This window comes from Miniopterus natalensis, chromosome 14 (genome assembly GCF_054644295.1).
Source record: "Miniopterus natalensis isolate mMinNat1 chromosome 14, mMinNat1.hap1, whole genome shotgun sequence".
Classification (NCBI taxonomy): Eukaryota; Metazoa; Chordata; class Mammalia; order Chiroptera; family Miniopteridae; genus Miniopterus; species Miniopterus natalensis.
Window position 1 is genome coordinate 36,927,640 of NC_142094.1, and position 144,179 is coordinate 37,071,818.

At 41.3% G+C, this 144,179-nt stretch overlaps 2 protein-coding genes and 2 pseudogenes across 3 annotated transcripts in view; 3 read left to right on the forward strand and 1 right to left on the reverse strand.

Moving 5' to 3' along the window:
* The first annotated feature begins 5,183 nt into the window (after nucleotides 1-5,183).
* HECTD2 (HECT domain E3 ubiquitin protein ligase 2) lies at nucleotides 5,184-59,884 on the forward strand. Of its 2 annotated transcripts, XM_087824439.1 has the most exons (21): nucleotides 5,184-5,339; nucleotides 15,636-15,765; nucleotides 28,626-28,764; nucleotides 29,462-29,564; nucleotides 29,966-30,055; nucleotides 33,048-33,112; nucleotides 36,366-36,411; nucleotides 37,548-37,657; nucleotides 38,983-39,131; nucleotides 39,661-39,784; nucleotides 42,139-42,235; nucleotides 45,313-45,420; nucleotides 46,264-46,396; nucleotides 47,305-47,393; nucleotides 50,918-51,076; nucleotides 51,779-51,853; nucleotides 52,763-52,850; nucleotides 52,937-53,043; nucleotides 54,363-54,478; nucleotides 55,532-55,675; nucleotides 57,431-59,884. In XM_087824439.1, exons 1-21 carry the CDS (start codon nucleotides 5,184-5,186, stop codon nucleotides 57,549-57,551), a joined length of 2,349 nt encoding a protein of 782 aa, XP_087680565.1. In that variant the 3' UTR covers nucleotides 57,552-59,884. The 2 variants fall into 2 exon arrangements, with proteins under 2 accessions (XP_087680565.1, XP_016076310.1); XM_016220824.2 differs by lacking the exons at nucleotides 5,184-5,339; nucleotides 15,636-15,765 and adding an exon at nucleotides 24,310-24,487 and having other exon boundaries at nucleotides 29,444-29,564.
* Nucleotides 59,885-61,767: 1,883 nt separating this feature from the next.
* On the forward strand, nucleotides 61,768-62,164 carry LOC107543301 (transmembrane protein 60-like; annotated as a pseudogene).
* A 66,515-nt stretch (nucleotides 62,165-128,679) lies between these two features.
* On the forward strand, nucleotides 128,680-131,170 carry LOC107543255 (receptor tyrosine-protein kinase erbB-2 pseudogene; annotated as a pseudogene).
* Nucleotides 131,171-139,708: 8,538 nt separating this feature from the next.
* PPP1R3C (protein phosphatase 1 regulatory subunit 3C) overlaps nucleotides 139,709-144,179 on the reverse strand; it is a 4,513-nt gene continuing 42 nt past the window's right edge. The window contains exons 1-2 of the mRNA XM_016220731.2: nucleotides 144,152-144,179; nucleotides 139,709-142,156 (exon numbers count right to left, since the gene is read on the reverse strand). The exon at nucleotides 144,152-144,179 is cut by the window's right edge and continues 42 nt beyond it. Coding sequence (XP_016076217.1) covers nucleotides 141,217-142,156; nucleotides 144,152-144,165 — 954 coding nt within the window. The 5' untranslated portion in view covers nucleotides 144,166-144,179 and the 3' untranslated portion in view covers nucleotides 139,709-141,216. The remainder of the gene's footprint in view (nucleotides 142,157-144,151) is intronic.

Below are 144,179 nucleotides of genomic sequence, written 5' to 3' on the forward strand. Positions count from 1 at the left end.
AAATGTCATCCACTTTGGCAGAAACACCCCTCAGTGGCCGTTGCCCTGGTGGGAGACGAGGCCTCGTGGGGAAACCTGCCCGACCTTCCGGGCCCACACACGCCCCGCCCGAGCCCCTCCGCGGGCCTTACAGGTGCGTGGGTACCGCCCTCACCTCCCCCTCGGCCGGCGCCCCCACGCGGTCACCGCGCTAGCTCATCTCATCACCCAGAGCGGCTGTTACCAGCCTGCACGTAGTAGGTGCTGAGTAAATGCTGTTTAATGAAACCGGGTAGAATTGAGTTTGTGTTCCAGTAACTGTGGATCTCAAAGCCTGCTTTTTTTAGTCTGTTTCCATTTTCTCTTCACACAGCTGATTCAGTAGTAGCACTTACCAGTTTTAAACTCGGACAGATTCTTGTTTGATTAAAAAACTTCCTATCATAGCCCTAGCCTGTTTCGCTCAGTGGTTAGAGCATAGCCTGTGGACTGAAGGGTCCCGGGTTCAATTCCGGCCAAGGGCAGGTACTTCAGCTGCAGGCTCCATCCCCAGCCCTGGTTGGGGCCAACCAATCCATGTCTCTCTCTCCCCGCCCCCCCCCTTCACTCTCTCTGAAAAGCAATGGAAAAATATCCTCCAGTGACGATTAAAAAAATAATTTCCTATCATAAACATTTAAATTGTGGCCAGCGCCACCATTTAACTAACAGTTATGTACAGGCCTGCCTAAGCGATGCTGCAGGCTGGGTTCCAGACCACTATATAGTAGCAAGGAGTATCACAATAAAGCGAGTCATTAGCTCTTTTGCTGGTGGAGGGTCTTGCCTACAACTTTAAAAAACACAACACCTGTGAAGCACACTAAAGCGAAGCGTGCCTGTAGTTATTTAACCTAACTAGTTCCCTCATCTGTATTTTTAGGGGTGAAGTGTGGAGGAAAATAATTTTTTGAAAACAAATTAAAAGCTAATGTCTCTTTTATTTTTATTTTTTAAAATTAAATATGTTTCTATTGATTTTTACAGAGAGAGGAAGGAAAAGGGATAGAGAGAAACATCGATGAGAGAGAAATATCACTGATCAGCTGCCTCCTGCACGCCCCCTACTGGGGATCAAGTCTGAAAGCCAGGCAAGTGCCCTGAAGGAATCAAATTCTGACCCTGGTTCATAGATTGATGCTCAACCACTGAGCCACGCTGGCGGGGCTTGCCTGCCCTTTAAACATAGTTTTAATAACACAGGATTTACTAAAATCTTTGCAGAATGTCCTCTGTTGCTTTCCTAATGAAAACATGATTGTCACATAGTACCATTTGCAGATTCCCACACAGCAGACTCTCTGAAGCACTTAGCATTCAACCACTCAATACTGTTTTTCAACCTGAGGGCCAGGAGGATGAAAAAGAGAGGGGATATTCTGCATCTGTCATCAACAGCCTCTGGAGGCAAAGGAATTATCAGCCAAAGATTATTAACTTGAATTGCAACCTTAATAAATGGTGACTATTTCAGTATCACTAGTAGAAAATGTTCTATTAGGATGCTGGGCAACAGGGGGGTGCTGGATAGGCCTTCAGTAGCAGTCCAAATCTGTGACCAAATCTGCCACCAATGTGGACAAATCTGCGACTTTACAACATCTTAAATGGTATACAATTACAGGTTCATAAAAGAAATAAAATGCACATTTATTCCTGCCATAAACATTTTTTGAGCAACTATCCTGTGCTCTGTGGAGAGTAAAGAGATGAATCTGCACAACTTACTAGACACGATTCCTTAATTTCCCCATCTATAAAGTGGGGCTGGGCCTCTGCTCCTCAGCACTATTGAAAGTAGGTTCCTGAGGAGAATACATGAACCAGCCCTTAGAAAGTGCTTACTCAGCAATCTCTGGTACCCAGGAAGTCTTCCCTAGTTAAATTTATTAAAATGCATCATAATTTGTTTTACAAAGGTTGCAAAGCACCTTTGTAAAAACGGTTTCTCATTTTGTATCACAACGTCCATGCAAGAGTAAGGAAACTAACTCAAGGACAGAGTGATTTTGCCAGGGCCATGTGCTTGTTAAAAATGGAAGAACCAGAATTAAAAGCCAATTTTCAGAACTCCTAGTTTTACTCTTTCAAATATCTTGAGTTGAAATTAGAGGCATCTTTTCTAATTCTGAAGAAGTTCATGCTTTTCCAAAGGTTATTACAATTTCTGAACTATTAATCTTAAAATTAAGATGACACATTTGATTGGGGTTATATCTTTACAACTGAAACATGGTAAACCAGTCGAAACTCAACCAATTTACCAGTTCTGGGGTTTGTGTGTGTGTGCACTACATAACAGGAGTGTGTCTAACTGCAAATGACAGAAAAACCAATTCACATGGATTTAAACAAGATAGGAATTTGTCTCACAAAACAAGAAATCCAGAGCTAGGCAGCCCCAGCTGGTATATCAGTTCCACAATTTCAGAAGTGTCCCAGATTTATCTTTCCACTACACTGTCCTAAGTGTTTTGATATTTATCCTCATGCTTGCAGCCTCACAGGTACAAGATTGTAGCACCTCATTTCAGGCTGCACAAAGGTAACAAAAACCAGACCAATCACCTGGATGAGTGCAGCCCATCACTTGAAGCATCTTTGTAACTCTTCTTGGAAACTGCCTTCAGAGACCCAGACAAGCCACATCAAGAAAACATCTTATTTCAGTTATTCTGAGCTTATCAGGTGCCTCCTCAACGGCACACTCCAGATAGCGCACTATGCCTGCGGATTCAAGGAGTAATTAAACACAGCTCTTCCTCTCTAAGCCTTGACCTCTCGGGTTGTAACAAATAACTAAGATGGAATGTAATAGCTGCATAAATGTACGTGCAACATGCTCTGGCAGCAGAAAGAAAACACACACACATGCACACAATTGATTCTAATTAAGATAATGGTTTTTTTGTAAAGAATTCAAGTGAATGCTAAACTAGGGCTTTCAGAGTTTTGCTTTGAAAGATCACTGCAGCTTTCCAGAGGCCCCTTCCCACCCTCCAATGCCCACCCTGGAGTGCAAGGATATGAAGGAGGGGTGGGGTGGTGCACTGAGAGCAATATACTTAATAGGAAGTAGGAGAAAACATCAACAAGTTACTTATTTTTGGTATGTAACCCATGATTGTACTTGTTCAAAAATGGATTAGCTATTCTGATGCAGTAGCAGAAATTAAAATTTCTGACTTGCCTTGTTTTGCCAATATTTAAGCATTTTTTTTCTATTGAATGTGACTACATGTACAGACAGCCACACTTTTATTTAGTCTCGCACATGAAAAGAGGAAGCATAAGGCATGCAGTTCTCATCCAAACATTTAGATCACAAATTACTTAATCTAGTTGAAAACAATAGGAAAGGAATACTTTTCCCCGTGGTATTCTATCAACCTAGCTTGGCAGCACAAAATATCTTAAATTGTAGTTAAAATAAAAACTTCCGTTTATAAAATAGCATTTGAGTTATTGTTGTACCAAAAGATCAGCATACTGACCTGCTAAGTATGAAATAATTGTACGTTTCTCTGTATGGGATGAGTATTTCAGAGGTTTAAGAAAGAAGGAAATTCCTGGAAAAGAATTTTTTTTTAATTGTAAGGAGCATACTTCAAAGTAATGCATGTATACATAATTTCCCTCCAAGGCTAATTAGCAATGAAATACTTTTTGCTGACTGTATGGTAACTTACTTCAGACCTTTGCCAATTAACATTTAAATAGGTGGTGACAGCAACTATATTACAACTAGAAAGCCTTTTTTTTTATAAATAAAAGTCAGAATTTATAAGGTAACCTTGAATACAAGTTATTATATTCATCAGATTGTTTGCTTCAGATCTGCTTGTTACAAATTCTGGGTTTCAAAAACAGGCAACCTCATCTCATGCTGCACTGTAACTGGTACTTAGCTATGCTAATAACTGAATTGTGTCAAACAGGAGATAAACATCATCCCTCGGTTTGTTTCAGGGGTCTTTTGGGTTCTTATATTTGGGTGTGGGTACCCTTGATCTGAAAATTCACTCAACCTCGAATCAAATAACAAAGCCACAACCTAAAAACCTGAAGGCTTGAATGTCTAGAAATTCTCTCTTTTTAATAGGGATGCGGCGCAATCTTCCTTCCCTTCCCGGCGACCAGCAGGTGTCTCCGCCCCTCCTACAGTCTGGGAGAAGGGAAAGCAGGGGCGACGCGAAGGCGAAGGAAATTGGCGTGGGGGTGGGGGTGGGGGTGGTTTTAATTTCATGATTAAAAGCTTTCCCCTTCAGTTTTAAACTTCTTACCCATGTTAATGATCTGACATTAAGGATTACGCAGCAGAGTTTGGTCTGTCCATCTGTAACTTATAAAAGGAAAGAACACGGAAGGGATAGGAGGCAGCGAAGGGATGCGCGGAGCGCAAGCTGTGGGCGCGTGGGAAAGGAAGGGAGAGGCGGACTTGGCACCCCAAGGGCTTCGGGAAGAACGGGATGCGGGGCGGCGGGCCCGCGGCGGGGAGGCGGAGCCCACGGCGTCTCACTGCCCCTGCCCCAGGCTTTCCCTTTGTGGCTGGGGCCCTCCGGGCACCTGGAAGGGGTCGGCCGACAGGGAAAGGAAAGGCTGCTCCTGAGGATGTGCGGGCTGGGACCCAGGCTCTCCTCGGGGGCGGGCACGCGCAGCGGCAGCCCGGTGGGCGCTGGGGAAGAAAAGGCCCCAGCCCCGCGGCCCGCGCAGGGGTGGCTGCCACCTCGCCCCGCCCCGCCCCGCGGGCGCCCCGGGGCGCTCTCCGACCCGGTCGGAGTCTCGACCCTCCAGTATCGACCCTCCTCGCCGCCTCCCCACAGACCGCAAAGAACATGGCGGCCCGGCCCGGGCTGCGCGCCCCCGCCCCGGGCCCTCGGGGTGGGCGAGGGTGGCGAGGCCCGCGCCCCAGACCCCCGAGCGCCGAGCGCGGAGCCGAGGGGGCGGCGGGCGGCCGCGGCGGCTGCCGGGCGCGCGCGGAGGCGGCGGCGGGGCGGGGCGGCCGTGCTCGCGCGCGGGCCGGAGCGGCGGGGGCGGCGCGGCGGCTGCGGGTGGAAGCGGCGGCCCAGAGCCCTCTCGCGGTCGCGGCGGCAGCAGCGCCGGCCCCAGCCCCAGCCGCAGCCTGGCCGCCGCCGCCGCCTGGCGCTCCCGCCGCCCGGCCCGACATGAGTGAGGCGGCTCGGGTGCCCTCGCCCGCCGCGCCGCCGACGGTGGCGGTGGCGGTGGCGGCGGCCGCGGCCGCGCCCGAGGAGAGAAAAGGGAAGGAGCCGGAGCGCGAGAAGCTGCCGCCCATCGTGTCGGCGGGCGCCGGCGCGACTGCGGTATGTGCCGGGCGGGGGCCGCCGGCCGCCCCGACGGCGGGCTTCGGGAGGGAGGGCGGGGGGCGCCCAGGTCGCCCTTCCTGGGGCCGAAATGAGAGAGCTGTGCCTCGTGGGAAGCCGCGATCACTCGCCCGCTGCACCTTCCACCCTCGGGAAACCGGGTGCCCGGGCCCGGGCTGCTTTCGGTTATCATCTGGTTCGGGGGTGCATCTTCTCTCAGGAGATGACGGGCATCGCGGGGTCGGCATTGTCTGTGGGATGCGGATAAGGTGCCTGGCAGGCGCGGGTGGGTCTCCGCCGAGCTGCCCGCCTGCCTGCCTTTGGGGAGCGGAGATCTTCCCTCCGCTTCGCTTCTCTTTCCTTCTCCTTCAGGTTGAGCCGGCTCCGCGGCGAGTTTCCACTTAATTGTGACCTTCCCGCTGCTGTCAGGGTACTGGGAAGGTAGATGCCTCGGCGATGGTTTTATTTTTCATGTGGTACAGGCATGTGATGGAAGGTGGGGAGGCTTTAACCTTTTTATTTAAACTCAAGTTGTCCAAGCTTTGACAGGGATGATTTCCCAGCTGGATTTTCTTAAGGATTATTTGATGAGCGCTTTCAGGCTTCAAACTACATTTTGCCAGATGATGTAATCGCCCTCTTTTTAATGGTGGATATGACTGGTTACTTTGGAGCACACACACAAAATTAACCTCTTATTTTTGACATTTTTATTTGAAGTAATATTTAAATGCTTTCTGAGAGTTTGCTTCGGTACATTTCAAGACCATCACTTGTTATGCAGCTGCCAGTGACAAAACAGTAAAAGTTTAGAGAGCATGATACATTTTCTTTATTCCTACTTGCAATTCATTTCTTAAAACCTCCCTCGTAAGTGGCTAAAAACTTACCAAAATAACTCATTCTCCTTTAAAGTATTAGGAATAATGTTTTGATTTAGTAGATTTTTCAAAAATAAGGACTGTGATAACTGGAAGTTGTTAGAACGAGCACTTTATGTTAAATCAGTGCGGCACAGTGGACAGTAATAAAATGACATTTTAAAATATAGGTACAGTTGATGGGTAAATTGGAATAGGATTAGGAATTACTTTGGGAAATGCTTTGAAGGAATGTGTCACCCATCTGCTGGCAAAAGCAGTCCCTTCTGTTACCCCAGGCTTTTGGAGCTGATGTAGGGAGTTCTTAACTTGCAAATAGTGTTTCCACAGTAGCTCTTCTAACTTAGTTGTTTAGAACAATGAATGCATGTGCTTTCAGAAACAGTTATATGAATGGGTTTAGGTCCTCAAGTGAGCACCCTCCCAAAACATTTATATATCTCAGTGTAACTGAAAAATTGAAGGTTTAGAATAAAAACTTGGAGAAATTAATACAGTGTGGACATAGGTCTATAGACTGTTATTTGAAACCCTTGAGGCTTTGGAACTCAGAGTTTTTCAGATTTTAGAAAGGCAGTTCAGTACAGATATGTAATATCCACAGTGGGGTCCTGGCTAGTTCTCTGTAATCAAGCATATTAATAGCTCTTCAGTGAAATATATGTGTTCACACTACATGAAGTGAAGTCAGATTATAAATAGCTTAATATCAGTTCAGATCAGGTTGGATTGTCAAAGAGCTGAGTTAGGTCCATGTTTTGTCACCAAATGAGTTACAAAGCCTTTCAGTTTCAAGTGCTTACAGGATTTTGGAAGTGTGAATAAAGGATTATGGACTTGTAGTTCTAGTCAAACAGAAGGGTTCAAGAAGTTTTTTAAAATCTTGACTTAAGCCTTGAAAAGCCATAGGTTAAATTAGGAGAAAATGAGAATGAATTAGAAAAACTTGAGATTCTGAAGGCAATGTCGGGTGCCTTATAAGGTCTTCCAGGGATGGTAGCGTGTTTGTTGTTGTTTTCTTCTCTTTTTTTTAAATGACATTCAGAATTTATGGCTCTCTGAATCAACAGGTTTGTTATTAGCACCAACGTTCTGAATTATAACAGGTGGGAAAAGGGCTTTTTCTCAGGTTTTGCAGCACATGTTAGAAGAGCAAGGGGAAGATGAAGAACTTTGATGATGATGATGATGATGATGATGATGTGTGTGTGTCAAAGAGAGATTTCTAGAGCTGGAATTCTGAGTTATAGCAGTGAAAAGCCTAAGTCAAGAAAATATGTGCTTGGTCCTCTGGAGGACAAGGGAGCCAGGAGAGCCGGGCTGATAACCGAGTTCACCAGTAGGTGAGGGGGGGCCTTGGTGTGGGGTAAGGAGGGACCGCTAGTGTCAGTTTGGGTGTTTTCAGCCTTCACATGGATTAAATAGAGTTTCTGGAGGTTTGCTTAGGAATCTGATTGCCATTAGTAATTTTTTTCTTTGAGCCATGTTAGTGATTCTTCCTTTGTACCCCAAGTTAACAGCTGTATATAGATTAAGTTTATGACTCAAATAATATAGCCCTGCAGTACTGGCTTTTTTCCAGAAATTAATGTATCATGTTTTTATGAAAGTTTGGAAATAATTTAGAGGGATAGCTCCCTAAAATGAGTAGAAGGCCAGGTTATGATGACCCTAATTAAGCCTGAAGAGTTGGGACTATATCCTGGAAGATTAAACACAGGTGCAGGGGTGGGACTGACGGTGCTGGAAAGAGGAGATCTAAAGCGATTGATCCTAAGATCACCAAAGTGTGAAGGAAGTCCATTCTAGCCAGGAAGTACCTAACGCAATGATCTTAAATCTGATGGACCACAGAGTTACCTTGGTAGCATATTAAATTCCTAATTTACAGATCTAATTCTAGAGCACCATTTTTTCAACCTTTGATACACAATAGAATCACCTAGGGGAACTTTTAAAGCCATATTTGCCCAGGCCCAAATGCAAGCCAATTATGCCAATTTCTGGGCATAAGGCTCAGGCATTAAAAAAAAAAAAAATTCCCAGGTGTTGCTAAGATTGAAAATTGACACTCTATGTACTGAATTAGCAGCTCTATGGAATCTGTATTTTAACCAGGCTGCCCCAAATCTACATAGTTTAGGGAGCAGCATTTAAAATGGACTAGTGAAAGGTATGGAGGCACGCAGAAATCAGGTGTGGTGGGGGAATGGAGAGAAACAGCAGTTAAAGCTTTTCTAGTTAGAGATGGCCGAGAGGTGGAGATAGAGCCCCCAGAGGACTGTCAGTGTTTGGGTCCGGCCTTGGCCTTTCGGCTGGAGAGAGATGATGCAAGTCCACAGAGTTGAGAATGCGGACTCTGAAGTAGTGCATGGGAATGAGGGTCAGATGATGTGAATATTGAATACCGCGGCTGACAGCTTAGAGTGGAGCAGAATATTGTAGATTAGTTGCTAATGTAATATAGAAGTTAAAAAAAATGGTGAACGGGAAGGAGAAAATGGTCAGAGGAGGAGCAAAAATAATAGTGACAGGTGAGGGTGAGTTTGTCTACTTCAACATTTGCGTCAGGGAAATGAAAGCGAGGTTTCCCAAGGGATAGGGCAGCAAGGAATGAATGAAGCGGGGTTCAAGAACGAGCCCAGTTTTACTTAGGTCAGGAGGTTAAGGGAAATGGAGGAAACCTGCTTTGGATTTTAAAGGGAAGCTGGCCCACAATGAAGGCCAGGAGACGGGTCAAGTAGGTGGAAGGTGAGGGGAAGAGTTTGAGGGAAAGCTAAGGGGTGTGGAGAGACTTTGAAAGGAAGTCGGTGTTATGAACAAGTCTGTGTATGTTGTGTCAGGTGTACATAGATGGGCTGTGGAGCCGCTGTGCCAAAATTTAACTACCAGTTATTGAATATCTATTATGCTTAGCTTCTGGGTAGATGTTACAGAAAACACAAAGATAAGGGACTTTTTGTTTTTGTTTTGTTTTTCAAAAAAGGTTCCAGCCTCAGGGTAGGTAGGGCTAACACAGGAAAACATCACAAAGCAAAGCAGTGTGTAAAAGCCACAATAAGCCATAGAAACGGTTCGCACTCTAGGAGATCAGAGAGAGGAAATCAATGTGTGTAGAACTGTGCAGAAAGGCCTTGAAATAAAGGTAGTTATTTAAGCTGGCTGACTTGGATGGGTGAAAGAAAGTGGAAAAAGAAATTAAGTGGGGAAAGCAACATGAACAAGGCATAAAGGGAAGAACTGGGGAGTGATAAAGCAGCCCAAAGGAAGCATGCTGGGAATGTGTGGGAGGTTAGTAGGACTGCATGGGGGCTGGACCAGATCACTAGGCAGAGAAATTTGGACATTTTTTTCCTGTGGTTAGTGGGAAGCCATTGGAGTTTCTTAAAGGAACAACGTAATGAAATCAGTGGTAGCGACTGGCGGTACTTAGACTTAGGAGGGAGGAGGAAGAGTGTGAAGGAAGGCGCTTTGTAGACCTTTCCTGAATTGATGGGTACATCCACTAGGATGGCGGCCCTGTGATAAAGTGTAGGGATGGAAGAATCCACTTGATGTGGAACCTAGCTAGATAGCAAGAATGAGAGAGAAGGAAGCTTAATAAAGAGAAAAGATTCTAGAGTTTCCAAATGAGTTGTCTTAGAGAAAAATATATAAAAAGGCAACCCAGCCAACACCACAACAAATAACATGAGTATGTGTAACCTTCCATAAACTATGCCCATCTAGGTGTCTGGGACAATCTCATATATGGAAAATCCGTTCCGAACAAGAGGTGAGACATGGCAAAGAATGAAAGTTATAGAGGAGAGGGTGTTTTAAGCAATTTAGTAAACCACAAGTATTACAAAAATATATATGTATACTTCCCTGCTTTTTCTGTTTTTCCCCCTAGTATTATAATGTGTGAAGGATCCCTTCTTGCATTGCAGAAATGTTAGACTCCTAAGCCTTATATGGATAACTAGTTGTTCCTAAGTTGGTATTTGTAACTTGGTGACATTTTGTAATTTGGGGAAGAATGAATGTAATAAATGACAGTGCCTCTTAATTCAGTTGGATTGAAATCAGTCTGAAGTTTGAGCCTAGTCGTTAAAGAAAGCTATATTTCAAATTATCCTGGTTTTGATCCAGATGTTTTTATTAAAGAAATTGGTTGAGGAATTGTGACTGCATCAAATCACACGTTGTAGAAGTATATTACCGCATATTGATAATCTGATGCAGTTTCTTCTTTTCTTATGTTGTAAATTAAGTGAATAAGATCTCCCATGCCACCTTGCCTTCCTGATAAGTCCTGAAATTTCTGAGTTTCAGGACCAACATTTATTTTATATTAAGTCAGCTTAATTTTCAGTTATCTATAAGATCAATTGTGATTTTTTTGGTGTCAAAATTTTGTTTCAGAATCCACATCCTTATTTCCTAGTTTCCTGTGAAAGATGTGGTTTATATCACCTAAAGAAAGCAGTTCCACTTGGGCTGGTTTGTTTTTTTTAGGAGGGAAGTTCTCACCTTGAAAGTAGCTAACTTTTCACATCTTACTAGAAGGATGTAGAACAAAGTTAGCACTTCTGATTTTATATCTCAGCATCCTAATAGGAAACTGTGAAAACACATACAAGAAAGAAAAAATAACTTGACCCAGTAACAGGGCCTAAAATTGTCTCCTTTATAGACTCTAAATACGGTACAGGTTTCTCATCTGATGTGGCCCCAACTGGTAGTTTAGGTCAGTTTATTTTAAAAGTTGGTAAGACAGAGTATCTTAAATGCTTTTTTATCTTAAAACATATAAATATATAATTTTTCACCAATCTTTCACCAAGCTTTGCTCAGTATCTCAGGAAGCCATTCACTTTTTTTTTTTAATTGATTTTAGAGGGAGAGAGAGAGAGAAACATCGATTTGCTGTTCCACTAATTTATGCGTTCATTGGTTAATTCTTGTACATGCCTTGATCTGGAATTGAACCCACCCTCTCAACCTTGTCATATGGGGATGACACTCTAACCAACCGAGCTACCTGGCCAGGGCCTACTCTTTTATAAAGTAGTTTTTCTGTGCATATAGATAGTCCCTGGACTCATTGAAAGGGAAGCAATTAACCTATTGCTGAAATATTCGTCTTTAGATTTGAAAAATAAATTTCAGTGAGGTGTGGCCAAAAGTGTTCCGATTGACATTGTCCCTATATATGTATCAGAAAGTATCAAAGCAGGAAACTCAGTTTTTATTCATCCAGACACCTTTTATTCTTTGTCTATAGAGTATTCTATATCATAGTTAAATTTCTTACCTTTACAGCAAATCCCTTCTTCCAAAACAATGCAGGGAAACTGTGAATCAGAATAATAATTGTTCTTTTTTCCTAAGAGTATATGTTGGGCCAGGCTTTGCTTAGAGAGTTGAGTCTATTATTTATTATGCCAGGGTTAAATATTTTGAGTTTTTTCCTCAGTGAATTCAAGTGTTTTTTCCCCCATGTTCCTTGTTTGTACCTATCTTCAATCTACAACAGCTGGTTGGGTATCCTGCTACTATCTATTCTTCAACACATCCAGCCCATATTTGTGGACTTGCCACGTTCCAGGACTTCATCTGTAGTGCTCTCCTTCTGTGGGACTTACAGATAACACTTCCAAACTCCCAGGAAGTCACATGTAATACTCTAGTAGATACAATTCTTAGAAGACTTGTAAACTAATGTTCTCCAGCCTTTAATTTAGTCTGAAGTTTGATGTCCTATTAATACCCAATAACTTCTTGATTTGGTTCTCTAATTTTTAGTTAATCAGTTTACTGCTGCACAACATTCTGCCCTGTTTCTCCTCATGAAAGTCTTAGGTTATGTGTAAGATTTCTCTTGTGCAAGCCAGTGTGGAGCAACTGCTATTGTGAAGGTTGCTTTTATTAATCTGTAGTGCACTGTCAGCCTATGAAACTATGCTTGATTAATTTCATGTCATCTCAAGTATAAAGTACCAAGAGCACAGTCACCTTACAAACAGGAGACTTACTGGACCAAGGATTTTATTTCATGTTGTTTAAGCTTTTTTGATTACAAGGAACAGAAAATCAGGCCATTTATGCATTCTTTCAGAAAAATGAGATTTAATGGAATGATGCATGTAGATTAGAACTAGAAAGCAAACAGGAACAAAAATGGGCTGGTCTCTGTGCCTCTTGCTATTCTCTCACTCTTGGTAACTTTTTTCCATGTTTCTCCATCTAAAATTTAGAAACACTTCCTCTAATTGACATCCTAGGAAGTAAAGTATCCTTTATGCCAGGCCACCTAGTACGCGGCCTACAGATGGTACCTTTCAGTTGAGTGCCTTTCTGTTCCAATCCATGGCCATTCCTGCACAAATAGCAGGGATGCTATGGGGATAACATTGCAAGCATTGTATTTGGCAGCTGTGTATCTTCCCTCAAACCTTTATACCTTCCAGCCACTGACCTTTCTCCCCTTCCATAAATCTTCTGGGAAGAAGCTACATCATCTACTATAGAACCGATAGTTGTTAAGTGGCTTTGCTGATTGAATCAGTTACTTGTTATTTTTTATTATTTGGAGATTCCACAGGTAAACTAATAAGCAATGCTCTTTGGGACCTCCTTTTATGAAGAAGGAGTAGAGGAAGGGGAAGAAAAATAAAACATTGAGTCTTTCCTAATTGCTAGGACATCATAGGTTTCCCTAAAGTACAATTAGTTTTTCTGCTTCTGTTTATTTCCTCTAATTAGGTAAGTTGCTTCTAATGCTGTTAAAGTTCATTCAGGATATAGCTATAGAAGTAAAGAAAATAATGTCAGCCACAAAGGTTGTTGCGAAAACAGGTGGTATGTGTAACACAGCAACAATACATGATGAACCCTTAATGTGTGATAGTTACACAATAAGACTGAGATTTAGTTGTTTAAGAGTACAGATGTCAAGGTCATTCACACTAGACTCTGAATTCCCACTTACCAGCTCTGTGGGTTTGGCATGGTTCTTTAATTTCCTCATTGTTAAAATGGGTGTAAATACATATCTCACTATTAGGCATGTACCAAGTACTCAATAAATGACTTGTTTTAGTATGTTTTCATCACAGGAATAATCACCTATTGAGCACCCATTGTGTAATAGGTTCTGTACAAGATCCTAGAAGATATTGTCTATGATTCTGAAACTTCAGATTGATAACTAAAATCTATTAGAAGACTACTGTATTTCAAATAGGCAGTATATTTAACTTCTATAGGCTGGATCATGTAGGCTAATCCTCACACAGAAATATTAACTCAGATTTCACTGAGCCTGAATCTAGCCAAGAAGCAAACAAAAACAAGTAAAGCTAACAAAAAATAACAAATTCTCTGAACAGCCTAAGATGTCACACACACAAAAATTGCATATGGTATTTTCCTCATGGACATATTTCTCAAGTTCTTGTTTCATGTCCATCACATCTCTGTTGCTTGGCAGCTGTGACTTTAGGTGAGTCTCAGACAATTACAGTTTCCTCGTCTTATAAAAAAGAGGAGTTAAATAACTAATTTCTAAAAATCTCTTAATTCTAGAAACTTTTTTTAATTCTCTGTGTATAGTATTTGAAATTTATTTTTTCTGGTTCTTTTTTATACTAATCTCTTTTTTAAAAAAAAAAAACAATAAATTTACTTTAAAGTACAGGATCTATGTACAAGATTCATTGGATGTCAAGCCCTGGAATGAATAAGGAATTTCTAGTCCAGCATGAAGGACCAGTATGAGAACAGTGATAACTTCAGTGTGATAATTTAAGTAAATTACAAGCATAAATAAGAGTGGTTGAGCTCAGCCAGGCGTGGCTCAGTGGTTGAGCATTGACCTAGGATCCAGGCAATCAGGGTTCGATTCCTGGTCATGGCCCATGCCCGGGTTGCGGGCTCGATCCCCAGTTGGGGGCGTGCAGGAGGCAGCCGATCATTGACTCTCTCATCATTGATGTTTCTATCTCTCTCTCTCACTCTCCTTTCCTCTCTCTGAAATCAATAAAGATATATTAAAAAAAAAGAGTGGTTGATTTTTTTTGTGGAAATAGCGACCACTAGAAAAAGCTTGCAGAGAAGTTATGATAGAATAGCTCCTGCTGTATTTACAAAGTAGCCCCCAAATTCATGTTTGAAAACGTTAAATATTTATTGTTAATGGTATAATCTAACATTGGTCAGAGTGTCTCTGCTCCACGTAGTCACTCAGAGACCCAAGCCAATGGATGCTCTAATATCTCAACTTGTATCCTCCACAGTTGTCATAGTGGAGGAAGAGAGAGAGGAGCTTTGCCTACCTTTATGCCTTAAATGCAGTAGTACTTCCTGGTCCCCAAAAGTCATTTCTACTCGTGCCCTATTAGAATTAACCAGATTTCTCTACCTGTCTGTAAGAGAGTGGGAAATGTGGGAAAGTGACATTTTGTGAGGGTAAATGTTTTTGCTACATGGCACATGAACTGATTCTAAAAAGGTAAATGGAAATCAAGCTGGTGAATGGGGAAGGAGGAGATGAAAAACTGTCTCCTATGAAACCAAAGAAACTACACTAACAGTAAAGAAGTGGATGTTAAGAGGTTAACTACTGTTTTCTGTTAGCATCTGGAAGTTAGAATATACTGTACTCTGGAAAGAGCTGAGAATATGCCCTGAGGTAGCTCTATAGCTGAATATTGCAGTGGTCATATAATATGATTTTATTTATAATTATATACAGATTAATTATACCTTATGAATTTTAAAGTTATTTTGTGGAAAGTGTGTTAATGAATAGATTCTATGCTATAGGAAGATTGATTTGTTACCTGTACCTAAGGATGCCTAAGTGCTTAGCACTATTTTTTTTAAATTCTAGTCCACCCAAAGTACAATCACAGTGCTTAGAAAGAAATGAACTCTAAAGGGTTTATCTTTTTACTTGAACTTTTAAAATTGCATCAAAAGACAAGAAAACCTTCAATGAATTGACCTGTGAAGTATCACATGCATGTTAATATTGATAATATTTGTGGAGGTCAGAAAAACAGTATTATCTAAATACAAAGCTAAAATAGCATTTAACATGAAAGGAGTGTGTACTTTGTACAGAGAGCTCTGCTAATTATTTTATAAGCATTATCTCAGTTAAACCTCACAGTAACCCTGTGAGGAAAGTACTATTATTATCCCCATTTCCAAACTGTATTAATTTGTAAGCAGTTAGATGATAATGACTATTTTCATTTTATACCTAAAACAATTTAATCCTAGCAAAAGTACGTCAATGTTATATACATGTTTTATCTATCATCAGATTAAAATCTCTATTATAAATGTTTATGATTTCTGCAATAAAATAATTTAAATATAGCTAGTAGGAATTATGCTGCAATGTTACCTTTTCTGTTTTTAGGGTTTGGACAGAGGATCCAAAGGCCAAATTTCCCCTTTCAGCAGTTCTATTTCAACTGTCAGCCAGAAGAAAGAAGCGGCTGAAAACATAAGTTCACCTACACACCTTGCTTTCCCTAACATCAAGAATGGTAAAGTAAACAAACAAATGATGTAATTATAATTCTTCGAAGTATGCACATAATCTGTATATCTTGGCTGAAAGTATACTTTCAAACTATTGAAAAAGTAGAGTTTAATTATCCAGCATTGTTCTGGTAGGTCTAGTAAGTTAATACAATGAGAAAAAGAAATAAACCATGTAAATATTTACAGAAAGGAGCAAAATCATTATTTTTAAGTGATTGTTATGTAGAGTAAGAGAGTGAAATACAAAACTTATGAATAATACAAAAGTTTGGTTAGGAAGCCAGACACAATGCAAATATATAAAAACTCAATAGATTTCCTTTATTTGAGCAGTAACCAATTAGAAGACTTGACGTAAAATATATTAAATACTTAGAAATAAACCTAAAAGAAAGAAAAACCTATATGAGGAAAACTATAAAGCTTTATCAAAAGACTAACAGATGGTGTGAATGGAAAAACTTAACATAAATATTATAGTGATGTCACGTATACCCAGTTTGCTCTCTATGTTTAATAAATTTTTCAATAGTTTTTTTGGGGAAACTTTAAGAAAATTATGCTCAATTTGATCTAAGAATAAATGGGAGGATGTAAGAAAAAAATTAGGGAGCTCATTCCTCCAAAGTACCATATAGTATTATAGAGCTGTACTGGTGATAACATTACCAGCAAGGTAGCTAAATAGCTGGAAATAGATCAGTAAAGAATATTGTGCACAAACGGTATTAAATTTTTTTAAAAAAACGAAATTAGGCCTACTGGATAAGCTGTTGAAAGTAATAACTTTAGATTTTTAAAACAACTATAAAAGTACTAGAAGAAAACATGGAAAATTGTTTTCAAAATAAACTTCGTAAGTTTCAAAAATCATAAGTTTCAAAACTTCTATAGGAATTTTAAAAGTCATAAAGTTTAAGCATCTCAGTCAGTGAAAAACATATCCTTGACTCATAAAGAACATGAACAGATGTGTGAAGTGAACATTCCACTGGAAAAAAAGGCAAAGGGAGTGAACAGACCAAACAAAGCAGGAAATATGAACAATTAATACCCAGGTGAAAGGATGCTCAGTCTCACCGGTATTTAAAGAAGTACAAACTAAAACAAGGAGTTCACATTTCCCAACTCATTTGCAGAGAATGAAAGGATTTAGATCCGCACAACTATCTAAAGAGTGTGAAAATTGGCACTTTTATGAATTGGAGGGCTTGAAAATTGATAAAACCTTTCTAGAGGGCAAATTATGGACATATACTCAAATTTTTAAATAGTCATAAAGTCACTGACTCAGTAATTCCATTTCTAGGAATTTATTTTAAGGAAATAACAGGTACAAAAAATATAGAAAGGCTACATTATTTATAATAGTTATATTTAAAGCAATCTAAGTGAATGGGTTAACTAAATTATGGTAATCCAAATTGTAAATACTATGCCTCTATCAAGAAAAATGTGATATGTATCTAAAGTATTCAAGGAGAAATGCCCACAACACACTGTAAAATGAAAAATGCAAGTTACACACTAATTGGTGGAATATGATTACAATTTTTTTCTTTTTTCTCTTTTTTCAAGTGTAAGCGAACCTTTTTTACTTTTTTGAGTATATAGAAAGGTAAAAGAAACCATTTTATTAATGGCTTCCTCAGGAAAGTAGGACTGGATGTATTTTATTAGTATATTCTGTTTCTATATACAATTCTATATTGTTTTATCACAGGAAATGTACATTACTTGCATAATTTTAAGTGTCCCTTGCTCTGTAACAAGGCAACACAAATCTGCAAAGGTTTAAATGTTCCTCACACCCAAACAGAACAAAGCAAACCTGGAAGTGTTTAAGGACATAGTTTCTGGTAAACTGACTGTGGCCATAAACTGCACATGGCATCAGTTACTTCTGCACAGGTGTTCTGTTACACTCCAAGTCAGTGCTGGACCTATTCAACACGCTTTCAGGTTAGTACTTCCATTACCTCATTTATCACCTTCACCTTTGGTAACGTCTTTCTTTACTTACACACACATACAGGCACACTTCTTCCATCACCTCAGTCCTCAACGAGGCACTAGTGCCCTTAGGCCACAGTCCCCCAAACCACAACAAAACAAAACAAACCTACAACTGTGATACCATTAGAGAAATAAATTTAAAGAATGAGCCTGAGGTAGAAATTACTTCCCCATTTTAAGGGTAAGGAAATTAAAGGCACAGAGAGTTTTAAGTGACTGGCCCTGTATGAATTTACAAAGCTAATGAGTGGCAGAGGAAAAGGGAATGAGAACAGAAGGCCTGCTGGATAATGCCAGCGGTAAAGGAGAGCTGGTGAGAGAAAGCGAAGTGAGCCCTGAAGGAGAGAAGAGAACCAGGTTGTTCTGTGACTTGGAAATCCAGGGAAACGAAAATTTCAAGAGGAGGATTTGGTCAAGAGTGTCATTCCTAAGAGGACAGGATGAGTAAGCACTGAGACAAAGACAAGGATCTGTGAGTTAATGCATTCATTCGTGACTTAAGAGAACAGCTGAGTAGGGTGGTATGAGAATTCAGCTTGCAGGAAGTTAGGGGTAGGTTAGCGAGGCGGATGTAGGGACAATGCAGGCTGCCTCTGGAGTGGCTTGAGCTGAAAAGAAGAGAATGGTGGAACCTTGCAGAGTAGTATCATCAAGGGAGAAGATCTAACACAGAGGGAGAGATTAAAGCTGCAGCAGGAACACAATAATAAAATGAACAGATAGAGAAGTGGTGTGAAGATGAGGCCAGGGAAGAATACACGCATCGGGCTGAGATGTTGGCTCCAGTAAGGAGAGAAGGGCACTTCATACTCAGACTGTGGAACAGAGGGAGGAGTAGGAGTAGGAGTTGGAGGCAGGAAACTCACTGCTTCTGGCCTTGAAAATTCAGTAGTCTCCTTGGAGGGTGTATTAGTTTCCTAGGGCCGCCATAACAAGGTACCACAAACGTGTGGCTTGAAACAACAGAACTTTATTGTCTCCTGGTTCTGGAAGCTGGAAATCTGAAACCAGGTGTTGGCAGGATTAGTTCTTCTTGAACGTTCTGAGGGAGAATCTGTTCCATGCCCCTCTCCCAGCTTCTGCTGGCTGCCAGCAGTCCTTGGTATCCCTTGGCTTTTAGATGCCTCACTCTGATCTCTGCCTCTGTCTTCACAAGGCATTCACTCTCCCCTGTATGTCTTACTGTGTCCAAAATTCCTTCTTCTTATAAGAACACCAGTCATTGGATTAGGGCTCACCCAAACCCAGTACAACCTCATCTTAAGTTAGTTATGTCTACAAAGACCCTATTTCCTAATAAGGTCACATTCATGAGTCCTGGAGTTTAGGACTTCAGTATATCTTTTTGGCAGACACAGCTCAGCCCACAACAGATGGTGAGTAGCCTTAAGAGCATTGAAATGTCTGCTATGAATGATGATAAGGAGTCAGAAGGGATGCAGTCATAACCTTCATTTGGACTGTTTGTTCAGAGTCTTTAGCCTTCGATTCCACACTGAATCCTATAATATATTCTGTCTGTACCAGTATCTTGATCTTGGAACCCATAACTTGTCTTCCTCCTCCTTGGTGGATGTACTAACTCTCAAAATGGTCCACTTACTTGAGCTCCCACCACGTGTCTGCTTCCCTCTCATCTGTGCCAGTCTTGTGGAGTCCAGACTCAGCCCCAACTGAAACTGGAGTATTTGTATACACCAGTCTAGAGGAATAGACCTCTTAGCAGACTTCCTTTCCCTTACTGGACCTCCTAGTGCTCACTTCTAGCTCTTCTGTCTGGATGCCACCTGAGTTCAGGTGTGACATGGAGTTTATATGTCAGGGCTGCTGCAGAAAGAATTCTTTTAATGAATCGGAATTAGACTGTCTTCCAAGTATAAGCATGTTTATAATTCCTTGATCTTCTGGGAAGCCTCTCTTACTTGCCAATAAGATTTTGTCAACGACGCATCATTCTTGGCAGTTGGTACGGTTTTTCCTCCCTCTTCTCTGATAGCAGGACCTATGCCGGGTATTCTCTAACAGCTTGTCTCCCCGTCTGATCTTCACGTGGTATTAGAGAAGCTGCGAAAGCCTGGCGTGGGCTTGCCTAGCAGCTGAGGGATGCCTTCCCCCCCTGTGGAGCACGTGACTTGGTATGCCTGGGGAGTTGGCTGTCCTTTTTAAGATCCATGCAGTGTAGGAGTTTTACCTACTATAGCAGCTGCCGGGATGATGCATCTTCAGAGAAGCAATATACATGATAATGATAAGTAATGGGGGCGGGGGTAGCACTACATTCTTACTCTTTTGTATCCTCCTTTCTAAAGTTATTATGCCCCTTTCAGACTTATTTAAAACTTCTTTACACAGCACAGACCACCTTTAAAAGAAATGAAGCAATCTCTCCCCAAACCTTTTAAAATATCTTTGCACTCCTGGTAATTCAGTAGAGAGTAGACATGAACTCTGACAGTCACCCCAGGGGCCCTGTTCCTCTCCCAGCTTAGTCCATTTTCATGAGTTTGCTCTAGAAGAGCCCTGCCGTGACGCGAAGAATGGTGCAGTTTTCACACCCCCGGGACATGCATCCCGTGACCTCTGCCACTCTGGAATAGCCAAGGGAGAACAGAGTGGTCTTTGGCTCAAATAGTGATTGGATCTGTGTATGTGGGCCTGGGATCTGTTCGCAGGTGAAGTACCACAGAGTTTTCAGTTTCTCCATGAGCAACTTAAGGGGCAGATGGGGAAACAAGCTGTTAGAAGAAACCCAGCACAGGACTTGCCATCTAGGGAGAGAAAAGGACTTGCAGTAGTTGGCTTTCAGATTCCTGTCCAAGGCCTCAAATGACCCCATCTCCAGGTTTCTTTGGAGAATGTGCTGATTTTGGACTAAATCTCTTAAGATCCTTCCCTAGATCAGAGTGAGTACCTTGCACTTGGCCTTGCTTAGCCATGCCTATGGGAGAGGTGTATCTATCAAGAACTTAGAATACTTTGCTGTTTATGTATTAGTTGTTTACTTATCTATCTCTTTACTGGTCTGTAAGCTCCCTAAGCTTTTCTTTTGGAGAGGGAAAGGGCTACCCTTTTTATTTTTTATAAAAATTAACGTTAATTTTTTAATAGGAAACACATTTATGTGTTTCAAAAATCAAAACTATAAAAATAAGTATGTTTCAGATGTCTCACTTTCACCCCTTCCCTGTTGTCTTTTGCATTGTTTTTTTAATGCAAATGAAAACATATAAATGTACATTCTCATTTTTCACCTTTTCTTAAAGGAAAGGTCACATACACATTGTCCAGCACCTTGTTTTTTTAGTTACTATATTCTGGATATCTTTCCATATCAGTACATAACAAGCTTCCTGATTCTTTTTTACAATCATACTGCATTATATTGGACATATTATAATTTATTTAATAAGATACTATTAAAAGAAATGAGTTGTGCCTGACCGGCATGGCTCAGGGGTTGAGCATGGCCCAGGAGATCGTGGTTCGATTCCCAGTCAGGGCACATGCCCAGGTTGCAGGCTCCATCCCCAGTAGGGGTCGTGCAGGAGGCAGCTGATCAATGATTCTCATCATGGATGTTTCTCTCCCTCTCCCTTCCTCTCTCTGAAACCAATAAAGACTTGTTGTTCTTTTTAATTTAAAAAAAAAAGTTGTGTTCATTCTTTTGCTATTGTAAACAATGCCACAATGAATGACGCTATACATAAGTCATTTTGTTTATATATAGGTGTATCTATAGGATATTCCTAGAAGTGGGGTTGTTGGGTCCAAGAGTAAATGCATTTACAGTCTACTTGAGTGTTGAATTCATTTGTGTATCTCCAGAATCCAGCTCCCATGATACATGGAATCTGATTTACTCAGTGAGGAAATATATAGGAGACACTTTTTCTGGGTTTCTGGCCAGTTTGCCCTGTTGGAATGTCAAACCCATCTCAAAGCTATAATAAACTCTCAAAGTTATGCCCAGTTTAAGGTATCTATTCCATTAGAGATAACCTTCTATGAAAAGGACTTTGGATATTTTTATAACTAGACTCGTACAAGAACATTTCACCTATGCTTTTGTTGTGGCTTTACACACACACATCATTTAGCTTAGTAAAAAGTACATCTCTAAAAACCAATGAATGTACTGCTTTATTTGGCTCTGATGGCTAACGTCCTATGAGTCAGAGTTTTGTCCCCCTCTTCCTTCCTTTCTCCCACCTCAATTTTATTTTTCTTTCCAAATGTTCAGAAAAGTCATCCTATAGAGTGATTTAAACACCACCTGTTATGACTAATCCACTCTGGTCTCTCCCTGCTTCAACTCCCTGCCACTACTGAAGTAGTCAAAAGCAGTACCAAAGTACTGAACCAACTATTCCCAGGAACCGTCATTGTGACCTGAGACAAACTTAGCTCTCATGAGCCTTCATTTACTCATTTACAAAAGAGAAAGTGGGGCTCTGGCCAGTGTTGCTCAGTGGTTAGAACATCAGCCCTTGCACTGAAGGGTCATGATTTGGATTCCAGGTCAAGGGCACGTACCTGGGTTGCAGGTTTGCTCCCTGCCCTGGTCAGGCATGTGCAGGAGGCAACCAGTCGATGTGTCTCACATCGGTTTTTCTCTCTCTCCCTCTCTCCCTCCCCCCTCTTTTCCCTCTCCCCCCTCCTTCCCTCCCTTCTACTCTCTGAAAAGCAACGGAGAAAATATCCTCTAGTGAGGATTAAGAAAAAAAAAAAGATGCAGGCTGAAGTTGCTGCTCTTGGCAAACTATTTTTACCTGGAAGACTGACAATAAAAATTCTAAACTTGTGCTGCAAAGGATACTGTTAAGAAAGTGAAGACATCCCAAAGAATGGGAGAAAATTTGTAGAAATCACGAATTTGAAAAGGGACTGGTATCTAGAATATATAAAAATTTGTTACAACTCAATAACAGAAAGGCAGATACCTAATTGAAAAATGGACGAAGGGTCTGGAATAGACATTTTCCAAAGACATACAAATGACCAGTAAGCACCTCCAACATTAGCCATCAGGGAAATGCAAATCAAAACCTCAGTGAGATACCACTTCACTCTCACTAGGATGGCCATAATAAAAAAATGAATTATAACAAATGGTGAGTCTGAAGAAACTGGAGCTCTAGTACACTGCTGTTGGGAAGGTGAAATGGTGTAGCCCCTTTAGAGATGGTCTGGCCCTTCCTCAAATGTTAAGCATAAAGTTTTCATATAACCCAGCAATTCTACCCCCAGGTATATACCCAAGAGAAATGAAAACATATGTCTACACAAAACTTGTACATGAATGTTCATAGCTGCATTATTCATAATAGCCAAAAAGTGGAGCAAACTAAATGTTCACCAACTGATGAATGGATAGATAAAATGTATGTTCATATAATAAGCCCTATCCATTCTGTCCTTAAATAGCTGTAGAGATGGAAGTTAGAAATGATTAAACCAGTGGTTTTCAAACCTATTTTTGTTATTTTCATAGGAAAACACGTTTTTAAAAGCAAAAATTTTCTTAGAGCATCATTACATTAAGCAGAGAAAAGCTGAGCTGCTCTGAGTGAACACGTCCGTACCGCACAGCACCACTTCTAAGGTGGCCCTTGAAGTTCTCTGGAACTTTGGGAAGCACTGATTTAGGCCATCTCTTTCATTTTATAAGGTCAAAACCAAGGCCTAAGGACTTTCAATGATTTGTCTAAGATTATGAAAGTTAGTAACTGTCCAGCAGTAGGACCTAGTCCTTACTCCCAAGGCTGGTGCTCTTTTTAATTACTTATTATTTATTTAATTACAAATTACTTGAGATGAGACTGAGGGTATAGCATTTTGCAAATGTGTCACCAGCAGCAGCAAACCTTTTATATCAGCGTTTCCTCTCCAGCAGTAGGAGGATAAGGAACCCAGGCCCAGGTTCCTCCTACCGAACATCCAGCCTCCATGGAGAGTCCTGTTTACCTCTGACGCTGCTGTTGCCATCTGTGCTGGCTGGCCAGAAACAGCCTTCCATCTTCTAATCATGTGGCCAATTTCAAATGTCCATCTTTGTTTTGGTGGCTCCAGTTATGGAAAGCTACACATTACTAGATTTCAACCAGAGTCAGCCCATTATAGTGCCTTGAAAACACTGAGCTGGCAAAATTTGCCTGGTAATCTCACACCCTTATATAGTTGTATTATGATCTTTACATTTTTTAACATATACTGCCAGCCCCCACCATAATTCTGACTCTTCTTGCAGTGGCTTCAAGTGTTTTACTTAATGTTTCTAAGCAACCAACTAAAATTGGCAACACTATTAAAAGAAAGGGGAAATGATTACTGCTTATCCTTTTAGCACAGAGCGTTCTCAAGTATTTGCTGAATGAAAACCCAAATGACAGGCTTTCACTGATAAATGTATTTTGGCCTTTTTCAGTGTATTACAATATTCTACAGTGCAGAAAAAGCTGCATATGATAGAACAAAGACTTTTGTGTTCTATTTATAATATCAGTTTGAGATTTAATTAATCTCTCATCACCACAGTTACTGATTTTCTCTTTTGAATTAGATTTTAATGACCATCTGGGAGAACACGCTGAAAGCCTGTCTCGGGAAACAATGCCTTGATATTCAGGAACATTAGAGCAGCTGTGAGCTGTTATTCCTCCTTTCTTAATAGCTGAATGTCACATCCTGTAGTTTGGCTCATTCACTAATGTAAGCAAAGGAGGCTGCTTTTATTTCTGACTCAATTTCCATTAACATAGTACGCTAACATTTTACATTACTCTTCAGTCCAAGTTACCTGCTGAACTAAAAATAAATCCCATCTGGGCCTCTGGTTCTAACCTCGTCCTGTAGTCCTTCCTCTTGGCCTTAGCATTACTGGTTCTCCTATATAAGAATCTCACCACTCTCAGGCTTTGCCAAAATCCAGTTCTCTTCCTAATTAAACTGCACTCTTCCACCTCAGCATGGTATTAATAAGAATGAGTGGGTATGAAAATGTGTATGTATGCTCTGTGAATGAATAGGTTAATTTATATTTGAATGAGTCTGTTTGTACCTAATTGTGGGTGTTTATAGCCAGGTTGGGAAAAGTGTATGTGGGAAGGGATTGGAAAGGATAAGTCTGGAGAAGAGGAAGAGAAACTACAGAGGAGCCTCAAAAGATAATAGTAGCAAAAGTGGTTGATGTTGGAGAGTGGAGACTATTTATCTATTTTTTTCCCATTTATAAAGATATCTAATTTTACTTGCTGAATTTCTGTCCAATTTGTGCTTAAAGTACAAATTACTAGAAATTGAGTATCTCCATATTTAATAAAGGGTATATATAAAGACCAATTATAGAGCTGAATGAAAGAAATTTAATTATGTTTTATATTGTCAGCATCATTGCTTTCCTAAAGCTGATGAACAGTGTTTCTCAGTGTGTGATCCTCAGACCAGCAGTATCAGCAGCATCTGAGAACATGTTGGAAATGCAAATTCTGGGGCCCCAACGTAGATCTACTGAATCACAAACTTTGAGGGAGGGCCTAATAGTCTGTTTTAACAAGCTCTCCGGGTGATTGTATTATATAGTAAAGTTTGAAAACCACTGCTGCTGAGTATAAGAAATTGGCATCTCTGTACTACCTTCTAATACGAAATTTAATATGTGCCCTAACACTAATGAAATGTATCTTAGTCTATTGAAGTCAATGATAGACCCTAAGGATAGATGTTTGTTTGGGAGAGCAGATAAGAAAGGAAGACTGAATAGTTATGTTACTGCTGTGATGATTGATACGGCTATATTTGCTCACTTGAAAATATATCCTGATTATATTAGAGTAGAATTAAATTCTAGATATATACATTTTCTTACTGTAGAATTTAGAGTCTCTAAGATATTAATCTATTCTATTGGTTTGGAAGTATTAATACCTGAGAAAATATAATAACCAATGTAAAGTGCTTAGAGTATGTACTCAACAAGCACCATTAGAGGACAGGAATTAATGAACTGGAATATAGTGCAATGGAAATTACCCAGACTGAACAACAGCAAGAAAATAGACTGGAAAGAAAAAAATGAATCACTCTGAGACCCATGGGACTATAACAAAAGATGTTACATTCTTGTCATTAGAGTCTTGGAAGGAGAGAAAAAAGAGAGTAGGCTAAAAAGTCACTCAAAGAAATGACTGAAAGTTTCCTACATTTTTCCAAGAGACATAAACCTATAAGTTCAAGAAGCTGAGCAAACTCTGCACAGGATAAACCCAAAGAAATCAACATCAGGACATACAATTAAATCTCTGAAAACTAAAGACCAAATTAAATCTCTGAAAACTAAAGACCAAATTAAATCTCTGAAAACTAAAGACCAAAAAAAAAAAGTGTTGAACAACATCCAGAGAAACATGACACCTTACACACACACACACACACACACACACGCACGCGCGCGCGGAAAATCATTCAGATAACAGAGTTCTCATCAGTAACCATGGAGGCTAGAAGGAAGTGGCTGAAAGAACTGCCAACCCACAAGAATCCTGTACCTGGCAAAAATTTTTTTCAGGCATGGAGGGGAAATCAAGACATTCTCAGATGAAAGAAAACTAAGAATTTGTTGCCAGTAGACCTATTCTAAAACAATGCATCAAGAGGTTCTCTAAACAGAAAGGAAACAATAAAAGTAGGAACCTTGAAACATCAAGAAACAGGAACAAGATAAGCAAAAAATAGGTAAATACAATTGACTTTCCCTTTCCTTTTGTATTTTCTACGTTAACAGTGGAAACACACATTATAAAACTGTAAAGGAGGTATGTAGAAGGAAGGATGATTTCAACTGGTAAAATGACACCAGTAGACTATGATAAGTTATGTGTATATAATGCAATATCTGGAGCAGTTTTTCAGAAACACTGCAGATAAACCAAAATGGTTCTAAAAAGTGTTCAGGTAACCCACAGGAAGGCAGGAAAAGTAAGAGAAAACAAAAAATAAAATGACTTAAGCTCTAACATATCCATAATTACATATAAATGATCTAAAAGGACTATAGCAAGGCAAATCACCAAAACTATAAGATCTCCATGGTGTTAACTTCTGGGCAGGTGTAAGCAGAAGGAAGCATCAGGGCTGTTCCAAGGACCTGAGAACAGGAGAGCTGTAAAATAAGCAATAGGTATTCATTGCAGAGCTCAGGAGACCAATTTGAAAACAAAGGCTGAAACTGGGAGGGCTTCTGCCAAGAGCAGGTGAATGCAGAGAGGGCTTATGCTAAATCTGAAGGGAGCATGTAACCCCTGTGAATTCTCAAAACTGACTAACTAGAGCCCCCTTCCAGGGCAGGGCCTCATACTGAGATTAAATATGATTAATCTGAGCAACACTGGAACAGCAGAGATTAAGGAATGAGGATACCTGAATGAGAAGTAGAGGAGAGAAACAGGGCCTGGAAATCCCAGAAAGCAAGCTACTATGTATCAGAGTTCCATGTAAAAACAACAAAAAAGGGAGCTACACCTCCTTTTAAAAGTTTGGGAAAACTAATTTCAAATAATATTGACAAAAGAAAGGGAGCAAAATCAAATTCTATAATGTTTTAAAAGGAATAGTTTATTGGTTTTTAACGAGAGAGGAAGGGGGAGGAAGAGAAACGCAGTGTGCGAGTGTAGCATGGATCAGCTGCCTCCTTTGCGCCCCCTACTGGGGATCCAGCCCTCAACCTGGGCATGCGCCCTTGACTGGGAATCCAACAGGCAGCCTCCTGGTACACAGGAAGATGCCTAACCAAGTGAGCCACACTGGCCAGGGAAAATCTATAATTTTTAATTATAAAATTTTATTGTACTGAAAAAGAGAATAAGAAACAATAACAGCCACTCGAACAATGAGAGCACATCGGAAACACATATCCACAAAAATAGATAAAACCCTATTTCAGGATGAGCTAAAATTCATTAAGAAAATATCACCTTTGAAAGAACATAGAATTGTGAAAACTCAGAAATGACATGACAATAAAAGAAAGAATTAGAAATATTTTAAAAATAAACTAGTAGGAACACAAAAGTAAACAAACGTAACAAATTATGCCTTAAAGGAACTACGAGATAAAAAGGTGGAAATGTTTAAAAAGAAAAGATATAAAAAAGAATTTGAAGAAATTAAAATTGAAATAGGCAGAGTCTATCCAACATATGGGTAGTTGGAGCAAGGAGGAGGGGCTGGTAACACTATTCCTTGGCTGGTTAGTGGTTTCAAAGGTGTTTGCCTTATAATAAATAAATATTTAAGCCATACATTTGTTTTATAAGATTTCTGTATGTTTATTTTCTAATTAAAGGTTATGAAGTACAACAAAGAGACAAACAATGAACTGGCAAATATTTGCAAACAAAAAGTAAAAATACTAAAAATGTCATGCAAATTGATAAGAAAATGCTAAAACCCCAATAAAGAATTGCTGAGAATGCAAATAAATGATTTGGGCATATTCAAAGAGCTAATAAACATTTAAAACACTGAATCTCACTGAACTATTCCCTGAAAGACAACTTTTGGGGAAAGAGCAAGGGAAAGAAACTCTGTTTTACATCTATAGGTAACCTGTAATGTAAGATACAGCCTAATATCTGTTGAAGGTGAAGTTGGGGTGGGGAGAACAGATCCTCCTGTAAATGCCCTTCACTATGGTAGGTTTTTCTGTCACATGACCCCAAGGTGAATGCAATACAAACAACTCATCTGTTTTTCTGTTCATGTTATGTTAGCCTGGCATTTTATAATTTGGAAAAACTTTATGCTTAATTATATTGATTAATTACACTGAATGCTTTTTTATACTTCACAGTGAAAGACCTACCCCCAATTTGCCTTGATGTTAGACAAAAACAGCGTATCTCTACAGATGCGTTATCATCTGAAATGAAGGCCCCAGTTCCTCCAGAACCTGCCCTTCCTACCCAGCCTAAAACTATGAAAGACTTTCAGTAAGTTGCAGCTCACTATTATATGTAGACATACAGTCATCTGCATGTCAGTACTTTATATAATTTGATATTTTGTGTGAGAAGCTGGACTTGTGGATCATTATAAGGTATTAGTCAAGAGTGAAGACACAAAAGACTAGATGTCTCGAGTGGTGAAAACAAATGTATAAGTAACAGGTTGGGGTAGATAATGCTGCAGCAAAACACTAAGTAAGAAATAGGAATCAAAGCAAGCAAAGCAGGAGAAAAAGGTGGTGACAAAATAGTAGAATGTTTCCTTTTTAAAAATTTAGGTTTTATCTACTGTGTGACACATGAACTATAAAAGCTATGTCACTACTAAAGAATCCAACTGGATACTTGAAGGACTAAGGCATAATGAGAAAGGAGAGACAGAATGTAAACAAGATCTCTCAAGAAGTTTGGCTCTGAAGTGAAGGAAAGAGTGTTAATTGTAAGGAGCATGTCAAGAATGAGCTTTTTTAAAAGCAAGTAAATGGGAAGGTTGAAGCTGGATTAATATCTGAATCTAAGAATTACACATCCATAAGCCATATTTACATTAACTGGAACATATTTCTGTATGTAGCGTCAGTATTTCAAATTGCATGTATGATGACATTTATTTGTAAAGAAATAATGCTGTTATCTGAATAATATTTCCTTCTATTATGGTTAGTGTATGTTTTCATTTTAGGGAAGATCTAGAAAAAGCTAAGTCATCAGGAGATTGGAAAACAGTACATGATTTTTATCTAACAACATTTGATTCTTTCCCAGAACTAAATGCTGCATTTAAGGTAATAATCCATAAAACACATTTTATTTTTCATTTTAAATTTTCAAATAGAAGATGATAAATTTAGCTCTTTTCTGCCCAATATTGACTTAAGCAACTGTTTAAAATAACATACATGTATTAATTTCTGAAATTAGTTGTATCACAAATAATTATTTTTTAAGTGATATCTTAAAGATAGATTGTATTTGTACTAAATGTTAATATTTGACTCCATTCTTTGTTTTAAGAAATGTTATTAAAATTCTTATACATTTTTAGTTTTAGCAATTTTGCCCTAAAAGTCCTTTTTTATCATACTAGAAAATATTAAAAATTATGAAGGAACAGTTATTATTCAAATATGACTACAGACAGTCCTTAAAATGTCATATACATGTAATCCTTTAATTGAATTTGCAGAAAGATGCCACCACCTCATTTAATACTATTGAAGACTCTGGGATTAATGCTAAATTTGTGAATGCTGTATATGATGCCTTACTTAATACTGTAAGTATTGTTTATGAACATGTGCAAATAGTATAATTCTTTGTCTCTCCTGTATTTCAAAAGCAGCTACATAAATATTATAAAAATCACTTAAATATTGTAAAAATCTCTGATGTAATTTTACAGTAAATTTAGTTGGAATTTTCAGAATGTTAGATTGTTTTTATTTTCACAACTAAATGAAAATTAAGCAGAAAGCACATTTATGTCCAGTACTCACTTAAAGAGGCTTGCTAAAGTAAAATTATGCTTCACTTAGGCAAAAGGAGGTAAGTTATTTGATTGTATTGGCATTGCACTGAATCTGTAGATGAGTGGCTTTCAAACTTTATCATGCATCAGAATCACAGGAAGGGCTTCTTAAAACAGTTTCATATTCAAAATGTCCGGAATAGAGCCCAAGAATCTGTGTTTCTGACAAGTTCCCAGGATATGTTGATGCTGCTGATCCAGGGACCACATTTTGAGAACCCCACTGCTATAGATCAGTTTGTGAAGAATTGACGTCCTTTCAATCCATGAGCATGGTAGATCCCTCCAAATAATTAAATCTTTAATTTCTATTGGTAATGCTTCATAGTTTTCTAAGTAAAAGTCTGACATACCATGTTACATTTATTTCTAGGTATTTGATTTTTTCGATGCTACCATTATTTCATTTTCTGATTGTTACTGGTATATGGAAATACGTTCATATCTTTATTTACCTTGCTAAATTCTTTCATTAATTCTAATAGTACATCAAATTTATTTGGATTTTCTATATAGACAATCACGTTGTTTGTGAAAAATGAGAGTTTTACCTCTCCAATCCTTGTACGTACGTATATATGTATGGTTGTATTTGACTTATTGTACAATTTTGAATAAAATAAGTAATAGACATTTTTGCTTATTCTGCATCTCAGTACTTCACTATTAAATATATGAAAGGGTACTTAATAACATTTGTCATCAGAAAAATGAAGATAACATTACATATCCATTCAAAATTAGTAAAAAAAAAAAAGTTAAGCACCTTACCAAGAATAGCAAATATTGTGGAGCACTTAGAGCTTTCATAGCCAATGAGGTAAGTATAAACTAGTACAACCACTTTGGAAAACTGCTGGGCATTATTGCTAACACTAAGTATATGTGTACATTGTGACCCGAAAGTTCCACTCCTGGGACACTTCTCTGACTTCTTATGACTTGGAATGATGTTAATGTTTTATAGGCACTAGAAAACTAAAAATCTACAACATGAGGGGAACTCCCCTAAAATGTAACAGAAAAAAAACACACCTAGCTATACTTCAAATAAATACTATAACCATACAAAAAAAAAAAACAAAAAACTAAGTCAAGTTAACTTTTATACACAGTACTTTATATATCTTCAGTTTAGAGATTTTTAAAAATCTGTAAACAAATCTTCAGTTTTCCTTAGTTTTTTGGTATTGAGGCATCATAATGAACTCAGGGATTTTAATAGATGGATGCGGATGTGTGTGTGTGTGTGCACGCACCCACACATTTCCTAACACTGTTCACTGAAAGCGCCTAAAAGCAGTAACACCCAGTAACAACGAGCACGTTAGCATACATGGTTTCTAAATACAATTCCTCGTGAAAAGGAATCAGAGCTCCCTAGAGAAATGGCTAATTCCAGGACTGATAGGAAAATATAAGATGAACCCATCCAGTTTTTCACCATTAAAATGATGTTGACTGTGGGTTTTTGTAGATGTTCTTTATCAAACTGAGGAAATTCCCCTCTATTCCTAGTTGGCTGAGTGTGTGTTTTTTTCTTTATCATGAATGGGTGTTAGATTTTGTCAGATGCTTCTACATCTATTGATATGATCATACGATTTTTCTTCTTAAGCCTGCTGATGTGACAGATTACATTAACTAATTTTCAAATGTTGAACCAGCCTTGCATACCTGGAATAAATCCCACTTAGTCACAGTGTATAATTCCTTTTATACATTGTCGGATTTGCTTTGCTAATACTTCACTGAGGATTTTCACATCTGTGTTCAGAAGAGCTACTGATCTGTAATTTTTTTTGTTGTTGTAATATCTTTGGGTTGGTATTAGGATAATGTGGACCTCATAGAATGAGTTAGGAAATACTCTTCTATTTTTGGAAGAAATTGTAAAGAATTGGTATCCTTCCTTTCTTAAATTTTCCTTACAACTCACTTGTAAAATCTTCTGGGCCTGGTGTTTTTTGTTTTGGAAGGTTATTATTGATTCAGTTTCTTTAATAGATAGAGGTCTATTCAAATTATCTGTTTTTCCATGTTGGACTTTTGGGAGATTATATCTTCCAAATAATTAGTCCATTTTATCTAGGTTTTTAAATTGTGAGCATAGAGTTGTTCATAATAATTCTTTGATAGCCTTTTAATGTCCAGGGATCAGTAGTGATGCTCCTCTTTCATTTCTGATACTAGTAATTACTGTCTTTTATCTTCCTTTCTTGGTTAGCCTGGCTAGAGGTTTATCAACTTTATTAATCTTTTCCAAAAACTAGCATTTGAGTTCATTGATTTTTCTCTATTAGTTCCCTGTTTTCAATTTTATTGATTTCTCTTCTAACTTTTATTATGTATTTTCTTCTGCTTACTTTGGATTTGATTTTGTTTTGTTTTAATTTCCTAAGGTTTAAAGCTTAAATTGTTGATTTTAGATCTTTTTCTAATATATTCATTCACTGCTTTTGCTGTATCCCATAAATTTTGATAAGTTGTATTTTCATTTTTTTATACAGCTAAACGTAAACTTACAATATGACCAGCAGTCATGCCCTAGTTGTCTACCCAAATGATTTGAACACTTATGTCCACCCAAAAACTTGCACACAAATTTTATAGCAGCCTTATTCAAAACTGCCCCAAACTGGAAACAACTCAGACATCCTTCAATAGGTGAATAAACAATCTTTAAAAAGTCACCAAAGTACCTAATCCTAATTATTTTATGATTTTCTTTTGCCTACAGCCTCAAGACATTCAGAAGACAGTATTAAAGGGAATCATTAACAGCCTGTTACGAGAATGGAAAGGGTAATTGTAACTAATATTTAGCTCAGTATAGATGGTTCATTTACACCTCGTACATCTCATATATATATATATATATATATATATATATATATATATATATATATATGTATGTATGTATTTTACTCTGAATTTATTTTAGTTGTTATAATAAAGACATAGATGAGAAAGAAGTTGTAACAAAAATTTTTAACTTGAGAATTGTGACTTCTCAAGAGGGTCCATAGGTAGGCTTCAGAAGAACTCTGAATCCTTTAAAATTGTATATGAAATTTGCTGTTTACAGACATATGTGCTATACATGTATGGGGTGGGTAGTTACATGTAACCTAGGATGAAATAATATAGGCATTACATTTACCCTTGGATTTCCTGGTAGCCAGAGCAAAACTTTTTATTTTAATATAAAGAACTGTAAGTTTAGCTACTGAAATATTTTTTTCTTTGAACTAATTATTGAATCATCATTTAAGGAATTATGGGCAATACAACTGATAACATTTTGAACTGTGAATATGTAGAACACAAAAATGTACTTTTAAAAGTACATATTATTTAAATAGATATTAAACAGTACTATAATTTAAATAATGGTTTCTATTAAAGCCATATGAATACCATCAAATTATAAGTTAAATGTTTATATTGCCCGGCCAGGCATGGCTCAGTGGTTGAGCGTCGACCTAGGATCCAGGCGATCGGGGTTTGATTCCCGGTCAGGGCACATGCCTGGGTTGCAGGCTCAATCAGTGATTCTCTCATCATTGATGTTTCTCTCTCTCTCTCTCTTTCCCTCTCCTTTCCTCTCTCTGAAATCAATAAAGATATATTTTTTTAAAAAATAAAAAATAAATAAATGTTTATATTAAGCCCAGTTTAAAAGTATTACCAAACTAGAATTATTAAGTATAATATCAGATGTACCCTATTATTTTAATAACATTGTTCTGATTTTCATAGAAATTCCTGGTTATTATAGAAAACTTTAAAAAGTCATAGTAATGTAAAAGTTTACATTTTGCAGTTTTTATCTAGTCATCTTTTAAAATAATTGAAATCATAATGTATAATTTCATGTGATTTTTTTAATTAGTGTTTTTCCTAATTTATCATTTCAGTAATATATTTACATTTTCCTTGAATTTTATATTTCTGGTTGAACACAATGCTTCATTAAAAAAGGAGAGAAATTTAGAATGTAAAGAGGATTCTTAGGAGAATGAGGAAGTCTAGTGGTCTGAAACTACTGGGATCTCAGTCCCCTTCAGTAAGCAGACCCTCAAAACTTCCCCTCTCTGCCTTCAAAAGTGTGTCCAAGACAGATTAAAATAATCATTTGACATGACTTATGTTTCAGAGGACCATGCAATCTTTACCTAAAAATCTTGTTTTATTTTGGATTTATTATAACAACAACAAGATCTACCTTATTGACTATTATGGGCTAGGCACCTTCCTAACAATTTTACATGATTTCTCCTTGAATCTTTATTACGATCCTATGAAATAGGTAATATGATTATTTTCATTTTACAGTTAAGAAAACTAATTTTAGAGAAGTAAATTGCCAAAGTTAACCCACTAAGTGTCTGAGTCAGGATTAGAACCCAAGCAGTTTGGCAAAAGGCCTGTGATCTTAACCACAATTTCTATGCCCAGAATTGTACACACTACTGAAATACTAGTGCATAGGACAGAAAATTGGAAATTGTAGTGGCCCAGCTATAAGATGGAAAAAAGTGGGACTCGCCTATCACCAGGAATTTTAATATTAATGAATTGCCTTGAGCATTTTAAAATATTTTCAAGTACAATTTCTGAAACAAAACATTAATCCCATTGAGAAAATAGCCTGAAAATTGTATAGCTAGAATGTTATAAACAGAAACAGTTTAGATTTGGTTTAAACCTAACTTAATTTAAATCAGTATTTAGTTGAGGTCATTCTTCCATGAAGAGATATTACTAATTAAAATTTTTTACATAAACAGGTATATACATATTTATTTCTAATTTTAATACATGTAATACATATTTATATTTCAGATTATGTGGCTATATATTCTGTAAAGGTCATCTAGTACATTTTGGACAATGATATATGTTTTCATATTTATTTTGTAACTATAACAGAAAAGGAAATGATTACTTGGTTATTTCATTTTCTTAAAGGGAATTCAAGAAGATACTTGGAGGTGAACCATTTTCCCCCAACATTTAATTGTGAAAATTATCAAGCTACAGAAAGTTAAAAATAAAGAAAACTCATTCACCATCACCTGGATTCACTAGTTAATTTTTTGCCACATTTGCTTTTGCATTCTCTCCCTCTGCATGTAATTTAGGGTTTTTTTTAGTAAATGGAAGGCATCGTGACACTTCACCCCTAAATACTTCAGCGTATATTTCCTAATCACATTTTTTTCTGTGACCATAATAACATATCACACCAAACACATTTAATAGTCATTTAGTAATACCCTCTAAAATGCAGTCCACATTTTATTTCCCCAGTTGGCTCAGAAGTGTTCAATATCTGGGTTTTATTTTTCAACCCAGTATCCAACCAAAGATCATGAATTGCATCTGGTTCTCATATAGGTGAACCATTTGTAATCCAAGAAGTTACTTCTGAGTATTTGCTACTGTATTTAGTAGATCTTGAGAGGGCGAGTAACACTCTCCAGCTTTGGGAATAACAAAAACTTGGTCAGATTTGATCATGTGAAAATCCAGATTAACATGGAACAAATTTAAATTTAGTTATTTTTCAGAGGAATTCAAAATGTGATTCTCTTAATCAGAAATATACTAGATGTATTCAAAGTGTGGTTTGATTTGCAAACATGACATCTATGACTTCAGTAATAGATCTATACACACAAGCATATTTCTTTTTGTCCAATGCATAAATATTTTTGAGATTTGCTATCCTTATTAAAGCAAAACCATAAGTATTCTAAAATTGTTAATTGTTTTTCAGACTTTTAACTATTTCCAGAGTTAGTCATGATTTTTACCTCATAAAAGGGAACAGCCTAGTTAACTCAGTTTTTACATATCTTCAGAACCAGTCTAGAGCAGGCACAGAGGAATAATCTATATTCTTGGCATGTTAGAGATACGTTACTGCCACAATAATACATACTAACTTAAGTCTAGTTTTTGGCTTTCATCAATTGAATTCTCACAGAAACATTTACTGATCATTTTTATTACATACTATAATTTCTAATCAGTTATGCTTCTTTTTCAGTCCACGGACAAAAGATGACCTTAGAGCATATTTTATACTTTTACAGGTAAGAAAGCAAGAATTTAGTTGTCTAACTCAGATTTCAATCTACGTATGTATAAGTGAAATGATATCAAATATTAAGTATTATTTTGAGCAACGTTATTGATGCTTTTAGGATTATAGTTACTTGTAACCAGAGAATTAAAGCTGTAACAAATAAACAGTGGGAAGCTAAATTATCTCTGAGATTAAAATTTTAAATTACTTCTTGCCTTCCTGCTGTGGTATTCAGGAACAAACAGAATGGAAGTCCATCTTCCTCCTCCAGTTAATCTCCTTTCTTATAACTAGAATTAATAGGTTCCAAAACTTTCTTTTATTTTCTAAGTAGTAGGTTTCCAACTCTCTATGTATTTTCAATAAATGCTTAAGTTAGAATACAAACAGAAAAATCAAAGTGGTTGTTTATATTTGCCAAGGCAAAGATGATGATCTTTTTCTTCTTGAGAGGTAGATTCATAGATAGAAAAAATAAGTTAAGGTCCAGACAAATGAAAAGCAATTTTAGTTTTTATTTTTTTTTAAAGAATTATATTATTACCACAGCTAGCATACTACATTTGTGTCACTCTTTACAATTTACAAAAGATGCTCACATATATTATCATCTCATTTAAAGGTAAGAAAAAAATGTACTCTTAAGTAAGATACAGTGTTTAGTTCAATATTGTGTCCAGTAAAAGGATATACGCAGGGTAGGGGCAGAGGAAGAGGAAGAGCGGGAAAAGAAAAGTGTGGGGTGTGGGAGGAAAATAGACCAGAGGTAGTCGAGAGACGTGAGGAAGGGAAGCCGGGAGGAGGAGCAAGGCAAACCTAGGAAACAGAGAAATCTGTGCACAGAGATAGTAGCTGCTGGAAACAACACGAAGATCAGGTTTTTAGTGCTGGGTATTAGCAGTAAGCTCTGCTCACTCAGACCCAGATTTGTCTCAGTTCCAAAGCCCAAGGTCTTTCCACGGTACCACAGTGGAAATCCAAGTCTCTGTTAAGTAATTAAACAAATAGATTATTGTTTTAAAGGATTTCACCTAGTATTTCATAACCTCAAATTTAGTTTGCCACTTAGCTCATTAAGCTTCATGCCTTTCCTTTTACATGTTAACAAGATTTTAACACATTTACCTTTAATATCTTTTTCAGAATCCTCAATTTAATAACACATCTACATACGTCATCTACGCTCACTTGCTACGACAGATATCTACCCTAGTGGAAGCTGACCACCATTTCCTAGTTCACTGGTTTAAAAAGTAAATCATTCTATGATATTAAGAACTTTTATAATCTTACTGTTTTACGCTTGACATTAGTGAAATATATTAAATGTTTTCAGGTCTTTGGAAGTGATACTTATGCTCCATAGTGCCTCAAAAGGCAGTTACACGCATATACTTCAGTACTATAGAGGATAATTAAAGATTTGTTTCTAATGTGGGCAACCATTTTGCTTGTGCAAGCTATTGTTGAGATTTCTGTCCACTGCTTTTGTTTTTATACAGCACATTCCTGTCCTTGGTTTTTCATCTCAAAGATGGTGACTAGATTTGGTTAAATATTAGTATTTTAATTTGTGTCTTTTATTTTCCGTCTATATATCAATATAAATTTCACTATTATTTGCATGGTGCCTTTTGCTTCCCCAAAAATGTCATTGTAAAATATAGGTTAGCAAATACAGTCGATTCTCGTTATTCACAGTAGTGTATCCTATAAAATTACTGTGAACAGTGAATTAGTGAATACTAAACTCTTGCTCCTAAAGGAAATACAGGATTAGGCTCCAATGAGCTTTAGGTCAACATTTTCATCAACTGAATAATACATAACCTTGCTTTATTTGTATTTCTGTTTAAAGACATCTTATTTAACATAAATTGTTGTCTCATTAACACTGAATTTACAGCCAACAGCGCTATGACTCATGTCTGAATGACCTTTATCTAACACAAGTATATTCTCTGTATGGCATACAGCATCCTCCTTATAGTTATGAAGACTAGACAAAACTTTAGCACTATTTTGGGGGGCTACTTTAAAACAGCAAAATCATTAACAAAAAGCACAAAAATGTGAAAGACATGGCACTGTGTAGATTACATAAAGGACGCTTGTTTATAATATAAGCTAAAACAAGAAGGGGGGAGAGCATTGACTTTTTTGACTTCAGATGGGACTGTGCACATTGGTCATCTGAAACTTTTTGCCACTATTTGCATGTCCACAAATGAGCCTGAAAGTGCCACATTATTGATTTGGGATTACAATTAATTTTAGCAAGTAGGCGAATTTGCACATACAGAGTCTACGAATAGTAGGATTGACGGTTGAAAGCCTTGAAAATGAAATGTTTAATACTAACTTTATAGTAACTTTAATGTTTATTTCTCATTTAATTAAGAAACAATATTCCAGGTAAGATTTTCCATCTTTTCAAATGTTTGGCAATTTAAGAAATAGAATTTGAGAGACTGTTCTAAAAGTTTATGCATACAGAATGCACTTTATTGTCTAACGAATATATTGCTAAAATAGACTTTGTGAATTTTGATTGGAATTATTTCAAATTCTTTACCAGATTATCCCAGAAGAGGTTCAAACAATTGGTAGAGAGATTGCTGCAGTTTATTTCTTTGCGACTATTTCCTGCAAAGCCTGAAGAATTTCCACCTCTAACAAAATGTTCCTGGTGGATCCCATCAGCATCTAAAGTGTTGGCTTTACTTAGTAGGTTTAATTCTATCATCTTTACTTTTCTTTTGTTAAATATTAGAGACATTTCCATAAGGACCTCAAAGTACTATAGAGGCCTTCTTACATTTGAAACCATTTCTTTAAAGAGTTGCAATTTGTTTTCTGTTTTGACAATGGAGTTCACTGTTAATTAATAAGCATGAAAAAGCTTTATTTTTTTATTGAGCAGTATTCTGTGTTATGGCTATTAACTGCATATAACCCGCTAAGTAGGAACTTCCATGAATTTCTGAGGGATCCTGAGGAGCAAACACACTTAGGGGGGAACAGAATGAGTAGATGGCCATCTGTGCGCTCCCTTTACTATTGTGATCCCCACAAGTTCTTTTGAAAAACAAGAAATTGTTGGCTCCATTTTAACCACAATTATAAAACTACCTTTTCCATTGGAAGCTACAATTGCTTAAAATAGGAATAGGCTACCTGGTAGACATAAAATGTTACTATTAGAGTGAATCATGCGCATGTTGGAAAAGATCATTGTTAGAATTTATCTTTACAGATACTGCAAACAACCTCGTTCACCCTCCCCTTGTTTCTTATACTGATTTCTATAATTCTACACTGGATCACATTGACCTCATGGAAGAATACCACACCTGGCAGAGCTTTGGAAACTCTCACAGGTACAATCATTAAGCTCATTTGATTACTCACCTAAATGAAATATTATTCAAAATAATGACTGGGTTTTAAGTGTGTAAAAATAAATTTAAATATGCCCATATCTTTACCTACAAACTTATAAATATGGTTTAAATATTCAGCCTTGAAATGGTGTATTTGTTAAAGCATTTCCTTTTTCTGTTACATTTTGAATTCATATACATGTTAATTTGTCTTTGGTTTGGTCAATAACATCTTTTTAAGGGAAAGGTACTATCTTAATATGCAGTTTCTTATAGCTTCTTATTCTACATGCTATTTTCTAGTACAGGGATTAACAAACTTTTCCTATAAAGTACTAGATGGTAAATATTTTTGGCTCTTTGGGCTTTACAACCTCTGGTCTGTTGTAGCAGAAAAACAGCCTTAGACAATATGTAAATGATGGCTGTGTCTCTTTCCCAAAAAACTGTATTTTCAAGCACAGGAGGTAGGCATATTTGTCCCATGGGCCATAGTTTGCCAGTGCCTGATCTAACACAGTGATCACACGTGTGCACATACACACACCCATTTGCTCCTTTTCTCCCTTATTCTGTAGAAAAAGTGGTTGACCTTTCATATTATATTTAAAAAATGGATGTTAGAGAAATGATTGGTTGTACTACAGATGATTTATTACAGTAGTAGAATAGATTTTCAAAACACCTGACCAAATTCTTTAATACATTGCACTTTACATCCGCACTTACTGTTTGAATTAAACCAGCAAGACTATCCCAAACATAATTCATTCCCACACCATGCAATATACTGGAGAGTTTATGGAGACTAAGACATATAAGATAGATGTAAGTAACCTCAAAGCCCAGATTAGTTCATAAATTGGTTCAAGCTTCCAGGGACCGTTTCTACCAGAATTGGCCTAAAACATAAAATGGCCTTCTGGGCATGTATCAGTCCACATATGAGCACTCAGAGCTGAATAAGAATTCCAATTTGGGGGGCCTCAGACAGTCTGATGGATATTTCCTTGGGAAAGTTTATTTTACAAAGATGCTTTTTTCTCCTACTTTAATATAATTGTAATGTTGTAGGCAAAACCACAAAACAACTGCAAGAGTTATTGTATATATTTCAGTGACAGCTTTTAATACAGAGCTCTTCTGACCACTGTACCACAACATTGTATACCAAGAATGAATTCGGTTTGAACCTATGATCCCTCCAGCCCTTGGGAAGCCAGCCTAGATCCCAAGGGCAAGTCACCTCTGGCCAGGAACAACCTCCTCTGTTTATCTCAGTGTATCATACACATAGTATCATTTTTCTATGTGCCATGACTAGGGAAAGGTTGTCGCACACTTGTTTTAAAGTGCATCCTGCTAAGTTCATGACACTTCATTTCTTAATTTTTAATTAGCACTCAGTGATTGAAATTATTACACGTCAGCACTGAACAACTCTTACTGGTTTTTAACAGTTTCGATCCAAAGGGAAACCGGCTTCATTCTCGGCTCACACTGGCGCTTACTCCTTCTCCCCGTAGCGCCTTCATAGCACCCAGTGGTCAGAGACGCCCTGCCCTGCCTGACGGATTCCAACGAAAACTGATGGGTGCTCCACAGCCACTTCCCATGGGAGTCTAACTCCTGAAGTGTCAGTGCTGCCATATTAGTTCTCTCCAAAGGCATCCTCTCTGTGTAGTCTGTGGGGTTTTTTACATAACACAGAATGAGCTCTGACCCAGGAAAAAAGTTATCTTCATACCCTTTGATCATATGTTATACCTTTACAAATACACATCATTTCATGTTACTACACCATTGGGCACAGTACTACCAGCAACAAACTTCTCTCCCTGAATTTTACTTTATTGGTCTTAAATTTATTACTTTGCTTTTTACTACTATAGTTATTGCAATAGTGCCTCATTTCTGAAGTTCACCCATCAGAAATATCTATACAATGGATTCTTGTATTAATTTCTGTACCTGAACATTGTCCTAATCCTCCATCAACACATCTGCCTCTTAGTTCTGGTGTTGGCCATATTTTTCACAGGAAATGATGTACAGGTGACTGTACATAAACTGAAATTATTGTGTAAACAATATAAGTGACTAGCACATATTTCAGAACTTTAGATGTAGCTTCCTCTAGAAAATAAAGGCACTGCATACCTAGTGATGATACACACTTCACAGGGCTCTGGGGATTATAAGAAATGATGTACATGAGGTCATTTTGTAAGTGGTAAAACACAATTCAAAAGTAATATTTTATATTGTTAGAAGGTATACCTTAGATTCCCTTAGTATAATTTTGATAAAAATACACAATTTTGCTTTTTCTGTTTTCACTTGTTGGGCAGGTTTTCCTTCTGTCAGTACCCATTCGTTATTTCTATAGCTGCAAAAAAAATCATTATTCAGAGAGACTCAGAGCAGCAGATGATAAGCATCGCAAGGGTAAGCCAGCTATGTAAACATATTTGTGCTGACTATAATCAATATAGTAAATAATTTAATAAATACATCAAATGTCTTGTGAATTGTTCTAGCATAATTAGGAAATGTTAAAAGTAAAATTCACATTATATTTCCCCCAGAAGTGCTTAAACCTGTTTATGATACAGGAAAAAGATGCCCCTCACCAACTTCTCATTATGTTATAAATATAGAAGGAAGATTAAATGCTTCTCATAAATCCAAAGTACTGGGAACTTGTTGGACAGCTTTTTGTAGACACCATATTTCAGCTTCATTAGCCAGCAAAGCCCTAGTGAAAACTACAGTGAGGGCCAGGAGCGTCCTTACAAGGAAATCACTCAAACCATTGAAACGTTTTCTTGGTTTTATGAAAATCAAATGGAAACAACCAAAACATTAGAAGATGTAATAAAAATTATATTCTTGGAAATTGACAAATATGTCCAAAGAAAGATGATGTTTTATTGATTCTTAGGAAACCAAAGTGCATGGAGGCCCATAGAAACTAGGGTAGCAGTCAGGCTGGCTTTAGGCAAGTTACAGAGCAGGACATTTTGTCTCTGGCCCATCCTTACCACTCCCTACCACTTGTGTTTCAGCACAGCACAACCCAGTTATGTACTTCAGCTACTAGATGTCAGATTAAGTGAGCTTTTTTAAAATTAGAGCTCTAGACTACACACTTAAATGCTCATAAATTTTGAGTATCTAATTTTGTGACATGATTACTTACAACTTTAAAAATTAGAGGGAAGGTTGGTTGTAGACTTTTTAAAATAAAGAGACACACAGAATAAAAAGAAATGACTTCCATGTCTTTCCAAGTTTATAAAAAGAATGCTAAAGCATAAATTCTATTACTTCTAAGTAGCATAAAAATAAGAATTGTTTATTCTTCAGTAATGCAGTTCCAAGAAGGTATTTTTTCTATCACAAAGCTGGACAAAAGATCTAGTGACTGGTGACATCCCAGAGTTAGCTTACACCAAGTATGGGAATATTAGAAGAAATTTTATTGCCTTTGTATATCAAGGGAGTTCCATAACCATACTACTGCCCCCCAGATACTGGCTCAAAGATTAGTCTATATAAGTAGTCATTTTGACATTTTTTATTAGTTGCATTTATGCAATTTCATGCACCTTTTTAGTATTTTTTTTATACTGAGCTATGATATTTTATATTTGTAAGAAAAAAATCTAAAGAGCTAGAAGTTTATAGAAGTTCCTCTGAACAGTTTTCTGCTGTCACTCACATTTTTAAGATACCAAATAACTTCTTTGATAGAACTTTTCTTCCCTTAAAAGAAGGAGAGTGGCAGCTGCAGACTGTCCCAGGTGAAGTCTTCCGCATAGCATGAACACAAGTTAGTACAGACGGAAGAGCCAAATGGCATTGTCATTTCTTATGGGTGTTTCCCAACATTTTTAACTTGTAAACTGACATACCATTTGGAATTAATGACTGGTGAATATTTTGACATGAGACAGCCTTACGGTAGTTACTATAAGCAAGAGCTTATTTATTTATATAGTATAATCTAAAGTTGCAAAATATTCCCTAACCTAAAAATAGCTTCCTCGTCAGACTGTCTCTAAAAGTCTACCATGGTAGAGTTACTTCTTTCATTTGAAGCACTTTTTATTAAATTTGAATTCCTGATGGGAGGAGTAACGACTCAGCCTTGTCATGTTCAATTAGCATCCTAGCATAAATGTGTGTGTTGGATATTTCCAGTATGATGGCTTCCCAGGAGGTGTTGGCTATGGGAACAGAAGGTAGGAAAGGGTAAGAAAACAGGTCTATGACACAGAATACTATCCTGGAAATATATGTTTGAGCATGAAAAGGATGACCCAGAGAAGAGAATAACAGTTGAAAGCCTTTAGAATTAGATATTGGAGAAATGAAGGACTCTGAATTAGATTGTTTTATTATAGTAATCTATCAAATCATGAAAGCAGGATTATTAAATATAGATTTGGGATACTAAAATTTTATCTGCTAAAGCAAATCGCTGCAATATTTAAAATGTCTGAAATGGCAGTCTTTAATCTGCACAATAATTCATTTTCTTTGCTACCAAAGAAGATGAGGTAGTCTAAAAAAGATTTAGATAAATTAAGTATGCAAGCATGTAGATTTTATATGATAAAGGATAACTATAAATTCTTTATATTTTTAAATGTGTTGTTTTTTACATATTCATTGCTTATATATTTTTTAAATGTAAAAAATAGATTTTTTTAAATCACCCATGTTTTCATCACCCAAACATAACTATTGTTAACATTTGGGTAAAAGTTCTTTTGATATTTTTTATCTATATTATCTTTTAAGGGCAACAGAGTTGTATCCACAATTTTGTTCCCTGCTTTTTTTTTTCAGTTGTGCCTGCCTTAAACATTTTCCATGTTACCTACATAATTTTTATGACCATCATTTTTAATAGCTGTATTATATTGTATTAGATAGATACAAATTTAGGATATTTCTAAAGTTTTGCTTTTATAGTAATGCTATGATGAACATCTCGCTGTGTGAAATATTTTCTGTCTTTACAATTCCTAGAAGTGGAATTATTTATACGAAGGATATGAACGTTGTTAATGTTTCTGATAAAGACTGACAAATTACTTTTTAAAAGTAGATTGATATGCTTTGAGAGTAATTCAGTATCTAAAAAAACTTAAGCCAAGTTTATCATCAGCAGTATATACCTTGTTTCTAATGTTCCCACTACACGTTTTATGTATTAAACAGCAAACCTTGCTTTTGAAGAAATGAGACATGCGGAAACTGAGATATAACACTCTTTACCATAGAAGGTGAATTATTTTTGCTCCTCCAGTTTGGATCCCCTTTGGTTACCTTTGTTCCAAAATGAAATAAGGCATTCTCATAAATCAAAATTTGTGTAACTGAGTTTATTAAGTCATTTATATGAGATATGGCATAGAGAAGAATATAAGTGATTTTTACTAAAGTGTTTAAATGTTTTAAATGAAATCACAGTTTAAGTAAAAGTGAAAATGCTTGCTTTCTTTTTTAATTAGCAAAGTCTGGTGGATAAAGTATCTCGAAGACAGAGACCTGATATGAATATGTTATTTCTAAATATGAAAGTAAGAAGGACACATCTGGTTAGCGATTCCCTTGATGAGGTATAGATCATTTTATTCCAAAATGGTACTGATTAAAGCTTTAAATAAATTCTATAATTCTGAAATCTTAGTAAGCTGTCTTTTATTTCTTTACGCTAGTAAGTATGCTTCCTTATGTTTTGATACCATAGTTAAAATCAGTTCTGTAGTCACACTTAAACCTTATGCTCATTTTTTATATGTTTATTAATGGTTTGTTATTAATTTCCCAGAAGGGATTTTATATAGAACTTTAAATAACTCATTTTTATGACTATGTAACCTAGATTGTGTAGACCCACCTTTTTTACTGGTTGGTTGTGTAACAAGTCATTTTAACTTCACCAAGCCTCAGACTACTCACCTAATAAAATCAGAGATCTAATCTATAGGGTATATTGGGTCTATTTAGGGTCAAATATACTTTGATTGTATGTACATGTATTATAGAGCTTCATGCATGTACACTTACTTCTTCAGACATATCTGCATGTGGCTATTGTAAGTTAAAGGCTGATTTAGTTATGTGAATTTTTAAAGTTTAGTATTAAAGGCAAGTTAAAGAAAAGGAAATGAATTCTTTTATATTGTAATCTGCTAAATTAAAATCTTGGATACAATATGTACCTGGGAGTCAGTAACCTTGAGCAAGGTACCTGATCTTTCTGTTTCTTGACCTATACAACAAACATAATAATTACTAGTTCACACAGTGTCTGGCAGATTTATGGATGGATGCATGGATAGATAGGTGTTTTGTAACATTGTAAATAAGACAGTGGCTGCCTAACACATTTTCCAGAATTAAGTTAATTTCCTTTCTCTGCCATTTGTTCTCCCCTACCAAATAATTTCTTCAAATAGTTAACCCGGAAAAGAGCGGACTTGAAAAAGAAGTTGAAAGTTACATTTGTAGGGGAAGCTGGTTTGGATATGGGTGGCTTGACTAAAGAATGGTTCCTTCTTCTAATTCGCCAAATTTTTCATCCAGATTATGGTGAGTATTTCATTTTTATGAACAGTATTTCTTTCTAATTGTTAAGTTCAAGTAGTTACTCTTATTTTTAATCTACCCTATGGTTTTACAGATTTTTTTGTCAACCATAAATCTTGAATACATTTTTTAAGGACTGTTATTTATATTTTAAGAACTGACCAAATTGATGATCAAAGTGTTCATTATTTTATTGGGAATCCTACACAAAATGTATAAAGACTTGAAAGTCTGCATTTGCAAGGGAGCGTCCGTTTCTTTTCAGAGAAGCCAAATGCATGAGTCATTGAAATAAACATTTGAATTTTTTTAAAAAACTATATATAGTTTGCTCTTCTATACTGTTGCTTGAAGTCTCATTAAATAATGAGCCATTTTAATAAATAAGAATTCCTTAATTTTTAAGACAAAAATAAACATTTGAAATTTAATTTGGTTTCATTGTATTTAGAGAAAACCTATCTTATCATTAATTTTGGTTTAAGTGTTTTTCATCAGAGGAGAGTTTTAAGTGTTATTCTTTATTTTTCTTTATTTTGCATATATGTGTATATATCATCTTTCTGATAATGGGAATTAAGAGATGACATGGATACATTGAAATCTCCACATAATCCTCAAAATTAATTTTGATCATAAGTAATAAATTATAAAACTATAGTTTTTAGAAAAGAAAATAAATTGATTTTCTGAGTTTGTCTTTTCACTCCATGTTTCCACCCTTGGTTCAGGATACCAATGAACAGTAAAAGGCCCTTGCATACTCTCTGTACATGTATTTGATATATTTTAACATGAGAGAGTTTGTAACAGAACTATTATTGAACTGTTTTGCTTCTAACAGATGTATTATTTTTACCACTCAGATTTTTTAAATCAGTCATATTAATGAAATTGTTTCTTTTTTTCAGGCATGTTTACATATCACAAAGATTCACACTGCCATTGGTTTAGCAGCTTTAAATGTGATAACTATTCTGAATTCCGATTGGTTGGAATTGTATCCTTTAAACTTTCCACTAGGAGGTGCTAGTAGACTAGAGATTTTTAAAATTTTTATCTGAATTTTGGAAAACTGTTCTTATTAAGCATTTTATTCAAATTAAACATTCTTGTCAAATTTACTAATAGATTTTCAATAATCTTTATTATTTGTAATATCATAGCTATACGTCAGCAGAATTGAAAGGAATGACTGAATTTTTTCTATTTCTCTCTGAAAACATCTCAAAATAAAAAAGTTTATTTTCTTTTCATATATTTTCTAATTTCAGAAAATTAAGACTTTAAAAAAAATCAAAGTATCTTCTATTCATAATGAACTATTTTTCTGTTAGTTCTAAGTACAAAGTAAAAGAACTAACAGAAAAATAGTTTATTTCACTCCATTTTCCAAGTTGAAATTGTGGAAATTAAATCTAGGTCTTTAATATGTCCCCCAAATCCCAAGGTATTAATAAAAATTAAAAATTGAATATTTACAGTATATGGCATTACTTTATAGTGTTTTTAATAGTACGTAAGTCCTTGTGCCATCCTCTTAATCCCTGTCAGTTGTACTGGAGACGGCATCGTGTATTGAGTAGGCGATTGGACAAGACACCTTCTACATTAGCTTTTTCAATTCTAAGAAATATAACTGTAGAAGAAAGGATGGAAGAGTAAATAAATGAGCAAGCACTGGAAACACATAGGCTAAAAGAGGGGGAGGAAGTAACCATTCTTAAGAAGTTTACCATTTAGATGGGCAGATGACCACCATGGAAGGTAGCCGGTTCTCAGAGTCAAATAATCATTTGACATTAAGAGCTAAGGAGTTCTGAGAAGGAAAAGATTCAGTGTAGTCCTCCCACAGAAGGTAGACACTTAAAAATGGAGCCATTCTATCTGATTAATAGGGCTGTAGAAGAATAGGACACAGAGTGGTAGAATGACTGGAATAAAAGGCTGCATTGTGCTAGACCTGTAGGTCCACTTGATTGAAGCAGAGGGCACACTGGGAGTCACGGAAGATACCTTCAGAAGAAGAGCCAGTTCATGGAGGCCTTTGAATATCTATCTTTGTTGCATTTGCTAGAATAAATCCTGAGGAATGTTTATGAAAATTGAGAAACTAGATAGAAGAAAAGGTTCTAGAAACAAAACTACACATTGAAATGGTAAACTTGAAATGGTAAATTTGAAATTTTTTGCATATTGTCATGTCTAAAGGTCCAAAGTGCCATGTTCCACAATAGAAAACACTTAACAATTCACAGACTTTTGTTTCTATTGTATTGTTTACAGTTATCATTTGTTGAATGTTTTAACTTCATCGAAAGCCTGAGTCATTGATGCTTTCACTACACAATGAGCTATTTGGACTTCCAGATATATATGTTTGTCATACTTTACATTCTTATCACACCTTAGAGTTGGGTGATATTTTGACTCTCTTTTATTTGTATTGCAGTGTTAAATCTTACTTAGCTATCACATTTTTAGAATAGTGTTATATATAAATTCATGGATTTGCTAATTGTTCTCTTTTGCAACAGACCTTAGTTTCTACTCAGTCATTACCCAAAAGCATATTAAGCATATTTACTTATGTTGTATATTTCAAGTTAAACAGTTACAGTAAGCTCTCACTTAATACTGTCAGTAGGTTCTGCGACTTTAAGTGAAAGGATGTGTAACGACACCAGTTTTACCATAGGCTAGTTGATATCCACAAGAGTTAAGTTCCTGCAGTGCCTCATCAACACTGTAACAAAACAACAGTTATTCAGGGACCTGTTGTAAATCCAAAATTATTATACCCACTACATCTCATTGTTAATATGTATTTATCTCACACAAAAATAAACCGTAGAAAATAAGATTGATGCCCCAAAGCATGATAACATATAGGAAAAGTGTGAGATGATAGTGGATTGTGATCGTGTAAGTGGCTGACAGATCTATTGAAGGTGAAAACTAAAAATTGAGAACAGGCATGACGATTGAGAAAATCTAATTGGTTCTCTACATATCTCCAGTTTTTAAATTCCAGCATCAAAAATGTGCTGTTCTAGTAGTTCTAACAGTATTGTTTCTAATACTTCATTTTTAAATATGTTAAGGCTTTGGAGTTTACGTGAAATGTTATAGTGAAACCTGTAATAATAAGTATAAAATTTCTTGAAGATTGCATGATGAGACATAACAATTTTTTGTTAAGTGCAATTGGTTATACCAAAGGGGGCACTGGAACTAAGAGTAGGGGAAGCATAGTATAGTGCAGAGTTTTCAAACTCTGTTCGCACCGCATGACGCCTGTGACTCCAGAATTCCCTCATCACCATTCCTGCTTCAACCAGAGCACATTGATTTAGTGTGAAATGAAACATTATACCCTGTCTATGGAAGTTTCCTGTAGCAAATCCTGTGAGCCTACTTCCTCATCTGTTAAAAATGTGCCTTCAGAGTTATAATTTTTAAAACTTTTTAAAATGAAAAGGGCTTAGAACTTGTCACTATAGTAAATGATTATAAATGGTAACTACAGTAATATTGTGGTTATTGTCATTATTGCTGTTATCACAATCATAGGATATCAGAACAACTTCTCAATATCTGTCCCTCAAATATACTGCTCAGTCTCTGTTAATATGGTTACCTATGAAATAGCATATGTATTCCTTAAGTTATCAACCTCATGCTGCCTTAGCAAATTGAAATAGTGGCTATCTTCTAATTTTTTTAAGTTGTTTGCAGTAGTTTGTCCAGCCCATATGTTTAGATTTCCTTTTGAGCCTATAAAATGAATGACTTCCTTAATAACTTTATTTATGAGATTATATAATAATCTTTATTTAACAGCTGAAATATGAAATTTGTTCTAAAACCCCTCTTTCAGCAAATGGATGTTACATTCTGCTATATAACTAATAAATAAAATACAAAATTTATATATATATATATAAAACATCTGTAGCTTTTCAACTTTAAGCCTTTAAGTAAACTCCAAATAATAAAGGCCTTTCAGATATTACTGTAGGAGAGTAAATGTCCTATTAGTTTATCAACAGTGTGTATGCATGTCTCTGTGTGTGTATCCATATGTTTATTCAGTTCAGCTCCCTTCAGTCTGTATTTAACTTTAATATAGTTCAAATGATCACCAAAATCAGTATTATGTTCTGCAGTCAGTTCTAAATTGCTGCTGCTACTTATAAAATCACATCTGTTTAAATTTAGAAAGTGTTTTTATAAGTTAAATAATTTATAGATATGTCTGAAGCTGTTAATCTGTTATTTTGAATAAACTTTTCTAAGGAAATCATTAAGTACTATCAACTGAATCCCTCCTTTTTACATGACTTTTGGTAATCAAGGAATTATGTAAAATAAAGGGGAAATAAATGAAAGGAAGTATGTGGGATTAATTAAAAAGTCAGTATTAGATCTGAAAGAAGTATGCAAGAAATAGACTGATGCATAATTCAAAACTCATTTGTTGTCTTGGATTTTATGTTAATACTTAACATTTAGTATGCATAGCTTATGGGACTAGCTGTTTATAACAGCATTACATTGGATATTCGCTTCCCCCCCTGCTGTTACAAGAAATTACTGAGCCCTCCCATCGTTCCTAGTGATCAAAATACACCAGTAGGCATCTGCAGTGTTACCACTGATGACTTATGTCAAATTATGCCTGTAAGTATAAAGTTACTAGGTCTTATTCCTTAATGCTACCATCCTCTACTTGCAGTCTTTCTCCTCCTAACACTATTCTTATTTTTAAATACAATTTCTCTCTACTTTTGTAACCCATCTCCTTTTTTATCTAGATTTCTCCTTCCTGAAAAATTTTTTTAAATATTTGGCTGGTTTTTCTGTTTGTAAATCTTTGCTCCTTGGTAACATGAGTTGTAACCTAATTCAGGAAAATATTTTTCCCAGTGTTCTCAACTTCTTGGGAAAGAAGGGCACTGTAACCAAAATACAGAACCTATTTACATGCAGGAGCTCTGTGTTTTTATGTTTAAAAATGTATCCTAAGACATTAGCACAATTTTAAGAATATAAATTGAAAATGAGAAATACTACAAATTTATGAATAGTAATATTGCAGATAGCAGTGAATTATGATGAGAACTGTGCTCTTAGCTTGCTGCATAAGAACAGTTTGAACTGGATATTTTCCTCCTATATGACCTTTTCCAATGAAAAGGTAGATGGCAGAAATCATTAATAAGTGTTTTGTGCGCTGGAAAATACATCTCACATATTATCTTTATGTCAGAATCTGAAAGTTTATCTGCTCTTTCTCACATGTAAGTGAGCTATAGATCTGCTTAACTATTTTAGGTAAGACCATTTGGTTTAAAAACACAGATAACAGATTTCTTTTTATAGGAGCTGGCCCATGGATTAAGTGAACTCCTGTCTTATGAGGGCAATGTTGAGGAAGATTTCTACTCAACATTCCAGGTACTGTTAAGGGCAAATAGCTTTCTGTTAACAGTGTATTTCATACATGAAAAATGCCATTTGTTACGGAACACCTATTACTAAAAAAGATGAACAGGATTAGTCAACACATACCATCCCCTATCTGAAAGGATCTTAACCTGAAAAAGTGGACAGTGAAGGAGACACATGTAAATGAGCAGTCAACAAAAGTGCTTAAAGAAATTTACCAAGGGTATCCCGGCCGGGCGTGGCTCAGCGGTTGAGCGTCGACCTGGGATCCAGGCCATCGGGGTTTGATTCTCAGTCAGGGCACATGCCTGGGTTGCGGGCTCGATCAATGACTCTCTCATCATTGATGTTTCTATCTCTCTCTCCCCCTCTCCTTTCCTCTCTCTGAAATCAATAAAGATATTTTTTTTTTAAAAAAAAAAGAAAAATTTACCAAGGGTAAGGGTACTACTATGCTAGGCAAGTGGCATATTCCCTTGACCCAGTTACTTTCTCAGAGCTTTTCAACTTCAAAAAATAAGCCTCTTCTGTAGTTTCAATATGAGAAGTTAGGAGCAGAAACTGATGGATCAGCCCCACATTCTCTAATTTCCACTGCCCTAACAGTAATTCAGAGATGGAAATTAAAGTAATCCACATCGCTCCAAAGGCCTAAATAGCTACAAGAGTTTTGTGAACATCAGTAAAATGCTTAACATTCAACAGAGAGGGTTAAGTTAAAGACCTACTTTTTTTTACCTTGCAATACTTTCATGACACCTCATTCTTAATACATGTATCAGAAGAGCTTAGCATTTCTGTAGTTTGTGTATTAGGATGGGGGGAAAACTGCTTTTTCAGTTTTACAAACCTGTTCACTAAAGCCTGTTATCATATCAGCCATACCATTAAATATCTTGTGCTGGAATCTCCCATCAGGTTTTTCAAGAAGAATTTGGGATAATTAAGTCCTATAATTTAAAGCCAGGTGGTGATAAAATTCCAGTTACCAATCAAAATAGGAAAGGTAAGTTAGACATCATTTCTCCATTAAAATGCATCAGTGTTTACCTTTTACTTTTACTATGTAACAGATGGAAAATTGCTTTTCAGAATATGTACAGCTTTATATTGACTTTCTTCTCAACAAATCCATCTATAAGCAGTTCGCTGCATTTTATTATGGATTTCATAGTGTGTGTGCTTCAAATGCCCTTATGGTGAGTTTAAATCTTTAAATTATGCTTTCAGTTAGATTTTGTAATATAGTAAGAACTGACACATAATTCCGTAAATATTTTGGTAGATAAGCTTTTAAAATAGAAAATGTTTTCTACTTTTTAAAGGTAGAGCTAGAAATAATAGAAGTTCTCCCATTTCAGCCTTAACTCTCTGAAGGGTAAAAAGACCAGTCAACTCCATTTTTCCCCCCTTGTGCTGTGTCTCATCCTATGTCCTTTAGGGCTTAAAAATATTCCTCCAAGCAGAGTGGATGAAGAAATCCATGGGCCCAAGGTCTTGATACTGAGGGACAAAGCACAGAAAACAGTTCACACATAAGCTCTAGGGCAAAAGCCACCTCTTTCTGACTATGGAACATTTTATAACTGCTTCCTGCTGCTTCAAGGGTCCCTCCACAACTCTGCTTTGCCTTTTACCCAGAGGAAGTAGTTTGTCTCCAGAGTCATGATGGACTCCGATTAGTTTGCCATATCTGAGCTGTGTGAAGATGAGTCAGCTGTTATCTAGAACACCATGTTGAAAATATCAGATAAAAGCATAGTTTTCCGAAGAACTGCTGCTCTTCACCCCAGCCACCCAGGGCACACACTTATCATGCCACTTCCCCTTCCCCTCAGATTTATTATGAGAGTTGGGAGTAAAGTCTTTCATTTGAATTATTTTCATAGGAGAGCTTGTTTTAGAGTAGCCTTTGTCACATGTTTGTTGTTGAAAGTACCTTTCAGAACAGAACACTGAGTTTTGTCTGTGACACACTGGTAGTTGTGGGGGGTGGGGGGAGAGGAAAAAAAGAATGAAATGGCATAGCATGGTTTCTCTTTTTCAGTTTTCATCTAAGTGGGAGACAACATATGTAGGTGGGAAAAACAGTAAACAACATAAGCAGACTATAACCAAGTACCTAAACTCTATAGTGCACACATCCTGTGCATTACTGGAAGGGATATCGAGGTATTGGAAGGAGGCAGGCAAATCAGTAGATGCTGGAGTAGCTAAGACAGTTTCAAGCTGGGCACTGGGGAGGAGTTGTAATATGGATTCATGCTGAGTCATGTTTTTCTGGCAGACTGCTAATTAATGTTCGAAAAAGAGAGAACCCAAGTAGTTTGACAAGGTTTATAAACTTTTAAAAGCAAAAATGTCTAACCTCACAGGAAAAATATAAATGCAGATTTTTCTTTAAAAAAAAAAAAGGCTTGATTTACTGTAAGAGAAGTCATGATTTTTGTAATTTGATTCAGTAAAAATTGTTCCAGTTTCACTTTTTTAAATTATCATTTTGGATGATTATTGGCAGCTGCTTCGTCCAGAAGAGGTTGAAATCCTGGTATGTGGAAGCCCTGAGCTGGATATGCATGCCCTGCAGAGAAGTACTCAGTATGACGGCTACGCGAAAACTGACTTGACTATAAGGTGAGCAGCTCATTCTGACAGTGAGGTCACAGAAGAGGGAAAGAGAACGTGGTTCGTTTACTTGTATAACTTACAATCTTGGAATCAAGTAAGTCAGCTGAAATATTGTGGAGTTTCACACTGTCTTACTTTATTTCTAAAAAGTAATGTGAGAATATTAAATATGAAATCATTTAGCAATCCCCTGGGGCAGAAGTGGGGAATGTCCAGCCCTCAGGCTATATATGCCTCCTGAAATCATTTTTGTTCTGGCCCTGCCAAGGCAACTGCAGGCAGGAATCGAAATTCAATAAATCTAGGAGCTTTTTTCATAGCTAATTTTTAAGTTGATAATTTTGTATGGCCTGCAAATGATGTTATAAATATCCAAATGGCCCCTGGCAGAAAAAAGGTTCCCCACCCCTGCCCTGGGGAGTGAGTGATATAAATAAGTTTCTACAAAAGTACAGAGGTTTTACTTTTTTTAAAATGAGTTTGGTTCTAGAATTTCAGGGATGCTACACTGGTGACTCTTCATCCCAGCTACCCAGAATTTTAAATAAAATTTTAATAGCACTGTGTTGAAAAATTTTTTAAAATTATATAGGAGAAAAACGACTGTTGGAGTATGTACTGTTGGGCTCCTCCTATAATTTTATAAAAAATATTTTTATAATAATGTTAGTCAAAAACCTAATTCATATATAGAAGATTGCAATTCTTTAATTTCGTAGTAAGGGTACTACGTATGTTTAGGGAAGTTTTTCATCCCACAGCACACAGAAACTAATTACTAAAATTCTGCAGCACACCAAAAAATATATTTTTTGCCAATCTGACAAAAAATAGGTATAATTTTGATTCATTCACACCGCATGGCTGTTACTGTGTTGGCTGTTGTCATTTTTTTATTAGACAATCTAAGGTAAAAGAGGTCAGTGCCCCTGACTAAACAGTCAGGTGTTGCATGCTTTAAAAATTCTTGCGGCACTCTGGTTGAAAATCACTGCTTTATTCTGATCTGCAGGATTTCTATCAGGACATTTTATATAAATTTCCTTTGGTGTTCTCTAGATACTTTTGGGATGTTGTGCTTGGATTTCCTCTTGATCTTCAAAAGAAGTTGCTACATTTTACTACAGGAAGTGACAGAGTCCCTGTAGGAGGAATGGCTGATTTGAACTTTAAAATCTCAAAGAATGAAACTTCTACTAATTGGTAAATTTCCAGATTATAATTTTATTTTTAATCTACAAGTTTTGCTAATAATAATGTTATAATTAGAGGCTTCACTCTGAAGTCATCTTCATAGAAAAATCTTGGGAGTAAATATGGCCTTGAAAAGAGAGACTGTGGCTTAAGGTCCTCAATTACTTTTTCCAGACATACCAATACTGATAATCCTTTCCATTAATGTTTTGCTTTGCTAAGTCTACTGCTTTGTAGTCTCTTTTAGAACTAGCTTGCTTTTAGTAGTTCATTGTCTAACCTTTTTTTTTTTAATGTATCTTTATTCATTTCAGAGAGAGGAAGGGAGAGAGGGGGAGAGAGAAACAGTAATGAGAGAGCATCACTTATCAGCTGCCTCCTGCACGCCCCCCACTGGGGATCAAGCCCGGAACCCCGGCATGTACCCGCACCAGGAATCGAACCGTGATCTCCAGGATCACAGGTCGATGCTCAGCTGCTGAGCCACGCCGGCTGGGCTAACCTTCATTTTTATTTAAAGGTGTTTTTTATTAAAATACTAAGGTGGGAGTTTTGGCTATTACAATTAGTACTAAAAGTATCTCTACTACTAATCCTCTTTTTTTAATCTAGTGCTCTTTGCATATGAAAGTGATGATAATGCTGGCTTTAAATTACTTCCTAATAATGTTGACGGATTAATGCTGATCAACTTCTTTTCCCAACCTTGTAATTTCTAAAACTAATTTGAATAGACACTACTTTGATTATAATCATTTTTTTCTGCTACCCCATATATTCCCAGAGTTCTGTCAGTTGTTCTTTTCATTTCTGAACTGGAATTTGTCCTTTCCTTTCCCGCTGCTACCACTGACAGCTATTCTGATGTTATGGAGTTCATAGAGACTAAACTGCAGTTTAAGAAATCTGTAGAAATCTTGAAGAAAGGTAACAGTGGCATCAGGTAGAGGTTGGGGGAGCTGATCACAAGGATTCAGAGGATGAATGCTGCATGTGCAGTGAGGGAAGCAATATTGAAAGTGTGGGTATCAGGTGTCTCAGAAATGTTCTTTATGTTTTTTGTCAAGACTGAAATAGTAACAGTCACACTATTTACTATTCTGCTAGGTGTTTTTTGTGTTTGTTTTGTTTTGTTTTTAAATATATGTTTATTGATTTCAGAAAGAGGAAAGGAGAGGGAGAGAGAGACATAGAAACATCAATGATGAGAGAGTCATTGATCAGCTGCAGCCCGCAGCCCGGGCATGTGCCCTGACCAGGAATTGAACCCCGATCTCCTGGATCCTAGGTCGATGCTCTACCACTGAGCTACGCCCGGCCAGGCCCTGCTAGGTGTTTTATATAGATAGCTCTTTTAAACAACCCAATTGGATAGTTTGCCCTATCATGGTGATGAGGAAACTGAGATTTGGAGACATAAAGCTACCTGAACAAGGTCCCACAGCTAGTAAGTGGGGGAAATAGTATTCAAATTCATATTTGTCTGAATCCAAAAATAATAATACTTCCAGAATGAAAGTTTCAAGAGAACAGAGACACTGACCATCTTGTCTGTAAGCCTAGCCCCATGTCTAGGAGTATGCCTGATACATACATAGTAGGTTCTTTATAACTATTTGTTCAATAAAGGAAAGAATGAGTCACCTCTTGGGAAAGTAAAAGAGATTTGAATGTGTGTGTCCTGGTGTTTTGAAAGTTGCTCAGCAGTCATTCTGTGTGTGTTTTAAGGCTTAGTTTTGTTTTGTTTTTAATTTTTTCCCCTAGGTTGCCTGTGGCTCACACCTGCTTCAATCAACTTTGCCTCCCCCCATACAAGAGCAAAAAGGACCTGAAACAGAAACTGATTATTGGAATTTCAAATTCAGAAGGTTTCGGACTTGAGTAACCTAGAAGACTTGAAACATTTTATATGTAGCATTCACTTCCCTCTTATTGTGCCTTTAACCTTTTCATGTTTTTGTCTCAAAACACCTTAACAAAGCTCACCAACTTTAAAATACTGATTTTTTTTTTTTAAAAAAAAAATCAAATATGAATATGTTAGTGGAGGCATGATTTTCTAAAGACACAGACATTGCTTGAGTGGGGAAAGACCAGATGGCAGAGGCAGATGTGGGTTCAGCCACTCTTTTTCATAGCACTTTATCATTCTCCATCAGTAGTTTGTCACAGGTGATCCACTGGGAAAGCAGTGTGCAGTAAAGAAAGCACCAATGACACAGTGGAACCAGTGGCAGATTGTGTGCTGCAGACACAGTAACAACACAGATAGCTGCACTGTCACTAATGTAAGGCATGTAGCCATTTTTCCATATAGAGGTCAACAACAGTATAACTGCAAATGCAACTTACAGGGTTTTTTTGATATACTGACTTTGGTCCTATAAGATTCTTCGCAACTGTTGCTGAAAAGCATGTAAATAACTACATAATAGCCTGAGAATAATGGGATTTTGATAGTGCCATTTATTGCTAAAGATTTATTTTTACAAAGTAAATTCAGGGTTTTAGATGTGTATACAGCTTTTACAAATCAATAAAGATGATTGTACAAGAGTGTAACTATTTTCAGACTAATTGGATTCAGGTTATATTCTTTTAAGTATTGTTAGTCTGCATGCACACTGACAGTAGTTACTTTGAGTACTCTGTAATATTTGTATAATGATCATTTCTTCTTAAGGGTCGGACTATTAGAATGGAAATCAGATAACTCACTGATAAATTAAGTCAATTACAAGCACAAAAGAAAAGAACGTTTTTATATATACTTTGATTGATGTACAAAGCTTATTTCTAATATTTTTTGATTACCAGTTGTACTGAAACACTAATTTTTAGAAAAGGTTAGGATAAGATATTTGACAAAAGTGAATACAATAACATTTGTGTCAAAATGACATACTTGGTGTAAAAAATCAAGTTCAACATTTTGACCAAAATGTTTGTTTTCCACTGGATTCTGAATATAGTAAATTCAAAAGAACCCTTTTGGAGTTTCAAATAAAGTAGCATGTAAAAAGAAACTGTATTTTTAGTCAGAGAGTAAATGGTTTTCTTAATTTATAGCAAATGAAGCAGTTTTATTAGCATGCTACAAGTATTTCCGAATCAAGACTTCTCTATTATTCTTTGATAGTTTTACTTCAGAAAATTCTGAAGATATATTTGCAATAATAATGAAGCCAGCATTTAGTACCAGCATATGGTTCACATGCAAATAATACCTTCCCATAATTCTTCCTGAGCTACGTTATTTTCTTACTGCTATGCTCCCTGCACCCAACCAGCAGAATTCTTCCAGGGTGGAGGAACTCAGCAGCTGCTTGTTTTCCTACAGTTCTGAAGGCAACCCATGAATCTAAGAGAAAGGAGTTACTACTTGGTTTACTATTCTCTTTGAAACAGAAGTGACTCTGCTTTTTCATTTGGATATACTATTTAAAGGATTTTCTTTTAAAATCTTGGAAAGCCTAAGAGAGTTAAAGGCATGTTGGTTTCGTTTTGTTTGCTCTTTTTTTAATCCATATGCAAATAAAACTGCTTCTCTCTTACACTGCTTGAACTAGAAAGTAAGATGTTTAATGTAGGTTACTACTAACTAATAAGCACAAAAGAATCATGTATAAGAAACCAGATTTAAGTGTTTTAAATAAAATGTACACAAAGTTTTTATTTGGTAGAGATGGAAAATTGTATTGGCTTGGTCTGCATGTTTAATGATGTGCTTGTTTATTGATAGCTATGTCACTTTTAAATAAGAAGTACATAAGCAAGCCAGATTTTTTAAATGACAAAGTCCATAAATAACTGGAAAAATTTTGTTGTGTATTGTTAAGTTGAAATTTATAACCATTTATCACTTAATTGCACATTGCCTTTATTTATTTATGCTGTTTTTGGTTTACAGTGTAATAATACCTCATTTTTTTAAAAGAACCACTACTGTTATATTTCATTAATTTAAACAGCTAAAAATTCATAGTTGCTTTTTTATATAATCTGTTAATGAATTCTTGATTTTTGTATCTGCCATAGTAACTTGAAGAAAGCATTACAGTATTTACAAAATGTCCTGTCCTTTTTTAATCTTTGCTTAGTCATATTTTTGTCCGTATGATCAAAGTTTTTAACAGTCCCTGTTTTTTGTACAAATCTGTATTGTATTAAGTTGTTAACTTCAAGTAAAAACTTCAAATATTAAAGTTATACAATCAATCAGGTTTCAATTTATTTTTTAAATATTAGGCAATTAATTAAAACCATAAATTTAAAATATAAATACAAACTATTCTCTTCATTATACTGTCTCAAACTAGTGCTTAGGAAAATTGCTAATACATATGGCTTCAAAAATGCCTGTTGTTATTGACACCAAATATAACCAACTTCTTTAACATAATATTCATTCTGAAACAATGTATATCCTGTGTCTGGATGGTCACAGATATTCCACCAAATGAATGTAACAAGCCATGCAGGCGACCCAGAATTTAGCTAAGTATGACATCTCATTGGCTGTAGTAGACAACTTCAGATCTTAAGTATTACTTTGGCCTTTTTATTTTTTTTACTTGCCCACATTTCCTATGCTTAAGAAAAACAGAGGAGATGATGATAATGTAGGAGATGATGTCATTAATGCAAGAAGACAGGTAGCTATACAGACAAAAGACTAGGAGGGTTTTCGCAGGGGAGGGTTACAAGATCAATTCACCCAGATGGCCACACAACCGTTTGGTCCAATGCAGTGGTTAAGAACTGCACTTTGGAGCCAGACTGACTGCCTCGGTTTGGGTTTACTGTTTCCTTGGGCAAGTTACTTAATCATGCTGTGCCTCAATCACCAAACGAAAATAATTTGTAAAACAGAACGAATAAACCTACCTATTTCACATAGAGGGTTGTAGGGAGGGTTAAATGAGTATGTGAAAAGCACACAGTGCCTGGTAGAGCAGCCGTATAATGTGATACAAGAGGCATCATGGTGATAATGTGAGACCATCTTACAACCACTGCTTCTGAGGGCTTCTGGAGGTTTCTATCAGGCAGACATTGGGCAGAACTAGAGAAAACAGTACAAAGTGCTTTTGAGGCATTAAAATTGTGTTAGAATATTTCTTAGTCGAACCTGTGCTTTAGAATTGATCCTTAAAGATGTCTCACTAGCCAAGGATTTTTAATACTATTTTACAGATGTGTAACAAGATTTCATTTTAAAATTCAAAAATAAATTAGCAGTGTACTTTTAGTGAAACATTTCAAATGTAGAGAAAATTTTCAGAGTAACATAATAAAACCATGTTTCCATTTTCAGATCTAACAAATGTTAACATTTTGTAAGATTTTTTTAAAAATAAAATAGGACAGATAGAGTAGAAGCCCCTTTTTGTGTGCTTCTCCAATTCCAAATATACTTTCTCTATTTTCCCCATTAAACTGCATTTGGTGTGAATCCTTCCCACACTGTCTTACATTTGTATTACAAATGTGTCTCTCTGTAAACACTACACAATATCATTATAGTTACATATCTAAGATCATACTCTACCTCCTTTTACAAACTTTTTACATTCAATATTGTCTTTTCTAGATTTATCCCTGATTATACATTTATCGGGGATAAATCAGGGATATAATTTCCCCATTTTAATGGCAGAATAGGTTCCTATTAAATGAATATACCACAGTTTGTTGATGCATCCCACTTAGGGTTCTTGAGTTTATATCTTTCAATTCCAGAAAATTCTTAGGCCATTTTTTTTCTTTGAATATTGCTTTTCCCTGTTCTCCCTAATCTCCTGTTAAACATATGTTGGACCACCTCATCAACCATTCCGTCTCTGTGCCTAATCTGTTGATAAACACACTGAAAGTGAGAAATTCTCTACCGAAGTTGTTTGGGCAGTGGAAATGGGATCTTTTTCTTGATTATCATGTGACAGATTCTGGATTTAATGGAGGGAAAAGTGTGGAACTGGCCAAGGATCCAAACTGGCGAATTCCCTGATCTTCATGCCCCACTCACTCTCCAGCCAGAGGAACAGCCAGGGTATATTTCCCATTTTTCGATGCTGCAACTGCCTCTTTAAATTGTTTAAATGAGAATGCCCTTGGCTCAGAGAGTACTACTCACCTGGCTTTTCACATTACTCGATCACCTTGGTGTTGAAACTGGATGAGAAGGCACCTTGGAACTGGTTCCTTATATTTATTCCAGTCTGGATATTGGATACTATTCTTCTGGTCATGCTGCTGATTGTGAAAAGGCTGGGCGATGTAAGTCGGGCTTCGACCCTCAACATGGATCACACCACATTAAACAAAACCTGGTGCCTCCTAGCAATAATACTTAAATTAGCTTTCTGCCTTGCACTATGTGCTAATCTGGAACAGTTTACTACCACAGATCTGTTCTATGTCTCCATTCCTTTGTGGAACTTACTGGCTGGGGCTTTAACAGAGCTTGGCTATAACATCTTTTTTGTCAGAGACTGAGTTCTAAGGACATCATCTCATTTTATTGCTGTTCAACAAGCTGTCATTAAAGCATTCTGAATCTTTGCAAGCTTGAAGAATACCAGAAAACAAAAATACCGAATATAGTTTTATACTGCATCCATAAAATAGTCTGGGTGAATCTCGAACTTCTAGTCAATCCAAAGCTGGATTACTCAATATGTGAGTTATTAATATCTTTATTAGCCCTATTTAAATAAAGCTATTGTTTTGTTTCATTTTGTTTTTCAGTGGCTATATTTTTCATGTCTGTAAATTCTTTTGGTTCCTTTTCAATTCCAGCTGCTCTTTTTCATCCTGTTCTTTCCTATCATTTTAATAATTTTCAGCCTACTTGTCTGATATCTCTTCTGGCTTGTTCTACTCTCTTCAGTTTTGATACACTGATTCTTTGTGTGTCCATCTACTGGCTCTCATAATGATCTGTTTCCTTACATATTTGTAATTTGTATTTTTGCTTTTTTAATCTAATTTTGTGTCCTGACCTACAGATACCCTACCAGAGTTTCACGTTGTTCTCAACCAAGGCCCTACAGGTTTCCCACACCAGTTTTTATGTCAACTTCTTGGATTAGGGTTCTTCTTCTACTTGCATAACTTTTTGCTCCCTCACATAGAGTGGCACATTTTGGGTCTTATGAGTAGGTTTTTCTATCCCCCTTTTCATAGGTGTAGCAAGCCTTTTAAACTCTAGACTTTAAGAAGTGGGATTGGTTTGGGCTCCTCACCTCGAATTAGGCCTAAGACATGTCTGTTGAAGTCATGTGGGCATTAAATTCTACGAGGGTTCATCACCTTCACGAGTCACCTAATCCTGCTTACTACTTCTGGCTTTGTATTTCTTTCTCATTGCCTATAACTGATGATTTCCCTTCTTTTCAATCTTAGGCATTTATATTTTAAGATTTTTATATATATATATATATGTTGTCCAAAACTTATGAAAGTTAGTAGTAAATGGTCTCTTCTATTTCAGCACAGCCTACACAGGCATGCCCTTGATTCTTTCCCCCATCTAATGTATAAAACTTCAGAGTATATTGTTCTCTGTAGGTTACTTGCACCAGTGTTCATTACTTGGTTAATTTAACATCTGTTTATTGAGTTCCTATTATGTTCAAACTGGAGGCTGATCTTCAGCTCCATCCATCACTTGCTTATGCTTTACAAACATAAGCAGCAGGTATGATTCTGAATACTTATGAAGCATTAAAATGTGTCCCATAGCAAGAAAATATCCCCAGGACTTCCACGGCAATTATACAACTCAATGTGTTCATGCCACTTAGATATTACAACTCTGAATGCAAGGATATGCATACACAAGGAGCATTAGTCACCACTCAGTTAAGCTGCTAGGTTTGTCTGCAACCCTGACTGGACTTTTTCTATGTGCACACAAATTACACTAGAGAAAACATAAAATTATTTCAGTAGGGTTTCTCAAGAAGCACAATCTTATGCTGTCTTACCACTTGTATAAAGGCCACCTCTCCTTGTAAGACTCAACATGCCTTCCTTCCTTGTCTATTTCTGTCACTGGCAATCTCACTCTCCTGATTCGCTTGGCCTGTAAACACTGATCTTATTTTGACTTTCCTTCTCTTCAATGTCATGCCCTCAAGCTTCATCTTTATGTTGCTTCTCAGATCTGACCCTTCTTTCTAGTACATTCCTACAATCTCCTCCTTAGCTTAGACGCTCAACACTGGCCTCCCTGCCTGTAGACTTACACTTCCCCCATTTTTCCTAAGGTCCCTACAGATAATCTTTATAAAATTCTGTTCTTATCAGGTGCCTTCTATCCACATGTCTTAAGATATATCTGGTGTGACCACCTTCCAACTCCAAAGCCTAGCATTTGTCCACTTTTATTTTGCACATTCCCCATGACCGATTTCTAAAAGGTCTCCTGACACACCCACAGCTCAACCAACCAACTCCTCCCTCAGCTCTATCCCAATCCAGCTCATGGCCTCTGCTCTCCACAACCTCTCTGGAACAGAACTTTATCTCCCCAGCCAAACCTTACCCTGAACCATCACCACCGCACCACCCCCAAACAAAAAAAAAGCCAGCTGGAAGGCAAAGCCCCTCTTTTTCACACCCATCCACCCATCTTTCCTCAGGTGGCACTTAGTATTTTCAAACTTGTGTATGGTTCAATGCATGCAGGTCAGCAGCTTTAGAACAGAGTTATTTCCTGGGTTCCCACCTAGCAACTAGCACAGTACTGGGTCGGTAAACTCAGATAAAATCCTACCTAACTTGTTGACTTGAATGGGCAGGTAAAACACTCATCAAATCAGTGGAGTGGAACAGAGACCGGCATGAGCACATAGTTTCATCTTTAGCAGCCTATTGCCCTGACTCACATAAACCTGATCACTCGCTGGCTGTCAAGACTTCAGTGTGTCACCTGTCTACCCACCTATCTATCAATCTATGAATTACTGAAACAACCAAATGATTCCCTTGTTGGAGGAATCTTGCTCCTCTTTCTGCATACCAACCTTGACCCACGGAAAAAGGCCTTTGATTCACTCTCCCCTCAGGGAGTGTTAGAATGAGAACTTGCTTTCTCTCCCCTCTCTTACTGCCCCCAAGGAAGAGCAGCTGGTTTCTGACTGATGAGAGCTTGGCAGCACCAGGCCACGTTTCACTGGAGTATGGGTCTATATATAGACAATCTGCCCAGGCCTTGCTCTTCTCTCCAGTTCTCCAGGAATTCCTGGCCTGCTTGATCCCAGGCACAGTGGGCACATGACCTTCTGGTCCCCTCTGGTCAATGGCCACCCACAGAGACCCACCATTCTCTAGCTCCTCCATTGTCCCTGGGGAGGTAAGTGTGAAAGGGAGGTAAGTGTGAAGCGGAGATAAGTCAAGGAAGACTAAGCTGAAGGAACAAATAGATGTCCCAAACTCAGTGGCTTTGTATAATAGTTCATTTCTAACTCACTTAACAGTTCGGGGCGGATGCTCAGGTCAGCAGGGCAGCTCTCCGTCATGACGCCCAGGCTCCTTCCATCTGTGGTTCCACCATCCCCTAGGGCTTCACTGTCGTCTGTATCCAACAGGCTGAAGGAGAAAGCATGTGACAGGAAGGGGTAGGAAACAGAACTGGGCAAAGGAAGAACTCAAGCTGTAACAGTCCTGACAAAGCAATGGCCAACCCAGTGAAGAGCTCTAGAGCAAACTGTGTCTGTCAGAGTCTTCCTCTATTGGGCTAAAACGGCCAGGCTTCTCTGTCCTGCAGTCAAGTGGAAGAGAGTCACACCTTGGAAGGGTGTGACGTTGGGTGAGGTGGCTTTCTGCAGCTCAGGACTTCCCTGAAGGAACTGACAGCCAGAGACTGTCACTGCACTTCCTGCACCTGGGCGGCAAGACCTTCCTTGAATGAGGGTCTGGAGGCACACCTGCATGTCTACCATACCTGACCACACCTACCAGCAAGAGAATCTGAAAAATATAGTCCAGCTCAGGGCCTAAGAAGAGGGGGAAGCAGTGTGGTGACAGCAGACCGGGAGGATGTCAACATGTTCTCCAAACTGATTTTACAAAGGAGCCTGCACATGGGAGGTAAAGGACACAGGTGACAGTCTGATCTCCATTCAGCCAAGCATGTACTCCATCTGCTGGAGCCCTGAGGGGAGCCACCTGACGGGCACAGGAGCCTAGCCCTAGCAATAACATCCACAAAGTGCCTGGTCAATGTGGCTTCTGTCTCCAACATTTTGCTGAATTGGGCTTCTTTGAGAGCATGAACAGCCCAGCACATCAGTGTTGCAAGTAAAAGGGAGAGATGAAATGGCCTGAATTACACCACTGCCCTTGTTTACACCTGGGCCCATCACTGTCTGAGGTGTTGAGGAGCCTACGATCACTTTCTGGGTCCAAGATAAAAATCTGGAGACCTAGAGAAGAATCCTCTACTTTGTACCAAGTGACTTACTTTTCTCTTTTGACTGCCACTTCTGAGGTCCCAGTGGTCAAAAGAAAAGCTGGGAAGCTCCCTGTGCATGCCACAGCTAAGGACACAGCCTCCAAGCCCTCCTCTTTGCACACATGAAAGCATTGGGAAATTCAAACCAAACAGAAGTCTTGACCAGCCAGGTAGCTCCTGATCATCTGGGACCACAGGGAACCAGGATTGGGTACCACCCCACCTCCCTGAATAGGGACCCTTACTGTACTTATATGTTACGTATTATATTATTATAAATTATTATTTTATATATTATATAACATAATATTACATTGTATTTTATATATCACATATTATACATGAAATATTATATATAATATATAATAAATATATTTGTAACCATAAAAAAATAGGAGAGTGCTTATTTATGTTTAAAGACTAAGGGGCTCTTTTAAAATATAGCTTTTTCTGGAGAATAACATCAACCAAAACATCAGGATTCCATCCAATCAAGGTGAGCCTTAGGCCTTCCCTCTCAATACTACCTCTCGCCTCCCTTCCAATTCCTCCTCAGAAAGCTTAGATATGCCCGCGGCAACTGCAATCATAGGAAATGTAGGTCAGATAATAAGTAACCAGTGTTTATTTTCTTTGGAAAACACTCAGTACACTAGGGCAAAATGGGCCAGTTCCTGTTTTTCAGGGCAGAATCTTAGAGCTTTGTCCAGGGGAGGGACCCTGAGGTGACTGAAAGCAAGCCCCTTGTACCCTGGGGCCCAGTACTAGGTCACCAGCTAGTAAGCAGAAGTGCTAGGATTCAAACCAGGTCTGTGGGACTCCTGAGCCATGTTCTTGCCACTTGATTGCCCTTGGTCATCTACTGATCATGGTCATTCCTGGGGCTCCAAACTGGGCTCCAGAGAGCGGGCAGGGCCCAGGTATGCAGTAATGGCTCCACTCATGCCCCACTTGGCCTTGAGCTGGGAAACTAGTGACTATGGGGAGTGACTGTGAACATGTCCCCCCAAACAGCCCAGGGATATGCATGTCACAAACAGGTTTTGGGGGGGTTAATTGGAGGCTGGGCTGCTGCTGCTGCAAAGCAGCGCCACCTGTATTAACATCACAGTCTTGATTATTTCTTAGGTATCCTTTGGCTCTTTAACTGTAGTTTTACAACCAGGCCATTCTCTAGAGTGAACTAAATGTGACATGACTCACAGACCCCAGAATGGTTCTGGCCAATGAGAGTATCAGTGCAGACAAATGGGAGTGGCTTGCAAAAATTATTGGGAGTGTTTACATCACCCACCACGCCTCTGGTGAGCTGGAAGAGTCATGAAGAAAAGCCTGAGATCCACACAGAGGGTCAGGACAAGAGGTCCCAGGATACAACATTCGCCCCAGGGCTCACCAGGGAGCAGAAGTCTAGGCAGAAAGGCAGCCCAAATGGTAACCAGCCTGGAAATGCTGCCTGGAGTTTTCTTACCAGAGTTTTTGCTGGTGTCATTGTGGCCACCATACTCTCCCCCAACCAGGCAAGGTATACAACAGTAGATAGTGAGAACACATAGCATTGGTGAGCAGGGGAGAGCTGCAGCTTACCCCAGAATCCTATTTGGGATGACAGGCAATGCAGTGTGCAGGGTGGATGCGAGACAAGGTCACAGACATCAAGAAGCTCTGCCTTCCAAACGGAGGCATTTTGTTCCTTCTGAGCTCCTATGTTCAAATGCCTAGAAACTACAGTGAGGTGATTTCTGCACCATTAAAGTTTGATTTGTTAAAAGGCCTGCTTCTTTCTTGCCTTTCTTACCAAGGCCAATTATCACAGCCTGGCTGCGGGGAAGGCCAATGCCCACAGAACCTGAAACCTTCTAAGCTGGGTCAGACCTCAGACCTCAGAGACCACCTAGGAGGGATCAGATCACACAATCGGGGGCTCTGTCCTCAAGATGGCAACGGATGATTAATTTCGGGGCCTCCAAGGCTCTGGGAATCATCTCAAGAGAATAACTGTTTTTGCGACTCAGATTTTTAGCTTCACTCTCCAGGGTGTGTCAGAAAGCAAGAGAAGGCCGGTGGAAGCCCGGGCCCAACCACCTCCGCAGCCTTCCACCCCCCTCCACCCCCGGAGTGCAGTGACTCATCCCAGCGCCTCCCTTCCCTTCCCAAGGCTTGAAGATTCCCCCGTGAAGGGGGCGGGGAGCTATAGGAGCTAAAACGAGCCAGGATCCAGGGTAGGAGCCAGCGGTAGGGCTGGACCAGGAGAGGGGGATGAGGGCAGGCGATAAGGACTAGACCGAGGAGAGCCGGGGAGGGGGGGGGAAGAGGGGGGAGGGGGAGGGGGGAGGGGAGGGGACGCGAGGGGACGCGAGGGGACGGGAGGGGAGGGGAGGTTGCGCACCCACCTCGTTTTCCTCTCCTGTAGTCTCAACTTCCAATTTGCCGCTGTGAGGATGCAGTCAGGCTCTACTACGCGGACTCCCCTCACGGCCTTGTGCGTATGCGTGTGCGTATGCATGCGTGGCGTGTGCGTGTACGTGTACGTGCGTGTGCGCATGCGTATGCGTGCGCACGCGTGCGGCCCCTTCAGCAGAGGGAAGGGAGATGGGAAGCTTCGCCTCTCGCTGGAGAGACCTGGACTGTACAGGCACGAAGGCCTCGCAGCCAAGTACAGAAATGAGCCACGAGGGCAGCTGCTCTGTTTGACATTGGTCACCTGGCCTCTGTCTGGCAGGTCCCCCGGTGCCTCTTCGGAGAACCCCAGGGCTTCCAGAACCCTAAGTAGAAACAGTCACCCATCCAAACCACCCCCCAGGGAGCCGCTGCAGGAGCCCAGGGGAGGAGGGGTCGGCCTTCCCCACACTGCACACACTGGCAGGGCCCGGCAGGGCTCTGCACTGGCGCCCTTGGCAGCGCGGCCTTCACCAAGCCACTCCTCCTTTTTTCAGAGTTTCTTGGCGCTCTTGCAGCCATGTCAACTTGCATGACCCGGTCCTACATAGTTTGGGAAAGGGTTTGACACCCCTGACTGCTCAGAGCGGGGTGGGCCAGAGCTGAGGCACATGATGGGGACGGAGGTCCCCCTTCTGCCTCTGCTGATGCCTCTAACCGAGCCCCCGCACAGCACCGGCGAACCCCTCTGTGCTCGGAGGATGGGGGGGCGGCGGGGGGGAGGTGGCAGCGCCATGTCTTTCTGGCGTCTCTGAAAGGGCAGTACAAGCAAGAACATGGGAGTGATGCCTGGGAAGCATCTGAGACTTGATTATTGGTTGGCATCAGCCATCAGAACCTCTTACGCCTCTTACCCCCTCACTGACACCCCTACTCCTCCCTCAGCCCTTGTCCAGGTAGCTAACACCCACAGCACTGGGGCCTCCACCCCTCCACCATCCACGCCGGGGCCTTGGTCCCAGTTCACTACCCTCTGCCCCTAGGATTTCAGGACCCTTCCTGCCAACTTCAGCCCCCAAAATTCTGCCCGAGGGCTCTACACCCAAGCTTGTCTACAGTCCAGCTCAGGCTGCCTCCTGGGCCCCTTGGCGTGTGGGCATAGAAAACACAACCATGATCTAAGACCCCAGCCCCACCCCAGCAAAGCTCTCCGCCTGGTGGAAAGATGGAATCTGTCCGCACTAGTCCATAGAGTTTATGGAACCGTGCTGCGGAAAGAACCGTGAGGAGCCGCGGAATCCCAAGAAGGGAGCCATCGTTTCTGAGTGAGTGCACCCCGGACGGCTAAGGAAGGGTCAGAAGGTAAAAAGGTGATGAACTCTTGGGTCAGGAGGACTGTGTGTATCTGTCACTTTCTGCTGCGTGACTTCGTACATGTTAACATCTCTGAGCCCAATCTCACCAGTCATGCGGGAGTAAGACCCACCTCACAGGGTTGTCAAAGACTCACTGAGGTTGAGAGTAAATGGACCTTCAGCAGCTGCTCTAGTTTTTCTAAACTGTCAGTGCTTTGGTACCTGTCACTCGCTGGCCCAAATCCCAAATGGCCTGCTGCGGGGACGTGAAGTGAGGGTCTCTTGAAGGCCACAGAGAGAACAGGCACAGCCATGGGCTTCTGACGAGTCCTTTCATCGAGACGATTCTGCCACTCGCACCGGTTCAGCTGATTTCCACACTCTGCCTACTGGCTCCTCCGTTCCATGAATTCCAACCTGTTTGTCTGAAACTTTCTTCCTGATAGATGATTTACAACTTCAAGTAATCAATAGTATCATCACTAGAGTCCACCCACTCTTCAGTGTAGTCACTCTAAACACCAGTTAGGTTGGACTTTGATCTTGCCTCTGAGCTGTTATAACACAGTAGTAAGTAATATCTATCCAGCATGTGCAGCAACTTGGCCACATGCTGCCACACATGATCCTCACAACAATCCCGTGAGACCAATGAGGTAAGGATGTCCCAGCAGGTTGAGAGTAAAGGGACTTTTAGTGGCTGCTCTAGTTTTTCTAAACTGTCAGTGCTTTGGAGTCAGTGATCTGGAGAGGGGATTATCTTGAAAATTGGCATTCATAGGAACACCCTGTTGTGGGTTGATTTTGGGATGGCTTGGGGAATTAATAGCCACTCCTGGGGACCACAGACTTTCTATATCATCAAATTCAATTTTCCCATTTTACAGATGGGAGAAGTTGAGGCCCAAAACAAGGAAGCAACTTACCCGGGGTCATAAGATGGTCAATGCAGAGCTGCAAACAGGACTCTAACATTTTGCAGACCACTTAATAGGTGCCCAAATTAAATAAAGTTTGAAAGGTTTCTGTATTGCAGAACTTGTTAGTCTTGATTATAATAATGTGCATTAATTTCTAAGATTACTTTTAAAATATTTTCCAAAATCTAAGTCCTTTTTCCCCCACAAACACGTATGGATGTCTTATTAATAACACAGGTGGTGTTGGTGTCATCTCACTATCTATTTGAATCTAAAAAGAAATAATTTCTTAAGCCAAAAATAAATCACAATTAAGATAAAAACAGGAACTTCTTGAGGAGAAAAAAATAAACCACACGGAAGATTCAGATGAGCATGAGATTACCTCGGCTGCAGGTCCTTCCTCCACTACCCCATGCCTGGAACAGGTAAAACTTGAGGCAGTGTGCCAGAGTGTATTCTTCAAAGGTGGCTGCAAAAATATCTCTTGTCCCTACACGTTTTCTCTCCTACAAAGCAACCTCGCCACATCCCCATCAGAAGGCAGAGTCAATTTCCTTTCCCCTTGAATCTCAGTGGCCTTGTGACTACTTTGACCAAGAGTATGGCGAGAAGTGACACTGAGTCATAAAGAGCGATGCAGCCTCTGCCTTGCTCACTGGCATACTCGCGCCATGTAAGGAGTCCAGCTACCCTGAGGCTGCCATGCTCTGGGGAAGCCCAAGCCGCGTGGAGAGGCCATGTAAGTGCTCTGGTCAGGACTCCTGGTCTTCAAGTCATAGCAGCCAAGGCTCCTGTCATGTGAGTAAAGACACCTACAGATTATTACCTCCCTTACCTGTCTAGTCACCCCAGCCTTTGAATCTTCCCAGCTGAGGTCCCAAATGTCACGGTGTCAAGACAAGCCATTTCCTTTGTGCATGACCTAAAAATCCAGACCCAAAGAATCTGAGCATAATAAAAACGGTTGTTGCTTTGAGCCACTAAGTTTTGGGGTAGTTTGTTATGCAGCAATAGTAACTGGAATAGGGAGCGTGCGTAATATGGGCCTGAATGAGCACATTTAAGTTGTGGGTTTAGGTTGCAATCAATATTATCTTTAATATCAATAAGTGATTCTCTCCAGTATACTTTTTTGATAGGCTTCAACCTTTTGATCATGGACTCGTTTATTCAACAATATGTATTAAGATCCAGTTATTTTGTACAATCAAAGTGACAAAGCACAAATGTGGTACCACCTCCATGGAGTTTCTATTCCATGTGGACACTTGGTCAAATGTTGTATCACACAACTGGAAATACTCAACAGGAGGGAGGGACTGGGGGCAAGGAAAAGCAGAGAAACCCCTTGGTAAGCAGGAGATAAATAAAGCTCTAGATGCTTGAACCCACAGAGACAGTAAGTCAAACGGCTTAAAGCCGGAAATGGTTATCCAACCAGCTGTGAATTTGAAAATCCCATATGTGGTACAACATTAAGCTGCTATTTTAGAAATTCTTTCATCTTTTTCAGAGGCATCTCAGGAGCCCTTTCTTCCTCTTGGAAGGCAGCCAGTCTCTGTAGAAATCACTTCATCAGAAGGAACTGAGGCATTACGCATGCAACTGCATAATTCTGGAAATGTAGCTTAAAAAATACTCTCTCCCAGGTGAAGAAAGAAACATCTCAGGAGCAGTATTTCTGTAAGCACCAACTGGGCAGTTTTGGATGCATTTCTCCCCCCTTTTTTCCCTTTGAAATGTCAGAATCCTGGCACCTGCAGGTGAGTGTAAAGCAGCATTGTTGATTTCCTTAAAAGAGTGATGATTTCACTTCTGAGTTACTGGGACCCTTTCATTCTCACCAGTGTCCGTGGCACCACTAGCATCCTCTTAGCTGTTCAGTGGAACTTGTAATTATTCGCTGAGTATTTGTGTGAGACACTGCATCCGGAGTTGAAGATGAACAAGACAGTCATAGTCTCTGCCTTTCCATAACCCCACTCTAGCAGGGACAGCAGACACAGACAAGTGATTATAAGAGTTAACAGGCACTACAAAGGGAGAGGAAAGTTCAGGGTGCAAGCAGGGGCCAGGGAAGTTCTCTGTCAGCACACACTAGAAGATGGTGTAGGAGGGAGGAAAGCACATGACCAAGGTCTGGCCACTGGAGAAAACCGAAGGTACTTAAAGAAAACCACCGAATGAGGAAAGCAGGGTGGGAGCGGCGTGAGCTAAGGGTGGAGTAGGCAGGCTGGATTCAGGAGAGCCCGTGAGCATGCTGAGATTTGGGATGCTGGCTGAAGCTCAATGGGGCAACACTGATGTACTTTAAACAGGGCAGTGGTGTGAGCACACACTGGCGACTTGGAAAGATCACTCTGGCTTTAGTATAAAGTATGAGTTGAAATGGACCAAGAATGAAGTCAGGCCAGGTAAAAGGCTACTGTCGTAGTCCAGGTGAACAACTGTGCTGATGTGGACTAGTGCAGTGCCACAGGCCATAGAGGCCGTAGAACTAGGAGTTGGAAGCTGGCAACTCTGACGTTCGTCTAACAAAACACTTCGATGGGCCTTTTCATTGTAGTAAAAGGCGGTCCAGGGGTGGAGGAGAGAAGCAACGACCAGCGAGAAGTCTCGGGTGACAGGGATAGTAGAGGGACATATAAGGGTGTGGTTTTTGTACTGTGTCGCCACAGTTTCACAAGTTCTCCATCCACACCGCCCCTGCTTCCAATTTCGTCTGAATTCCCTGAGAGCTACGTGCAAGTAGCGTCGGGAGGAAATGAAGGGAAATGAGCCATGTGTGGGTGGGCCCTTGAAGGAGAAAAGCAAGTGGCCTTGAGAAGAGGAGGCTGAGACTTGACAAAAGCAGGAAACTGGAACAAGACGTGACTGTGAGTACTATCCAGAGAAAGACACAGGTCACCAGGGTTTCCCACTGTGTGGAAAGGGGGGGTTGAGGCATTTGTAGTCAGATGCCGCAGGTCAGGTAGAATATTAAATAAATACCATATTTGCAGACTTGGGATTCTGATTTGAAAGCCGACTATGAAAAGTAATTGAGCTTTCCAGCAATGGTGAACTCCCTACAGGAACACGCCTCTCATAAAGGACACCTTTCATCCCTCATCCCTCCCCAGAAGAGAAGAGGGGACACAGGAAGAAATGCCTTGTGCAGAGCCCCTGTGCTGTGGGTGGGAAACGCTCAGATGCTATCCCATCAGCACACCTGCAGCCATGTGCAGACGGGTCCGCTGTGTTGGCTGCTCCACTGTCTCTGCCAAGTACAGGAGGAAAAGCAAGGCTCACAGAAAGATGCCCCCTCGGGCGGAAGCAGCTCTGAAAACGCCCTGCATCAGGATGAGTGGGAAACCATCCTGAAACACACATTTGGGAGATTATATATATATATGTATATATATATGTGTATATATATATATATTGAGACAGAGAAATTTTAATACAAACTTGATATTAGTGACATTTAGGAATTAATTATATTTATGTGATAATGACATTGTATATGGGTGGGTTGTTTTGGGGTTTGGGGTTTTTTTTTTTGTTTTAGTTGTTTTCTGTTACAGCCATATACTGAAGAATTTATGGGTGACATAATATACTATGTCTGGGATTTGCCTTTAAAATGTCCTAGGAGAAAACACACAGACCCAGACGGCTTCCCAAGAGTACCCCCAGCCCTTTAGGGCTGGATCGTTTGATTTGTTCCGAGTACTGAAGATGGATTCAGTCATTTAATCTTCACAACAAGCCTGTGAGGCAGGGCCATATCCTTACTTTACTTATAAAGTCACTAAGTCGCAGAAACTGAAGAATCTAGTCCGAGGTCACACAGTTGGAGACCATGGAAACAGATTTGAAACCAGGCGATGCAATCCCCACACAAGTGCCTGAAACCTAGGGCTGCCGTGTATGGTCCTTGTGAATAGCAACCCCTGGAGTTGTGCAGGACACAGCACAACCTTCAAGAATGTTCATGTGGGCCTACCTTAACCATGATGCTATTCAGCCTCTCGTAAGTAAATCAGTGAGTGAATAAATACATGAACAATGAATGAATGAATGATGTTCTTTGCTTCTTAGTAGTTTTGCTCTCAGCAGATGGGTTCCCTAAATCCTAACTTGTTCTCAAAAAGGCTGAACGCAGAGGTATCCATGCCAAGGCTGCAGTGATTAAGTTCCAGCAACCTCTTTGCTAACTCTGCTTTACTGCTTAGGAACAAATCAATTGTCAAAATTGCCTGTTGGGAAATGAAGTGATATTGGCCTGGTTCCTTTTGGCTCTCCTGGCTTCCTCCAACTGAGAGGGACAGTCAACGCCCTGTCAGAAACCCTGGCCTGAGATAAAGGGAAAAGCCACCAACACAGTGGGGTGCAAAAGAAGCCAGAGGCCTACCCACCCCAAATTACTTACCTCCCTGGACTTCTTCTGCACTTAAAACTCCTGCCATTGGCTTCTCTTGCCTGGATTAAGGCCCAGTGTAAAAGAAAAAAGTGAATCTGTAAGCCGAGGGTAAGAGCACACAGATAACCCTTGGCAACACTTGCACATAAACACAGATTTCTTCATCAAATTAAGAGAGAGTGGGATCAAGAGGAATGGTGCCCAGATGAGTATGACGAGAGGAGAGAGGAACCCCCAAAAGTCCCAAGTGTGGAGCTATTTGTTGAGAGGAATCTGCCTCTGCCTGATGCCATTTTAGAAGGAGGATGGCCTGGGAAGATGGGGCCCGACAGCATGTGGACACTGGGAGACCAACAGAAGGAGGAGCTGGGAAACTGGGAGCTATAAGAAGAGAGAAGGCAGAGATGGTTGTGATGGATGTGTTGGTTTTCATTTTTGTATGTCCAGCACACTCTCCCATGCTCTTCCCTTTGGATTCTTAGGGAATTCATCCCATTTCATAAAGTCCCTGGTGAGACTGTCAATCACAGTGTGTGACCTCATCTCAATGAAATGAGTATGGGATCCAGGCTAACCAATCTCCCATGAGATTGCTGTATGGACATTGAGAGATAAAGGTCTGAAGATGACACCTTTTTTGTTAATATTTAAGCTTAAATTTTCAAAACAATTCAAACTTATGTAAAAGTAATAAAAATAATACAATGACCTTACTATGCCCTTCACCTAAATTAACATTTTGCCAAAATTGCTTTGTCATTCTCTTTATCTCTTCTTCTCTGCATATTCTAACCTATTCCATTCTGTGATAACACAGTATTTTTTGTTACTATTGTTTTAACTATTACTGTATTCGAGAGTAAGTTGCAGACATCTGGATCCTTTATCCTTATATACTTTGCAGTTATCTCTTAAGAACAATGACATTATTTTACACAACCACAATACAAAGATCAAATTCAGGAAGTTTAACAGTGAAGCAATACTATTACCTAAGAGACAGTACATTCCTTTATAATAATGTTTTCCCACCGAAGTGCTAATCCGGGATCCAGGTTGGAGCGTTGCATTTAGTTTTCATAAATGAAAATGAGAGTCTTTAGTCTCGTTTAATTTGAAGAGCTCCTTAGCCTTTCGCTGGCTTTCATAACATTGGCTTTTTTTTCTTTCTTAAATATAGGCCAGTCGTTTTGTAGAATGTTCCTGAATTTAGGTTTGTCTAATTGTTTCCTCATGATTGGATTCACTCCTGGCAGGAGTTAACTGGCAAGTTTTTCGACAGTCAAGAAGAGCCAGTTGGAGGAATGAAGTCTTACAGAGACAAGATGGACAGAAAGATAAAGAAAGAAAACCAACCCTGAGGAGCCCCTTGATACAGTGTGCCTGAAGCTACCCACAGCTCTGGACCTTCTAGTTACATAAACCAATACACTTTCTTTTCTTTTTCTTTCTTTCTTTCCTTTTTTTTCCCTTAAATTAATCTAAGTTGGATTTGTGGCTACTCTGACTTACTCATACCTTAGTCAATAATCCTGGGTCACACAGTATCCTCAAAAAGCTCCCAAATCAACAGGACCAAGTGAAGTCTGACCAGAAAGACATATCCCAGGTATCCCACATGAAATTGACCATAATCTCCAGTAACAAGTCAGAGGCCACATGGCAGCAACTACTTTCACTTGATTCCCACCTAAGAGCCCTTGCCTTTGGAGAAAACCCATAACCTGCTATGGTCTGTCCAAGACCTAGTGACACAAAGAGGAATCTGGCTTATCTACAGTCCAGGAATATGGTCTTTCTCTTCTCTCCGACTCTGCTCCTTCTCCAGGACCTTCCCATGGGGGCCTCTCCTCCCATCTCCTTTGTCCATCAACCTGTGTTCACTAGATGTCCTGTCTTCATTTACCATTTACCTCATTATGTCTCATTACCATCTCATTATAATTAGCACAGTTATGCAGAAGCTTTAGCCTCTGGAAGATGAGATTGAGTGAGTGTAGCCCTCTCGCCTCCAAAGGCAGTTGGCTAATCTATCCTCTTGCCTCACCCTATTGGGTCCTTTTCTTGCCAGAGAATTTTACGTGACCACCAGATCTGATCATTTCTTCTAAGTTCCCACTTTTGTCAGTTATAATTTGTTATATTTATCCTTTCCATGTCCACATATGGAAAGTGCATTAGTTTGCTAGAGCTCTCATAACAAAATACCCCAGACTGAGTATTTTAACAGAAATTTATTTTCTCACAGTTCTGGAGGCTAGAAGTCCAAGACCAAGGTGTTGGCAGGTTTGGTTTCTTTTGGGACCTCTCTCCTTGATTTCCTAATGGCCCCCTTCTCACCATGACCTTACATGTACATGACCTTCCCTCTGTACATGTCTATGTACAAATTTTCTCTTCTTACGAGGGCACCTGTCATACTGACAACCTCCTTTTAACTTAGTCACCCTTTTATAGGCCTGATCTCCAAATACAGTCACATTTTGAGGTACTAAAGGTGAGGACTTCAAAAAATAATTTTTGAGGAGCCTGGCTGGCATGGCTCAGCAGTTGAGCATCAACATATGATCCAGGAGACTGCGGTTCAATTCCCAGTCACGGCACATGCCTGGGTTGTGGGCTCAATCCCCAGTATGGGGTGTGCAGGAGACAGTCGATCAATGACCCATCACTGATGTTTCTATCTCTCTCTCCCCTCTTCCTTCTTCTCTCTAAAATCAATAAAGATATCTAAAATAAAATTTTGAGGAGATTCAGCCCGTAACAGAGAAGAATATATATTAGTTTACTTAGGAATGCATGTAATCTACATTCAATTTAATCCAACTAATATTTACTTACACAATAAAGGCATTTTATTATCTCATAACAAAAGAAGTGTGGATATATTTTGTTCCCAGAATGGTGCATTTGGCTTAAGGATATTACCAAGGACCTAGTTCCTTTTCACCTGTCCCCATGCTACCTTTGACATATTGGGGTTTTGTCCTTGCACTTGTCACAAGGTGGTTACCACAGTTGCAGATATAATTATTGCACTCTCCCTTTGCAGTTTATTGGCCAGAACTGAATCATGTGGCTAGTCATAGCTGCAAGGGAGGCTGACAAAGCAAGTATGAGACAAAGAAGAATGGATAGTATAGAGAAAAGAATTAACTTAGCAGGCCTGAGACTATATTCTTAGGAAGAACTACTTATGAGGCTGGCTCTTGGCTGATATCTAAGAACTTGGATTTGGGGAGGGTTCCCACCATTCCCAGAACTTGTAGGAGTGGCTCACCATGCTCATTGTGCTAAAACTGTGTGTACAAATAATCTGGTTTATGCTGAACACCTTCTTTCCTTCTGAGAGCCTGGAATGTTGGTATGAGCCTACATAACCAGCTCCCAATAAAACCCTGGGCACTGCGTCATGAGTGATCTTCACTGGTAAACAACATGTCACATGTATTGTCACAACTCACTGGAGAAATTAAGCATGTCCCATGTGATTCCACTCAGAGGGAATCCCTGGGTTCCTCTGGACTTTGCTGTATGCACTTTTTCCCTTTGCTGATGTGATTTTGTAGCCTTTCACTATAATAAATCTTAGCCATGAGTACAGCTATATGCTGAGTCTTCCTAGGAAATCACTATATGTGAATCTTCTTAGCAAATCACTGGACCCGGGGTGGTCTTGGGACCTCCAACACAGATAACCACCAGGATCTTAGATTCATTGCCTGGAGCTGGTCACATTGAAGATTTGTCAGTAGAGAAGAAGAGTGGAATGCCTATAGAGAATGACAATATTGTCTATCAAACATATTGAGACTTCACTGAAAGATATACTTACTGGAAGCACATTAACACCTAAAGACATCTATAGAGTTTTTGTCACTTGCGACCATGATTCCTGACTCATTACAAAGGTAATAAAGATATATGTCACAATTAGAACAGAAATCTAAATTGTAAGGAACCTTACTGATAATCTCTTTCAAATCCACCTTCCTTGACCTTCAGGAAGTATAGGAGAAAATTCCAAATGCCAGTGACATGATAGCCAGCATATTACCCCATCATAGGCAGGTTTGCAGTCTGAATAACGGCAAATGATCCCACACTTGTAAGATTAAAAATAGATGGCCTTAAGAGGCACATAACTTCTGGTCCCTGAAATTGGCTGGCAGGTTAGTAATTAATTCTTACATCACAGAATAATCAGGAGAGCTGACTCCCAAATCTGTTTCCATTCTGATGTTTTCTGACTCTCAATAAGCACCTGGGCTATATCCTTATCAGAAGGAAAAAATAGAAATGACTCCATGGAATTGAACATCCAAGTGTTTGCCACAGTGTTGGCAAAACCCAGCATGACCAAATGTGAACATACCCACAGAGAATGAATGACATTTGGCTAACAAAGACCTTGGAGGAAAATTCTGGATTATTCGAGCACTTCTGCCTCCCTCAAATTTCTTTGACTATAATTTTCCCATTTCACTCAATTAATAATCCCCGTCTTGGTTTGGGACAGAGATAGAAGAAAGTAAAAGGCATGGCCGATGCCCTTATGGAGCCTGCATATAGTTGGGGGCAAAAATAATTAGAATCCAAAAACTGTGGGTTCTCTGAATGGTGTATGCAGGGGAATCAGGGAATGGGGTAGTCAGTGTGGGCTGAAATGACCAAAGAGGCTTCCTGGGGACAGGATTTGAACGAAGTCTTGAGAGATAAATTGGCTTTACTGATGCAGGAGGGATGGGAACTGTGCAGCCAAGCAAGGCTCAGAGGCAGAGATGAAGTCAGTACATTCAGGGCCCACCAGGGAGGCCGACTGAGGGCTTCCACGGGAGAGGAGCAGGAGACCTGACCGGTAAGCAGGATGAGGCTGGGGAGGGAGGCCGTTAAAAACAGGTGGAGAGTACACGAGGAGCTTGAATCTGATGGGCCCTGCTGCGGCCACACAGGCCGCTGATGCAGGCTCTGGGGCAGTGGTGTGGCTGAGGTCCAGCCAAGGTGCACGGGGAGAACTGGGGACAAGGAGAATCACTGGGACATCCCTGAGCCCAGAACAGAGGCCTGGGTTTTGGAGCCAGAGGGGAGAGAGTCAGCCAGAACTAAGAAGACTGGCAGATTGGAGAAGCTCAAATAAGGGCAGAAAGGGCAGGGCCCCAAGGACAGGCACAAACAATAGACACAGGGACCAGGAGGCCTGGCTCTAGAACTTCCCAACCGGGACACCAGGTTTCCTCTTGTGCAGGCTTGAGGACACACGCAGCTGTTCCCCATCCGCATTAAAACTCACATTTACACCCTGGGGTGGTTAGGAAATGGCATGGCAAGGTCCCTCCTGGCTTTTTGGAAATCCTTCTGAGGAAATGCATGCTTCCCCTTCCCCCTCCTCCTTCCTGCCACCCCCACTGCTCTCTCCACCCCTTCCCCGCCCCTTCTCTTCCTCTCTCCTCTCCCCCTTCTCTCCCCCTCCTCCTCTTCTAACTTCCTAGCTTCCAGGGGAAAAGCAGCCACAGGCTTCTCCCACTGTGCCCTCCATTCCTGGAGGACAAACCCACCCTCTCTCGGGGCCCAGAAGGTGTCAGGAAGATGCCCGAACACCTCTGCCTCCTGCTCCTACCAGCCTGGCTCCCATGACCTCATCCCCAGAAACCTTCCCAAAGGAGAGGCTCCAGTGACACAGGGAGCCCCTATTCCTCTCAAAACTCCCCAAGCTGCTTCCAACCAGCTTGGGAGGAAAGGGGACACCGTGACATTTAGGGCAGGAAGGACATCAGCTCACTAGGACAGCTGGCTTCTGCTGCAAAGGGACCAAGTGGTTTTGATCTCATAAATATTTTTTGTTTCTCATTTATCCAGCGAGTATTTACGGAGGACCCGCTGTCTGGCAGGCCTGCGCTGGTTGGCCGAGGAGGGTATAGAGGCTCTGGCCGTGGGGAGCCCTGGATCCCGTGGCTCAGGGGTGTGGCCAGGCAGCCACCCTCTGTCAGTCTTGGTATGTCTCCTCAAGGGGGCAGGGCTGCCTCTCCTTACAAGTGTTCATGCAAGTGGCACACACACGGTGACCCACCCAACATTAGGGGGAAATCATTCTAATGCCCAGTTGGAAGGAATGGACTCTTGCAGCTCTAGATGGGAATTTAAAACTCCAGGTCAATATGGAAACCAGTGGTAACCACTTCACTGAGCCATAGTCAACTCAATTTATAAATCCTGGTGCCTGGGAAATCCTGGATCTCAAAAAGAGGGAGAGCAAGAGAGGAAGAGGGAGGGAGGGAGGGAGGGGGAAAGGAGAGGGTAATGGTTCTGCCTGTGGAAGGCATTTGGCCTACATAGGCTGAGATTTCTAAGCCCTCTCCTTTGTGCAGCTGTCCTCCCAGAAAAACACACACATTTCCTGCTGCACACAGTGCTCTGCACACTGGAGGTGCCCCACAACTGCTGTGCAAGGGGATGTGGATTTTCCCAGAGAAGCCTCTAAACCACCAGCGGTCTTGGCTGCAAGGTGGCAGCCTCTGCTCTAGCCTCTCCCACTTGTAATTTATCCAAAGCCATCTGGTTAAGCCAGGAGCCCTGAAACAGCCCACACCTGCAATGCAGGTGATGCTTATTTCAAAACTTTCAAGCAAGGTGCACATCCTTGAGGGTCCTTTCCAAAGTGCAAGGGTTGGAGGCTGTGGCCAGTGTCTGGAATTTGCACCTGAAGTACTTCTCTCCCTTGAGGCTTCCTCTCTAATACATACACATGCACACGCATACGTAAACACTCACACACTTAGGTATGTGGGTACACACATTAACATATTCACATGCACACATACTGACACACACTTTCTTCTTTTCTATTTTATACCTTTTTTTTATAATTAGGTAACAGGCTTTCTGACATAAGGCAACTGTTGCAGAAATAATGCTTTAAAGTAATAATCTCAGTCACTCAGTGTAATCAGTGTTAGTGTGGGGCGTATCCTTCTGTATCTTTCTCTGTATCTTTCTCAAACATATAAACATTCAAGGATTTTTAGATCTAAAACTAGGATCATTACTGAAGTTTTTTTCAGATATTTGCATCTTTAATTTAACACTCTATTTCGGGCATTCCTTCAACTCAGTACATATGGATCTAACTCTTTTCAATGGCTGCATGCATACACACTTAATTCACATATACTTTTGCTAACACAGACATGTGTGTATATTTATACACGCACACACACACTCCATCCCATACCATCCCCAAGGCTATTCATGCTGGCACTGCCCCCAGCCTGCCAACCATGAGGTTACTGCTATGTGGTTTCCCCCTGGCAACCACCTTCCAGACCTCACTGGCTTGACTCTCCTAGGTGGTTAAAGGCGTTCGTTCCACCTGGCCCCGTCTGAGTATCTGAACAGGCCTTTCTTGAATCTTCCCAGCCCTGACTCAGGCTTCCAGGGGTAAAATCTTCAGTCTGGGAACATGGACCAAGCCCAGAGGCAAACACATTTGGAGGCTGCTGTGGTGATGGGAGGGAAGAGAGGAAATGGGCCAGCCCAGTAAGAAGCCGGGGGTCTCTGCTAGATGAGCAGCAGAAGGATGAGAACCTGGGTTCCGGCTCTAGCCCTGACATTGATTCACTGTGTGGCCTCCAGCAAGCCTGCACCCTCTCTGGGCCTCTGTTTCATCTTCCATGAAACAAGGGCGTGAGCACTGACTGATGTTCCCAGTGTCCTTCCAGCACAAACACTGGGTTTGCTCGGTGAGTCTTGCTTCTCTCTCTGAGCTGGGAGCTCCCTCTCATATCTTCTCCCCCCTCCCCGGTACTCCGCTGCCTCCACCCTCAAGTTTGAGACTCACTGGGAGGGAGCTGGCGAGGCCCGGGGAGGGGCTGGGCCTGACCAGGGAGGCTGGCCGAGAGCCACCTTGAGGCCAGAACCAGACCAGGGCTTCGCAGGCCGGGGCAAAGCCGCGCCACCCCCTCCTCAGGCAGGAAGCACCCTCACTGTGCTTTGGAACCACACTGCACAGTAATTACACCTGGTGACACCACATGCTTTTTTCATCTTAATTTTTTTAAAAAGATAATATTTCAGCAAACTCTGAGCACTTTCTGCTTTGCTAAGTGAACGCTTGTTTGACCTTCCCTCACTGAACTTGGGCCCGAAGTGCAGTTTCACTACTTACTCATCTCTGTATCCCCAGGGTCTAGGTTGTTCCTGAGATATACTAAGTGTACAGTCAATATTCCTTGTCTTACTAATTTATTCTAATTACAGATGTGATACACTCGTGTTGTTTAAAAAAAAAATCCCATACACGAATGATTAAAATTAGTATGTGGGAAGTTTTCCAACTGTCTCTCTTTCATATAAATTAAAATTCCTGTTCTGAGTCCCAGTCTTTTGTGGTCATAGTCCACTCATTTATTCTTTCTTTAATTCGCCAAATAGTTATTAATTGCTTACTACGTGCTAGGAACTGTGTTCATAGGTATATTTAAAATACTAAACTATGACTAAATTTTCTCCCATTGCCCCCTTCACAGGTATTTTCAACCTTCGAAATGAAGAGAGGGCGTGGGAATGAGTCACCCCTAGATTCAGATAGCTGCACCTGAATTTCCCGCCAGCACTGACCAGCTCCTTCCTTGCCTCCTGCCCACACACCTCCACCTGACTGGCTGCCGTGCTGCGCTAGGAAGAGAGAAAGGGGCAGAAGAGAGAAGAGAAGAGAAATAGGAAAAAAGGCATTGTTGGATGACCGTGGCTTTTCTTGGAATGGACAGCTGGAGTAAACGCCACCCAGAAAGACAAGGGCTCTGGATCCTCTCGAACCTGCCACACCCAACATCACAAATGCCAGACCCCTGCTGGAAATATCTGAGTACTTTGTGAGTAGCCATCTCCCAGATGCATTTAATCCCAGTCTTGCCCAGCTGGTCTCAGCCTTAACTGTTTACCTGGACTGGTCTCTGAGCAGAGCCTATGGCTGCCCTCAAATCAGGTTACTGGCACAGCCTCTGGGTATTGACTGATTCAAAGATTACAGTTGAGCAAACAGAAGCATGTTAATTTTTAATTTCACTTTGTTGATTGATGGTCAGGCTTCCTCTTTGTCCTGTGACCTATAATTACCTGGCCAGAAGAAATATGCAATCATTGCCCTGCAATGAAAGTCCACTCGTCTGGCCCTCCTAGCCCAAACTGAACTTTTGAAAGCAGCTTCCATATTGATTTGGCTTCAGTCAACAGTCAGAGAATTAAGGGGTTTCCTCTGAGTTGGGCAACCTGGAGCAACATGAGACCCAAGCTGAGCAGTAAGGTCCTCTAAGGGTTTAAGGAGGAGTTTCCAGTGGAGGACTTTGAGCTTTGGACTTTAGGGTAGGGATGGGCCTTTCTTCTAACCAAGGAGAGATCTGACAGATAAATGTTTCTCACCATGGCCCCAATTAATGATAAGTCACCACCTATCACAGACACCCTTGCGTCCTGGAGCCCAGGTTGTTCTCAGCGGTGACTCCCCCGCAGCACAGCGTGAGGGCAGAAAACAGCAGCAATGTGTCCATCACCCCATCCTCATAGGAGCTCTGCTGATCACTGTGTCCCTTAGTTCACACCAACCTCCTGCCCTCCCTGGGAGGTCACAGCACCCCATGGTGTGGAAGAGGAAACAGGGTAATTGGCCTGCCCACGGTTGCACAGTTCTTCCTATCTCCACAGGGCACAGTCACTTAATGCAAAGATCTGCCACATTTCTTTCTTCCCTCTGCTTTTAAGGAGCAAAGTGGTTTCAGTTTGAAAACCATGATGAGTTTAACATAGATCAAGAAAAGCCACAGAAGCAATTTTTCCCATCTAGGAAGGAATAGAGTCTTCTGTTTTATGCTATTTGTCTACCCTGTCACTAACTGCGGAGAAAACATTCTAACATGTCCTTTGTGGCCTCCAGCCATTTCCCTGTAGAACAACAACAAAAAGCCAGAGAAATGAAAAATGTGGTCAGAGCCTGAGTAAAACTTAAATGTTCACTGAGCAAGGATTCACTCAGTTGGTTATTTTAAATAATTCTCTCTAGAATAAGGCTGGTTGAGCACATGTGATTGTGTGTGTGTGTGTGTGTGTGTGTGTGTGTGTATCTCCAACTTCAATTTTATTCACAGATGTTGGAAAGTGACTAAAAAAGGAAGGGAAATTTTGTTTACTGCTCAGAGATGAATGTATGAAATTATACAAGCCCCACAGAATTTGAGAACTGAAAGGAGACTAAGAAATCAGTAGAGGAGGTCAGGGCTTGTAACCTTTTTCTGGAGAGCAACTTCTGAGTTATCTTGAATTTTATAATCACAGGAGACAGAATTCTTGGTGTGGCTGGAGGAGGAAAGGATGGCGTCTACTGAGCACATAATGCTATCCTTTACCTGCCTTAAAGTCTCACAGTCTCCCCACTGCCTACAGTAGCATTTCTGTGGAACATCAGTCTCAAGTTCTTCTCTACAAAGGTTCACATGGTGACGCATGTTTGGGAAATGCTACATGTCATATCCTACTCGTGGATATTTGCAATGCACACCCAAGTAAATGCTATTGCGCAGAGAAGTCCTGGAATAAAGAAAACTTCATTGGTCCTGGCTGGGTAGCTCAGTCAGTTAGAGCATCCCATCGATACGCCAAGGTTGTGGGTTCAATCCCCGGTCAGAGCACATACAAGAATCAACCAATGAATGTGTATGAGTAAGTGGAACAAAAAGTTGATGTCTCTCTTTCTCTCTCTCAAATCAATAAATAATAATAATAATAACAAAAGAAAACTTCCATTAACTTTATTTACTCCTAGCCCTCAATCTTATTTTATGATTATATCAGGTAGAACACAGCTGCAAGTGACAGAAACTCTGACGCAGAACTGGGATATACAACAAAGATGCTGATAGTTTTCACAAAGCCAATGTTCAGTAGGTAGGACAGGCTTTGAAGACTTTTCCTCAGGCTCTTCTACTCTGGCAGCCTCAGTGTCAGCCCCCTCTTCAGGTAGATGGTGAGCTGGCAATGCCAGGCACCTCATTCGGGCCTGACTCACATCAGGAGAGGAAGACACTGTTTCCCACAGGCTTCTGGTATTTATTCAGGCCTCACAGACTAGAACCAGGTCACTTGTCTACTCCTGAATCAACCACTGGCAAAAAGAATGGCATTTCCCTCTGATCAATCCCCCGCAAGCTGAAGGAAGGTTAACTTCCTTGAAGCACGTGGCTACTTGGAGGAATACATTTCTGAACAAAACTGGAGCTCTGTTAGGAAGGCAGAGGAGGAGGGGTAGGCAGCCAACAGTGTCCACTACAACCACATCTAACACCTTGAGATGGTTAATATCATGTGTCAGCTTGACTGACCCACAGGGTGCTCTGACATTTGGTCAAACATTATTCTGGGGGGGGGGGGGGGGAGGCTGTTTCTGGGTGAGATCGCTATTTGACTCGGTAGACTGAGTACAGCAGATCACCCTCTCCAGTGTGGGTGAGCTCATCCAGTCCACTGAAGACCTGCATAGAACAAAAAGGCTGAGTGAGCATGAACTTCTGCCTGCCTGCATGAGCTGGGCCATTGCTTTCTTCTGGCCTTTGCATTTGAACTGAAACTCTATCTCTTTGGGGAACTCATGCCTGTTGGCTTTCAGACTGGAAATTATACTATATCTCTCCTGGTTTTTAGGTTTTGGAGTTGGACTGGAATTACACATTGGCTCTCCTGGGTCTCCAGCTTCCTGACTGCAGATCTTGGGCTTCTCAGCTGCCAGTTCCTTATAATAAATTCCAGATAGACAGATAGATAGCTAGATGATAGATAGCTAGATAGATAAATAGAGATATAGATAGATGATAGATAGATAGATAATATAGATAGATGATAGATAGAGATAGATAGATGATAGATAGATGATAGATAGATGATAGATAGATAGATAGATAGATAGATAGATAGATAGATAGATAGATGATAGATAGATAGATAGATAGATAGATAGATAGATAGATAGATAGATAGATGATAGATAGATAGATAGATAGATAGATAGATAGATAGATAGATAGATAGATATAGAATGTCTCCTGTTGGTACTGTTTCCCTGCGGAATCCTATTTAATACACACTTATTAATGTCCCTCAGAGCTTTGGCTCCTCCGCACACTTTGGGAAATGTTGGAAAGCTTTCCCGGATACAGCTCACATTCTCATATAGCATTCAAAGCCCATTCTGGTTTGGTTCCATACTATTTTCTAGTCTCATGTATTATTCTCCTCTTCTAGCAGCTAAAGTGCTCTTTCAGACTCTTGTTTTTGTGCATATGCTGTTCCCTCTGCCAGTTGCCCTTTCTCATCTATCAAACACCTACTTACCTTTCAAGCATCATTCAAACATGACACTCCTATAAATCCTTCCATTAGCATCAATTCCTTCCCCACCATCCACCCTCAATCTGGTTAAGAGCAATCAGACTGGGCCCAGGCTCTGCCACTTACTAGCTATGGAAACTTGGGCACTTTACTTAACCTTCTTTTCTTTCTGGAAAATGGGGATTGTATAAATACCTACCTCACAGGGTTTTTATGATGGTTAAATAAGCCAATACCTGAAGAGCTTTGAATAACACCTGCAGCATCATAAGTGCTCAATAAAGATTAGGGATCATTCTGGAATCCCACCACATTTTATGTGTCCCTCAATGAAAGGGCACTCCACACAGTCATGAGTTACTTCCTTACACATCTGTCTCTCCAAAGAAATCATGAGTTCTTCAAAGACAGGGGCTCCTTAATGTTCCTCATTGAGACTTAACAAAATATGTGGTACTTGCCTACTGCTCAACAGCTGCTTGGTGAATGAAAGCCTGAATGATCTTCACACTTAAGGAAACTGAAATTCCAAAAAGGTGAAGTGAGTTTCACAACATCACAGACAGGAAGTGCCAGAATTTGGAATCTCTGGGTCTCCTGACTTCTGAAATCAGGAGCTCTGCAGACACCTAGAGATTGCTTCCCACCATGTGACAGCCTTCCTGTTATTCAACAAATTTTTATTGAAAACCTACTATGTGCCAGACACTCTGCTGGGCATTTGTGATGAAGACAATCCCTGCCCTCAAGGTGTCAGATAGCCTTTCTCTGAACCAAAATCTCCAGCTGGCCTCCCTGCATCCAGGTTTCTGCCCCTCCCACCAGTACTTCAGGGCACCATCAGAATGATTTCTTGGTCTTACAGGCTCCAAATGCAGGACCTCGTAGGAGTAATGTGCACACTCCTGGCCTGCTACTCTGGCAAACCATTCATAATTTTATTTACCCATACAGGCTTGTATCTGACCACTGGCCGGTTCAACCCTTCTTACTTGTGGGGACAAGACTTCTTACCACCCCACAAACCACATGGTAGACTTGTTTTCATCTTTACACCTTTGTTCTTTTGGTGCCTCTCACTTGACAAACTTCTTCTGCTTCTTGTCTCCTGCAGCTGAAGGGTCAGTCTGAACCATTTAGAATATTTGGCTATCCTGGGGCTATGTCCCTGTCCTAGGATATAGCTCCTATAATCATATCTAGTTGATGAGCTCTATCCTTAGAATTTGGTTCTAATGGCTTCCACAGCCGTTACCATGGATTGTGCTGAGCCCAAGTCACAAAGCCAGATTCCCCTTTCCATTATGGTAAGCACCCTTCTAAAGACCTTTGAGTGATTTTCTGCCAGTTAGTTGAAGGTCCTGGCCACCCCAACCACCCCCATCAGATTCCCTTCAGTTCCAACTTCTGCAAAAGGAGGTTGTGTTCCTGTCCTTTCCCATCCAGAAGAATCCTGGGCTTAGTATGCAAATTGATCCAACCTTCAGAGTGCTGCAAACCAAGGGGAGCAGTTGCCATTATGCCACAAAAGAAATTAAGTCCCCATTACACCCTTCTCCCAAGCCAATAGGTGTCTGCTGTATTTGCTCAACTAAGAGACACCATTTGGAGGACTCTTCATGAACCAAGGTGACCAGCTGTGTTCATCTTCTCAGAGGCATGCTGGCAGCTTCCCACTCTTAAGTTGTTTTTTAGCTTGTTCCCTACCTGGTAACATAGTACATAGCCATCTCCTGTTTTATCTTTCAAAGGCCTCGAAAAATCTAAAATAAAGTCTCTCCTCTAAAATTCCTATTGCACTTATATATAGTCCATCTCTTGATTTACTCGTTTATTGAACAAGTATTTATTGAGCACCAACAATGAATGTATCAGGCCCAGGCACTGCGGGATGCAAAATTAAGTGGGCCACAGCTTCTGCAATTGGATTTCATATTGGCTTATGTTGGTCAGTGTGACAGTTGCCAAAGCCCTGTGCCCACAGCTGTAATGCCAGAAGCACCCCCACCCCAGCACAGCCCAAGGGGATGGGGGTATCCAAAGGGAAGGGCTACACAGCACTGAGCCAAAAGGAACTGGGTCCATGATGGTAGCGAAAATACACTTGGGACAGTGAAACAAGGAAGAGCATAGAAGCAGCAACAGGAGACCTAGGCTGGGCTGCTTTGGCTCACTGAGAAGAGAGAGAGAGAGAGAGAAGGGGGCCTTGGAGACAGGTTTGGGGGTAAGCCTGGGATGAGCTGCCGCTGCCCATTGCTCCACTGGTTGCAAGTCTTGTGGGGTCCCCTCAGAGAGATGAAGATGGCTCCGGCATCCTCCCCTGGTGGGAGTGCCCCTTAGGTCTTTGTCCTGAGTGTATCTCCTTCTTGCAGGCAGGAATTTTAGGGGAGGGTCTCCATAGAATATTCATCAGCTTTCCAGGTGTGCTCTTTCAGAGTTGTGGTCTCCACTGATTGGTCGGTGCCAGGGCAGGAGGTCATTAGTCAATGTATCTGGCCCTGAGGCAGGCACAGGGCCCCCTTGTCTGGTTTCCCTGCTTTTCTGGGCCTGGAGCTGAAATACAACTGGGGCCTAGATGTTATCTTTAGGGAGGAACCGCTCAGGGGGTCTAAACCACATGACTAGCGATATGCTAGGGGAGGATAGGTTACCCTGGGGACAAGGTCCTTGTTTTCTCAGTTTCTCCTCTAGCTAGACATGCGGGGCTTCCTGCCCTGGTGAGTCTCCGTTCCCTAGTTTCTGTATTTGGGTTTCTGTACCTGGCCTATCTAACAGTAAATATAAATTCCTCTTTGAGTGAAGGGGATGTAAAAGAAAAAGAAATGCCTAGGAGTAAGTGAGTACCTGCCTACAGAAAAAGACAGCTGTTTATAGTTGAGTAAGATGCTGGGCACTGATAAAACTCTCCCCAGGCTCAGGGGCCCAGATGCAGGAAACATTACAGGTTTCTGAGTGAATATAGAATCCAGGAGAAGGAACCAATAGCGCTTATTGCTGCAAAAGAGCTGGACGCGATGTCCAGCCAGAAAGAACCAGTTTCACCAAGAGCTGGCACTGAGCAGATGCGCTGACCAGACTGGGCAATGAGTAGAATGCATACAGTTGGGCCAAGTTGAGGAGATGTTGGAGTGTACCTGTAAATTACCTGCTTACACATCACGTATGCACTGAAATTCCTCACAAAGGAGTCAAATTCAGCTCTAGAAAAGTCATATGCTTCAGATGACTCACCACAAAACAACTTTCAAGGAGAAAGAGGGACAAGAAGTCACATCTCAGGTCTTAGCTCACAGGGGAGAGAAGGAAATGGTCTCAGTTCCTTTGGGGCTAGAAGTGACCGACAGTGAAAGGGGTAGCCTCCCATTTGAGGATGTCCCAGGTAATGTTATCATCCAGAAACTGACCAAGAGCTAAGGCAAGAATTGTTTGTCTGCTGAAGGAGGGACCACAAGTTCTCCAATAAGGGGACAGTTGGCAAAGAGAAAGCAATCACGCTGTACACTTTGGCAGGGTCCTGGCTGCAGCCTGGCTGTCCTCTAAGTGGTGGATCCCACTTTAAAAAATATTTTGAAAGAAAGAAAGAAAGAAAGAAGGAAGGAAGGAAGGAAGGAAGGAAGGAAGGAAGGAAGGAAGGAAGGAAGGAAGGAAACAAACAGCAAGTTGCCAACTTGCCCTGGCCGGGTGGCTCCATTGGTTAGAGCATCATCTCCTCAATATTCCAAGGTTACAGGTTCAGTCCCCAGTCAGGGCACGTACAAACATCAACCAGTGAATGCATAAATAAGTGGAACAATAAGTAGATGGTTTCCTCTCTCTCTCTCTTCCTGTCTCTCTAAAAATTTAAAAAAGAAACAGCAAGTTGTCTGACTAGGACATGAATGCCCCAGGGTGTGACACTGTGACTCACTCTTGGCCCTAGTCACTGATGAAGTTAATGCATATTTGTAAAAGGGTGCCTACGGGTATAATTATGTGATCCCAGCCTCGTCTGTGTCTAGAGGTGAAAACAGCAATTTACCTTGGAGCAGATTTTTATATTTATGAAAAAATTACTTGAGTGACCTTTTGTCTGGGGAAAAGAAGGAATGTGGAATTTTTCCTGGAGTCTAGCCAAGGCTGCCTCTTTCCCTTCCCATTGTATGTAGAGCCCTGAGGCAGTGTGGCCAGGAAAGGATGAGAAACAATTTCAAACAGCCTTTCTGGAAAGAAAGGGACCACACCCCTCTTCCCGGAGAGGAAAGGTAGAATTCAATAGCCCAGACTATGGACACCCTAGGAGGAAAGAACACCAATAGCCCCTGGAGGAACTTGCCACAAGGTAAAGGGGGTCCTGGGCTGGTGTCCTGAGTTTCACACAAAATTAAGGCAGTTGGTGAGTCACAGGGTGAGGACACAGGACACAGGGTCCCTTAGACCCCAGCCACCCTGACCAGTATCATGCTCTGGAAGCATCCACGGAGCACATGGGAGAACTGAGAACTTTGACCCTGGGTCCAAGAGTGCTGCTCACTGCGATCACTCAGAGCTCTCTGCATCGTTGGACCAATGTCCGTGGCCAGTGAGGGATAAAAACGCAATAACAAAAACAATGACTCTTAGAATAATAGGGCATTCCAGTTGTCTGTCTACCTAGATTTGGAAGTGGTATTGATAGGCATTTGTGATTTGGGCTAATTGTGAAGGAGCTAAGCTTCAAAAGGAGAATATCTGACTTTCTGCTGCTGAGAGCAGAGGGGCTAAAGCAACTAACTGGGAAAAAAGAAACTGAGATGTGACTATATTTGTACTTCAACCTAATGATGTGGTTAAGGTTTTCCAGAAGTGAGAACGATCCCCCAGCAACATCCTACAACAATAAAGCAGGTGACTGGCGAGTTGCACTGTGGTTTGAAGAGGGAGGAACCTGAGAGGAATGGGCCTTGGCCACAAAGGGCGCCTCAGGTGGGCAGGACCCAGATGAGGGCCAGTGTCGGGGCAGCAGGAAGGACCAGGAAAGCAGGCTGATGCCATGGAAGGGACACTTGGTGTATGCCAAGGGACCACCCTGGCCATCAGCTAGTCCCCATCTTCTGCTTCAAAGATTATAGAGATATTTAGGATAGACTTACACTGCCACACAATGACTTAATTTTTATATATAAGGCAGATTATCCTGACATAGATTATCTGGAAAGGTTGTGAGACTGCATTCCATGAAGATAAAATAATAATAATAATAATAATACTGATTCTCACTGGTCATCAGAAAAGGTTGGGTAGGACGGTGGTTGTCAAACAGTCTTAGTCACAGGAATATTTATTAGAATAAAATCATACACAGAATCTCAATATTTAAACTAGAGAAAGATGAGCAGTTTGAAGGGAATTAGCAGTAAGATCCACTGAGCATAAACACCAAGACCTTCCATTGTGTTTCCCCCGTCCCCCTCCCCTGCTATGGTGGCCTTGAGAGGCCTCCTAGGAATACTTAGGGCTTTGTAACATACAGTTTAAAAGCTAGTAGGGTAGGAGATGTGGACTGGAGAAATAGAACCCTAAGTCTAAGTCCCTTCTTTCTCACAAATCTTTGCTTCTAACACAGGTTTTCGAAACACAGTTGCTCCTGCAACGGAGAAGGTCCTTGTCCTCAGCCGCTATAACTGGCCCAACTAGAGCAATGGGTCACAAACCTCCTCTGGGCCTCGTCCAGGCCACTTGCTCATGTCCATATGAGCACTCCCAAGAGGGTTAGCTAATGCCCAGTGTTCCAAGACTCAGCCCTTTCTTGGCATTGATTCCCAGCTTACATAACACCCTTCGGTGATGGGCAAACTGAAGTGGTGGCACTGCCACACATTAACACCTCCTGCAGCCAAGCTCATCTTGAACTACTCCCTAAGCATCCTCAGAGAGGAGACCCCCTTCAGAGTCCCACTGTGCCAAGAGCCATAGATGCCATCCCAAGGATGACTATGGAGAATCAGCCTCTGCCCATGGAATAATCAGAGATGAAGGTGACAGACACTAGCTTAGACCCCAGTGAAAAGGCCCAGATGAATGTCCAGTAACCCCACGCTCACTGTGGCTTGTTCGCCATTGGATCTCCCAAGCCTGGCAGAGTACTTGGCACATGTAGATGCTCAGCAGATGCTTGCTGAATGAATAAAAAAATCACCGAGTCAGGAGACTAAGATTTCCTCTGGCCCTGTCATTAATTAATGTGTGACTTAGGACAAGTCACTTCTCCTCTTCAGATTTCAATTGCCCACTTAAAAAATTAGATGGTGGGATCATATAAGTTGTTCTAGGTACTGAGAATTCCTCAAGAAATGAAATATTGTTCACTAAAAAATAAATGATTTTGAATTCCTAAGAATCTATACATTTTGTTATTTGGGTATAAATTTGGATTCTGCATAAGTTTTTTTGAAACTTTATTTCTTGACCTATTTTTAGCCTATTCCAAAGGTATGTCAAACTGAAAAAAGTGAAATTGCCACTTACTTCCACCTCCAGGTAAAATGGTGATAAAGACTAAGGTAGGTGCAGATCCCTCATTCTGACACAACCTTCCACTGGACACAGTAAACAGCTGGAGCACAATCCTGGCACACACCTCCGCACCAACTCTGTTTTTCATCATATCTCCCTCAGAGCCTGTTATGTTAGCTTATCTGTTGGATTAACCAAGCCATGCTAATGCCTTAGGATCATAAGGCTGGTGACCAAGGCCCAGAGCAAGAAAGTGACTTGCCAAAGGCCAGAATCTAAATCCAGGTGTCCCACTTCTCAGGCCAGGGTTTATTCCACTAACCAGTAGTTCATACCCTGGGCTGTAAGTGAAGATCTCTGGGAAGGCTCTTTGTAAAGTACTGTACTCAGGCTCCACCCCCAGAGCCAGATTTAATTTGTCTGGAGTCATCCAAGCATCACTAACTTTTTAAAAGATTTTTATCAGAGTATAACATACATACAGAAAAGTAAATAAAAATGTACATGTTAATAAACTTTCACAAACACCCATGAACCTAGACCAACAAACAGAAGATCTCTAGCACCTAAAACTCCCACCAACGACAATTGCTATCATGATTTCCAACACATAGATTACTTTATGTAAATGAAATATACAGAAGTCCTCTTGTATTCCTGATTTCTTTTGTTCAGAATTATGCTTATAAGATTCATCCATATTGTTCATTCTCATTGCAGTACAGTATTTTATGGTGTGAGTTTACCACGGTTTGTGATCCATCCTATTGTTGATGTATCCATTGCATCAACACACCACATTTGGATAGTTTCCAGTTTGGGGATATTATAATGTACATTCTAACATGTATCTTTTGATGAATATATGTATGCATTTTTTGAGTGTGTGCTTAAGAATGGAACTGCTGTATCATTGTGTATGCTTATGTTCAGTTTTAATAGATACTGTGAAACAATCATCTAAAGTGATCATATCAGTTTATACCCCCAACCTGAATTTTAAGAGTTTTGGTTATTTCCACGTCTTTACTCACACTTGATATCATCAGTTTTACTGTGTTGTCATTCTGGTTGAGTGTGTGAGGCTATTACATTGTTTTAAGTTCCCATAATGGCTCTAATGGGCCACAAAGGATCAGAACTTCTGCTTTATCCCTACACTCATGACCACTTGGGGTTTATGAAAATAATCCTCTTGCTTTTATAACTCTGTGCCTCTATGATATTCTACAAGCCAAACCCAAAGTGTTAGGCCATTAAAATAAAATGTTTTAGAAAAACTTTTCCTAATGTATACAAAAAGTAAATTGGTAGATTAAATTTTGCTTAATTTTAAGTTCTCCAGTAAATTTTTCTTATATTTTTTTGGCCCCCACTGCTGCTTTCCACTAGTGAATGCTAGCAGTCAACTAAGTAAACAAATAGGAAATGAAACAATAACCTCTTCTATGGAATTCTAGAATAGGCAATTTGCTTCTGTAAGTTTTTTTGGTAACCGCAAGCGTTTCCTGCCGATTGTACAAGTTTCTCAGTTTCTCTGTGCTCAAGAAGCCCTTAGCGTCCTTCATCTTCCTCTTTGGGATTCCATCTTCCTCACAGCTAGGAAAGGGAAGCCTGTGCACCATGTGATCCTCTCCCAACTACAATTGGTTGGATCTAGACTAAACACCTGACTCAAGTTGAGCCAACCAGAGCCTGTTTCTTTCACAAATTAGGAATTAAGATTTAGAGGCTGAGTCATTTATTTGGAGCCATATAGCTATGTGAAATTGGAACCAAAATTGGCACCAAATTACCTGAAAGACACATAAAAGCTGGTAGGACATTAGTATGAGCAGAGCTTAGGAATATACCTAGAGAGATCTTAAGAAGAAAATTAAATGTCGATTGTACAAAATAACTTCAGTCTCAAAAACCCAAATTATTTTGGTTCTCTGTTACCATGGCAGAACTGAGGGAGATGGATGTCAGCCACTTTATGTCATTAAATCAGAAAGCCATGGAGTCTGAAAGAGAGGAGCAGACTCTGGGCAAAAGCCTCTCAGCATGTTAAGAAGAATAATCCTGAAGAGGTCCTCTCAAGTAAGGATGATAAATAGAAATTAATGGTTCAGACACCACTGATAGTAATTTAACATACATTAAATATCATTATGGTATTTGATAAAATTAAGTATCAAATATCACGATTTTGTCATTTGTGTGGTCTTTATGGTCTATTTTGTTTATTTGTTTATTTATTTATTTATTTATTTATTTATTTATTTGTGTCTTTATTGATTTCAGAGAGAGGAAGGGAGAGGGAGAGAGGGAAAGAATCATCAATGATGAGAAAGTCATTGATCGGCTGCCTCCCGCGCACCCCCTACTGGGGGTCTAGCCCGAAACCGGAGTGTGTGCCCTGACCAAGAATCGAACTGTGATCTCCTGGATCATAGGTTGATGTTCAATCACTGAGCCACACCGGCCTGGCCTTATGGTCTATTTTAACGAATGTAAGATGATTCGTAAGTTTTCATCAGCTCATCTACAATCATTGTCTATTTGGTATATATATATATATATATATATATATATATATATATATATATAGTTCTAAATCCTTCAAATATGAATTCTCCAATCATACTAGATCTCCAAAGTTGGAGGTATTGAATTAACAGAAAAGTTATGACAAAATCAGCAGTGGTCCATTTAACAGCTTATTGGTTTATTTTTCATAAATATCTGTATCAGTCAGGGTAGGCTAGATTTTGCTATAACAAAACTCCAAAATATTAATGGCTTAAACAAAGATGTATTTTTTTGTTCACCCTACATTTGATGTAGATTGGAAAAGAGCTCTACTTACCACAGGGTTACCAGGTGGGATCTGGACCCCAAGCAAGCCTGCCTTGGGCCTGCCAGTAGTGTGTGGGGTCTTGACTTTGTGCAGGAAAGATTTCACAGTATGAGTCCAGGTGATTTGGAGAGTATGTTTATTAAAGCTGGGGCAGTGAAACAAAGGAAGGGCTTAAGGTAGAAAGGCAACAAGAGAGCCTAGGTGAGACTGCTTGGCTCACTGAGAAATAGAAGTCACAGAAAAAGAAGTGAGCCAAGGCAGGTCTACTGTTAGCTCACTGGAAAGTCAGAGAAAAGGGGGCCTTGGAGACAGGTTCAGGACAAGCTGCCACTGCCCACTGTTTCCCCAGTTGTAAGTCTCGTGGGGACCCTTAGCATTCAGGAGAAAAAGATCAGAAATACAAGGCTTGGGCGTGCTCTAGCGAGAGTGCACTGTGGGACCTTTGTCTGGAGGCTTTTTATTTTTCTTTGGCCTGTGGGAATCCTAGGGGAGATGGGGGGGGGGGGCAGTTAACAGAATATTCATAAGCTTTCCAGGTGTGCCCTTTAAAATGTTGACTCATGAAAATGTGCGTACAGAGGTGTCAGGGGTTATTTTCTGGTTAGTTTTATTTTCAAAGAACGTCATGGAAGAGGGACCTGGACTGAGGCTGGTCTGTCCCGTGATGGTCTGGAATGCGTAAACAGTTTGCTCCTAAGTTCCTTGGTCAGGGAAGATAAAACCTTGTGATTCATTAGCTGGCTATAAATCACTCAAATTGTTTGGCCTCTTTTAATTATTTTGTCTCAGTTTCCCTTATTCCATTTGTTAAGGAATTACCTTAGCTTCTTACTATCCTGTCTCAACAGCAGCCCCAGGACTCTGGCACACAGAGGCCCCATCTCAGGTGGACCTCCAAAAGACTGCAGCACGGGTTGGGGAGGAGAGTCACATGCTCACTTGAAAAGTCTCCGCTCACATTTCTGACGAAAGCGTATTTACACGGCCACGTCTATGACAGGGAATGGAGAAGCGCAAGTTCATTGTGTGCCTGGAAGAGCCAGAACGTGTGTGACTAGCCTTAACAAAGAACGCAGTGTGTGTGATCACAGTGGTATACTGTGTGCTTATAACCCAGCTAGCTGTGCTGCTGGGACATTTGCTTCTTATTTGTATGGTGGAGTTAAGTAGGTCAATAATTCACGGTGTCCCACAGGTGCGCTGGCCCCCGAGTTCCTTTGAAAACTGCTGACCTTGCCCCGCGGCGGGAGTTCCAGTTAGGTGGGAAGTCGCTGGGGGCTGGCTGAAGCTCACCCTAGCTTGTCCACCATGCCTTAGGCCAGTCCACTTTCCAGCCCGCGGTGTAAATGGAATATTGTCAGTCTGGCCCTAGTTTGGGTTTTGGTGAGATTACAACTAAAGAAATGGAGCAAAATTACCGAGCTGCTCTGAGGGAAAAGAATCCAGCCTGGTGTTTTGAGTGCTGCTGACCTGCAGTACGGCCGTGTCACCACACCTGGGAGTGGGGATGCGGTGAACACCACAGTGTTTTGTCATGGAAAGGATCTAAGTCTCAAAAAGTCACGTTTTCTGAGCTGTCAAATGAAGTTGGAAAAGAACAGTTTTTAAGCATACAACCCTTTGTGGAAATAAATCCACAAATGGTACAACAGGGGTGAAGGACCATCCCCCTACCCCCTTACACCTCACAGCAAACAACAGCCCCTGAAAAAACCTTCACATGGAATCTTCAGCGCTCCAGGGAACATGACTTGAAAATGTCAGAGTTATGCAACCTCAAAGATCCTTCCCTGTGGCTGTTATTCTAGCTTTTAATGCCAGCGCCTCCTGGTCCCAAACCTAAAGCAGCAGCCAGCACACAGTCCTTCCCTGGTCCATGCTTGGCCCAGCCTGGCCATGGCCCCTTCACCCCTCCAACATCAAACAGCCCTCTCTCACCTGCTCCTCGTATCCTGAAACCTGGATTGTAATCCTCAAACGCTGTGCCCAAAACTGCCAGCAATGCTGACACCTTTTGCCTCTATGTGCGAGAGGACAAGCCACGTGCGTGATTTAGAAATCCCACAAGCTGAAGGCCTCGTGTGCCTGTGCCCGGGCTCCATTTCCACCTCTTTCCTCATCAAGTGCAGCTACTCCGTCATCACGCGTCATAAGAGTTGGCGAATTGCTGAGCAAAGAGGCTCTCGTCCCATCTGAAAACCCCTTGGTAATTCTCCAGGTAATTAATGGGGACTCTGGGAGACACTGGGGATGCCTCTGGAATGTTAAACAAAATGGCTTTTATTCTGGCTGCCTCGCTACTGCTGCTTCCACTCAGTGAAGGGGCTGATTGTGCTGCTGATGGGTGTGTCTGGAACATCGCTTGCCAACACTTCCCAGGCCTTCTCTTGGCCTGTAGAGTTGGTCTCATGTCAGGGTGTTTCTGGTGGAAGAGGGACAAGACCTTTATTTTAAGACTTTCATAACAATCAGAAACACCCTTTCCAGTCACTGGCATTTAAAATGCTGTACCATTTGCCAATAAGCCCTGTCTTTATCTAGGTCATTTGCTTTGTCTTTATCTGAGCCATTCTCTGGCTGCTTGCTATTTACTCAAAGAGTGGTCTGGACCCATGGGCATCACCTGAGAGCTTGCTAGAAATGCAGAACCTCAGGCTCCTCCCCAGACCTACCAGATCAGAACCTGCATTTTAAGAAGATCCCTAGGTCATTATTCTAGAAAACTGTAAAAGTTTGAGTGGCCTGGTCAATGGTGAGAACCCAGCTGTTTCAGAAAACCACGTCAACCCGGAGGGCAGGGGTCTAGGAGTTGGGACACTTGGCATCCTGTTCTGACTTGGCCACTAATTCACCGGGTGACCTTGGCCAAGTCATTTAACCAGTCTGGAATCTTAGATGGGCTGGGCTTCCGACTCTCCAAGTGCCTGCTCTTGAGGACAGGAAACAGGCAGGGAAGCTCTATTCCGTATGCTGACGATGTGGTTTTATTGCCAAACACTCAACAGAAAATTGTCTCCAAGATCTAATTAGAGCAAAAAGAAGAGCTCCAGAGCAGCTACCACAGTCGTTTTGTTTTGTTAACTGTCCCTCAGCATTTAATTGTTTCGTCACACGCAAGTCTCTCTATGGCAACTCGCCTCATTGGGTTACCTGAGGGAACCTCTGGGCAACTCTTTGCAGTGGACTCTCTCAGCTTCCAAAATGTGAATGACCCTATCTGCCCTGCCTAGCACACAGGGCTGTCATGCGGATCTGCTGAGAAAGCGCCTTGAAAATCTGACGTGCTGCCCCACGCCCCACGAATTGACAAAGCCTTTGGGAAAAGCCATTCAGTAATATGAAATTTTAAAATCTTTAAAACATGCATCCGCCTCCCATCACATCACCCAGTAGGCGTAGACCCTGGGGGAAATCGCGGATGAAGCGAAGGCTGTTCATCACCATAGCGTTGTTAGTCAGAGTGAAAAACTGTAAACAACCTAAATGTTCAACCACAGGAACTGGCTAAATAATAAACCAGTAATCACAAATAGTAAATGGTGGTACCCCCATAACAGAATTCCAGGAGCCATGGCAACCAACGATGCTGAAGATAAGTGTCAAACGATGTGGATAGCTGTTGGTGATTTCTCACTGATTAATGGAACTATACTGAAGACTATAGTATAAAGTATGATTACATCCCCTTTAAAAATAAAGTGTATAAACATGCACAGGGAAAGATGGAAATCACACACTGAATACTGGTGCACTCTGATTATGGGTAGTTTTATGTTCCTCATTTCTCTTATCTCTATTTTCTTATATTTTAATAAGGAAAAGTATTTTTAAGAAAGAAAGGCATAGCATTCCTTACAAATTCAAAGCACTGTTTTTACCATCATTGCACTCATTAGTAGAGAAAGCCCCCTCTGACTGGGGGAGAGGGGACCCAAAGGACAGGGTCCCATGTTGGCCACATTGCTGTCCTCACACCCACCATACGAACAGGCTTTAAACAACATGCAGCATGTGCAGGGGGTGAGGGGAACTATCTCTTACATTCGGGGGCTCGGGGGAGAGGGGAAACTAGGAAGGAAATCATAAATTCTTCCTGGAGGACAGAAACAGAAACTCACAGCCCTGCAACCAAAAGGCAGCAGGAGGAGGGGGCATGCCTCCTGCGAGCCCAAAGCACTACTCTGAAGCCACGTGGGGAGGGAGCATGAAGACAGCGTTTCTCCTCTCTCCTTGGGCCAAAAGCAGCGAGGCCAATGGACCTGCCAGATGGTCCTTCTAAAACCCAAAGGGAGGTAATTCGTTTTCAAGAGGGATAAGAAATTTGATTCTAAGTCTTCACTCCCGGTTCATTGAAGGGTAGTTTGTCTTCTTCATTTAAAGTACCTCCATCTGGAATAGGGAACTAACAGTGAGGGGAAGCCTGCTTTGTCTTCTCCACTGCGGTGGCGGTGGTTAGTGGCGGCAGTGGCAGTGATAATAGAGGTAGTGGTGATGGTGGTAATAGTAGTGATATTAGTAGTAGTGGTACTAGAGGTAGTAGCAGTAGTAATAGTATGTGCCAGGTATTTTCTCTGCATGATTTTATTTAAATCTTTGTAGCAATCTTATGAGATTGGTAGTATTATGAAGAAGAAAACCAGGACTCAGAGAAACATAGAGTCGCATAGTTAATAAGGGCTGAAAGCTGGATTCCAACTAGGTTTGTGAACTCCAAAACCCCTTTCTTCTACTACACCACACTGGAAAGTTAAGATGCTTCTAGTCCCAGCTATATTTATCAAAAACCCAATGATTACAGGCTAATTCAGCCCTTATTTTGTATCCGTACATGGCCTGAATTATCTACAAGAGTCCAATTACACTCAGCAACCTCAGAATGCTTTAAAAAAAAATTCAGTGTCTTCTTACGTCAATAGTTAATGAGACTCTTAAAATATTTTTTCTCCACTGAAGAACCACTTCACTTTCCAGTAGATATTATTCTTCCGCCTGGGTAATGTATCAGCCAACATTCCCTGATTTGGCTATCACCGAGTGGGAGGTTTTCCCTGGTCTCTCCCCTGCTAGCACACTACTTGCTGATGAGCAGAATTTGATATAACACTAGTCCACTCTGACTCTAGCCAAGACTGTTTAGTTCGAAAGGATGAAAAAAAAATTTTTTAGCTTTTATAGAGTGACTTGATATCTTTTTTTTCCAGTAATAAAACTGTGAGTTAAAGGACATTATATGCAGAGATATTTCTGCATCTATCTGTCCAGGGAATTCCCACCTCTGCGGAGCCAGAAATGTGGGAATCATCTGAGGATCAAGGGAGACGTATCCCTCAAAGGCTAAAGCTCTTACAGAGAAGCTCTAAGTATCTAAAAAGATACTCATTAATTCAGCTTATTCATTTGTTAAGTGCCTCTGTGTTCCAAGCATGGTTCTTGGCACTAGTGATTCAATAAGAAGCATATTAGACAGAGTTCCTGCAGCCCCTGCATATTAGACAGATGATTGCAGCCCCTGCCAACACCCACACATACAAGAGGCCCTGAGTTATAACCACACAAGTAGGTGCTCCTGAAATCTTGACCCACAGGAGCTGTGAGATAATAAATGTTGGCTGTTGTAAGCCACTAAGTTTGGGTATAATTTGTGATGTAATAATGGATAACTAATATGACCTTTTATTTGCATACGTGATAATAAAACTCAAGCTCTTACTCTGTGTTAAAAATACCAACATTTAATACTCACAATAACCCTGCAAACTAGAGACCAATATTATCCTTATTTGACAGAGGAAGAAACCAAGACACTGAAAAGCAAAGTAATTTGCCCAAAGAGGTAAAGCTATTTGAACCCAGGCAATTTAGAGTGATTACTTGTAACTTCTTATACTATACTATACTCATAATATACTATATAAGTCCTGGCAATGTTATCAGTAGGTTCTTGGCAACTGTGACTTTAAGAGAAATGACGTATAATGAAGCCAATTAATCATAGGCTAATTGATATAAACAAGAGATGAGTTCCTATAGCATATTTCTGGCCACAAAACACATCACCAAACTTCTAAATAAAGACCCAAAACTTCTAATAGAAACATTGAGATAAATGTGAGCTACACATGCATTTAAGAGACATTAATAAAAACAAGATCATTATTTTCCAATTTGCATATTCCAGTTCAGGGTCCCAGTGGGCGGAGCCTATCCAAGCAGCTCAAGGTGCCAGGTAGGACCCGACTGGAACAGGATGCTCTTCCATTGCAGGGCCACTCCCACACCCCACACTCGCTCAGACCGGGACCCCATAGGTACGCTGCTTTGCCTTGAGTGTGCATCCCTGGGATGTGAGAGGACCCAGAGCACCCAGGGAAAACCCATGCACACGTGGGGAAGACGTGAAAATTCTACACAGACCATGGCCCCAGCCGGAATCAATATTTTTTCTCATCAATGTTATAATGAAATGACATTATTTGAGGACCTGCTGACTATACTATTATACTATACTCTACTGTACTATAGTATATTATACTATATTGTGTGTGTTGCAGGTATTGTGCTGTATTGTGTGGTGTGTGCGTAGAAAAAGTATGGTGGAAGACACATATCAAACTGTTTGCCACAGTTATTTCTGGGGACAGAGGTAGAATTAGAGAGAGATAAGGGAAAAAGGAATTTTTTTTTTTCTCAACCTACTTCTGTATTGTTTGAAGGCTTATACAACAAAAATGTATTAATGTAAAACTTATGTAATTAAGTTTTATGAGCTGGCTAATAGATGTAGGCTATTCAAAAAAATGAAGCACTGGGGAAAGAGTAAGCCCATCTGGCTGAATGCAAATCATCAGCCATGGACTTGCTTAGGAGTAAATCAGATTGGCACCTTCTGTGGATTTGCAGATGTACAGGGAACACTCTCGGCCCCTCCAGCCCAGAGCGTCTTCCTTTTCCCACAGTCCAGGAAGCAGGTAGAAGGTACACCCTCCCTGACACAAAGAATTATCTCAAGACATGCCCAGGAGTCCCGCCACCTCCTCCACAGCTTCCCACATGCTTGTCAGTATGTGATACATGGTGTCTTATCTGCAGACCTCAAGTAGGGCTGATGGACAGGACACAGGGAATCTATTTTCAGTCTGGGCCTGAGCCTGTTCAGGAATAGACTCTAAGAGCAGAGTGGTTGGGGTCTCTCCCCTTGCGACTGGGAAGAATCATGTGGCCGGTGTGCTCCTGACACTGTCCTTGTCACTGTGATGAAGATATACTTAGCATCTGGCCTGTGACAGAGCTGCCACTAGAATCTCACTGCTTTGGCAACTCCAGGGCACTGATCCCAACCTAATCCTGTCTATATTTACAAGCTCAGTTTGAGGAGTGATGATAAGAGTTATCTTTCTTATGCAAGACAGTATCAGATGGGCCAGCCCTGGCTACATTGTGAGCATGGAGCAATGGATGGCCTTGAGCTTCTGATATATGAGAAGTCACACCACCCTGTTCACTCCACTCCCAGATGGCTGCAGCGTGGTAGGAGGTTCATCCAGCATGCGGGAACAGGGTTATCACACATGAGTGCCAGATGTATTATGAAAAAATCCGAGAGGAAGTTTTCTCCTCACCTCTAAAAGAAAAACCAGGGCTCAGACAAATTCTTGCCCCAAGAGTCTCCATTTCTTGAGCAACAACCATAACGATGTCATTAATTGATCCCAGTAATATTTCCCACTGAGCCCTCAAAATTATCCATGGGAGACCACCTCTAGAAGCCTCTACCAACCACTACTAATTGCTCTCTAATATGAAAATGATGAGCCATCCTTGGGCTGGAGGGACTAAGAAAGACATTAGTGGAGACTTGATTAGGAAAGAGGGTGAGGTGGTGCCAGTTTCGGAGGGTGGAGGTAAGGTGAGAAAGCCTGGGTGCATCACACTCACAGGGAAGAATCAATGAGGGCTTGAACTGTGCATTGGGCCTCTGCTCTGCTCTCCTAGGAGATAAAATGAGGAAGGATTTAGGGGAAGGGGGCAGAGGATAGATGGAGGAAGAGCTGTGAAATCTAGGTTCCAGATTTTCCTCTGCCAGTAAGTTAAATTCTATTTCACAACTCACTTCTCCCAGGAAGCTGATGAGATTCCTCCAGCTTTCTGTTCAACGTGGAACCTGTGTACCAATGTAGACACACTCACGTCTGCCAGGAGAATGAGAAGTCACAAAACAAATAGCATGCATCTTTCTGAAGCATCCGTTAACATGAAGACTGGGAGAGAGGGTGAGGCAAGTTATGAAACTGGTCAGTGATTTAAAACACTAATTTAGGTTGAATTAACCATGGGCATATTAGAAAGCAAAGGTGGCATGGATTTTTTGAAAGAAATAAAATTTCTAAAAAATGTCAAGTTTCAAGCTATGGCCCACAGATCACATAGAGACCAACAGACGTTCATCTTCCTTGGTGACTTCTGAGAACCCATTCATTCAAACCTCTGGGCCTGCCACTTATAAGCTTGATGGCTCAGCGTCCTTGGGCAAAGTGTTTAACATCTGGAGGCCTGTTTTCTCTTCTGTTAAAGGAAATTTCACTGTGAAATGGAGGTGAGTGTAAAGACCAGAAGTGATAGTGCCTGGAAATGCTTAGCATGAAGCCTCAATTAATATTAGTTTTTATTAAGTAATATGTGCTTACTAGTCAAAAAATAACAAACACCTAGTATGTGTTAAGCACCTCTATGTACCAAGCACTGTGATAGGCATTAGGGAAATAAAAGTAAGAAGGGAGTATCTTGCAATCAAGTGCCTACTTTGTGCCAGGCACTGGGCAAGGTCTGAGCCAGGTGCTTTCACATGTCCTTTTTCATTTAATCAAAGACAAAATGTAATCCTGCCTTGCAGGTGCAAAGCAGTGTGCTGAGAGTACAGAATGCCTAGTGGGTAGAACTTTACTTCATTTGGATTATCATAGTTATGACACTGAATTGTCATAACCAGGTGTCTTCTCTTAAAACCCACTCCCTTTCATTTAGAACAAGGCACCCTGTGGATTCTTAGTAGATATGTGCTATAGTCAATTATCGAAAGCAAGGGACCAGAGACAAAATAGGCAATTGCCACTAAAACCGTCCCACTTCTAAGTTACTTTAACCGTCACTTCCAGCCTCCTATATCCCTGTATCATTTTGTGCACTTTCTGTCACTTTTGCAGTCAGACCTTGTGCCATGGCTGGAATTCTGGCTGTGTGCTTTACCAGCTGAGTAACCTTGGGCAAGCTACGTGACGTCTCCAAGTTTCATCGTTTTCATTCGTAAAATAGAAATAAAGGTAGTTCCTTCCTCAGAGGATTGAGTGGTTGTTTCCTTGCGTGTTGAGCAGGACAAACTAAGTTCCAACCTTATATGATTGAATAACACGGTACACCTAAGCCCTTAGCACATTGCCCGGGATGTAGAGAGTGTAACATAAATGAAACAGTGGCTGTTATTATTATTAGCTTCTTACTGCTCTACCTAACCTTTTCCCAGAGCTAGCTCACTGCCTCATTTTGCTACTTGCTATGAGTCATCTCCTCTGGGATAAATATGAGAAACCGGTGGGAGTCAGTGAAACAAGGAAGCAAGCGAGTCTTCTGCTGGAATAATCCACCTTTGGGATGATAACAGACCTGCCCCTGACTGAGCAGGTATTGTGCTGTGCCCTTTGCCTGGCTCTTCAGGGTTAGCCCTCACCTACCTCTAAGGACAATGTCTAGCCCACTGCCCCACGGTGACTCCATGAGCCACTTCCAGATTGGAAAGGGGAAAATGTCTCCTCTCACATTAATAGCTATGACCCCATGTGTTTCCCTGGCTAGCTGAGACCAACAGGATGACATCATTTTATATAATCATTCCTTACCCACGTGTCAGCCCATTTTAACTTTTTTCAGGGTGTTTATATGAGCATCTGTGTGTTTTCCATTTTCAGCCCAAGTGAGCAAACTGTCCTTTAGCTTATTAGGGTGCACACTGGATATTTTTGGTGCTGTAACTCTTCAGAACAGCAAACAGCTCTTCTTCTGAAATAGAAAGGCAGACCATTACCATATGTCAGTTCTAAAGACCCTTGAGAATTGAGGAAGAATCTACTAGGGAAGGAGCTCGTGGCAGCAGGGTATCTGGCACAAGCGAATTGACATTGGACATCTTAACCTTTCTGGGCCTCAGTTTTCTCTTCTGTACAATGAAGACATTGGATCTCATGATCTTAAGTTTGCTTCATTTACCCATGAAACAGGTAACTGTTAATCTCCTGCTCTATGCCAGGCAGTGGGGACACCGTGATGACCAAGAGAGCCTAGGTCCTGCTCTCACGGAGCTCCCATTCCCATCACAAAGACAATAAACAAAGAAAAAACTTCCGATGGTGAGGAATAGCAAGAAAAAAATAAATGCCCTGGCTGGTTTGGCTCAGTGGTTAGAGCATCAGCCCACAGGCTGAAGGGTCTTGGGTTCCATTCCCGGTCAAGGGCATGTACCTTGGTTGCAGGCTGGATCTCCCACCCAGTCGGGGAATATGTGGGAGGCAACCAGTCAATGTGTCTCTCTCACACTGATGTTTCTCTCTCCCTCTCTCTCCCTTCCACTCTCTCTGAAAAGCAATGGAAAAAATATCATTGGGTAAAGATTTTTTAAAAAAATAAAGAATGGCTATGATAGACAGTACCTTGGGTGGGGCAGGGGGAGCCACTTTCCATGGGATGGTCCGACAAGGCCCCTAAGGAAGTCACATTTAAGCTAAGTGAATGAGTAGATGCAGCCAGCGGTGGGGAAGAACATGACAGGCAGAGGGAAGAGTAAAACTTGTAGAAGTTTCCTTGAGGAAACAATCTGGGTCAATAAACAGGAGCCACTGAGCTGACCCAAACAAGGAAATGCTGTTTTTACATATGCTGTGATGACAAAGATCCCCAACCCCTGGTCGGTGACATGACCTGACAACTCCCTGCAAACATTTGAGAGAGCCACTGCCCTGGAGGCTCAGCACCACTGTCTGAATCACTGCTGAGAGCCAGTGCCTGGAGACAACAGAGATTAATGCATGCTGACCTTTCTGAGCAGCAATGACAGTGATAAATAAACGGAGGATTTGGATGCCTGCCCTTGACTATAAGAGGAAACAGGCGGATTGTAAACTGAGGCTCATGTTCTGCAGCTATGCAGTTTCTAGAGCTGTTTGCTCCCACAGAGCACGTCAGGCATTTGAACTGGCCTTCTGGATTTACGAACTACTCAGCTACAGCCCAAGTCTCTGAGCCAGGGACCTCATAAAGCTTTTGAACTGTGGTGGGGGTTGGACCAGCCTGGTGACAGAGGTAACATAAAGGGCCCTGCTGGGAGTCAAAACACCTGAGTAGCAGTCCCAGTAGCGCCCACAGGAGTCAGGTAACCTCTCCAGCCATCATAATAGAAACCAGGGAGCATCTGCTGGGGCCAGGCATGGTGTGAACTCCTTGAATACAGGATCTCATTTAACTGTCACAACCCCTTGGGGAAAGAAAGTACTACCATTAGCCCTACTAGGCAGATGAGGCCGCAGGAGATTTTGCACCTTACCCAAGGTCGCTCAGTGGCAGAGGTGGAATTCTAACTTGGGTCTGGCTAATTGCAGGTTGTCCCATTCTCTAAGCAATGCATCAGTTACATGGGAATAGTAATTATGTGTCCTGCCCTTCCAACTAGATGAGGAAGCGCTTTGTAAATACTGATAAACTATTCCCGGGTCTTCTGGCCCAGGTTTCGGGCTCCCCCTTCCATCACATGCCCTTACCTCCTGTGCCACTGCTGAGCTACCCCTGAACTTGCTGCCATGCTGCCCTGGGGTGATGGTACGTGCCTGCCTTCAGCCAGAGCAGCAGCAGCCCTGCGCCAGCCTTCCTGGGAAGTCTTGGCGTTCAGCCAGCAGGAGGGGGCGGGTATGTGGAAAATCTGAGGAGATGTTTGTCTTCTTGGGAAGAAAGCCAAACTGCAGTTCTCTGGAATTCCATAAATTATGCACCCAGAGAGGATTTAGTTTAGAAAGAAAAGGGGGGGAATCTCTCTTACTATTTGCTTAGGGAGCTGGGTTGGCTGAGCGGGGCCAAACCTCACATATTTGGCCTAGTTTGCTGTGTTTGCAAAACAGGCCCATGTTCCAGGAGGTGCCTGGGAAGACCACGGACCGGCCAGCATGTCTCTGCAGGGCTTTCTTCAGGCTGCTTACTATGCCCTTGCTCCAGCCCGAGCCTATAGCTTCGTTTCTTGGGCCTCAAAGGCTCGGGGTTCAGGAGATAGCTGGGCCACCGTGATCTCTCTCTGGACCCACCTATCTCACTCCTTACCCCTTCGACCCATGAAGTCCAACTGTCAGGAGAGCTGACCAGAAGACACCACCTCCAGGAAGCCTTCCCTGAGGCTGAGTTAGGGCTCTTTCCTAGGGGCTCCCACAGCACCTAGTACTTATCGCACTGTATCATTGACCTGGCTGCCAGCTAGTCTTCCACAAGCTCCTTAGGGCAGAGGCCTTCAGAGTTTTGCTCCCTGTGGTATCCCTAATGTGGCATTTCAGTGAAGAAACAGATAAAGACCTCCTCTAGCCTCCTAGAGCTCTGAGGCTCTTCAGCTTCAAGGATTCCTGGCTGCAGAAGACAGGTATCTAGGGTGTTGTGTTGTTAATTTGTGTTTTGCTCTATCTGTTTTTCTAGCCTCATCTCCCACTCTTCTCAGCCTTCTTAAATGCTTCATCAAGTGTGAACTGCTTGCGATGACTCACCATTCGGTTTCTGCTCCCGTGCCTTTGTTTACCCTGGCTCCTTTGCACGCTACTGCTTCACTCCCAGTCAGCCTTGAAGCATCAGTCCGAACCTCCCTTCATCCAGGAAATCTCTCCTAACCCTCCCAACCCTACCCAGACTTCCCTCCCCCACTGGTTAGGGACCTCTTACCTTGGGTCCCATAAAACCCTGCCATGATTATCCCTGGGTTTACCACAGGCCTCCAGGGATTTGTTTCTGTAGCTGTCCCCACCCCTCCCCCAGACTCCAGGCTACTTGGAAACACGGGATCTGTCCTAATTATCTCTGTGTTCCTAGCACTTAGCACAGTGTCTGACAGTAGCAGCTGTTCAATACATGCTTGTTGAATTAATTCATTAACTAACATATGCAGCTGATAATAATAGCATGCGATGTCATGGGGCAGGGCATGATTAAGACCCCAGCAAATGCAATGAGCTCAGAGGAAGGAGCAATTGTGGGGCATGAGCTGGAAGAGATACTGTAGAGAGAGAAATTGACTGGAGATAAAGCACAAAAGGCAGAATGGAGAAAGGCCAGAGGGTAGCAGGGGAAAAGTGAGAAACTGTCTGGGCTTTAAAAAACATAAATCAGATCATGGCCTACTCCTACTTAAAACACCAGTGGTTTCTCCCTGTATTTAGGGGGAAATCCAAATATTTTATCAAAGCCTATGGGGCCCCATGAATCTAATCCAGCCCTAAATCATTGGAAAAGAGAAACTGAGTCTCAGAGTGACATTTACAGTGATGCTATGACCACAGTGTATTTATTTAAAACTTTTTTGTAAAAAAAAAAAAAAAAAGCAAATCGTGTAATATTTTTACTACCAATGTATGTATCAGCCTTCAGTTTGAAACCACTGGTACAATTTTCCAGAGCTTTTTCTTATGTGAACCGAGTCCTATGAGCCTGCCTTTATATAACACAGTGAAGATTTTTGGTTTTTCCATCATAACCCATTTGAAAGTTGCTCTATTTAATGCCATAAGAACCTATTCTGGGGTTATCTTTTAAATTTCTATGGAACCTTAATGTTGCCACCTTCAAACCAGGTCTCCTGAGAACCAAGGGAAGTATTTGTTTTTTCTGTCACTCGTTGCTGAGGCCCTCCTCATGTCAGCACTGGGCCAGGCGTGACTCTGACCTGTGACTGCCCGTGAAGAACTTACAGTCTGAGAGGAGAGAGGTGTGGATTCAATATCAGGTGATGAGATTTGAGCCCGGCACTGCACTGACCACCTTACATCCTTCACTTCTTACTCTCCCAATAATCCAAAGGGGTAGCTATTATTACCCTCACTTTACAAGTGAGAAAACTGCAGCTGAGAGAGACCAAAGACTCAACCAAGTCTCGTGTGAGTGTCAGAGTGGGATCCTCGGCCCAGGCGTGTGTCTTCCCTCGGTCTAAAGCGAAACAAAATAGCCCCACAAATGAAGAGGGGAAATAGCGTCAACCATTCTGAGTAGAAGCCGTCCTACAATGCCCCCCAGCCCTACCTACCCCAACTGCAATGCACTTTTGCATAACCATTCCTCACAATAACCTCCAAGGAAGGTAAAGCAATTCCATAGCTACCAGCTGGGTAAGCAATTCCATTTTACAGTGGGTCTTCAGAGACGCTGAGTCATGCAGTTGGAGACAGCCAATAATCTAACTGCCTGTCTTAATGCAAAGTCTTTTTTTCCCCATCAGGCCCAGCTTCCAAAAGCAACAAGCATCAGACCATTCAGTGAACAACTCACAGCTCTGGGAAGATCGCTTAAGAAGAGCCTCAGAAATGTGCTCAGCAGAGAAGGGCTCATCCTGAGGCCAGAACTTGTAGGAAATACATGGAAGAGTTTCAGCCTCTAAAAAGGCTGGTGAGAAAGGGCCCAGGAGATGGGACAGATAGATCTCCTGCTATATCACTGCAGAGCTGGGGCCCTTCTAGTTATCATCGCCAGCCGGGAAATAGCCTGCCCCCAAATAGGATCTGGGCCAAAGTCAGGTTACCCACAGGCATAACTGATCACCAAACCCAATCGAGACTGAGTGAAAGGTGTAGAGTCGAGCTTAGGAAGCAAAAACCAGCAAAAGCCACCAAGGGACAATCCAAGATGGCACAGCAGCCTACAAAGAGGCGCCAACAGAAAGGTCAGGGAGACCACGAAGCAGACTGACAGCGAGGCTTGTCTGATACACCAGGGCCTGGCACAGAGCAGGCAGGCATTTGCATAGCACACTTGAGTCCCTTGACACCCCAAACCAACTAAATGCACTCAAGAGAGTGGAGATGGAGACAGAGAGAGAGAGGGAGAGGGAAGAAGAGAGAAAACAATGAAAGTGGTGCCTTTGACTCCACCTGTCATTGCACTGGAGGAGCATGTATCCCTAGTGAATGTGAGGTGGGGACCTGCTGTCCCTCAGGAGACTAGATCCCCTCAACCTTCTCAGCGAGAGCATCAAATGACATTGAAGGTGACTGTCGTGTTTAAAGCTAAGTATTTTCTATATCTCAATGTAAACCAACTTATTCGTCTGGTGTTTGTCCGAAGAAAGAACGACATATCCAAATACTATAAAGTAAGATCTCTCTGATGGACTAAGTGAAAATTCCACAAAGGGTTACTTTCCTGAGGCAGAATCATGGGGATCTGAACTGTAAAAGCTTATAAACTTTTGTGCTGACTTAGGAATTATCCCAGGCCGATGAGACGCCACTGTCAGTAGATGCCTGATGTGGCAAGGCATCTTCTGAAGGCCCAATGCCCAGAGCCCAAGGTCTGACACAAATTGATATTTGGCTCATGAAAAGTGGTTTTGTTTTTAAAATAGATAGCTGAATTTCTTACCACCAGCAATTACAGTGTGGCAGGATAGCCCCACGGGGAAACGTATGATGGAGGCTCTTGGAGAAAGAAAAGCTTTTTCCCCCTATTGCTCCCCCGCACCCACCCAGCCACCCGAATCCCTTTACTCCAGGAGGTCTGACATTCTCTTGCACCACGGGAGAGTTTAGGGGTCTTTGTTTGCTAAAGCCCCGCTCTGTTAAGATATAGATGAGGTTGATACAGGATGTTGCAGACTCTTTATTTTTATTTTTATAAGAATTTATTTGTGCCTAACGGACAACATATGTTGGGAGCAAGATCTCAAACACTCGTGACAGACTCTTAAAGGAAAGGCAAGTAGAATTCCTGGAGGGAGACAGCAACGGGCATGGGGTGGAAAGTATCTGAGAGGCAGGGACATGCACCCTGCTCCCATATAGTGTTCCACAGAGGCTTGACCTTGAATAGGAGGTGACTGCTAGATGCCTCTGGAGGTTGGCCTTGAGCTGTGGCCAAGCCTGTGGCAGAAGGCTTAAGGTTTGCAAGAAGGGCAAGGCCAGGACAGCCAGAAGTCCCTTCCAAGAAGCAGTCTTGGGCAGATGGCAGAAGATCACAGAACCAGGCTCAAGCACAGGGAAGCAAAAGGAGCAATACAGCAATAAAGCTACATGAATTACAGCCCAGTAACTTATGGTTCTCCCTCATTTTCCCAGAACCAGGAATCTTGTGCACTCCAGTAGAAAGAACAGGGGTAGCCCCACTAATGACTGATATTGAATTTCTCCTCTATCTGAGGAATGGGGAGAAGTGCTGAAACTGTTTTATTTAGAATAATTAATAAATGTATTATTTCTTAAGCCTGAGTTCTGCTCTATAACATCTTCCTGAATATAATTATTGCTGTAATAATAATAATAATAATAATAATAATAATAATGCCTAACATTACTAGAGGGTTTCTTCATTTACATTTTCACATGCAAAATTCCTGAGCCCTGGAAATCATTATACTTTGAAGTGTGGATTATAAAAAGGACTCATGGCCTTTGACTTCATCCTCAATATTTGGGACCTCCTTCATAACACCCTTTGGTACCCATTAGCAATTGCCATTATCCATTCTAATCTTAAAGAAGTGAGTTTCTTTAAATAATATCATTGGAGCTCCCTCTCTAAAAAGTGTGACTAGCTAACCCCACATGTGTGGCCAGTGTGATGACCAACATGATTGTCCTATACTAAGTGCTCAATAAATGTTTGTTTTAAATAAATGAGTACAGAATAAATTATTTGATTAATTTGATTGGACCAGGTTTTTTAATTAACATACTTTATTTCTTAGAGCAGTTTTAGGTTTATAGAACAACTGAACAGCTAGTACAGAGTTCTCATACACTCCCTCCCCTCCCCCACCACATACACAATTCCCGCTATTACTAACATCTGGCATTGGTGTGGTACACTTGTTACAATTGGCCATATAATATTGATGCATAATTACTAATTAAAGTCCATATTTTACAACAGATTCACTCTTTGTGTTGTACAGTTCTGTGGGTTTTGGCAAGTACATAATGTGATGTGACTATTACAGTATCATACAGAATAGTTTCACTGCCCTAAAAATCCTCCTTACTTTTCCTTTCCATCCCTCCCTCCCCCTAACTTCTGGCAATCACTGTTTTTCTCATTTTGTTTTTGTCTTTTTTAACCACCTCTATGGTTTTGCCTTTTCCAGAATACCATATAGTGAAAATTATACATATGTAACCTTTCACACCAGCTTCTTTCACTTAGCAATATGCATTTAATGTTCCTCCATATGTTTGTGTGGTTTGATAGTGCACTTCTTTTTAACCCTGAATAATTTCCCATTATTTGGATGCACCACAGTTTGTTCGTCCATTCACTTATTGAAGGATATCTTAGCTTATTCCAATTTTTGTCAATAATTAATAAAGCTGTCTTAAACATCTGTGTGCAGCTTTTTGTATGGACATAAGTTTTCAACTCATTTAGGTAAATACCTGGGAGTATGATTGTTGGAGTTTATGGTAAAGACTATGTTTAGCTTTGTTAAGCCTGTTTAAGACAAAACACAAAACCAAACCAAAAAAACCCACTCTTTCTAGCCTGCATTATCTCATAAAATAGGCGAGAGGGTGGTAAATTATGAGTGGACTTCACACACTAGAATTATAAATAAACAAAATGTTTAGCTTCAAAGTGTATACCTAAGGCCTAGTATGCTTGAGTTTAGTGAATAATATGCTATCTAATCACCCCATGATTTCACTTTGGCCTTTAACAATTGGCTGCCAAGACAAACTAGTCTGAGAAGGTTCCTACCCGCGGGAAAGACAAGGAATAGTCAGCTGAAACCTGTTCAGGTGAAAATACTGGACAGAAAAAGACCACAAATAAGCAGGCAAGAAAACAAATGAGTTTTCTCATTAACTTATATGGTGAGTCTGCATGCGCAGCCAAACTAGTATTTGGGGGGAGGGCAGGTAACTCAATTTGGCTTCAAAGAGATACTACCAGGCCCTATAGCAGGAGAAGGCAGGTATGTTCAGGGGAAAAATTTATGTTTTGAGCAAAGGGAAACTTTAAAACATGAAAACAGAAAGTGAGGTGTCTTGACTCTTCTCTCTCCAGCGTCAGCTGCCTCTCTCTGTATCTTTACACCATAATTTCTTCACCTGGTACATCTCTCTCCAACTAAACTGGAAGTCTTACCTTTCTCTTACTGTCCCTTACATTGCTGCTTTGCACATAGTAGGTGTTCAAGAAGAACTCACTACATGGAAAGGGAAAGTTTCACCAATACATACGTGAAAAAAGGACTCCAATTTTACCCTCAAAGTTCAACCTTCACAAAAGCCAAACAAAACCATCAATCTCCTCCTCTCAGTAATCAAGTGTTTTAAAGTGTTGGAATGAAACCAGCATATACATTTCCAGAGCTTTGTGATCATTAACTATTCTCCACCTTCCTGTGAAATGTGAACTTGGATAAGCTCCAAGCACCTTAGCAACAAGCCCGCAGCTCCCAATCAGAGCCCCCAGTCCTCTGGTGGGGCCAGAATCCCAGAGACAAAGTATTATTTATCAACATAAACTGTCTTGCTTCCAAAGCTGGAATCCCAAGAACCAAGCTAACGAGAAGACTCAGTGCCAGGATGTCACATTGAGTTAGGCAGGCCAGCCCACGAATGGTCTGTTTCTCTGTGCTCAGCGCAGACAGGAGGAGACACAGGGCAAACATATACAGTGGCTTCTGAAAGGCCCCAGCACTTAACACTTGAACACCCAGACAATCACTATCTTTAGCTGGGAGTGTGGGAAAGGGCGCCGACCGGGGAATGCTTCTGAGCAGACAGGCAGTGCCCGGCATGGAGTAGCAGAGGCTGCCAGCTGTAGGCCCACAAACTCCTGAGCATGACAATCAGGGCTCACTGCTTGACACGCCTGCGGGTGAGACCCAGCCTCTCTCTTCTCCTTCTAACCCAACCTCTGCCGATGGCCTCATCTAGGGCCCGCATGCTGGCACATTTAGGAGATGCAGCCTCAGCATAGCAATCGGTGTCCCTTAGTTTGGGGAGAATAATTTACTTCTCTGAAAATTCCAAGAGGAGGTGACATTTCTTTGCATCCCATCCAGAATTACCTTCGAGTGTTTCCCAATTCTGAAACAGCTTAGGATGACTTAGCAAGCCAACAGCAGAAGAGGGCTTCAATTTGCATTAAAAACAGTGAATGTTCACTAAAATTTACTGGGCTCTAACGTGTAACGATGTGCTAAGCACCTCACATCTGTCACCTCACTTAATCCTCACAAGAGGATAGGAATTTAGGAACATCACGAGCCTCATTTGACTGATAGGAAAGTAGAGGCTTAGAGAAACTAGGTTAGCAGTTCTCAGTGTGGCTCCTGGACCAGCAGCATTAACATCACCAGGGAACTTGTCAGAAATGAGCATTCTCAGGCCCTACCCCAGACCTACTGAATCAGAAACTCCATGGACCGGGCCAGCAAAGAATTTCAACAAACCATACTGGTAATTATGATTCAACTTACCTAAAACCACACTGCCAGAAGGATCTGAACACCAGCACTTTGGCTCCAGAGCCCTGCTCCTATTACTCTCTGTGCAATATCTTGATCTGGACACACATATAAACAGCCTCTCTCCCACCTACAATCACAAACTCCAAATTTACAGAATCGACCATCATTGATAGATGTTTGGCTGCTGAAAATGTCTGCTCAGGTTCACAAGGGGGATAAAAGGGGAGAAGTAGCCTGCCTTTTCTATATTAAGACTTCTCTTTGACTTCATGGGATACTATCACATGCCTCACAGGCATGAAGATTTCCTGAACTCTAAACATTGCACCCCACCCTAGCCACAAGAGCATTCCCAGGGGCTACACCCCAGCCTTATAGAATCTTCATTTCACACCCAAGAAAGCAGACAGAGCAACTCAGAGAAATGAAGTGGAGAGTAGCTGATATTAAAAACTAACAAATTAAAAGCATCTGTATTAATTTTCCAAGGGCTGCCATAATAAAGTACCACCAACTGGGGGGCTCAGAACAATGGAAATCTATTGTTACCCAGTTCTGGTGGGGAGAAGTCTGAAATCAGGGTGTTGGCAGGGCCATGCTCCCTCTGAAACCTGTAGAGGAAGGACTTTTCCTCACCTCTTCCAGCTTCTGGTAGCCCCACGTTCCTTGGCTTGTGGCAGCATAATTCACATGGTGTCCTCTCAGTGTCTTCACATTATCTTCCTCCTGTATGTGTCTGTCTCTGTGTCCAAACTTCCCCTTTTAATGAGGAGACCAGTCACATTGGATTAAAAGTCCACCTACCCCACTATGGCCTCATCTTAATTAACTCCATCTGCAATGATCCTATTTCCAAATAAGGTCATATACTGAGGTACCGGGTGTTAGGACTTCAACATGAATTGGTGAGAGGGGGGCATAATTTAACTATAACATGAAGGGAGATTAGATTACAAAAGTTTTCATACATGGTATTTGCTACAAGACCATTTAGGAGATATTTAGACCAACATCAGAGAGGCTATCTGCTTTAGGGTTGTTTCCATTATGGCTGATGATTAGAACATCTGGTATTTTTTAAAACCAGAGCTTCCCACGCATCATACCAGACATCCTCAATCAGAAAGAGATTCAGGGATTTGTATGTTAGTAAGCACTGCTGTGATTCTGATGCAGCCAGTCTTCCAATGCTCCCAGATTTGGGAAGCATTGTTCCAGCCAACCCTCATGGGATGCTTAACATTGCAGCCCAAGGGAGAACCAACTGCCTCTGAGGTGGTACCCAGATTCCCTCAACACCCAGCCCTCGTGATGCCCTCCAGGCTAGATGATTCCATTGAGTGGGAGCCAGGTTGAACCAGATTCCCTGGAATCCATCTCCACTAACCTAATAACCTCTCCCCTTCAGAGAAACATAGACAGGGAGGCCACCGAGAGCTGGTGCCCAGCTCAAGGAGGAAAATATCGTAGGCGCCATCACTGCTCTGAGCTGAGCCTGGGAGAGCAGCCGCATGGAACACAGAGGAGAAGCAGAAACACTTCAGGGCAGGATTAGCACCACATATGCCCTGATGCCACACCTTTTCCCCAACCCACTTCACAGACTCCCAGTTAGCAGCCAAGACAAGGGAGTCACAGTTGTAACTGTGTTTGCAAGATAAGGAGAGATAAGGAGTATTATTCAGCAGCAAAGAGCAATAGAATAAGCCCTGGACGGGGTGTCTAGGTTCACCAACTCATTCTACCTCTCAGAGGCCCATTTCTCTGTTTGGTTCTCATCATTGATCTTCTCACGATAAGGAACAGATACCCACTCAAGCCAGCCCAGGACAAGGGAAAGTGAATCATTATAAAGATACAGGTCCCCTGGAATGCAAGGGCAGGAAAGAATTCACCTGCCTTCATGACGCCCAAGAAGTTACCAAGAAATGTGATTCTATCTTTTAAGGGCTGCATGACCCATCTCTTCTTCCTGTGCTCTGCTCACTTCCCCTTTACTCTCGGTTAAAGGGCCTTCTCTGCCACTACCTCCACGTACACAGCAGTCATCCTGGTTGACTTAGTCCCCAAGACGACATGGCCTTTCAACTGAGTTCCCTGCAGCTCAAAGACTCAGTTCCTCAGTGTTCCAATTTCAAATTCCCAGGAGAATCTGAGTCCATATTGGGTCCAACCTTCCTTCACCCAATGAGGTATGACTGAGCAGTAGAGCACACAGTATAGACCCAGGCACTTCAGCTGGCACCCCCTTCAGGGTGGTGGGTGGAAACGGCACAGGTTAGGGTGCTGTGGATGGGCAGTAATACTAAAAAGCTGCCACCATTCTTCAAGCATTTACTAGATGGCAGGTACTGAGCTACATTAGTACATATTGTCCTCATTTCAAACATTCAAGCTAATTAATACAAATACGGAACCTGAGGCTCACAAAACTAAGCTTCTTTATCTAAAGTGACTCAGCAAGTAAGGGATGGAGCAGGATCTCCAACACACATCACTGGATTCCACAGGGGCCCATTTTCCCTTTGCCATTTGCCTACTGCAATTAGACCAGGAAATTGTACCACTTCATCCCTCAGGGGAAAAAAATAGGGATTAGCAATCTCTACCCTGCCTGTCTGCCAAATTATATGGATGATAAAAGAAAGTCACAGACTGGAAAGTGTGTTAGGAAAGCTGTACAAAGTTAAACGCCAAGTCTTGAGCATGCCTGCTACCATGTTCCCACAGCATGGTGTTTGCTCACTGGGCATTTCCCTGAGGACTGCAGGGCATTTGTTCACTTCTCCACTGAAGCCAGAATTGGTCTGCCCACAGTAGAGGTCTTAGCAGCTGTCCAAGGCCCCCTGGGAGGGATCGTCAGCTGTTGACAGACTGGTGGTATTCTCACATAAACAGGGTCTGAACACTCAACCTGGAGCTTGACACACCAAGGCAGCCGCTGTTTGAATTAGAGAAACTTTCTTGTTTTTCATAAGAAATTTAGTCTCCAGTGCCAAAAAGTTGGTCATTTGGGCTCAAGTTGGGTATAACATAGCACAACCACAGTCACAGGCAATTCTCAATTGTAATGCCCCCCTTCAAACCCCAAGAAGGAGGTTTGTCCCAGAAGGGAGGTGGGTTTGAGAGGCTCGTTCACACTCTGACATGGGGGAAGATCTGAAGCCATGGATCAGACCTGCCTTTTGGCTCTTATATGCTTTATGTTATGAGTCATTTGGCTGGGCTGTGGTGCCCAGTTGTAGGCCATGGTGCCCAGTTAGTTGTTCATTCAAACACTAATCTAGATCAGCAATTTTCAACTGGTGTGCCATGGCACACTGGTGCGCTGCAAGAATTTTTAAAACATGCAATACCTGACTGTTTAGTCACAGGCACTGACCTCTTATCTCTTAGACTGTCAAATAAAAAAATGACAACAGCCAACACAACAATAGCCATCCAGTGAATCACAATTATACCTACTGATGGTATCCTGATGACATTCACCTCACACTAACTACTGCAGATGGGACACTGGGCCAGACTAGGAGAGGGAAGCAGACCATGATGTGCGGTGGCCAGGTGCCAGTGTTATAGACGGAGCCCCTCCTCCTTCTCCAGGCTCCTGTCTCTCCCCCAGAGACTCGGGTAGCCTCAAAAACTCATTGAGGTTGGCATAGATCCTCACTACTCCAAGTGTAGACCACAGGCCGGCTGTATGGGCATCACCTGGGAGGGTACAAGAAATGCAGAAACTCAGGCCTCACCTCGGACCAGCTGAATCAGGATCTGCATTTTTAACAAGATTCCTCAGTTATTCAAATACACAGAAAGTTTGAGAGGCACTGTGACTGAAGGCAGCCTGAAACTCCAGGATGAACACTGGAACGTTAAGAGATATGTTTGGTGTTAAGATATATGGGTGGAGTTCCTGACAGGATGCTAGACAGCTCTGAGCACTTGAGCAAAACTAACAAGGAAATGGACATGCTCAGAACTAACAAGAATAGGTTAGCTGATGAAGTTTCACTATGTGCCAGGCACTAAACTAGGCAATTTATATGTCTTTGTGAAAATGTCTATTCAGGTCCTTTGCCTATTTTTAAATTGGGTTATTTGGATGGTTTTTTTCTTTTTCTTTCTTTCTTTCTTTCTTCTTCTTTTTTTTTTTTTTTTTTTTTTTTTTTGCCATTGAGTTGTATGTAAGAGTTGTATGTATTTCTTACATACAACTCAATATTAATATTTTGGATATTAACCTCTTATCAGATAAATGGTTTGCAAATATTTTCTCCCATTTTATATGTTGCCTTTCATTTTATTGGTGGTTTGTTTTGCTGTGCAGAAGCTTTTTAGTTTATGTAGTCCCACTTGTTTATATTTGCTTCTATGGCCTATGTTTTTAGTGTCACATCCAAAAAACCATTGCCAAGATCAACATCAAGGCACTTTTTCCTTATGTTTTCTTCTCGGAGTTTTATGGTTTCAGATCTTATATTTGTCTTTAATTTATTTAGAGTTAATTTTTGTGTATAATATAAGGGTCCAATTTCATTTTTTTGCATGTGGATATCCAGTTTTCCCAACAACATTTACTGAAGAGACTATCCTTTCCCCATTATGGATTCTTGTCGCCCTTGTCAAAGATCAGTTGACCTATATGCATGGATTTATTTCTGGGCTCTCTCTTGGACTGTACCTGGTTCTACTCACTTATATATATTAGGGTCTAGCCCAGTGCCTGACACACAGCCAGCACTTAGTAACTGTTAGATGTGAGGTAGATGATCATCTGCAGCCCTCAATCATTACCACCCATCCCCTCTCCCCACACAGAAGTTGGAGAATGGGCTGCAACTCAAGAAAGAAACCAGCCTCCCCTTGATTAATAAATAGCAAACAAGACTGCTGCCAAAACTGCATACCTTGGGTTTATTTATTTCAACTCATTGCTACTGTGGAGCCACAATGAGCACAAATAACTGTTTATCATCCTAATGACTGTTAGTTTTACAAGGTTGTGCTGATACCTCCAACACATAAAAGATAAATCACTGTGGCTTCTCCAAAAATCCAGATTAAAAAGGAATAAAACTAAGTTGAATCCCTCTATGTTTAAGGCTCTGCAAGGTTAATTCAAACACCAGTAATGTTGACCTTAAAGGGCAAATGATTCAGAGTTATATAATAGATTAGACCAGTTCTTGCAAGCAAGTTCTCTTTTCAATATGAAAACCTTCTTTCAGAAGCCAGCATTATTTTAATAAGGGTCTAATTGAGAGGTAAATGAAAGGATCCATTGCAATTCTGAGCGCTACTTCATGTGGCCTGCTTAGGAACCTATTGCAAAGTCTTCATCCCAGGCCACTTGGCGATGATGGTGTTCAAATAAAGGCATCTCTTTTCCAAATTAGGTTGCCACTTATCAAAGCTGCAATTCTTCCCCTTAGGGTCCAATTTTATGTTTATTTGCTTGTTTACCAAGTCTCAGTTGGTCTTTTTTACCCCCAAATATAAATATGCCTCCAACTTTGATTTAGGGCCAAGGAGTTCTAAAAGCAAGTCAGACTTCAGAATGTTGTTCTTTCCTGTAGGAAGGCCTTATCAGATATCATAACACCCATTTAATTTTGTGAAAATAAACTAACTTGAAAACCAGTAAGAAGCCCAGCTTTTGGGACCAGTGACAGTGAAAACATCATGATGTAATTGTGGGCTGTACTGGCAAAGGTGTCTTCTACTCTCCACATACAGCAAAGAATCTGCTAAGGGACATTCAGTTCTCCTGTAATTCTGGATTTCCCAAAGCAAATGTAATCTGGAGCAGAGATATCCAATAGCCCCATGCAATCATTTGGGTTGAAATAATTGATTTCTAAAGGAAGGACTTCTCTGGGCAAAGGAATAATTTTGTTTGCAGCTGTCCTTTCAGACGTTTGAGTTTTGCTTGCTAGTTTGTTCACAAGGAGACAGAAATACGGGGAAATTAGAGGAAAAATTTCTTCAATGCTCATTGTCATTCTCCCTGTTGAGACTCTAAAGGAAAACAACATATTTGTGTTTCAGCTCAGTCTTCTGCTTTCTAGCCTCGCACATTAAGGAAAACAGAAAAGCCTACTTATCTCTGCTAGACAAGGTCTGGCCCAATATTGATTATTGAGGGCCAAGTCCTTAGATAAGCGCTTTACATGCAATATACCATAAAGTTCACAACAGCCTAATAAGGCAGGAGATATATCAGCTCCACTTTATAGATGAACAAAATGAGGCTCACAGCTTGTAGAGATATGGTCTGGACTTAAACACTGGTCTGTCTGATTCACATCCTCAGCAGGTTTGCCTCCCCAACTTTGGGTTGTTTACTGCTGGCATCAGACCAGTCCCTTGGGCCTGTCCCCTTGAAATGTTTCCGTCCCCACAGTCCTCCTCATCCTCCCTCCAGGCTGAGATCGCTTGCTCCAGGCTGTCTTCTAGTCCCATCTTCTCAGGGCTGCCCATGAGGACAACTTCTCTGAGCTGGTTACATGCCTTGGAGGGCAGAGCCTGTGTCTCTTGTTTCTCATTTACCTCCAAGGCCTACGACAGCACATCACGGCTCTTGAAAATGGTGCATGACAAATTGGGGTTTAGACCCCCTTGTCTAAAGTCTCACTCATCTCATCTAGGAAATACCCTCAACTTGAGACCTGTTCTATTCCATCATCCAAGTCACAGATAAAAATATTCATTCAAACCCACAGTCCCTATTTGTCACCCACCAAGAGAGACCAGCTCCACCTGTGCAGGAAGGAAGGACAAGAAAAGAAAAAGGAAAGAAGGAAGGGGAGGGGAGGGGAGGGGAGGGGAGGGGAGGGGAGGGGAGGGGAGGGGAGGGGAGGGGAGGGGAGGGGAGGGGAGGGGAGGGAAGGGAAGGGAAGGGAAGGGAAGGGAAGGGAAGGGAAGGGAAGGGAAGGGAAGGGAAGGGAAGGGAAGGGAAGGGAAGGGAAGGGAAGGGAAGGGAAGGGAAGGGAAGGGAGGGGAGGGGAGGGGAGGGGAAGGGAAGGGAAGGGAAGGGAAGGGAAGGGAAGGGAAGGGAAGGGAAGGGAAGGGAAGGGAAGGGAAGGGAAGGGAAGGGAAGGGAAGGGAAGGGAAGGGAAGGGAAGGGAAGGGAAGGGAAGGGAAGGGAAGGGAAGGGAAGGGAAGGGAGGAGGAGATGGTGGGGATGGGGTGGAAGCTTGGGGCAGGGGTTAGTTCTACTCATATACAACAGCAAACTCCTTTCCTGCCACTACTATATTGTTTAACGGCCCAGAAAAGTTAAAGAATTTTGAATTTGGGGGGGAAAGCCAGGAGGAATTTAACAAAATTGCAGTCATTAACTTCTTACTCATTATTTATTTTCATTGCATTTTGTTTTTCTTTATTTCTTTACTTAAGAGCAGGACACAGTAAAACCAAACCAACTAGCTGAGCTCTGGGCAGCCAAAGAAAAGTTGATCTGTGACTTTTATAGATTAACAAGGCCCACTCTCTACTACAGAAATAGGTGAACAAATTGACTTTTTGAGTTCTAAATTAAAGTACTAAAAATCCAAGTGAGCAGTTGCATACACAAAAAGCCCAGCTTCCCAGTTTGGAGTCCCTTCTGGAATTCATGATACTGCCTAGAGACACGGTGGCTCAGTGGAAAGAGCACTGGACTTGGTGGGCTTTCCCCAGTCCTCCATGCTGACAAGCTGTGTGACCTTGGAAAAGCGACTTACCCTCTCTGAACTTCAGTTTCCTCAACCATAATATAGAAATAATTTGAATTTCACCTTAGAGGGTTGTTGTAAGAATTAAATAAGTTATTAGTACACAAAAGGTCCTCAATAAATATTAGTTAAATTCTTGTGCTAATGGCCTCTTATACACACACTGTAGGCAGCCACTGCCCTCCTGAAGTTTTCTGAATATCCCATAGCTCTTCTGAGCAATTCACCAAAGTTTGCCTATAGCAAGTGTCCTAGTATACCTATTCCTTACTCCTATTGGCCTACTCTCCTCCTCTATTCCCCACAAGATTCCATTCTCTTATTTAACTAAACAGAGTTGAGTGACAAGCAAATGAGTCTTTGAAAGTAATTCTCATTGAAGTATAATGATCACAGGTAAAGCACCTGGGTAGCTTTGCAGCCTCGCCACATATAGACCCTGGGTAACCAATTCAGCTGTGTTTGCTTTGCAGAGCGTCTTAATCTCCTTCTCTTTACTTTTCTCCCCTGTAAATGGAGATAATTGAGTCAGATGGTTAGCAAACTCCTGTTCCTCCTAATCAGCCAATGGGTCGCCAGCATTTATCGTCTCAGTAAATGCCACCTCATCTAAGAGATTGGAGTTTTCCCTTCCCAAGGCCTTAGCCTTCACCTTTCACTCCTCTCCAGCATCTTTCTCAGCTTGGCCTCTCGCCCCAGCTTAGTCTTTAGCTTGGATGCCAAATCTACTCCATCATTAGGAAATCCTCAGTGCAAACCATATGCAGATTTTAAAATTGATCTTACTCAAATCCTACTCATTACACAAAGGTTTTGAAGTAACTTAGAATAAAAGCTAGGATAAGATTAATTATAGTGCACAGTTATGACACCAGGTTAGATGCAGCTGAAGTCACTAACTGGGCCTTTCGTTGGCCAAATGCATTTCACAGGGTCTCTCGGTCCTTCCCTGCTGACTGCAGGTTACATAAATTCTGCCCCACACTATCGCTATTCTCCACTCTTGCACTATCCAGCTACTTCTAGCATCCAGCATGCTTGGGCTTTCTCTGTCCCCAGGGAAGTAGAATAAAGGCAATAAAGACTGGGACAATAGGAAGTTGCCTCTTTTCTGGACCCTGCCTTCATGGGAAAGCAAACAATTGTTCTCTCCATGCTCTTGGTCTTTCTCTCTTGTACTTTGGCCACTTATCTTTGGGGCATCTTAACAACATTTGCAGCCCACCCCTGGTTCCTGTAGATCAGAGGTTTCCACCCCTGGCTCTCCGTGAGAATCCTTTGGAGAGCTTTAAAAATGCTGGTGCCTGGGCCTCAACTCGCTTGATTAAGAATCTCTGTTGGAAAGGCCTGGGCATCTGTGTTTGTAAAGCTCCTGGGGTGATTCCAACATGCAATCAGGGATGAAATCCCCTTCTGCCGATTTTCACCTTTGGACCTCCTGCCTTGTCTTGTCACTATTGCTAGACATGCCACCTGAACTTAGGGGGAAGTATGGAAGCATTTTACATATATGTAGACTAACAACATATTTACCTGCATGTAGGAAGCAAACTCTTCCTCATTTAGGACTTTTCAAACCTTCCAGCACTATTTAACCACTCAGATCAGAAATTTCACATTGTCAGCCTGCTGGCTAATTCATCTGGCATACGTTTTAATTGGCATTGACAGTATTTTTTAAAATTGAATTTCCATGTCTTTGAATGCACCACAACTTCAATTGTATATACGCCGTCCATTTCACTAATTTATATTACCTGCTGGCACTTAAAGGCACTTGAATTTATTATCCCTCATAAAGATGGAATTCTTTCTGAAAAGTATCATGTCCTTCCCAGTCTCCTTAAACAGAATATCCAAAATATATCTTAACCTTCTCTTATTGATTCAAAGTTACCGCTGTGAGACTCAGTGACTATGCCATGCAGAAATGCCCTCGCAGATTATTCAGATTGTCAGACCCTCAATAGTCCCAGGCTGCTAGGCTTCTGAGTTTTTTAAATGGTCTCATCTTGTCCCTTCCTATCTGATGATGAACTATTTCCTTTCACCATTGCTGGTGTGACTTCTACACACACACACACATTTACAAACACACGCCCTTTTTTAATATACACAAACCCTTTCTCATCCCCCACGGCTCTGAGGACTGGAAAACAAGACGGTGCATTAGAATTATGTGCAGAGTGACAGTCAACAGGCCCTGAGTTAGGGAGTCCTTAAGGGAGACGCCTTTTCAGAATTAACTTTAGAGCAAGCTCTTCATTTGCCATTTGATTGTTCAGAAGTCATCATTGTTCAGTTACAGGCTCTTGAAGACAAAAAGGTTGATAAACACGCGGCACCTGTCTAATGAGAGTTAGCAATGGGAATTATGAGAATTGCATTTCCCACGAAGAGACCAAAAATGTACGAAGCTGAATAAAAAGCATGCGCACTGACCTTCAGTCCTTGGCCATCACTGCCAACTACAAACAACTAGAAACAGCCAGGCACAGATGTTATACGCTTCCTTTGAGCTGATTAGGAAGCACTAAGAGCAGTTGTGCACCCAGCACTGTCATATGAGCTATTCATGTGAGCTGCAAACCACTTCTCACTAACTGCACAACTATGGCCAAGCCAGCCCAGCAGGTAATCTCTTCTCACTCTGCACTCAGAGGCCACAAAAGCAGCACCCTCAGAGGGACTGGGGCCGCCTTGCTCTCCTCACATCAAATAGGGCCAACTGCCCACCCCAGCTTAGGTTTTTGTTCCTTTTCGCAGGGGTGCCTATAATGACCTCACCCCCAAGCCCCCCAGCTAAACTTCTGCCTCCCATCTCTCTCTCTCCCTGAGCCGTCCTGGCCAAACTTTCTAACCCTCTGCTCTCACTGCATTGCTTCCAGATAAAGACAAATTTCAGTCTGTCTCCCTATTAGCTAGAGAGAAAAAAGACTACTTTCCTCTATCATTACTCACTTCTAGCTCACCTCACTGCAGCCCCCAGCATCATGGCCAAGCAGGGTTATCTCTCTGCTTTCCCACCACACCAATCATCACCACTTCCTGCCTTTGTTCTTGCTCTTTGACCTTCCCAAACACTCTCTTTTCCTCTCTGTCTGTCCAAATTCTGCCCATCCATGTCTCTACTCAAGAAGCCATTCCTAAGCACCCCACTCATTCAACTCCTTATAGTTTCCAACACTTAAAGCCTTCCCTTTCTTTTCTAACTATCCTGGTCATAGGCCCTGGATTTGAGCAGCGGTCTTACCTAAAACTTCTTTGGTGGCTCCTGCCAATTTCTGCCCCTCTAAATACTAATATGTTCAATGAACACAAATGACCTTGTACATGAAGAAGACCCTAAGGGCCAGGCTTCTATTTAAAGAAAATGCAGTATCTCTCCCACAGTGATACATTGCCCTTCAAGTTCCATGTAGAAAGTACCAGTGGGCTGGGTTCCCAGATATCTAGCAAAGAAAGGGCAAGTCAGCCTCCTCCCCTCCCCCAGCCCACCACACACTTGCCAGACAGCATTTAAAATGCGCTTCAGCGTGCTCTTCTTTTCATTTGGAAAAGAAAGAAGACTTGATGTTCTGTTTCTCCCATTTCATTAAGAACAGGGGTCATCCTGGGAAGGGGAAAGGTAATTTCCAAGAGAAAGGAGACTTGTGGGGCAGTGGAGGTGGGGAGGGGGAACGGGCTCATCCCTTCCCGTTAGCCTGCTTCACCCTTTGAAGAGAACAAGCCCAGCTTTCAGAGTGAATTATTTTCAGTGTAGCTTCTGCCAGGACTCGGCTTTCCCTGGCTAAGGCAATACCCAGAAGGATTGAGCGATAGTTCAAGGTCAGACAGGGTATCCAGAGAGGACAGGCCAGAGAAGGTGGCACTAAGATAGCTGGGAGCTAAGGGAGTGGAGAAGGGGAGAAGGGAGAAGACAGGGTGTATGGGGTAAAGGGAAGCCCAGAAAAAGCTGACCCTGGAAGACATGCGCTCCCTCTCTCTCTCTCTCTCTCTCTCTCTCTCTCTCTCACACACACACACACACACACACACATACATATAGGCACACACACTCACTCCTGCAAGAAACACATTCTTTGCGTTCCCTCCCCTCCCTAACTCTGTAAGGCATGTCTATAAATAAATAATAAGACCCTAGCCTGCCTGAGGCCCATTATTAACTCTTGCAGTGTTCTGGCTATGTGTCTAAGTCCTCACACTGTTCCTCTTTCCATGGTTTGCAAAGCCTTTCCCATATGTAATCTTCACCTGATTCCTACATCACACACCCTGAAGGCCCTGGGCCCCTTCTCATCAGTCCCACACACAGAATCATGGACCTTCCACAGCCACACTCTCAAAGTTCTTAGCCTTAATACAATAAGCTTTGGGTCATGCTACTCAAAAAAACTTGCTTATGATTTTGGATGATGTGTATGTGATGGCTGATGTGGACGCCCCATATGTGTCACAGCTCCTGGGTATCTGCCTGACTTCCACAGTGCAGCTGGTGACACAGCTTATGCCCTATGGCTGCCTCCTAGACCATGTCCAAGAGCACTGCAGGTGCCTGGTCTCCCGGGACCTGCTGAACTGGTTTGTGCAGATTGCCAAGGGAATGAGCTCCTTGGAGGACATGTGGCTCATGCACAGGGAGCTGGCTGCCCAGAATGTGCTGGTCAAGAGTCCCAACCATGTCGAAATCACGTTCTCAGACTTTGGGCTGGCTCGGCTGCTGGACACTGATGAGATGGAGTACCACACAGATGGGGGCAAGGTGCCCAAAATTGGATGGCGCTGGAACTCATTCTCCGCCAACAGTTCACCGGCCAGAGTGATGTGTGGAACTACGGTGTAACTGTATGAAAACTGATAACTTTCGGAGCCAAACCTTATGCTGGGATCCCTGCCTGGGACACATCTGACCTGCTGGGGAAGGAAGAACGGCCGTCCCAGCCCCCATCTGCAGCGTCTACAGGATCATGGTCAAATGTTGGGTAATTAACTCTGAACGTTGACTCCAGTTCCAGGAGTTGGTGACCAAGTCCTCCTGCATGACCAGGAACCCCCAGCACTTTGTGGTCATCCAGAATGAGAACTTGGGCTCTGCCAGCCTCTTGGACAGCACCTTCTACCAATCACTGCTGGAGGATGATGACATGGGGGATCTGGTGGATGCTGAGGAGTGCCTGGTACCCCAGTAAGGCTCCTTCAGCCCAATCCCTGACCCAAGTGCTGGCGGGCACAGCCCACGGTAGGATTGCAGCTCATCCACCAGGAGTTGGGGGGATGAGCTGACACTGGGGCTGGAGCCTTCCAAGTAGGAGTCTCCCAAGTCTCCACTGGTACCCTCAGAAGAAGCAGGTTCTGATGGGTTTGATGACGACTTGGGAATGAGGGTGGCCAAGGGACAGCAGGGCCTCCCCACATGACCACAGCCCTCTACAGTGGTAGAGTGAGGATCCCACAGTACCCCTGCTCCCTGAGACTGATGGCTACATTGCCCCCTTAACATGTAGCCCCCAGCCAGAATACCCTAACCAACCAGAGGTTCACCCAAAGCTCCCCTCACCCCTAAAGGGCCCTCTCCTCCTCCTCAACCTGCAGATGCCACTCTGGAAAGGCCCAAGGCCCTCTCCCCCAAGACTCTCTCCCCTGGGAAAAATGGGGTTGTCAAAGACGTTTTTGCCTTTTGGGGTGTCATGGAGAGCCCCAAATACTTGGCACCTGTGGCAGGGAAAAAGACAGTGCCTATGGTTCAAGTCACATGTATCTTAAAATATTATTTACACACCCCTAATAATCAGAGCCACTCTCTATTAAGAATTTGTTCTGTCCCAGGTACTATGGTCAGTGCTTTACATGCATGATCTCATTTAAATTTCACAACCATCCTCAGTTGTGAATATGATGGAGGCATTTCATAGATGAGGGAAGGGAAGCTCTGATGTTATGTTGCTTGACTGAGATCCTAAGTGGAAAGCGTGCATGCTGAATTTTGAACCCAGGTCTACGTGACTATAATGCATGTGTTCTCAACCCTTTCCCTGAGGTCCTGTTACTAACAGCCCTTTGGTAGCTAAGATTCCAGAGCATCTACTAGGCGGTTGGGTCAGACATCTGCAATGCCAAGATTAATAACCAATTAAACAGTGCCTGCAGTGACATCTTCTACTTTTCACTTCAATGAACATTTATTTTGCCAGAGGAGGTATCGTGGAGAGAGCAGTAACTAAGACAGACAGGTGCTGCCTTCATAGAGCTTACAGTCTACTTAGGGGAGATGGTGCATCAATGAACCCACAATTAAAATACAAGTACCAGTTCACCAAGAAGTTCCAAATCAACACAGAATAAACATGAGACAGTTCTAACTTTTCCATTGTTCTCAACTGTGCTATGTCAAATTATCTCCCTCCCTCCTTGCTACCCTTAAAATATCTCAGACAGATTCCATTACTTCCTGTCACGTTCAGTTATGGAAATTTAGTCCAGACCAACATAAACCGATCCAAAGCCTTCTGCCTTCTCAGAGTAGATAAGACTTGGTGCTGAAGGGGCTTGGAGTGGCACGAACAGGGGCCTTGAGCATTTCCTCCCCACCCCTTATAGTTCACATCACAGGCTCTTATGGCCGGAGACCCCTTAATCCAGACAGAGGTCTTCTTGGGCGGGAGCCCACAAGTCAGCTCAGGCCCAACACCTTTCTCAGTGTCCTTTTGACCCATGGGCAAATCAAGCATCCTGCCACGCCAAGCTATGGGAGAGACCCTACCCTGTTGCCATCCTTTTTAGCAGCTCTGCCTTCTCTCACCAAAGTCTTTTTCCCCCCTAGGACACAAATAGACACAGCTCAGACAGCAGAACTGCTGTCCAAGCAGATGTCGAGCCAGGAAATAGGATACTAGTGGTTCCCAAAGCATGCCCTTCCCCCATCCTCCCCCACCCTTCCCCTACTAGGAGGAAGTACCCCTTTCCCTGCCCCAGGGAGAAACACTCTCACAGGAGCTCCACTCCTCCCCCTGGCTGACTCTGATGATCCCCACTCCCTTCTCCAGCTCTGCCTCCTCCTCACAGACCTGGGATGGGGCAGGGTTGATGGCGTTAGAACCATTTCTGCCTCTTCAACTGCTGAAGACTGGTTGGGAGCTCTCCTTAGAGACATGGAGTGTTTAGCCCTTTTTTGTCACCGTTGGGCCTTGGCAGCCATTCCAAAACAACAGGAAAGGTCTCGCTCAGCATCTTGTTACAGACAAAATTATAATAGTGAAACATGCGATGAAGGGAAAGAACAGGGCACTATGAGAGGAAATGTCCATGCTCTGGATCTTGAGTTTGAATCTTAGCTCTGCCTATTACTAACTGTGTGCCTTTGGGCAGGATACCTAACCTCTCTGTGCCTCAGCTTCCTCACATGTAAAATGGTAATGATAATAGCACCCACCTAGCCCGGCCGGGCGTGGCTCAGCGGTTGAACGTCGACCTAGGATCCAGGCGATCAGGGTTTGATTCCCGGTCAGGACACATGCCCGGGTTGTGGGCTCAATCAATGGCTCTCTCATCATTGATGTTTCTATCTCTCTCTCTCTCCCTCTCCTTTCCTCTCTCTGAAATCAATAAAGATATATTTAAAAAATAAAAATAAAATAATAAAATAAAATAATTTTAAAAAAATAGTACCCACCTATAGGATTAAATAAGAAAATGTAAGTAAGACTCTTAACATGGTGCCTGGCATGCTAATAAATGCTCAGTAAATATAAGTTTCATGAGGATATGAATTGAGAGATCCAGGCACTTCACAGGCATTCAGTGACATTTGATGAAATAATGAAGGACATTATCAAGAAATACTTATTTGAGATTAGGTAGTCAGAGAAGACCACTCTGAGGAGGTAACACAAGCTTTGATATGAAAGATGAGGGGACATCAACCCAAGAGAAAAGGGAAAACAAAAGGAACAATGAGAGTTACTTTTTGCCTCCTTATGGTAAAATTTCTCCCAAGTCCAATTTAAGCTGATTATACTTGTATACCATTACATAATAGACCTAGAAAAGTTGCCTTCGACATTTTAACACAATATTTAAACACAGAGTTACAGGATGCTAGTTCCCTCAAAACCAAAGGTCTTGACTCCCAGGAGCTGAAGTCCTCCAGGTGCCTCTGTCCTCGGGACAGCAGCTCTAACAGTGCAATCAGTAGTAGCTCCACCACCACTTTTGCTGCTGGTGGGCTGGGCTGGCGCCTTCTAGGAGCCCCCAGCTTTTCCAGGACACATTGTGTGTCTGCAGAGGACTCAGAGACCAAAGCTCTGAACTTGCTCTGCAATGTCACCCCAGGACAAAGTCCCTCCCTCAAGGGAAACCCGTAAAACTCTACGGAGGTCAGCCTCAGTCAACCCATGAGCTCTTCTCCACGCTCTCCCATAACTGACAGCCTGTTGCCCTGCCTCGCTGTGGAAGGGATGAATCTGACAGCCTGTTGCCCTGCCTGGCTGTCGAAGGGTTGAATGGGAGCGCAGCTGGAACAAAGGCCCGAAGTGCGGGAGGGCACCCCTGGGTTGCCCTGCCGCACAGCGCAGCAGCTCAGAGCTCCCTCCACAGCAGGTGCACAGGAGAGGAGCAGTGAACAAAGCTCAAAGAAGGATGCTGACAATCATGGAACCAAAGGGCTGCCATGTGAAAGAGCGAGTGGAGCTCAAGGCTTCCAAGATCATGGGGCCAGGCAAGAGCGCAAGTGGAGGCCCCAGCCCAGCCGGTCCCCTTCTCTTCCCGCCCTGACTTCACCCTGCACCACTGGGACCCTCACCCTCACACAGCAGACACCCCAGCCCGCACGTCCAAGTGCTGTCCATGTGAACTCCTCCACCCCATCTTTCAAAAAGCCACCCCTTAAGACCAAGGGTACAGCCACCTGTGGTGTAGTCCTCCCCCAAGAGGACACACTCAGAGCAGAGGCCATGTGGGCCCTGGAGGTGGGCTCAGTTGGAGAAGCAAATCCAGGGCTCAGGGGTACCACGAGCATAACCTAGAAGAGGGGATGTGCATGGGCTCCAAGTGGGCACATCCCTGGTCTCGTCAACTTCTCACTGTTCGGGCAGAGGTGTGGCTGGAGGAAGATCAGAAAAGGACCCTCTAAAGTGTAGGGAGGCTGAAGGTAGAACCAAGATAAGTGGGTATGAGTTAGAAGGAAAAATATTCCTTAGAGAACCTGCTCCCTGCCCCCATGAATGTATATGTCCAGCTCTAAACCCATCTGTATCTTCAATAATTCACAACTGTTCGTGGTTGCTATGCTATCACCTTTAGCATTCACCCCCCACTTATGCACGTTTTCCCTTTCTGCAGTTTTAGTTACCCACAGTCAACTGGGGTTCGAAAATATTGAATGGAAAATTTTGAAAATAAGCAATTCATGTTTTAAATTGCATATTGTTCTGAGCAGCGTGAGGAAATCTCCTGCCATGCCACTCTGTCTTGCCCAGAACGTGAATCATCCCTTTGTCCAGCGTATCCACACTGTGTCCATTACCCACCCATTAGTCAGTTATCAGAACCACTGTGGTGGTATCACAGTGCTTGTGTTCAAGTAACACTTATTTTACTTAATAATGCCCCAAAGTGCAAGAGTAATGATGCTGGCAATTTAGATATGCCAAAGAGAAGCCATAAAGTGCTTCATGTAAGTGAAAATGTGAGTGGAGTACAGTAAGACATTTTGAGAGAGAGAGTTCACATTCACATAATGTTCATTAGAGTATATTGTTATAATTGTTCTGTTTTATAATTAGTCACTGTTAACCTCTTACTATGCCTAATTTGTAAATTAAGCTTTATGGTAGGTATGTGTGTACAGGAAAAACATAGTATATATAGAGTTTGCAGTTTCACTCATCCACTGGGGTCTTGGAACGTATCCCCGAATAAGGAAGGACTACTGTATATGAAAATACAATCTTTTCTCCAAACTTTACAATATTGCCCACTTCGGTCTGTGGTACCATCGCTTTCCTGTGTCCCAAGGTAAAACAATGGAATCATCTTCTACTCTGTGCTCTCCACTTTCCCCATAAAGAGTTTATCTCTCTGTCTGAGCCCCCTTAGCTAAAATTTAAATACACATATTAATTTTTAATTTTGTATAAAAATGTTTAATGATATACATATATTAAAGTAAAAACTAAAACCTATTTGTGGTGAGAGGCCAGACTTCGAAAATTGGAAAAACAAAAATTGCATTTCAAAGCAGTTACTACCTCTGAGAAATAAGTCTTCTATCCTATCATATCTTAAGTCACAGGAGGCATTCAGTGGCTGCACCCACCTGCAGCAGCCTTACAGGCATATGACAGCTCAAATGGCATTTCAAATATGTGCTTCCAACATGAGAGCTCTAAGACCCAAAAACAAGCTTATGGCAATGACAGGTGTCATGAAAATAGCTTAAGGTGCACACAGAATATTTGCTGCTTGCTACCAAGGTGGTTGCTTTGGTTCTACTTTTTTAAATTGTCAGCCAAGACTTTGGTAGCAACAAAATCAAGGTTCTGACTAGAGGCTAAGTCTGATTCCACATGACCTAAAGGCTCAGAGCCAGAGTGTCAGCTTCCACAAGGAAAGAACTGTGTCATAAAACCAGAAGTAGACACATGAACAAATAGTTTATAACCTAGTAACTAGGGCACATCCAAAGATTAATGTTGAAGGTTGCATATCCAAGAGTGCACATAACTGGATACTTGAGTCTTTGTGCGTCTCTGCTTACAGCCATGTTTAGTTACTTCGAATCTGATCAGCATAATAAGTGGCTGGGATAAAATCTGCCAAAGGAAGTAGGTGCGTGTGACTCACCAGCTCCTCTGGCTCAGTGGACTCAGACTGTCACGAGCTGTTAATACCTAGATCTATGAACAGAGCACGAGTGGGGCAAAGGGCTATGAGAAGAAGCAGTAAATAGCCAGGATCCCCACCTGCTATTGTTGTGACTATCCTTTTGTGCTATGTAGCATCTATATCTTTTGTTGTTGTAATAGCTAGTTTCCGGCATTGGTGTGGCCTGAACACTGTTTCCAAGAATGGTAAAACTAGATGATGATGTAAAGCAGCTGGAACTGAGCCCAAGACGGTAGCCCGCCGCCCTCTCCCCGAGTATGATGCACTCTTAGTGCTTAGTGTAGGTAACTAAGGGCTGGGAGACCGTGCCGGAATCAGAACGCAGGGTGGTACAGGCGCTAGAGCGGTAGGTGGTGGCACCAACGAGGGCTTTCTACTCCACGGTGCCATTCAGAAGGTTAAGGGAGGGTGTTTGCCATCTTAAACAGGATTTCCCTTTTTGTCAGCTAGCGTAAGCACTAAGAACCCAGAGAATATCCTTAACAGAAACACCTAAGGATATAGCTTTATTATTCATTTTTGCAGCAGCAATGAGAACACAAAGGAAACTTTTACTCAACTTGACACAATCTGGCGTCTCAAAAAGAAGGTTAGTAACACATGAAAATAAATGGTCCGTTGTGATGAATTCAAGCCACATCCTAAAGGCTGGCAGAGCAATGCTTTCAAAATCCACATGTTCTAAAACAATGTATTATTCTTAAGGGTTATACAGGGTGGGGGGAAAGTAGGCTTACAGTTGTTTGTATGGGAAATAATACAATAATTAATATATAATAACACAAGAATAAACTGTGTTTCACGTACTCACAACCGTAAACCTACTTTTCTCCACTCTGTATAGGGAAGAGATCATCCCTACCTACCCCCAAAAACATTGAAAATAAAATGAAAGTTTTATATAGGATGCAAATGGGAAAGTTTGTACCGCACTTATAGGTACTAATAAAACCTGTTTATATTTTTTATTATAAATACATATATACATATGTAACCATATATATTATGTATATACAAGAAAATTTTGCTTAAAAAATGTTATATATATATATTTTTTTTAATCCTCACCAGAGGATATTTTTTCCATTACTTTTCAGAGAGAGTGGAAGAGGGAGAGAGAGAGAGAGAAACATCACATCAATGTGAGAGCGATATATAGATTAGTTGCCTCCCGACCAGGGCCAGGGATCGAGCCGACAACTCAGGCATGTGCCCTTGACTGGAATCAAACCTGAGACCTTCAGTCCACAGGCCAGTGCTCTAACCACTGAGCAAAACCAGCCAGGGCTAGCAATATTTTTTAATCCTTGTCTGTACCCCATTCCAATTTCCCCCGTCATCCTCCATCAGGAATAGCCACTAAGCCAAAGTCTACTTATTATTTTCTCACTTTCCCTTAGATATAGATATAGAGATAGGTGATAGATAGATGATAGATAGATATATGATAGATAGATGATAGATAGATAGATGATAGATAGATAGATGATAGATAGATAGATAGATAGATAGATAGATAGATAGATAGATAGATAGATAGATAGATGATAGATAGATAGATGATAGATAGATAGATAGATAGATAGATAGATAGATAGATAGATAGATAGATAGATGATAGCTAGATGATAGATAGATAGATGATAGCTAGATGATAGATAGATAGATAGATAGATAGATAGATAGATAGATAGATAGATAGATAGATAGATAGATAATAGCTAGATGATAGATAGATAGATAGATAGATAGATAGATAGATAGATAGATAGATAGATAGATAGATGATAGATAGATGATAGATAGATGGTGATAGATGATGATAGATAGATAGATAGATAGATAGATAGATAGATAGATAGATAGATATAGATAGATCTGTTAAAAATCTATATATTCATTTGTGTGTGGCTCTGAATCCTGTGTAAATGAATCACACTGTATGTATTTTCTGCAACCTGCTTTTTGGCTCAATTTTATGTTTGTGAGATTCATTTATGTTGTTAGGAGTAGCTGCCATTCGTTTTCACTTATGCTTTCTATTCCATTGAAATATAAAAATTTAAGAATTCAGAAGTCAATATTCTAGGGAAGGGGCATGTTAAAAACTGTACCTAATGGCTCATTTCTAACTTAAAGTATTTTCAAATTCTGAGGTTCCAAAATCCCCTTCCTCCATACAATTGTATGTTTCAGAAGTGAGGCCTCCTCTAACCTACCTGGCTAGGATGGAGCAGAGGGGACTGGGGATCCTGACTTGTCTGAGCCAAGGTCTCATTCTCCTGTCCAGAGACTGGTTCACACACAGACATGCGCCTTAATTCTGGTAAAAAGTGGTGGGGAGTGAGGGAGTCTTTGGTGGATGGTGGGATGAACTCTTGGGAAAAGGTTATTCACCCATAAAAAGTGACACAAGAAAGAGATGAGCTTCTTCTAGTGGGTGGTGTTGTGTGTGCATATAACGCTGGGAAAAGTGGACACCATTTTGTAATTAGGAAGCAAGTTAGCACAAGGACAATCAAAAAGAATTAGAACGAGAGACAAAAACATGGAAATAACCGGAGTTTAAAGCTACTGAGTTAACCAACTTTGAAAACACTCTCCCTTGGCACTCGTATTATGAGACCATAAATTTTCTTTACTGTTTCAGCTAGTTGAGTCAGGGGAATCACGTCACTTGCAACCTAAGGCATCCTTATAAACATACCCTTACTTACAAAAGTTCATAGAAGAGAAAAAGAGAGGCTAGATTGGTAACACTAAGATGTCTATGTTCAGGTTGTTTAGCAAGCAATGATATGGGCAGGGGCAGGGGTGTTGGGAAAAAAGGTCAGGGGTCCAGGCTACACCTGGTGATGAAGCTGAAGAAGTGACTCTCTCCTTGCAGATTGAAGGCCCATCCAGGCTTGTGCAGAACTTTGGAACTCACAGTGATGAAGATGTGCCCAGCTCACTAACTGCGCTAGAGATTTCCATCTTTTCAATTTGGGGATAAACTAAAACAGAAGCCATAAATTAAAAACAACAACAACACAGAGTCCTTCCTTAAATAACTAAATTAAACCTTATTTTTTATTTTTTTTTTTGGAACAGACTATCATGCCCCCCAAATTCAAGCCATCCTCCCATGTTAAATTTTAAAAGCAGTGTTGTCGCTGCCATTAGCTATCAGGATGTGAGACATGGATGATCCTGTTCCATAGGAGACACTCAGGAACACCCTGCTCTTTGACCGAGCTCTCCTTCAGTCATTCACATGAAGCCTGGGGACAAGCCAGCATTGGGTCAAGCTGGCGCAGGCGACCAGCAAGAGCTAACCAGAGCCATGCCTGCCTGGAAAGCATTTCCTCTTTAAGAAAGGGGGAAGCTACAGAGGAAGGTCACTGAGGAGATTTCAAGGAGGAAGTGTGAAACAGAAGACCAAAGGGCACCGTCCAGCCTGAAGGTCATTGTCCAGCCTGATTCAACCTGGCCTAGGACCGTGAACAAGTCATTTCCTTGTTCTTTTAAAAGTTAGGCATTGGAGTCCCATGGTCTTCAAGGTCACTGTTACACTCAAATTTGAATTTTTTTCTCTTGGGAAAAGGTGTTCTCCCTCACCCAACCATCAGCACGAAGAGAGAGCCAAAGGAAACAAAATAAGGGTAATGAGATCCAACGCCCGAAAGGTCAGGCGGATAATCTAAGAGAATAAAGCAGTGGGTGGGAACTGTCACAGCATAAGGCAGACGCTCCACGTAGGGACACAGGTCTCATCCAAAGGGACAGCAGCTAGTCAACTCTAGGTAGATGTCACCATGTAGAAAAATCTGGCGATTTTTTGAGGGAAAAAAAATCTAGATTTTTTTTTTTTTGAAGGTAGTTTGCTGATGTTTAACCTTGGCAATAAATTCCTTTAAAAAAAAAAAAAAGAAAGAAAAGAAAAATACCCTGTGTTAAACAAAATACATCTGCAGCCAGATACATCTGCAGGCCTGTAGTTTACAACTTATATAATTTGTTCTTCATAATTTGGCTTTCCTGGTAGGTTGGTCACTCATTTCCCCTCACACTTAAGAGACAATGTGCAGAAGCTCTTTCTGGAACGTTAGGCAAGAACTGAAGCTACAACTTAGGTTCACAGACCTGCTGCCTCTCACCCCAAAGAGCTGAACCCACTGCCCTCTACTATGCCCTCTGTGCAGCTTCAGGAAGGTGCTGGAGCTCAAGAGATAGAAGCCATTGCAGTCCTTCCCACACCATCTCCTCCCCCATTTAAAGGTGAGAAGTGGCCCCAAAATAACCCTGACCCAGCAGAGAGTGTGTATGATGAGCAGTCAGCACAGACAGTGACAGTCAGGGGGACAGTCCCAGCAACTCAATTCACTGCCCCTGAACCCCAGCCCCAGTGACCAGGTAGTAGGAAGTCACCCACAACAAGACTGGGCCATGTGAATACCCTCAAGTAACCCAAACTAACCTCGCTCAGTTGTCCTTAAACAAAGCAGGAGAATCTCAGTTCGAGGTTTCTTACTTAACTATGACTTTGACAAAGAAAACATACTTAGATCTCATATCAAATACTTTTATTCTTAAAGTGAGAAGTTTCCTAAAGATAGCTATAGGAGGGTGAAATATTTAGAGTAGAAAAATTGTCAAATAGTGTCACAGCAGAGAATTCCAATAGTACTTTTTCAGCATGACAGATCAAACATGTTAAAATTAACCGCATTCTCTGAACACCTCACAATGGACATGCACAATGATTTAGCAAACATTCAGGGACTACTGTCCTTGAGATCTTACAGAATGGATTTATGCATACCTCAAAACAAATATATTACAACACATCTAAAACAATTTACATCCACTTAAAAAAATATTTTAACTTCAAATAAATTGGTAGAAAGACTTTAAAAAACAAGATGAATGTAGGCAAGAAATAGATTGCTACTTTTATGTGCAAGGTACTGGATTCTTGAATTGAGAATCAGTGTCAGTCCTCACTTCCAACATCACATCGAAAAAGTGTGGTGGAAACGTAAGTCACCTTCAATATGAAGGATGTGAGTTATATACACTGACAACACTCTCGAAGACACAACAGTATTGCAGGAGGAATGCCAGTATACAGAGGGGACCTTCTTACGAGGCCAAACACTCATACGTTATCAGATGACCCTTCAGATATTTGGGTTAAACAATTACAATATTCTGGTTTAATCAAGGCACTGTCAAAGAGCTATCTTTGACATGACAGAGTCCCTACAAGTTGTTAGCCATTGGTGATCGCATGGTTTTTTGGTTAAGCAGCATTCTCTACTGAGAACCCAAGCATGATGCCTTGATCACAAACAAGGTCACTTATAACATTACTACTGCAAAGCCAGATTTGGTTACACTTTCCCCAAATTATGGTTTTTGATAAATCAGAAAGGCTTCACCTTAAGTCTTGATTTATAATTCACCTTTCCAGAGTTATAATTCACCTTTACTCAATTCCACTCAACAACCCCAAAGATGGTTTGGTTTTTCTCCACAGGAACACATCGAATGGATCTTTTTCTCCCTTCTACAAATCACTTCCCCAGGAGAGAAGTGTAAAACCAACTTAAAAGCACAAAATAATCTTACATTTCTCACCCACAGTTAAGTATCAGACCTCCCACTCCTACTCTGACTTGAGCTACAGAGCCCTTTGTGAACACTTTTCAGACATTCCTCATACCATTAATACAGCTTTCCTTCACCATCAACTGTCCTTCTTCAACCTTTCCTTGCCCAAGGTGAAAGCTAATGAATTGAGAGGGAAGGAGAAATAGCACTGAAAAAGTATTACTTTGATAAAAATGAGTTTCCAGGCTGTTACGTGATCCTCCACAGCAAAACTGGGCAACACCATCCATATAGACCCCGACACTAAATTCTCAAGTGGCTATCCTTTTTATAGCCAGGTCTCAAAAGCTCAAACCTAAACCTACTGAAAGAAAGTAGCTAAGACTTCCTACTATTGAGCATTATAGACCTAGATGTACATGGGTAATATGACAGGTCAAGACCATTTACTAGGTTGTTTAATTCATCTATAAGAGGCCAAGTTCTCCATTCTCCCCCAGCTCTGCCATTCTGGGAAGAGCCCACTAGCCAGCCTCGGACTGCCAAAGACTGTTGACTCTGACTCAGTCTTGGGGGGCACCTGGTGGAATGCACAGTTCTGGGATGCCATCTGTGTCTGAACGCCATCCGGTTTCCATTGCACATGAACAATTCTATAATTCTGACCCTCATTGTTGTCCCAGAAGACCTGCCCGTTAGCCTGGTAAGAAATGCAGAACTCAATTTTTTCCTCAGTTGGAATGACAGAGGGTAAGTCAATGGCAAAGGAGAAGGTGTCACTATCTGAGCCACCATACACATTTTTCATGTAGACACAGTCCACATTGGTGTAGTTTTTCCAAGTATCAAAAGTGATACGGATCTGAACCTTCTTCTCAAAGCTCATGTTTTTCACCTTCACAGTCCCAGTCACTGTGCGCTCCTGAAGAGAGCAGTTCTCCAGACACACAGAGTTCTTCTGAAAGTGGTTCCGAAAACTTAAGTAATCGGTTGAAGGCTGAGGGAAGTCTAAAATCAAGTTTTTCTCCTCATGGAGTTTTAAGTCAGAGGACAGATCATTAAGGTCCAAGAGATCAAACTGGAGATCCCACGCTGGTTCTTCTGGGAGGTCAGAAAAGACATGGATGGCAGTGAGGGAGAGGCCCTTGGAATCTGCAAACACAACCCGTTTCTTGGCTTGGTTGTGTGAACTTTTCCAGTCATTCTGTGATTTGGCTTCCTGTTTTATATTGAGACACGGTTTCAGAGGCTTTAATTTGTTGACAAAATGTCTTCGTTGGAAGTCATCACAAGGGCCCAGGAAACTCTTCAGAGGTGGCGAATGAGCCAAGCAGAGTCTCATGGCCACATCCACTGGCATGACTGAACTTGTCAAAGGCCGTGGATCTAAAACCTGGATCATTCTGGAATACAAGAAGAAGAAGGGTAGTTATCATCTGGATCTGGACTGCTCTTCCCCTGGTCCCAAATATATACATACTGTTTTTGTATTGGCTAAATTATTCCCTGCACAGTAACTATCAAGGAGGTGCTATCATATATAATAAAAGAAACAGTATTATGATCAGGTCTGCAATCTCTGTTTGGTTCTACCCTTGACTAGCCACAAGGCCATGGGTTAACTGCTTAAAACACTTGGGGAGTCTCAGTTTCCTCATCTGAGAAATAAAAGGGTTGGATGGGGTAATCTTTAATACAGCTCTAAATAACCACTGGCTCTCTGTTCTAGACCAGTGCTTCTCAAACCTGTCTGGTCACAATGGCCTAGAGAGTTGGTTTTCTTTCTTTCTCTTTCATGTAGATTCCTGAGACTTAGGGTCACTAAGGCAGAACCTCTGGGGGCAGGAGTTACATATGCTCTTAAAGCTTCCAGTGATGCTAATGACCAGACAGGTTCTGGAACCATAAGGCTCTGTGCTTCCTCTGGCTGCTTTCCTGACTCTGCTATTGAATTGATTACACATCTCTGTGTAATCAAGGTAACACACTTGAAAAGAAAAAAATGGCAACAAAAGTTCTCATGGAAAAGTATTGAGAGTGAGAAGGCTGTAAAGAGTGAAGTCAGAGAATTATCTCTGCACTTCGATTATCATGCCCTTCCTCATAACTGACTAAAATGCAACCTAGCAACGCATACACTTAAAAACTTCACATAATCTATGTTTCACGTAGAAAGACATCCACAAAAAGCCCATATTTAAGTGAAAAAGTCCGATTCCCTGAAAACTGAACTATTTTAATATATATGTATGAACTTATAAATATTGAAAAACTTAATAGGAAATACACCAAAAAGTTAATTACCTCTAGGTGATAGGATTGTAGGTGATCTATTTTTGCCTTTGTACTTTTTTGGAATTTTCTAATGTTTGGGCAATAGATATTTATAACTAGAATGAAAATAAAGCTATTTTAAAATTTAAACAAAACTCAGCTCAGCAATATCAGATTAAGAAGTGTCCATCAGGAAGGATTTTTTCCTGGCCCTTAGCCCTCAGTACACATTGCCAAGCTTATGGGCTTTCCTCCCCTGTCCTAGCCTTACAGACAAGAGGTGCGTGTATACTGTACATGACATTTCTTAGTAACTCTTCACGGCAGCTCTAAGCAACTAGGCCAATGGTCATTATCCCAAAATGGATAGTAAAAGAACATTCACACAATTTACTTCATTAGTCCTGAGATGTTTCTGAAGACCTACAAACTTCGAACAAACAAAGAAAAGCTGAAGCTCTATTTGTAGATCTAATCATGGTTAACAGGCAGTATTTATTTTTAGAGAAGTCTGCTAAATTATGTCTGAGGAAGCCACCTAAAGTAGTTTTGTGGGGAGGTTTGTTTTGCCTTTTTACTTTTTGCACTTAAAGAAAGACAGTTTTAGAATTTAGTGATTTCCCTGGAATTTTAAATCCTAGCCAAGAGTTCAAAAATCATCATTTGCTCAAGCTCGGCCACCGAGCCTGCTGTGGCAAACCGTGATAAGAAGAGAAGAGTGGAGACGACGAATGAATGCAAACATCGCCTGTAGTTTTCTCCCCGCGCTAAGCTGCCCACCCAGCAATGTCAAGAGCGCTGTTCCCTCGAGTGAAGAGGCCTTGGGGCCTCTGTGCAGGACCAAGAGGTAACAGTCGCAGTCCATGAGGGAATCTGAACTTGAGCCGACTGTCCTTAAGACCATTCTGGCTTAAGATGCGGGTTACCAAAATCAGCTCCGCCTAAGAAGCACCGAGCAAACCTTCACACCTCCGAGGCCTCCCCGTGCTAGATTCAACTCAGCAGTCAGTCACCTTGCCCTCGGGTGGGCTCTGCGTTTGCAGAGCGGACCGAAGGGACGCGCAGCCCAACCTCCCCGCCACCGCACGCACGGCGCTCCCGGGGAGGGCCTGCGGCGAGCCTACCTGGTGCAGCTCATTCGGCTCAGAGGCG

Bases quoted from the DNA above. Each gene is read 5' to 3' on its own strand.
- HECTD2 (XM_087824439.1), top strand. From the start codon at position 5,184: ATGAGTGAGGCGGCTCGGGTGCCCTCGCCCGCCGCGCCGCCGACGGTG. The intron at 37,658-38,982 runs GTAAATCATTCT...ATTCTTTACCAG, and splicing joins CTAGTTCACTGGTTTAAAAA to ATTATCCCAGAAGAGGTTCA. The intron at 54,479-55,531 runs GTGAGCAGCTCA...GGTGTTCTCTAG, and splicing joins AAAACTGACTTGACTATAAG to ATACTTTTGGGATGTTGTGC.